At 53.8% G+C, this 119,287-nt stretch overlaps 13 protein-coding genes across 38 annotated transcripts; 3 read left to right on the top strand and 10 right to left on the bottom strand.

The window, feature by feature from the left end:
- The first annotated feature begins 2,499 nt into the window (after positions 1-2,499).
- On the top strand, positions 2,500-5,388 carry LOC122733400. 2 transcript variants are annotated; one of them, XM_043973772.1, is made up of 4 exons: positions 2,500-2,758; positions 2,856-2,908; positions 4,673-4,941; positions 5,025-5,388. In XM_043973772.1, exons 1-4 carry the CDS (start codon positions 2,686-2,688, stop codon positions 5,266-5,268), a joined length of 639 nt encoding a protein of 212 aa, XP_043829707.1. In that variant the 5' UTR covers positions 2,500-2,685; the 3' UTR covers positions 5,269-5,388. The 2 variants fall into 2 exon arrangements, with proteins under 2 accessions (XP_043829707.1, XP_043829708.1); XM_043973773.1 differs by lacking the exon at positions 2,856-2,908 and having other exon boundaries at positions 2,549-2,705.
- Positions 5,389-5,549: 161 nt separating this feature from the next.
- HDAC6 (histone deacetylase 6) lies at positions 5,550-14,308 on the bottom strand. 3 transcript variants are annotated; one of them, XM_043973717.1, is made up of 28 exons: positions 14,210-14,308; positions 13,766-13,878; positions 13,381-13,518; positions 13,077-13,165; positions 12,907-12,991; positions 12,677-12,717; positions 12,471-12,567; positions 12,023-12,120; positions 11,642-11,746; positions 11,455-11,523; positions 11,218-11,344; positions 11,051-11,116; positions 10,591-10,650; positions 10,332-10,421; positions 9,849-9,955; positions 9,528-9,595; positions 9,027-9,195; positions 8,807-8,935; positions 8,496-8,664; positions 8,220-8,353; positions 7,870-7,938; positions 7,574-7,766; positions 7,315-7,464; positions 7,050-7,224; positions 6,633-6,967; positions 6,408-6,554; positions 5,852-5,980; positions 5,550-5,767 (listed from the first exon to the last, which is right to left on the bottom strand). In XM_043973717.1, exons 2-28 carry the CDS (start codon positions 13,844-13,846, stop codon positions 5,699-5,701), a joined length of 3,189 nt encoding a protein of 1,062 aa, XP_043829652.1. In that variant the 5' UTR covers positions 13,847-13,878; positions 14,210-14,308; the 3' UTR covers positions 5,550-5,698. The 3 variants fall into 3 exon arrangements, with proteins under 3 accessions (XP_043829652.1, XP_043829651.1, XP_043829653.1); XM_043973716.1 differs by lacking the exon at positions 14,210-14,308 and having other exon boundaries at positions 13,766-13,911; XM_043973718.1 differs by lacking the exon at positions 14,210-14,308 and having other exon boundaries at positions 6,633-6,964; positions 13,766-13,911.
- Positions 14,309-15,744: 1,436 nt separating this feature from the next.
- On the bottom strand, positions 15,745-30,482 carry CDK20 (cyclin dependent kinase 20). 12 transcript variants are annotated; one of them, XM_043973756.1, is made up of 10 exons: positions 30,244-30,482; positions 29,350-29,431; positions 27,519-27,632; positions 25,368-25,556; positions 25,019-25,140; positions 24,807-24,869; positions 24,581-24,704; positions 24,322-24,477; positions 18,559-18,813; positions 15,745-16,046 (listed from the first exon to the last, which is right to left on the bottom strand). In XM_043973756.1, the coding sequence occupies exons 2-10, from the start codon at positions 29,422-29,424 to the stop codon at positions 15,879-15,881; spliced, it is 1,266 nt and encodes a 421-aa protein (XP_043829691.1). In that variant the 5' UTR covers positions 29,425-29,431; positions 30,244-30,482; the 3' UTR covers positions 15,745-15,878. The 12 variants fall into 12 exon arrangements, with proteins under 12 accessions (XP_043829691.1, XP_043829687.1, XP_043829690.1 ...); XM_043973752.1 differs by lacking the exon at positions 30,244-30,482 and adding an exon at positions 29,768-30,235 and having other exon boundaries at positions 29,350-29,472; XM_043973755.1 differs by lacking the exon at positions 30,244-30,482 and adding an exon at positions 29,768-30,235 and having other exon boundaries at positions 29,350-29,468.
- A 12,581-nt stretch (positions 30,483-43,063) lies between these two features.
- On the bottom strand, positions 43,064-45,591 carry TIMM17B (translocase of inner mitochondrial membrane 17B). The gene is made up of 6 exons (XM_043973774.1): positions 45,441-45,591; positions 44,898-44,997; positions 44,573-44,636; positions 44,258-44,386; positions 44,001-44,111; positions 43,064-43,612 (listed from the first exon to the last, which is right to left on the bottom strand). Exons 1-6 carry the CDS (start codon positions 45,464-45,466, stop codon positions 43,521-43,523), a joined length of 522 nt encoding a protein of 173 aa, XP_043829709.1. The 5' UTR covers positions 45,467-45,591; the 3' UTR covers positions 43,064-43,520.
- A 235-nt stretch (positions 45,592-45,826) lies between these two features.
- On the top strand, positions 45,827-48,851 carry PQBP1 (polyglutamine binding protein 1). The gene is made up of 6 exons (XM_043973771.1): positions 45,827-46,316; positions 46,443-46,554; positions 46,733-46,842; positions 46,968-47,078; positions 48,418-48,478; positions 48,627-48,851. The coding sequence occupies exons 1-6, from the start codon at positions 45,962-45,964 to the stop codon at positions 48,781-48,783; spliced, it is 906 nt and encodes a 301-aa protein (XP_043829706.1). The 5' UTR covers positions 45,827-45,961; the 3' UTR covers positions 48,784-48,851.
- Positions 48,825-53,307, bottom strand: SLC35A2 (solute carrier family 35 member A2). Its single transcript, XM_043973947.1, is given in 7 exon segments — positions 48,825-49,241; positions 50,729-51,426; positions 51,638-51,789; positions 51,893-52,078; positions 52,548-52,695; positions 52,698-53,074; positions 53,175-53,307. Coding segments are annotated over 7 exon segments (1,722 nt in total). The 3' UTR covers positions 48,825-49,213.
- Positions 53,133-55,975, bottom strand: PIM2 (Pim-2 proto-oncogene, serine/threonine kinase). Its single transcript, XM_043973770.1, has 5 exons — positions 55,664-55,975; positions 55,297-55,347; positions 54,269-54,641; positions 53,988-54,164; positions 53,133-53,893 (listed from the first exon to the last, which is right to left on the bottom strand). The coding sequence occupies exons 1-5, from the start codon at positions 55,958-55,960 to the stop codon at positions 53,718-53,720; spliced, it is 1,074 nt and encodes a 357-aa protein (XP_043829705.1). The 5' UTR covers positions 55,961-55,975; the 3' UTR covers positions 53,133-53,717.
- Positions 55,976-56,768: 793 nt separating this feature from the next.
- OTUD5 (OTU deubiquitinase 5) lies at positions 56,769-67,524 on the bottom strand. 2 transcript variants are annotated; one of them, XM_043973742.1, is made up of 9 exons: positions 67,380-67,524; positions 63,661-63,754; positions 59,441-59,505; positions 59,202-59,358; positions 58,941-59,089; positions 58,069-58,254; positions 57,696-57,897; positions 57,500-57,613; positions 56,769-57,400 (listed from the first exon to the last, which is right to left on the bottom strand). In XM_043973742.1, exons 1-9 carry the CDS (start codon positions 67,401-67,403, stop codon positions 57,279-57,281), a joined length of 1,113 nt encoding a protein of 370 aa, XP_043829677.1. In that variant the 5' UTR covers positions 67,404-67,524; the 3' UTR covers positions 56,769-57,278. The 2 variants fall into 2 exon arrangements, with proteins under 2 accessions (XP_043829677.1, XP_043829676.1); XM_043973741.1 differs by having other exon boundaries at positions 58,051-58,254; positions 67,380-67,521.
- Positions 67,525-67,891: 367 nt separating this feature from the next.
- Positions 67,892-69,142, bottom strand: LOC122733502 (basic proline-rich protein-like). The gene is given in 3 exon segments (XM_043973946.1): positions 67,892-68,502; positions 68,504-68,799; positions 69,110-69,142. Coding segments are annotated over 3 exon segments (798 nt in total). The 3' UTR covers positions 67,892-68,033.
- A 927-nt stretch (positions 69,143-70,069) lies between these two features.
- KCND1 (potassium voltage-gated channel subfamily D member 1) lies at positions 70,070-78,132 on the bottom strand. Its single transcript, XM_043973734.1, has 6 exons — positions 76,493-78,132; positions 75,109-75,923; positions 73,095-73,341; positions 72,864-72,962; positions 71,665-71,930; positions 70,070-71,529 (listed from the first exon to the last, which is right to left on the bottom strand). The coding sequence occupies exons 1-6, from the start codon at positions 76,826-76,828 to the stop codon at positions 71,247-71,249; spliced, it is 2,046 nt and encodes a 681-aa protein (XP_043829669.1). The 5' UTR covers positions 76,829-78,132; the 3' UTR covers positions 70,070-71,246.
- A 147-nt stretch (positions 78,133-78,279) lies between these two features.
- GRIPAP1 (GRIP1 associated protein 1) lies at positions 78,280-86,383 on the bottom strand. Of its 4 annotated transcripts, none has more exons than XM_043973721.1 (25): positions 86,130-86,383; positions 85,419-85,485; positions 85,232-85,293; positions 84,900-84,926; positions 84,148-84,255; positions 83,913-84,021; positions 83,615-83,811; positions 83,479-83,526; positions 83,077-83,108; positions 82,922-82,969; positions 82,747-82,846; positions 82,586-82,663; positions 82,329-82,421; positions 82,039-82,173; positions 81,846-81,941; positions 81,359-81,571; positions 80,819-80,932; positions 80,645-80,722; positions 80,405-80,557; positions 80,209-80,308; positions 79,873-80,012; positions 79,478-79,597; positions 79,301-79,394; positions 79,015-79,169; positions 78,280-78,805 (listed from the first exon to the last, which is right to left on the bottom strand). In XM_043973721.1, exons 1-25 carry the CDS (start codon positions 86,169-86,171, stop codon positions 78,710-78,712), a joined length of 2,505 nt encoding a protein of 834 aa, XP_043829656.1. In that variant the 5' UTR covers positions 86,172-86,383; the 3' UTR covers positions 78,280-78,709. The 4 variants fall into 4 exon arrangements, with proteins under 4 accessions (XP_043829656.1, XP_043829654.1, XP_043829655.1 ...); XM_043973719.1 differs by having other exon boundaries at positions 83,913-84,033; positions 86,130-86,382; XM_043973720.1 differs by having other exon boundaries at positions 79,882-80,012; positions 83,913-84,033; positions 86,130-86,381.
- Positions 86,384-86,673: 290 nt separating this feature from the next.
- Positions 86,674-93,268, bottom strand: TFE3 (transcription factor binding to IGHM enhancer 3). 3 transcript variants are annotated; one of them, XM_043973738.1, is made up of 10 exons: positions 92,886-93,262; positions 91,156-91,269; positions 90,557-90,845; positions 89,787-90,011; positions 89,598-89,702; positions 89,101-89,218; positions 88,784-88,840; positions 88,599-88,674; positions 87,685-87,832; positions 86,674-87,335 (listed from the first exon to the last, which is right to left on the bottom strand). In XM_043973738.1, exons 1-10 carry the CDS (start codon positions 93,098-93,100, stop codon positions 86,970-86,972), a joined length of 1,713 nt encoding a protein of 570 aa, XP_043829673.1. In that variant the 5' UTR covers positions 93,101-93,262; the 3' UTR covers positions 86,674-86,969. The 3 variants fall into 3 exon arrangements, with proteins under 3 accessions (XP_043829673.1, XP_043829672.1, XP_043829675.1); XM_043973737.1 differs by having other exon boundaries at positions 89,598-90,011; positions 92,886-93,267; XM_043973740.1 differs by lacking the exon at positions 91,156-91,269 and having other exon boundaries at positions 89,598-90,011; positions 92,886-93,268.
- Positions 93,269-105,505: 12,237 nt separating this feature from the next.
- Positions 105,506-112,452, top strand: CCDC120 (coiled-coil domain containing 120). Of its 6 annotated transcripts, XM_043973731.1 has the most exons (11): positions 105,633-105,995; positions 106,153-106,383; positions 107,642-107,741; positions 107,881-108,011; positions 108,111-108,227; positions 108,372-108,666; positions 108,853-108,909; positions 108,998-109,175; positions 109,313-109,411; positions 110,147-111,157; positions 111,364-112,452. In XM_043973731.1, exons 3-11 carry the CDS (start codon positions 107,693-107,695, stop codon positions 111,476-111,478), a joined length of 2,052 nt encoding a protein of 683 aa, XP_043829666.1. In that variant the 5' UTR covers positions 105,633-105,995; positions 106,153-106,383; positions 107,642-107,692; the 3' UTR covers positions 111,479-112,452. The 6 variants fall into 6 exon arrangements, with proteins under 6 accessions (XP_043829665.1, XP_043829668.1, XP_043829666.1 ...); XM_043973730.1 differs by lacking the exons at positions 105,633-105,995; positions 106,153-106,383 and adding an exon at positions 105,506-105,597; XM_043973733.1 differs by having other exon boundaries at positions 105,631-106,383; positions 111,899-112,452.
- Positions 112,453-119,287: the final 6,835 nt, after the last annotated feature.

The raw sequence follows: 119,287 nt of genomic DNA, 5'->3' as shown, positions 1-119,287 counted from the left end.
ATTTTTTTTTTAAAAAGTGATAGTTTTGTTTTTTCTTTGTCTTTGCTTATTCCTCTAATTTCCTTTTTCTTATTGATATAGCTGGTATTTCCAGTATAATATTGATACCAATAATAGTGATAATAGACATCCTAGCTTCACCCTTGGTCTTATTGGGAAGGCTTCTAGTTTGTCCTGATAATGCTTGCCCTTGGTTTTAAATGCTACTTATCATTTTAATGAAGGTTCCATTTATTCCTATGCTTTCTACAATTTTAAACAGGAATGGATAGGGCATTTTGTCAAAAGCTTTGGCTCTATCTATTCACGTATTGTTCAGTTGTTTACAGTTAGCAGAGCTAACTCTCTGTGAGTCCATTTGGGGATTTCTTGGCAAAGATACTGGACTGGTTTGTCATTTCCTTCTCCAGATCATTTTACAGTTGAGGCAAACAGGGTGAAGTGACTTGCCCAGGGTCATACAGCTAGTAAGTGTCTGAGGCCAGATTTGAATTCACAAAGATGAGTCTTCCTGACTTCAAGCCCATTGTGCCTATGAACACACACACATACACATATCATAATCATATTATTTTGGGTTTTTTTATTAATATGGTGACTTTCCCTAGTATTGAACCATCCCTGCATTCCTGGTATATCTAACCTGGTCATAATGTATGATATTTGCAATACACATACACACATATATTTTGGTGATAATCTTTATGGTAATATCCTTGCTAGTATTTTATTTAAAATTTTTGAATTAATATTCATTAGGGAAATTGGTCTATAGTTTTCTTTCTCTGTTTTGACTCTCTATCAAGACCATATTTGTGTCAAAGGAATTCAGTAGCACTCCTTCTTTGAGCTATTTTTGTTTTTTTCAGCGTTAGTGTTAGAATTAATTGTTCTTTAAAAGTTTGATAGAATTTCCTTGCAGGGGCAGCTAGGTGGCACAGTGGATAGAGCACCGGCCCTGGAGTCAGGAGGACCTGAGTTCAAATCCAGCCTCAGACACTTAACACTTACTAGCTGTGTGACCCTGGGCAAGTCACTTAACCCCAATTGTCTCTTCCAGCTCTGACCTTTGCAGCAAAAAAAAAAGAGAGAGAGAGAAAATTGCATTTCTCTGATCAATAGTGATCTAGAGCATTTTTTCATGACTATAGATAGCTTTGATTTCTTTGTCTGAAAAAGGCCTTTGATCATTTATCAATCGAAGAATGACTTATATTTTTATAAATTTGACTCAGATCTCTGTTTTTTTTATTATTTCTTGATCTTTCAGAGTTATTAGTTCCATTTGACCAATTCTATTTTTAATTAATTAAAAAAAATTTTTTTTGCAGGGCAATGAGGGTTAAGTGACTTGCCCAGGGTCACACAGCTAGTAAGTGTCAAGTGTCTGAGGTCAGATTTGAACTCAGGTCCTCCTGAATTCAGGGCCAGTGCCTTATCCACTGTGTCACCTAGCTGCCCCTATTTTTAATCAATTTTAAAAATTATTTAAAAATTATTAATTTTTAAATGTTTTGTCTTTATCTTTTTTTTAATATAATGCCATTTTCCAGTTATCCTTCTCCCCCAGTAGAACCCTTCCTTTTAAGAAAGTAGTACATACAAGGGAAGAATTTAGGATCAAAGAAGATATAGAGAGCATTACAAAATGTAAAATAGATAATTTGATTATATAAAATTTAAAAGCTTCTACACAAACAGAACTAATGTAACCAAGACTATAAGGAAAGCAGAAAACTGGGCAAGGAATTTCAAAGCAAAATAAATATAAGAATGATAAAGGCCGGGGCAGCTAGATGGCGCAGTGGATAGAGCACTGGCCCTGGATTCAGGAGTATCTGAGTTCAAATCCAGCCTCAGACACATAACACTTACTAGCTGTGTGACCCTGGGCAAGTCACTTAGCCCCAATTGCCTCACTAAAAAAAAAAAAAAAATCAATAAAAAAAAAAAAGAATGATAAAGGCCTCATTTCTCAAATATATAGAGAATTGAGTCAAATTTATAGGCATACAAGTCATTCCCCAATTGATGTCTATCTCACCACTGGACCCAGATGGCTCTAGAGGAGAGAGTGAGGCTGGTGACCTTGCACAGCCCTCCTTCACATATATGCAATTCATTTCAAGTCATGGCATCGCCCTGATGTCATGGTCCTCTTCGAGAACAAAGGACAACCTCCATGTTTTACCCCAATATTTCTGGCATCAAATGGAGGAGGCTGGGGGATAGGAGCGAGGTGGAGAGGTTCGACTCCATAGCCCGAAGGAAGAATAGGAAGTCTTGGGTGTTGGGAGTGTGAGAGCAATAGGTGAGTCACACTGAAAGCCAGAGCTTAGGTCAGTGATCACCTTTCCCTTTTGAACTGTAGTTGGGAGTGCCCAGAGTCTCTTCCTTGGGGTCAGTTTTCTCTAGGGGGTTGGACTGAATGACTGCTAAAGTCTCTTCCAGCTCTGACCTTCTATGATCCGAAGATCCCTCTTTCCTTAAGAGAGGGAAGGGGGAGAGGAAATGTGCATTAGAAGCTGGCGTAGGACTGCGGGGATGAAGTAACACGCTTGCGCTGACAGGAGGGGAGGGAGGGAGAGTGAATCACAGGCTGGAGGAGGAGGAGGATGGCAGCTCTGCCGCCACTGCTGGTCACCTTGGTTTGGGCTGGAGTCCTGCTCCTCCCAGCAGCGACCCATGGCGCAGCCGTTGCCCAGGTATTCCTACGGCCCAAATTTCACCAGGTTCTCTCCAGACCAGCTCTGCCCAAGTGAGGAAAGGAGATGGATTATGCTGGGAAGGGATTGCCCTGGGAATGGTCCCGGAGGAGAATGTCTGATTAGGGTTACTGCAATTCTCATCACCAGTCTACTGGATTGGGCTGAAGGAGGAGCCTTACTGGAGTTTGGAGCTGTCCGAGGTCCTGGAGGAAAGGAAAAAGGCTGGGCTACATGTCTGGATGTGTTTGGGTCTTTGTGTGACACTGAATGTGTGTGATTGTATTAAGTCAGGGTGATGATTCTTTAGACATTTAACCTTTGTAATGTCGTGACGTTGTAGTTGTACGTAACTGTTTCTGTACCCTGTCGTTATGTTTTGTTGACTAGCTTGATCATGCTTGTGGCTTTGTGTGGGGTCATGTATGGTCAGGACATGTCTGTGGATAGTTGTATGATTATATACCTGTGGGTGACACTGAGCCTGCATCTGGTGTCAAAAGTTGCAGGGTCGGGCTGTGGGAGGGGGCAGTACAGAGCATGTCTCCAAATCCCTGAGTCCCTGCCACAGCAACTCCTGTCCTCTCCCCTTCCTGCTACATCTTCTTCAAGCTCCTCCAAGCTGGTGTGTATTGGGGGTGGGGGATAGAAGGGGAAAGGGAGACCAGGGTTGTAGCTCCCTAGGGCCTTATCCTTGTGACTGTCTTGGAGCCTGTGTGCTTCTGTGATGGGAGTTAAAATTTCGGGGATGAAGCAGCTTGTTTTTGTTTAAGTTTTGGTAATATTTTTGTGCTATACAGTTTTGTCACATTCATTTCCAAAACAATCCCTTCTCCTCAATGACGAGTGTCATTTTTGTCTCGTCTCTGATATGAAAAAGGCACTCTCTGCCAAGGCACAGGCTCTCTTTAACCCTGACTAGTGGTCCTTTGGTGGATTTTGAGGAAGGCTCTGAAGAGTTCTGGACCATACTATCGCTAGTCCTCACAGAAATGATCCAAGATTGTAATATGCTGAAACAGGAGGTAAAGCAAGGGCAAGAGATCCAGCTTTGAACTCAAAGGATTTGGATTCCCACCCAGTTCTATCTTTGTGACCTTGGACAAGTCACTTTCCCTCCATGTGCCTGTTTCTTTACCTGTAAAATGAGAGGAATTAGAGTTGGACTATATGTTCTCAAAGGTCTTTTCTAGATCTAAAGAGGAGAAATATATATATGCATGCACATGCATACGGAAAATTCCAAATACCAGAGACCTGGCAAAGAGCTTTAGAACTATTACTGTCCCTGCCTTTTGATGAAGTCTCAAGTCAGGCACTTTGGTCTGGGTCTTGGTCTGGGGGGGGAGAACACATGAAGTCATGTCCAAATCAGACATCCCAAAGCCTTTTCAAGATGTCTCCCTTCCCCACAAATGATTGCTAGTTAGATACTGCCACATTCCCAATGACATGAAAATGCACTCATTTTTAGATTTCCTAGAGATGGGGAGGAGGTGCTACACTTTAAGAAGGATGAATACCCAGTAGGCAGAATTTGACAGGCTATTGACATGGTGTTTGGGGGTCCTGATCTCAAACCAAAGGATTGTGGGTCAGTTGAAAGAACTGATGAAGTGTAGGCTGGAAAAGGGGGTACGTCTTCATTTGTCTGAAGGGTGGTCATGGGGAAGAGGGATTAGGTTTGCTCAACTGGGCCTGAAGGCAGGAGCAGGAGCCATGAATGGGAGGTACAGAGGTACATCTAGGCCTGCTAGCAGGAATCATATCCCAAAGTGGAATGGACTGCCTTGAGGTGGGGGAAAGAACCACTTGTTGGATATGTGGTCGAGAAAGAGCTTCTTATTCTGGGGATGGTTGAGTGGTGAGCTGGGTCTTTTCAGCCCCTTCCAGTTCTTTTCCATAACATGTCTGTTCTTGCTTCCCACATGGGGACCCTGAGCATCTTCTTTTTCTGGGTCCCACAGCCCCGAACCCTGCCTTTCTCCTGGAATCTTGAGCCAATGGCAAGGGCCCTGCAGTTGGACTGGCCACCAGGTTCCCCCAAGGCAGTTCTGTTGGCCCAGGCCCTAGAGCGCCTTCTAGAGGCAGAGGCTGGGTGGCAGGAGCGGAAACGGGAGACCGAGGTCAAAGCTGCTGCTCTGACCCAACTGCTGTGGCGCCTGTGGAGCAGCTCCCGTCCTGAGCCTGAGGTCAGCATGGAGGAGGTCCAGGCCAAGGAAGGAGCACTACTCAGGTACCACTGGAGAGAAGGTGGATGGGCATGGGGAAGAGGCAGAACTGGTGGCACTGGAGACTTCTGGATCTTTCCATCCACAGATTCCTGATGAGCCGACTGTTGGCCAAGATGTCAGAGACCCGAATCACTCCTACATTGGTCTGGGGGGAACCATGGCTCCCGCAACGTCGTCGCCTGCGCCGGGACCTGGGGCCAGGTCCTGCTTCCATGTCACAAGGGACTGCACTACTCCACTTGAACCGTCTGGAGGCCTCGGGAGCCAAGGGAAGGGCTCAGGTCCAGCAGGGAGTACCACTTGCTACCACACACTACTGGCCAGAGTGACAGGGTTTCCAACTCCCTAAGCTTCCTTGATTCCTGTCTTTCCCCTCCATCGTGCATGTTCATCTCCACCTCAGCACCCAAGCTTAATAAAATGGTCTCCTTCCTGCCCCAGCAAGCAAAGCAGAGTGTGTCTCCTCTCTGGTCCCCACACCCCTTGCCAAGCTCTGAGGCATTTTCCCAGGCCCTTTTGGGGTTCCCCTCTCAACTTCACTCCAACTGATTTCCTGGAAACAGTCTTTTCCACACCAGCTGCCTAGAGTACCAATGACAGACAGTTTCCCTTGCATTAAGAATGTTTATTGCTACCTCATGGTGGCACCTTTGACCCTCCCCCTCCTCAAAAGTGCCCCCACCATCAACTACAACCATAGGAATTAGAACAATAATCCAAAAGAACGGTAGCATCAAGGCCATTGCCACAGGGGAGTCATCACGGCAAATTTGGCATCTCCTCCCCAAATTTGGACTGGTATGCTGTTTTCTTGGCTTCTGACAGAACCTAGATGAAGGCAGAACAGTTTTAGGGAGCTGTTCTTTTGCTGCCCAGCCCATGGGACCCACCCGCCAATCCAGGGGGACTCACTTCATGGTTCACATAGGCCTGGCAGGTGTAACACCAGACTGAGAGGTCAGCATAGCTTAGGACCAGGGGGTGGCCGGAGGCCTCATGGTGCTGGAGCATGTGAGCTTGAATGTAGCGGCCACAATGAACCTATGAAAGGAAGCCAGGGAGGAAAGTAAGGGAGGGAGGGAGAAAGGGAGGGGGGAGGGAAGTAATACTAGTTTCTCCAAGTACCTACTATATGCCAGGCACTTTTACCCACATTTCACTTTGGCCTCATAACCTCCCTGTGAGTTAGGCGCTATCATGAACCCCATTTCACAGGTGAGGAAACTGAGACAGAGATCAAATGATTTGCCTCAGTCACAGAGCTAGTGCCTGAGCAAGATTTGAACTTGGGACTTCCTGACTCCAGGCCCAGCCCTCTGTGCACTGTGGCACCCCCTGGTGACCACAACGATGCCTAGGGGTCAGAATGAGTCCATGTCTAGTATAGATTCTAGTTGTGTCCTTCCACATGTTATTTGCCAACCCCATCCCTCAAGCTCTGCACTCCAGACTATCTTCCCTGTCCCACCTGATAGCAAGACAGGCAGAGCCAATTCTCCACATGGGTGCCGCAGTCCTGGCATGGCTGGGTGACTTCCAGGCCCCCCTCAGGCACTGAGCGCACAGTCGCCAGGTGTGGGCACCAAGATAGGGGGGTCACAGCATAGAATGTAGCCTAAAAGGTTGTTTGAGATAGTGATGAGCCTAAGGGTGGCATCCCCTGCCCTGCCCCCCACATCTGTACCAGACTCACCCCCTCAGTATCAAGTTGGTCCCCTATCATCAGCAGTGTGGAAGTAGCGGGGCCCCCTCCGCCAGCTGCCTCAAGTAGGCCAGGATCCTCAGGATCCTCTTCTTTGGCAATGACGGCCTCAGCATCTGGCTCCCCGGGAGAACAGGCGCTGCTGAGCCGCAGGGACTCTAGGCCTAGGGTCTCCTCAAGCTTGGCTGATGGAGGCCGTTCCTCTAGCTTTGGTCCTGGGGCCAATGCCTCGGGGCGGCTCTCTTCAGGAAGCTTCTGCCCCAGGGTACTCTCCTTCTCAGCGGGCTCCAGTGGGGTCTCCCCTTCTTCCACTTCCATCTCTACTGCTGGACAGTGAATGGAAGGTGAGAAATCAGTCATCCCCCATCCTGTCAGATTCTCCATGGCCCCCACTGAAGCTCTGCTCACCAGTAAGCCGCAGGCTCTGCCAATACTTCCGGTGGGTCTGGGTAACCTCACCTAGTGAGAGGAAGGCCCCAGGCAATGGGGGCCGAAGCCAGGGGAGCAGGGGGGGTGGGTCACCCAGAAGGGTCCGGGTACAAGCAGCCATGGATTCGGAGATGGATGTTAGGTTGTAGCCACCCTGGAATGAGGGGAAGAGAGGTAGGTTGGGAGAGCCTGGAGTCATGGGTAAGGAGGACGGAGGGAGGACCACCGGACAGGGGAATCATACCTCGAGGACAAGGGCAATGTGGCCACCAGCCAGCCCCATCAGCAAGTGAGTCATGTGTGCATAGCCCTCTGGGGAAACTAGGCAGCCTCCTAGTGGGTCCCCCCGAGCAGCATCAAAGCCAGCAGACACCAGCACCAGCTCAGGGTTGAACTATAACACAATTGCAGCAAGAGAAAAATCGCCCAGCCTCTCAGGTGGACACAAGTGCCAGGAGCAGGCAATGCCACCCCCAACCATCTTCTTTGGCTGCCAATCTCACCTCATAGGCAATGGGCATCACAATATGGTGCATGGCAGTGAGGTAGTCAGGATCTCCAAGACGGGGCCCATTCCATGCCACGTTGACATTGAAGCCCTCTCCCTGGCCCCGGCCCACACGGCTGCTAGCGCCATCCTCAGCCATGGGGAAGAAGGTGCCGTGATCATAGCGGTGCAAGGACACGTAGAGCACGCTACCCAGGGAAAGGCTTGTCAGAAGGCAAAGGCAGAGGCAGACCCTAACCCTGTCTTAGCACCTCCCCTTGGGATTCCTGCCTTTCCTCAGGCCTTACTTACCTTGGGTCTTCTTCAAACATGTGCTGCGTTCCATTGCCGTGATGAATGTCCCAATCCACAATGAGGATTCTGTAAGAGGAGCACAAGGAGTCACTTCTTCGGGCTTCCCCCAGCTCTTTCCCTTCAGGTTCCCTTAGACCAAGTACTCAGCAACTTTTGTGTGGCTGGGGACACCGGAGAATTACCAAGGACACCAATTCTACTGAACCACACCTCTCCAGATAGAAACCCAAGAAACCCAAGGTCACAGACACCAAGTTAAGAAGCCCTGCCTTTGAGGGTGAAGGTGAACAGTGTTCCACCTTCCTCCTAGCTCCCCCTACTCATCTTCCTGCCTCAGCTGGACTCACCGGAGGGCCCGGCCTGCCACCTCCTGAGCATGTCGAGCAGCCACAGCCACAGAATTGAAGAAGCAGAAACCACAGGCAGCATCTCTTTCAGCATGGTGGCCTGGTGGGCGGACAATGGCCAGCCCATTCTGCACCTGTGCTGAGGCCAAAAGGCAAAGGATCAACTCATTGCTTGCCCTCTGTTCTCTGCCTCTTCTTTCTACAACCTACCCTAGAGCCAAGCCATGCCACGCCACATCACACCAAGTCCATCCCATATCCCCTTTCACTACATGCCTCCCTGGCCAAGATGGCCTCCACCAAACGGCAAGCAGCACCAGCAGCGAGCTGGGCACAGCAGAAGGAGCGGGGGGAGATATAGATGGAGTTGTAACTTTCCCCTTCCCGGTGCAGGTCCCGAGGCTTCAGCCCACTCGTGGCCCGAACACGGTCAATGTACTCCTCACTGGACAGGAGGAAGAGAGGAAAAGGGGGGGAAGGGGAGGAAGTTTATGAGGAGAGGAAAGAACAGAAGAGAGGAACCAAGAAAGAAGAGGGAGAAGAGGAGGATGCAGGAGAGAACAGAGTGGACAAGGGGCAGCGTCTACCTGTGGCAGCTCAGCAGCTCATGGTCCGTGGCCGTACGGGCAGGCAAAGGGAGGCATCGAGGGGTCAGCCCAAGCTCCGCGTGGCGCTGAGCTATTTGGGCAATGCGTTCAGGCCGCTCTGGGTGGTGGCTGGGGAAGGGCCAGGAAGGGTCATCCAAAGGAAAGGAGGTCATGTGACCCCAGCCAACAGTCCCCATAGCCACCAAGCCAAGCCCAGTACCTGTCCCACATATTGAAATGCTCCATCATCCTCTCATCATATACCAAGCCTGTTCGGTTCAGAGGTAAGGGGAGGACCTGCTCCAAGGGCTTCCCTAGTGCCTCAAGATCGGGTGAGGGGCCTAGACTCACCTCCCCGTGCTCTTCCTCCTTGTCCGCACGGGCTGACTCTGTTAAGGTGGGGAATCAAAGAAAGGATCACAGATTTAAAGCTCAAGATCATGTGGTCCCACCTGCTCATTTTAGCAGGCCCTGGGAAGGGAAAAGGACTTGTTCAAGGTCAAGCCACCACCTGAACCTGGTCCTGAGCTCCCCACTACACTAGGTGGCCCTATCTCACTCTCATGGGGTTCACTTGTCCCTGGCCTTAGCCTCTTCCCTCCCAGCCTATCACCCTCATACATTTAGTGTAACTCCCCAGCCTCCACTTCTGAGGGTTGAGATCACAGACACCTTGGATAGGCATGCATGTCCCCTTTACCCTCTCAGTTGCCTCACTTACGAAACCTCTGTATGACCTTCCAGAAAGGTCTCTGAGCAGCCAGAGTATAGGACAAGGAAGCCAGGGCACTGCCAATTGGGAAAACAAGAACAATAGGAGTGATCACAGAAAGTCAAACAATGGCCGGACTGAAAGGGATCTCACACCACCCAGTCTAACACCCTCATGACACAGAGGCAGGGCAAGGGACTCAACATTGGAGAATGGCTGAGACCCAAGGGCCCTATCGGTCACCTACTACAATCCCCAAGGTCACAGAGACCCTAACAGCCATCTGCATTCCTCACCCCCCACCCTAGGGTTTTCATGGGGGCCTCTCACCTGGGGCAGGGGGCGCAAGGTGTTGCCAACATGGGACATGGGTCTCCCAGGAGGGTTTGGAGAGTGGCACTGACCCCCAGAGCAAGGGAACGCAAGTTGTAGCCACCCTATAGGGAGGGATACACGACTCAGAAAGGGGAAGGAAGAAAAGCATGAAGGGAATCTGACACTTGGAGGTAAACCAAAGTTGTCTCAAGGGAACCTAGCGTGAAAGTGGAAATGCACTGAGAACAAGGGAGGAGCAGGGCTCAAGGGGACAGAAGACTGTGTGACAGGATGGAAAAGGGCAGAGGGGGACGGAAAATAGGGGAAGCACGGGGTCTCGGGTTCCACCCTATAATACCTTTGCCCTGATAGACCCTGGCGTCTTCTCAGATCCAATGAGCAAGACATGAAGGCAGTTATGCATGGCAATGCCCAGAAGAGACGGAAAGGAGCAAGAGACAGACACAGAGACTAGAAAACACTGAGATGATCCCTCACCTCCAGAGACAGAATCAACTTCCCTTTGGCCAGACTCATGAGCAAGTGAGTGAGGTGGGCAAAGCCCCCTGGAGTGGCTGCCATCTCTCCCTAAGGAAAGAAAGAGGAAGGAGCTCAGTGCTGTGTCCCAGGTCTCACCCCCACTTGGCCTTTACCTCCTCACCAGGGGTGAATGAGAATGAGCCAAAGACCATGATCCTGCCCTCCTCCCACATCCAATCGGCCCCTCCTGCCTTCTCTTCCTTGCCAAGGGGCCTACCTTGGGGTCCCCCAGCATGGCATCAAAGCCAGCGGCCACCAGAACCATCTGAGGCTGAAACTAGAGATGATGACAGAGGAAGAGAACATTAGGCCAGCTTTCTGCCCTGTTTCCATCGCCTGCTTGATTCTGCTACAGAATCGTGCCCACTGCTTCCTTTTACCAGTCTTCACACTGGACTCCCAAGGTCCCACCAGCCTGCATTTCATTTTGAACCTTCCAGAACCTGTCACCTTCCTCCCAACCCTTCCCACGTGGAAGCCTTGGAATCTTTTTCTCGTACTTCTACCCTCCAAAGTATTATTACTGTCACTCCAATCCTTGACCTCCCTGCACAGAGAAGTCTTCTATGTCCCCCAAACTCTCCTCCTCTCAGTCGTCTGAGCCCAACCCTCACCACTCTGGCTACTTGGTCTCCCAACACTCTTCTGTTGAAGGGGCCCCACCAGGGTTCCATTACCTCCAGAGAAATGGGCAGCAGTACATGTAAGAAGGAGCTGATGTAATCCCCATCCCTCATCCCCACCTGGGGAGGGAGACACAGCAAGACAGAGAAATGGACAATGAGTGTATCCACATGAGAAGGCCTGTTAGGCCAGGGCCTTGTCTGAGTGCTAGGGGCCTGACCTGGTTCCAAGGCACGTTGACAGTATATCCCTGACCCTTGCCACTGCCTGTTGCCTGCCAGTCAGAAGCTTTTAGGTGGGGCCAGAATCGGCCCTGCTCATAGCGGTGAACAGAGAAGTAGAGGACACTGGAGAAGGAAAAGGAGTGAAGAGTAGAGGGCTTGGGGAAGGGAGGCAGCCAGAGAAGGAACCCCAAGCCCTCTAAATATCTTAAGGGGAGGGCCCGCTCTGAACATACCTGGGGTCCTGCTCAAAGATGAACTGTGTGCCTTGGCCATGGTGGACGTCCCAATCCACAATGAGTATCCTGGAAAAGGTTAAGGAACCCTTGAGAGCTCACCTCCTCCCAGAGAAGCAGGGGGCCTGTCACTGGACAGTCTTGGTGAGTGGATTCCCCAAAAAGTCCATATTGCCCCTAGTCTCACCGTGAGACGTGGTGTTTTTCTTGGGCATAGCGGGCAGCAATGGCAATGTTGTTGAACATGCAGTAGCCGTTCATGTTCTCACGCTGGGCATGATGGCCAGGGGGCCTAGGACCAGAGGACCAAGCACAGGCTCAGAGGGGATCGAATATAGGCACTGATTCAATGCTGAACCCCAACATCTTCTATCGACACCATGGTATAAATGGAATGATCCAGGGAGGGTCAGTGACAGCAGAGCAGGGATGGGATTTTAGGGACCAAATGATCTGAAGCAATTTCCACTTTCTAAAAGCAGAGGATGAGACCCTGAGAGGAGGACAATGAGACAGATTCCATGGGGTGGAGAACAGGCTCACATCGCCTTCCCCCCTGAGCACCTACCTGACAAGAGCTAGCCCATTTCGGATCTCGCCTACCATCAAGGCATCCACAAGCCGAAGCAGCGCCCCGGTAGCCAGGAGGGCACAAGGGAATGAGTTCTGTTCCAGGATGAAGCAAGAGACCAGTGTGAACATAGAAAAAGAGAAAAGTTCAGAAAGAGAGTCGGGGGGTGGGGGGGAGATGGGGATAGTGGGAGAGAGGGAGAAGGGGAGAGGGAGACAGACAGAAAGACAGAGAGGAAAGGCAGGCAAAGAGAATGAAAGACAAGAAGAAAAAAGAGTAGAAACAGAAGATGAAAAAGAGAGGAGGAAGAACAAACAACAAGATAGAAGGGAAGAAAGAGACAAAGAGAAAGTGGGAGGACAGAGAAAGCACGCAGGTTACCAGGCAGTTTTTGGTATCTGTATTCTTCTACCCCTGCCACTCTCTTTTCAGACTGGTGACTCACCGGGTGCAGGTAGACAGAATCATAGGTGTCCGAGAGGGCCCTACGATCCGTCTCAGTCATCTGTGGTGTGGATGCCATCAGGGCTACGTATTCTTGGCTGTTATATCACAGAAAGTCGGATAAAGGATTCGCCAGTCTTGGGAGCTTTGATGCTACCCAAGAAGGACAAACCCCAAGGGAAGGAAGAAATGGCTTCTTGTGCTCACCTATGGACGAGCTGCAGCTCCTGGGGAGTGGCTGGCTGGGCCTGTGGAAAGATCCAGAAGATAGGAGTAGATCCAGGGGAGGAGTGCTCTCTGGCCTTGGGGTCTCAGGCTGGAGGGGGAGCGAGTCTAAGCACTGAATGTTTGCTGATTGTTTGTAAGGGGAGAAATGTGGGCAGGATTGCTACAGAAGCACTGAGATTGCCCACTACCCTCCATGAGATCGTCCTCACCTCAATGCGGATACATCTCTCAAGCAGACAGTCCCTGGCCAGTTGTTCCCGCACAGCCTGAAGGCGTTCTGGTCTCTCAGGGAAACTAAGGAAAAAAGGAAGTGACACAGTTGGGTCTGCCTTTGTCTTCTGGCTCAGCAGCTTTTTCTCCTTTCCCTTTTCTGGCTCACTTTTCATCCCAGGAGCAGTGGAAAGCACCCATTCTCTCATCCAGCACCAGGCCTGTCCCCGACGGTATTGCGAAATCAGCCTCGAGGTCCTAGAAGGCAATGGTAAAGAGAAGAAATGGAAGAGAGGAGCTGGGCCCCTAAAGAGATCCTCCTCCAACTGGGACGTCCAAAACAGTTGGTGAGAGGTGATTTGAGACCCCCCCCCCCCAATGTCTACTGGTCTTACATAGGGTATAAGAAAGAGGAGCAAACTGAGGCCCAAGTGCCCTGGGTTGAGCTAGTGAGGGACGGAACACATACTTACTAGGTCCTCAAGGTTGGTCACCAGCTCTTGCTCAGACACCTGACTCAATTTCTTTGCCCGCCCTCTGCGCCGGACCTCAGCTAAACTCGGGCTGGCCCGAGGGACTGGCGATCCCTTCCGGCCTCCTCGCTTTTGCCCCTGGAGACAGCACAGAAAGTCAGTTCGGAAGGAAGGGCCAGTGGTTCCTCGAGCGGCTGGCTATCTAGGGCACCAATGCTCTCCATCCCCATCCTCAAGACCCTCATCCCTGGAGGACTGCTTTCTGCCCTCTTGCTCATGTCCGGAGCTTTTCCGGGGAGGCAGATCTCCCAGGTGCCCCCCTCCCTCATCCTGCAGAAGGAATTCCCAGCCTCCTTATCCTCATCCTCCAGTCCACTGAACTGACCATCATCCGGGTCCCAGAGGGTGAGCGACTCGGGCTCCCTCCTCGATGACTCGGGCCTGGCTTCTCCGACTGGGATGCCATGCCAAGCTAAGACTGCCGGCCCACCCGACGACCTGGCCCGAGGAGACGGTTGGATTCTCAGGGCACCGCCCCCCCCAACCCCGCCCTCCCAACCCTTAAATGCGGCCAGTCACGTCCCCCTCCTCGAGGCGCCCCTAGCCGACTCAGCCCATTACCCCCCCACCCCCGCCCCCAGCGAGGGCTCAGGGCCTCCAACCGGGCCCCGCCCTGCCCCGCCCCCTCCCCTCCCCCCACCCTCGGGTTTTGGGCCGTCGCCGGCCCCGCCTCCTCAGCCCTCCTTCACTCTTCGGGGCCCCGCCTCCCCGAGCTCAGACTGGAGGAGGGGGCAAAGGCCGCAGGACAGCCCCCCACCCCCGCGCCCACCGCCCACTGTCGCTCAACCGCCTCTGCCGGAGCCCGCGCGGTAGCCGAGGGAGCGGCGCGCGGCGGTAGGGTCACGTGCTATTCCCTCGTCACAGGCCGAGATGACGCCACGTGACACACCCGCCGTCCTGGCCCCACCCCCACCCCCACCCCCGCGCACACAACGCAGAAAAAGCCAGCAAGCCTCCTGGTGGTGGGGAGCCGCAGCGCGTTTATTGTCCTCAAACCACTGGATACGGGAGCAAACGGGGCCAATCAGGGGAGGGCTGGGGCCAGAGGGGCGGGGCCTGGGGCGGGGCTAAAGGAGCAGCCCAGCGGGGGCGGGGGCCAGGGCGAGCGTCCGCTGTCTTCAGGATCCCAGGGCCGAGACCACCCCCGTGGTCCCGGGAAACGGGGCTCCGCTGCTCCCGAGCAGGGGGGGGGCAGCCCCGGGAAAGGGGACCAGGTGTCCCACTGAGGCCATGTGGCCCGAGAGCACCACAGGCCCTAGGCTCGGGTAGAGAGGGTCAGCCGCCAGGTCCCCTGGGTCGGCAGGCACAGCCGCCCCTGGCCCCGGCCCTGCAGCCATCAGGGTCTGGCCCACCCGGGCCTTCTTCTTGGCTTTGCCCGACACCTTGCGGTTCCGGGTCTGGATGCCATCCTTGCGCATGGTCAGCGGCCGGTTCACCTGGGGTGGGAGGAGAAACCCAGAAGCTCCAGCACCCAGAAAAGAGGCACCACCAGACATCTGCTTTCCCCCCAACACCCCTCACCACATACACCCCAACCCCTGGTCAGACAAGCCCGACACAACTATATTGCTCTCTATGGATCAACTAGCTAGCCAGCAAATACCCCAAGCTGCAAAAGGGCAGAAGATCATCTGCAAAGCAGAGGAGCTGGCGCTCAGTCCCCACATGCCACCTGTTAAGGCCTCCCACCGGGGTTACCAAACCAGCAAGGTCCTCAGCCTGGGCGGAGGCAGGGAGGCTTACATTGTGCAGTTTGTAGTAGAGACCACAAGCATTACACACGGGCTCCCCGCTGGCATTGCGTCGCCACAACGTGGTTGTCGTTGTCTGGCAGTTGGTGCACTGGGTACCTGCCCGCTTACTGACAATCTGGAAAGAGCCCAAGGAGCTGGGTGAGGTCACTGCCAGCCCTGGTGCCCTGGCTGCCCGCTCCTCACCTTCCTGTCCCCCAGGCCCGCCTTCTCACCAAGCGCTTCTTGGGTCGGATGAGGGGCCGGTTCTGCCCATTCATCTTGTGGTACAGGCCACAAGCGTTGCACAGATAGTGCCCAGTACCATCTCGACGCCACAAAGGGGTAGCAGTTGCTCCACAGTTCACACACTCTCTGGCCTCTAGGTGGGAGGAAAGGCAAGAAATTGGACAGAAAGTGGGAGCTGAGCCCCAGCTCAGTCCCTCAACCCTTTTTCTTCCCTTAAATATTCCCCCCATCCTGAACCCAGATCCTCACCACAGGGAGACAGGGGAAGTGCCCCACGTAGCTTTGGAGAGTAGGCACTGCCTCCACCAGCAGGTGAGAAGAAGGTAGCAGTAGTGAAGTCAGGGGGACTTGCTGCCACATAGTGGGAGGGCCCCACAGATGCTGGGACACCCAGGGTGAGCAGGTCTGGGCTCAGCCGCTCTGTCTTCAAGGTCTCCAGGAAGCTCCTTGGGCTTCCTTTCACATCAGGGCCCTCAGGAGCTGGCTGCGGGGAGGCCTCTCGAACAGTAGGGGCCAGGGCTGAGGCTGGGTACAGCCCTGCCTTACCATAGGGCCAACTTGCAGCCGCATATTGGGCTCCCCCAAGCCCTCCATCCATCCAGTTGAGAATTGGGTACACTTGGCACACTGTAAGGAGTGGGGAGGGGGGATAGAAGGGTGTGATGATCAGGCCCCAGAGCCTCAATACAGCTTAGTTCTAGCCAGGGTTACTCAAAGGTGAGGTGACTGCCCTAGGGTCATACAGCTAGCATATGTGAGGAGGGCTGGAAACCAGGGATTCCTGACTTCAAGACCTATTCCCCATTCACGTTGTCTCTGTGGACCTTCCAATAGCCCAGAGGCTGGTCTCAGGCCTCTCAGTTGGCCCTCAATATCACTTCCCCAATTGGGACTCCCAGCATGGCTGCAAGCACCGCCTGGCTCAAAGAAAGCCCTTGAGGTACAGGAATTAAGCGCTTATAAAAATGATCTCATTTAATCCTTGAGAAGTGCTTGTTGACTGACTGATACTACAACCTTGGCCAGCACCCAGAACTTCCTATTATCTAATCACAATTCCCTGTGGGAATTTGGAGGAATTCTCCTCCAAACAGCTTCTCTGCTCAAACAGAGCATCTTACCTCAGTCAGTCCCAGACTCAGCCCTCACCCCAAAAGAGACATTCATCACCCACTTTATTGAGCTCTCTACCCCACCCCCTTTATTTCATCACTTAGATCAATTAATTAATTAGATTAATTAATTAACCTCACCCTTTGTGCCAATCTCAGAAGAGAAGCTGCCCTTTTCCTCTGCCAGGGTCAAACCTTCTCATATCTGCCCCAACAGCCTCTTGGGAGTTAGGCAGGTGACAGACCCCAAGCTACAAAATGCATGTGGCCACACATTTGTGGGCATGGCCAATGGCCGAACTGTTCCAAGTATTTGGATTTTATTTTTCTTTTCCCATTGGGTGGGTGGATGGTTGGGGGAAATACAGGCTTGTTAACTGAAAAAACAAATTAAAACATCTCCACAAAAGAGGCGCTTCCATTTCCTCCCGCTCGCCTGCTTAGCCCCTGCAGTCTGGCTGCCAATCCAACTGCTATTGCTCACTAATTCCTGGGGGTCTTGGAGAGCCTTTTTGAGGGTCCATGAGGCCAAAACGATTCCATAAGAATACTAAGATGCTTTCATTTCTAATAAGGTGAATGCCAATAACTCTTTGGCACTCCCTCAATTGTTTGTAAGAGTCAGTGGATCGGGGCAGCTAGATGGCACAGTGGGGGGCAGCTAGATGGTGCAGTGGATAGAGCACCAGCCCTGGAGTCAGGAGTACCTGAGTTCAAATCTGGCCTCAGACACTTAATACTTACTAGCTGTGTGACCCTGGGCAAGTCACTTAACCCCAATTGCCTCACTAAAAAAAAATAAGTCAGTGGATCCCCAAGTTTGAGAATGGCTGCTCTGTTCCCAACAATCTCCCCTAACTGGGCAAGCCAATGGACTCTTTGCAGCCCTCCGCCCTCCTGATCTCTCTGCAGTTTGGGGAAATTGTCTCCCACCCCTTTATCACCAACATTCTCTGGGCTTTGGCTCCCTCCTGGTTTTCCTTCTCCAGATCTGGTTGTTCCTTCTCAGTCTCCTTTACACGATCATTAGCCATGCCATGCCATGCCCTGCCCTGCCCTGTCCTGCCCTCTCTCTTGCTTGAAGCCAGCCATGTTCCTAGACCCTTTTCTCTCTTAGCTTTCCCCTTGGGAGACATCATTTGCTTCCTGAACACAGCTGATTGCCAGATCCGGCCACCCAGGCAGAATCTCTCTCCGAAGCTCTAATTCCATACTTCCAACCCCGTGGCTGGCTATCTTTGCCCACCTGCACATCCCCTCAGCGCTGACATGTCCAAAACAGAACTCCTGCTCTTCTCACCTCTAAGCTTTCTTATTTTCCCTTTGTGGACCCCGTCATTTCTTCAAAGCCAAGAAAGGCTCAACTTCAGTCTCATCTCCCTCACCCCTCAGAGCCAAGTAGTGGCCATGGCTTGCTGATACCTCCCTTAAGAATCCATCCCCTCCTCTCCACCCCACTCCCACAGTCACACCCTTTATTTAGGTTCTAAGAACACTTCACTTAAGACCATCACCACCACAGTCTTCTAATGGGTCTCCCTGCCTCAAGCCTTTCCTCTATCCAGTCTTTCTTCCTCTCTCTGGTCTGACCAAGTCCCTCCCTGCTCTACTGGCTAATATGGAAACTCCCAAGGCTGCCATTAAGAAACCTTCCTTCTACCTGACTTGTCTGCATCTACCATCCAAGCAAACCAGACTGCTAGATGCTCCTTAAACTCGGTATTCTATCTCCATTGGTTCTACCTCCAGGCTTGGCTCAGGAACACCTTCCTTTGCCCATTAAATGAAAGTGTAACCTGGGGAGAGGGGGAAGAGGGTGATGGATACCATATGTGGAAGATGGAGGCCAACTGCTCTCAGGGAAGGGAATAAGCATTTACACAGCACCTACTATGGACCAGACATTGTACTAAGGGCTTTTCTAGTAGATAATTCATCAGCTGCCATCACCGGTACCACCCCGCAACCACAAGAATATAAACAATAGTACCCCAAAGCCCTCCTCCCCGTCCCCCCTCCCAGAATACCTGGTGAGTGTCTATAAGCATCAGCGGCTGTTCCCCGATGGTAGTAGGACAGTGTGGCAGCACCATTGGTGGTATCAGACCCCTCAGGCCCTGGGAAGAAGAGTCCCGGCTCTTCAGTAGCGCTGATGGAGGCCGATGAGGGCAGCAGGGTAGGCTCAGCAAAAGGGGCCAGGGCTTCTGGCTCCCCCAGACCAGGCTGGAAATCCATGGGGGCTCCCAGATGGTGGCAGCAGAAGCAGTGACAGCGATGCCTCCCTGAGGGGGGGCAGGACCGTCAGCCCCAAGAGACCTTCCTAAGCTTGGTCCTCAGGTCCACTCCTGGGCCGATGTATGGGCCCCCTACCCCAACCACGAGCCATGGGCTTCATGCACAGAACAAGCTTGGCCACGGAGTGGAGTACATAGAGATAGATATACAGAGATGATATACATATATTATAGAGATACACACATACATACACATCTATATACTTTGGTAAGTGGAGGCTGCTGATCAAGAGGGTTATTTGGGCTCCAGGGAGGCCGAAAATAAAGAAGGGGGTAGACAGGGGCCATCCAGAGTTTCCTAATACTATTCAACTTCTAGGATCACTGTGCCCTTGGTCCCCTTCCCTGGCCCTCCCATTCCTAATGAATAGTCCCTTCCAGGGCATTTTCTTGTATCTAGGATCTAGTATCCAGACCCCCCCCCCACAACCTCTTAGACTTCTCATCACCTCCAGGCCCAGAGTGGGAGCTCCTTAGGTCCCCTCCAGCCTGCCCTCCCCCAGTTATCACCCCAAGGCAGAGATAACCCTTATCTCAGGGCTAGGGGATATGAAAGCCTCTTATCAGCAGCCTGGGGCTAGTGTGTTCCCAGCAGGCCAGGGGACTCCAGGCAGCCAGCTCCTGGCCCAGCTAGGCCTGGCCCAGCCTGGCCGGGCCCAGCTCTCTGTCCAGGTCTGGCTGAGGCTAGCCAGGTACGGTCCACCCTTATGGAATGCCTTGTATTGGGGAGGAGTTGGGGGCATCAGATATGGGGTTGATTTTTCAGAGCTACAGATTCTGAGCCAGGGCAGGATCAGAGATGGGGCTCAGGACCTTTGGAGATGGGGTTGGGAGCCTTTGATCAGGCCCCTCAAGGACATAATGGGGGTGGGGGGTGGGAGAGAGGACTGGAAGAGGAATGAGAGAGGGTTAGAAGGGCAGAGATAGAATTAAGGGAGAGAACAGAAGTAGGGTTGGAGGAGGGACCCAGATTGGGGTTCAAGGCCCTCAAAGATGGCTTGGGGGGGGGGTTAACTCAGAGGTTGGGAGCATTAGACAGGGTTCAAGCCCTCCCGAAATGGGGGTTGAGAGGGCTTGGGGGCACTGACCTGAGCAGGTGTTTAGGCCGAGGGAGGGGGGGGGCAGTCTCTCTTGGATCTCTTCAGGGTCCAGGCTGCGACCAAGACAACACTGTCTCCCTCCCTCACACACCCCTCCTGCTGTGGCTACGGGCGGGGCCAGGGGGTGGGGGGGAAATGGGGCCCAGCCTTGGGACCGCCCCCTGCTGGCACCAGTGCCCGAGCATGCCTTAGATGACTAGGGGCACCTTCCTCACCCGCCCATTCACAGACCTCCCCTGCTGGCCAACGGTTATGGCACCAGCCAACTGAGACCCTGGCTTTTCCATCTGTTTCTCTCGGTCCCTCACCTCTACCCCACCTTTAGCTTCCTTTTACCTTCTGTTTAGGTTTCCAAGCCTTGGGAATGGGCTTGGGTCTTTTCCTTGCCCTTCTCTGGCCTGCCTGGTCTCTATTTCTAGTGCTCGATCTCTCTCTCCCCCCACTATCTCCATTTCTCCCTCTGTCATCCCTGCTTTCTCTTAGGGTTTTTTTTTTGGGGGGGGGGTGTCTTTCATTAGGTCCTGGGAAGATGGCCTAGGATACACTAGAGTAGAAAGACAAACAAACTAAGATGTCAGGGAGGATGAGGGACACCCTTCCCCCCCTCCCCCCCCCACTTACACCAGCTCCCTGCTGGGCCAAGGCTGGGGACTGCTGATAAGTCTTATCAGATGGAGGGCCGGACCTCGGCTGTTGGGGTTGAGGCAACTAGCAGCCCCACAGGAGGTTGGGGGAAAGAAGAGAGCGGATACTGGGGCCTCCCTGGCCCTGTCTATACCCCCTCACCCCCTGCTTTTAGCCCCTATGTGACAGGAAAATTCATTCATCTTCCCCCCCAAAAAAGTTAACACCTTGGTCCCTCTGCTCGGACAGGTGGGAATCAAGAAGCCCAACTCACAGCTGGGAAAACTGAGGCCTCCTTCCCATTTTCCCAGTCACTTTGAATATTCCCACTGACCCTGCCTTTGGAGTCCAATGTAGTGTTTATTGTTATTAGGGAAACTGAGGCACAGCCAAGGTTAGAAGTCTGTTCTCCTGACCCTCCAGAGGGAGGGAAGCCGGACGCCTGAGTCCCCTCCCACCCTGGCCGCAGGAAGGCCAGGGGGAGCAGCTGGGAGTGCCCAGATAAGGCAATCTCTTGGGGCCAGGCAGAGCTGGGTGGAGGCCAGGGCAGTGGGAGGCTCATCCCTCCGGGAGGTAGGGCCGAATCAGCTCCGGATCTGGCAACGACTCAGCCAGGGGCTGCTCTACCCTGAAGTCGTGGACATGAGGAGGGCCTGGTCGGGCCTTGGGGCCAGGCCCCCCCCCACGCTGTGGAATGGGCAGCTCTGAGGGGTGGGCTGGCAGCGGGACTCTGAAGAAGTACTCATGGAGCAGGGCCTGTGGGGATGTGGGGGGAGTAAGAAGGGGTGGCCCAGCCCAGGCCAGTCCTGCCTCACCCCTTTATCCCTGGCTTCATCCCATTGGAATTCCCCAATGGGCATCACATTTCTCTACCTTCAAAGAAAGGCTTGGCTGAATTCACTTGAGTGGGGGTGGGGGTGGGGATGGCGAGAAGGGGGAGAAATGGTTCCCCTTTGAGTACTGTGGCAAGCCGGCAGATTTTTATCAAGCACTGGGCTCAGTTAAAAAGAAACAAGAGGACTCTGTTCCTCAAAGGTGTCCACAGACCGGGCTTCTCTTTTCATTAAAACGGGCCCCTCTCCTGGCTTGAGTGAAGGAGACATGCAAACGTTCTGACAGTAAGCAATTTTTATCTGTTCATTAAAGTAGGCCCCCTAAGGGCATTAAACAGGATGGAGTCAGACATGGACATTGGTCAAACTGGTGCTCAAAGGATCACTGAAGAAACATCATTCTTATCTGTTCATTTGTTCATTAAAGCAGGTCCACTAAAGGCCCCTGAGCTTGGCAAGCCTTTGTTGGTCTAGTGTGAGTTACCTTATTTTAGCACCTGGAGGCAAGCAAAGGGTTGGTGCTCTAGAGCTGGCAGTGGCCTCAGAGGCCCTCTATTTCTGAGGAAACTGAAGCCCCAAGAGACTGGGAGACTTGCCCAAGGGCACCCATGTTATCCTAATAAGAGGTACGATTTGAACCCAGGGCTTCTGACTGCAGAGCCAAGAGCTCTTCCCACTGTATCAAATCAAACCAACTCATTTCTCTCACCGGGGTAATTTATCAATTCGGAGACACTGCTAAAATGCAATTTCCTCACCCTAGAGCCAGCAGTATACTCTTCCTCTTCTGATCTCAAAGCACTTTTTACCTCCTCTTTCCATCTGGGATGCACAGCCCTCCTAGGGCCTCAGTTCATGCTCCCTTGGCCAGGGGAAGGGGAATCCTTAACCCCCAGGAGGCTGAGGCAGTCCTTTGCTTTAGTCTAGGGCAGGAGTGGGGGTGGGGGGCCGGAGGCGGTATAGGCAGTTATTCCCCAGAATAGTCCTTTCTGTGCCACACAGGAAAGAGCAGGAGGCTTGGTTGGAGCTCCAGGGCCTCAGCTGAGGTCTCCACTGGGGGTGGGGGGTAGGGGAGGATTTGCTAATAGTTCTGCTAATTATTACCCCCCCCCCCAATCAGTAGTGCAGTAGTGCTTGGCTTCTTTTCACATAATAAAAGTAGTAACAGCCAATCACAGTGGAAAAGACAACTGAGCGGGTGGCCCCTCTCCCTGGCCCTGGGTGGCTCCTCTTGGCATTTCTCAGCTTCCCATTTTCTCCAGGCCCTTCACTGCACTCTGATCTCCAGTCCCTTCCCCCCTTGCCCTGTTCACACTGTACCCCCACATATGCCTTGAGTGCTCATGTTCAGGGCTCTTTGCTTGACCTGGAAATGAGGATTTCCCCCCAACTCAGCCTCCACTCTTCCTCCCCATGACAAAGACACCCAGCTACACCTATGGGGGCTACTCCAAGATCACCTACTCTCCTTCTCATCTGCACTGTGCCCTCCCTTCCTTCACTCCCTACTTGGCAGAGAAAAACCAAGGTCATCTCTGGGGAACTCCTCATCCCTTCCTCCACACTTGGCAAAGCTGGCTAGTTCCTCCTCTCTGGCTCTGCTATCATCCCCCTCTGAGGCCTGCCTTTCCTCACGTGGAATGTTTGGACCACCTATCTCCCGGGGTTGTCCAGGTCACTCACATGGAATTTCTCCTTCCTGGCCCATCCCCTCAGGCGTCTCTCCTTTTGGGTCTCCCCCACTGCAAAAGTGGCAAGGTCTGCTGCTCCCTATGCATTCCTCAGTCCCTCACAATGTGGCCCCTAAACCCAACAGTCTTCTCCTCTTTGATCTCTCCGCCTCCCCATCACCCTCTGCTTCCTGGAGTCTCTACTCCATTGGTGTCCACAGCTTGGGCTCCTGGTTCTTCTCTTGCCCATGGGCCTAACTGCTCCTTTGCTACCCCCTGACTATGGCTGCTCCTCCAGGGTTCTCTGAGAGGTTTCCATAGGGCTTTGCACACAGTAGGGGCTTAATGACCATTTGTATGCACGACTCCCAAATCACTGGCCTTTCCTGCCCTCCAGCTGGACACCACACCATCATCTGCTTGCTGGCTATCTCCTCCCAGGTGTCCCCTATGCACCTCCAACTCCTGGCAAAGGAGGCTGACTCCCCGCCCAGCCAGTCAGATGCAAGTGAGCCCTGGCCAATGGCCCATTAGCTAACCCTCCACCGCTCAGCAATCTCCCTTCCTCTAATCTTTCTACATAGTGGCTAAAGGCACAAGTCTTGGCCCACATCACTCAAACATGACCAATGGTGCCTATCGCAAACTCACTGCTCAGCAATAGGGCACCCACCTTGTTCACGGGACTCACTAGCCCATCATGCTGGCTTTTTGTGCTGCTCCCTGAACTCAGCATCCTTTGCTTTGTACTTAATGACCTATGTATGCTGGCAGCTAGGTGGTGCTGTAGTAGATAGAGCACTGGGCTGGGAATCAGGAAGACATCTTTGTGAGTTCAAATCCAACCTTACTAGCTGTGTGACCCTGGGCAAGTCACTTCACCCTATTTGCCTCAGTTTCCTCATCTGTAAAATGAGCTGGAGAAGGAGATGGCAAATCACTCCAGGATCTTTGCCAAGAAAACCCCAAATGGAGTCACGAAGAGTCAGACATGACTGAAAAACAACTGAACAATAACAACAACTAACCTATGCATGTGTTGTATCTCCCGGGGGAAGGTCAGCTCCTTGATGGATTGTCTCATTTGTATCCCTAGGACAGGCCTGTGTGCATACATATGTGTGCACAATAAATATGTGGATGTAGATCTGGGGGCTGGCACGTCATAAATGTCTGACATTGCACTGAAAGCTCCCTGAGGATGGGGAAGTTGGGCCCACTTCTTCTTAGCCCCAGCCCAGGTGCACCCCAGAGTGGGGAGGGAGGTACCTGATCAGCCTGAATCCGATGGCGAGGGGGGTAGATAAGAAATCGGCTAAGGAGCTGCAGGGCTTGGGGAGAGGCATCAGGCAGCACCTCATCCAGGGGCAGGGGCAGCTGCTCCTTGAATGAGATCTTGTTGTAATCTGGGAGCTCAGTTATCTCCTAGAGGAGGATGAGAGGGATAGAGGAATTATGGGGCTCTGGCCGGTTGCCCAAGTCTCAACAACAAAGTATGAGAATTCCTCTCCCTCTCGGGGCTACGCACCGGCCACACCTGGGGGCTGGGTGTCCCAAGGACCCGGAGAACACAGCAGAGCTGTTCAATGTCATTCTCCCCAGGGAAGAGAGGAGAACCATTCAGAAGCTCCCCAAATATGCAGCCCACAGCCCTGTGAACACAAGCAGACAAAGTTTGGGCAGATATGGGCATCCCAGTGGGCCCAAACCTCCTGTGCCCTTGCTCACTCATGTCTCACCCTCCAGGGCCTTACCACAAGTCTACACCTTCATCATACTGCTGGGCACCATACAGAAGCTCTGGAGCCCGGTACCACCTGCAGCAAAGCAACAAAAGCCTATTAGCTAAGGGCAAGGAGGGGAAGGCAGCAAATGCCTCCTGCCACAAAGCCTGAAACTGACATTTGTCCTTCTCCACTCATACTCACACACGCCCCTGTCCCTGACTGCCAGACTTAGGGTGTACCTAGTGGCCACCTGGTGGCTATAGAGTCGGTCACCCTCATGGGAGAAGACCCGGGCTAGGCCAAAGTCTGCAATCTTCAGCTGGCCTGAGGAGCTGATGAGCAGGTTGGCTGGCTTCAGGTCCTGGGGAAGGAAGGAGGGAAGGGAAGGAAAGGAAAGAAGAGTGGGAGGGAGGGAAGGAGGGATGGAGGGAGGGAGGAGGATGGAAGAAGAAAGGAAGAAGTCTAAGGCCCAACATCCAGCCCCCTCACCAAGGCTTGACTGAGCCCCTCCCTCTGCCCCGCCCATCCCCATCCCAGCTCCCTCCCCCCCAAAAAAGGCTCAGGCACTGGCCCTCTGGGTATCCATACCCGGTGTACAATGTTGTTGGCGTGGCAGAAGGCTATACCCTTGAGCAGCATTTGCATGTACGCTTTAACCTGAGCTGGGGCCAGAGGCCGCTTCCCATGCCGGATGACCTCAGACAGGTCAGAGAACATGAACTCAAAAGCCAGGACGAAGCCTGCTCCATGCGGGAACACAGCCTGCAACTTCACCACCTGTGGGTGCCAGGGATACCTGATAAGGGCACTTAGAGAGTTTTATAGAAGGTAGGAAATCAAGGCACAAGGGATCAGTGTACCCTAAGCCCTCCTGCCACCAGACTTTTTTCATCATGTGGGGGAAATTGAGGCCAGTAAGTTTGTTGCTGGATCATCTGGTCCAACCTGAGCCCAAACTCATTTCCTAGAATGGGGAAAATGTGAAGTCCGAGGGTGCTTTGAGATTGTCCAGCCTGGGTCCCCATTCAAGGGTGCTGGGAGGTCACTGTGTCCACAAACTCATTTCATTGGATGAGAGAAGCCAAGGCATAAAATGCCACATACTTCATGGGATGGAGAAAAGTTAGCCCCTCGTGTTTAGAGATTTACCTACCCAACCTATGCCCTATTCCTTTCACAGGATAAGGGAAACTAAGGCAAAGCCACTTACAGACCATCACATCAAATCTCTTTGCAGCTAGGTGGTACAGTGAATAGAGGGTTGGGTAGCCTCAAATCTAGCCTTAGGCACTTACTGGCTGGATGACCTTGGGCAAGTCACTTCACTACTGTCTGCCTCAGTTTCCTCGAAGCACCAACCTCTGAGGGTGAAGCACTTAGCACAGTGCAGGGCCCCTGGAAGGCTCTTAATGAATGTGTGTGCATCAACTCAGTTTCGAGGGGAAAATGAAGCAAAGCAAAAAGGGTTTAGAGATCGTCAGTCAACAAGCATTTATTAAGCACTGGGGATACAAAGAGAGGAGCCCTTGGTCTAATGGGGAAGGCAGTAGGCAAGGGATACACTCCCAAGACAGAAGGAAAAGGAGGCAGGCAAAGAAAGACCCCTTGCTCTTAGTGGATTTGAGCAGGCAGGGCAAAGCCCCAAAGCCTGGAGGCCACGGAATGGGGCAAGCGAGAGAAGGGAGACCGTGCTCAGCAGAAGGGAGGATGGTGGAGGCCCAGAGGGAGGATGAGTTTGGTCAGAGGGTCAGCAGTGGCTGATGTGTGACAAGAGCTGAAGAGGGTTGGCTACACATGTCTGAGAATCATTTGTTGGAAGACAGTCATTGAATCTGTGAGAGCCGATGAGCTCATCAAGGTACAGGGAAAGTACCGAAAGAGAAGAAACGGGCCCAGGACAGAGCTCAGTGGATAGAGTCCTGGGCCTGGAGTTCAAATCCAGCCTCAGATATGTGTGACCCTAGACAAGTCACTTCACTTCTGCCTGCCTCAGCTTCCTTGACTGCACAATGAGGATAAGAATAGCACCTCCCTCCCAGCGTTGTTGTGAGGATCAAGCGAGATCATATTTGTAAAGTGCTTAGTCCAATGCCTAGCACATAGTAGGTACTTTAGAAATACTAGCTTTGATGATGATGGTGATGCAGCAAAGGTGCCTGAGAAACAGTCAGAGAGGAAGGAGAATCAGGAGGGGGGTGTGTGTCCTGAAACCTAGAGAGAAGAGAGAGAGGTGATCCAGTGTCCAAGGCTCCAGAAAGATCAGGGAAAATGAGACCATTGGAAAAAGTCCATTGAATGGGGCAACTCTGGATAGGTGAGGACAGAAGGCAGACTGCAAGTGAGGAGACGGGGAGAGATGCTAAGCACAGCCTGCTCACAATGTCCAGTGTGTATTCAAGCCAAGGCCCCTTCCCCCACCTCTCTAGTTCGTTTTCCAGAATGGTGAAAACAGACAAAAATATGCTTAGACTGTCACTTTCCAACTAGTTCCACCCTTGTGTTCACAGGCTCAAAGCCACTTAAGAAACCATCAAACCCAACCTCTCTTGCCCCCTATGAACTCACTCTTTATGTTATAGCTAATACTGCTTCGAGGTCATCCTTGGGAGATCAGGTAAGAGTCTTCTCATGAGCTCACAGATCACAAGAGCCCCAATTTGGCATTGGAAGAAATCTAGGCCTAACCCCCATTTTACAGATGAGCAGACGCCAGACAGGGAAGTGGAGGGAATGACTTACATACTGGTTGTCCTCAATCTCCTGGAGAGCCTTGATCTCCCGCAAGGCCTGGTTGGGAATTCCATCCATCAGCCGCCGCAAGGCAACTTTCTTTAGAGCCACTGTCTCCCCGGTCTAGGAAAAAAGACACATCCAGACACAGAGGGAGACTGAGGTAAGCAGTCAAAGAGAAGGGCTCATATGCAGCACCAGAAGCAAGTACAAAGACTGATGGACAGAGATGAAAAGGCTGAGAAACTGGTCTGTTGGGGTTCAATCATGTCCCACTCTTCGTCACCCCATTTGGGATTTTCCTGCTAGAGATCCTGGAATGGTTTGCCATTCATTGCCTTCTCCAGCTCATTTGACAGAGGAAACCGAGACAAACAGGGGTGCAACTGTACTGTTTGGGATACCAATGGCAGCTGGAGACGGCAGTCACAGGGTTGAGTGACTTGCCCAGGGCCACACAGCTTGGAAGTGTCTGAGGCCAGACTGAAACTCAAGAAGATGAGTCTTTGTGACTCTAGGGCTGGTACTCTACCTACTGGGCCACTACCACAAGAAACCAGACCTTGGGCCAGTCAGTAAGTATTTACTGAAGTCTACGTATGTACCTGGCACCATGCTGACCCCTAGTGAAACTTGGACAAAACCAGATTCGTCCCTGGCTTCTCAAGCTTCCATTCTACAGAGATCCAAACCAAGTACCCGGATAATTTGTGGCCACCAAATCTGCCCAAAGTGAGTATGAGGTCACTTCAAGACTGGAGAAAGAGGGATTGATCCCTGGAGGGCTCAGGAAAGGCCCCAGGGAGCAGGAAGGAAGAGCCAGAGCTGGAGCTCAGAGACAAACAGAAAAACTCCTTTTTACTAAGGCTGGGAGGAAAGAGGTGGGGGTGGGGGGTGGGGTGGCAGGCCAGGTTGTGGCTTGGAATGCTAGAGGGTTTTGTATTTGACCCTGCAGGTAACAGGAAGCCACTGGAGTTGACTGAGCATGAGGGTGACATGGTCAGACCTGATCTTTAGGAAAATCCCTTTGGTGGCTAAATGGGGGACGGACTGGGGTGGGGAGAGACTTAAGGCAGGCAGGCAGGCAGGCAGACCCTCTCCCCGCCGAGCAGGCCATTAGTCCAGGTGTGACGTGAGCCCAGGCCCCACACCATGTGGGGCAGTGTCAGAGGAAAGAAGAGGGGCCGATAGGGCAGATGCCACGGAGGTGGAAGTGACAGGACTGAACAAGTGACTGGAGTCCAGCACTCCAACACCCAGGGTTTGAAGGCCAGAAATAAGGATGTTCAGAAGAACAGAGAGCAGGGAGTGCTGGGAAGATCATGAAGTCCTTTTTACACCTGTGAAGGGGAAGAGGCTCAAAGGGCATCCAGCAGGCAGTTAAGGGGTGCAACTGTACTGTTTGGGATACCAATGGCAGCTGGAGATGGCAGTGAATCAGGTGCATGGGGGTTTTGGCTGGATCTAGGAAATTACCAACCAAGAGGAGGGCCCAGGTGACCCACGAAGAAAAAAGGGAGACACAGGGCAAAAGGGAGAATAGAGAAACAAAAGCCAACTTGGGGAAAGAAGAGAAAGCAACAGAGAGAGAGAAACAGGGAATGAAACAAGGGGGATGGAAATAATAAGAGGAGAAGAGTAAGATGGTGAAGGGAGAGGCAGACAGAGAAAAAGAGGAAAAGGGAAATCGGGAGGAGAAATATGGGGGGCAAGAGGGAAACAAGGAGAGAGAAGAGGTAGATAGCATGGACAGACAGACAGGAGCTGGGGAGGAGAGGAAGGCCAGGCCAAGGGCCAAGGGCACATGGTTGCTTCCTGCACCAGCCTGCTCCCCACTTACCTGCACATGCTTGGCCTTGAAGACGATGCCATGGGCCCCTTCCCCTATCCGACCCAGGATGCTGTACTGGTCCATGGTCCAGCTTGTGGAGGAAGGGAGTGGGTCGGTGACTCCCCAGGCTTCCTGAGTGGATGGTGCTCTCAGTGTGCCTCCCTCCTGAAGTCCTTGCTCCCCCTCCCTAACACTGAATGCATTCCTTCCCTTTTGGGCCAAAGCCCCCGGGAGCCCCTCCTCTCCCCAGCTGGAAGCTTGGAGGGCACACTGGCCACGTGGCTCCCTATTCCTTGTCTCCTTAGCTGGAGATCCAAATTCCAAACATGCTGCCTCCAAGGGACCCTTGGTGCTTGCAAAGTACTTAGCTCCCTGTATTTCCTAAATGCTTTTTCCCACCCCCCCACCCCCCAGGCTCACAGGTCACCTCACTTTGAGCTTGGGTAGCCTTTTCCAGGGAGTCCTCAGGGACCCAAGCCCCCTCCTCCAGGAAGCCTGACAGATGGCACACGCACCCCTCGGGGGCTTCTCCTCAACGAGAAGAGCTTATGCCACCTCCTCCAGGAAGCCCTCTTGGCCTTGGCAAGCACCATTCCAGGCTCCAATCTGGGGCTGCCACATGCTTTCTTCTCCCGCGGCTTTGGAGGCGCACTGGAGCCCCCAGCCCCAAGAGCCCACTCCAGGTTCAGCTCCTTCAGGAAGGCCGGCCCGGTGTGCCTGAGCCCCGTGGGCTGGGGGCTCCCTTCTCTCTCGGGATCGTGCGGGGCCCGGGGCGGCCTCTGCTCGGGATCACTGCCTCCAGAGGGCCCCCGCTACTGTGCGCGAGCCTGGGCCAGCAGGAGACTCTGCTAGGTTCCCCGACAGCCCCAGATGTGCACCCCAAGGTGAAGAAGGCCCGCCCACCTCCGCCCCCGCAGCTCTCCGCCTAGTCCCCGGCCGGTCCGGCCCGGCCCCGGCCCCGGCCCGGCCCGGCCCGGCCAGAGCCGCCTCCAACCTCCTCCCAGCAGCCAGATGTCCCACACGCAGCTTCCTTAGCAACGGCTCAGCGCAGGCGCACTCGCGCCTTTCGGGATGGCGAGCCTGGGCAGCTCGGTCAGGTGACACGGTACGAGGGGGGTGGGGTGTGCGCGAAACCGGGCCAGAGTCTGGCGAGGGGCGGGCTCAGTGGCCCGTCACGTGGTCCGCGAGGCCTGGGCCAGCTCATGACGAGGCGGGAGGAGGGAGCTGGGCCGGAGACGGCCGAGTCCGGGAGCGCGGTGGCCCGTCACGTGGCCTAAACCCCTCCCCGCCGTGACAGGGCGGGAGAAGGCGGGAGCCGGGCCGGAGGCGGCCGGCCCCGAGAGCCCAGAGCCCCGTCACGTGGTCCGCGAAACCCTGCCCCCGCCCTGGCAGAGCGGGAAGCTAGCGCCCTGTCACGTGGCCCGCGAAGCCCCGCCCTTCCCGTGACAAGCCCGCAGAAGGCGGGAGCTGCGCTGGAGGCGGCGGTCCCGTTCCTGGAGAATGGGTATCTCTTCCTGATTACTCACTCTTCTCCTCTCACTGTGCTGTGGAGAGAGCGCTGGCCCTGAGGCAGTTGGGGAGACCGGAGTTCAAATCCCACCACATTCACTTAACTAGCTTGTCTGCCTCACTTTCCTTCTCAACAAAGGGAGGATTCGCAGGGGGCATTTCCTTATTTCCCTGAAGACTTTTTCCTTTCATAATTACAATAATTTCTGGACATCTCTCCGAGCCACCTCTCTATTTGGCTAAAGTGGGAAGAGGCAGAGTAAAGGCTCTGGCCCAGATGGACCACATGAATTACCAGGTGCCCTCAGGTGTGAAGAACCCTGATCGCTGCTCTAATCGGCTGGAAATAAACACCTAGATTTCTCCCTAGTTTCCTGTACCTGGCAATTAGGGTTAGAGGTTACAGACATTTCATGTGGGTCAAGAAGTTTCTGTCATATCCATGGGATATATAGGATATAGCTTCCCAGGAACTACATTAGAAGTAAATTATTTTAGTTGGGAAAATCCTCAGCAGTGGTGTCAATGTCAAACTCAAATTGGGGGGGGGGTGTTGCATATTGACTTAGAAAACCAAATATTAGCATTAGCTATGTTCTTGGTCTAATTGTGAATTTTTGGTGAGGCAATTGAGGTTAAGTGACTTGCCCAGGGTCACACAGCCAGTAAGTGTCAAGTGTCTGAGGCCGGATTTGAACTCAGGTCCTCCTGAATCCAGGGCCGGTGCTTTATCCACTGTGCCATCTAGCTTCCCCCCCCCCCAATTATATTTTAATTGGGTTCTGGCTGAACTTTTTTGACACTTCTGCTCTGTAGAATAACCATTGCCAGGAATCAATGATCCTGACTTTTTATTGGCCAAATTTCAAAACCAAGCTATATTAGTGATAACAAAGGAAGACAATGCATTCCCAGTGCTGGTCCTATTGGATCTCAGGAAAAAATGGGGAGCTGTACCTCCAGGGACCGATGTCTCTTTAGGAGTTAAAGCCTAGTCCAGTCACTTCCAGGCCCATGGAACAGGTGCCAGGAACAATTTTTTCCTTTCCACCACATGAAAAAGGGGATTGTGGGGATTCCACAAGAATCTCCCAAATCCTTTCTTCAATATGCATGTGGATGATAAAGGTACAAAACTGTCAAAAATGAGGAGCTGAAGATGACATCTAAGTTGCAAGCCAGGATACCTGAAGGGATGGTGGTACCCTCCACAGTAATAGGGATGTCAAAAAGAAGGGAGGGCTTCAGGGGAAAGAGAATGAATTCCATTTGGAACATGTTGAGTTCCAAGATGTCTCTGGGACATCCAGTTTGAGTTGTCCAAAACACAATTGGAAGTCTGGAGAGAGAGGCTAGGGCTGGATAAGTAAACCTGAAATTCATCAGAACAGAGAAATAATTGAATCCATAGAGCTGATAAGAACACCAAGTGAGATAGTATAGAGGGAGAAGAGGGTCTAGGACAGAGCCTTGGGACACTAATGAGCTTGATGAGACTGAAAAGCCAACAAAAGAGACTGAGGAGTGGTGAGACAAGTAGGGGAAGAACAGGAGAAAGCACTGTCATGAAAATTTAGAGAGGACAGAGTATCCAGGAGGATATAAATAAAGCTGAAGATTGAGAAAAGGCCATGCCAAATCTGACCATGAAGAAATCATTAATGACTTTGGAGAGATCAGTTTCAGCTGAATGATGAGGGTGGAAGCCAGACTGCAGTGATGAAGAGGGTGAGAGGAGAGGAAGACAGGCACCTGTTATGGGCAGCATTCTCAAGGTGTTTGGCCATGAAAGGAAGGAGAAATACAAGATGCTACCAAATGGAGATGGATAGATTGGGAGCCATTTTTTTTTTTTTTTGGAGAATGGGGAAGACACAAGTGTGTTTGCAGGCATCAGGGAAGGAGACAACAGACTGGGAGAGATCGAAGATTAGTAAGAGAGTGGGGTTGCTAGGAAAATTTCCTGGGAAGACAGGATGGAAGGGGATTACTTGTTTGCTTTAGTAAGGAGAAGGGCTACCTCTTCAACTGAAACAGGGGCTACTTATTAAATGCCTCCTATATGTCGTGTAGGGGGCAGTGCTAGATGAGGAACATAGTCTAAAATATGTATTTCCAGCTACTGCATCTGTGAGGCCCAAATACTTCTTATCTATGATGTCCTGCCAACCAATCAAAGTGCCAGCCCTGACTGGGAATGGTCATAAAGGGAAGAGGATGCCCTGAGATTGTGTGCAACGCCATCACAAATGAAATTCGTGGGCCTTTTTCCTTTCCAAAGAAAGAGTCATTTAGAGTCACAAAGCTTTTCTTCTCTGACAAAACTGGGAAGTCTCTTCTGGGCAGCACAAAAAAGAGTTAAGGAAGTTGGAGCCAAGATGATAGAGTAATAGGAAGTAGTGTGGTGAACTCCTTCAGACAGAGGGAGAAAATGCACCAGACAACCTTGACAGGGAAATCCAGAAAATATCACAGCAAGTCCTTTGTCCAACCTACCTCAGCATGTCAGAAAGATGGACAAGGAGGTGTGCAGACTGAGGACAGGGCAGGGCACTCCAGTGCCCAGGGATGTATGTGGCCACATACCAGGGCAAGAGGAGGTCCCAGACCTCTCCTAGAGGTGCAAACTAACACCTGAGTCACTGATCTGGATCAGACTCAGAAGGGCACTTATGCAGGGAAGTGGTCAGGGGGGCCTTGGGCTGTTCAATGGGGAAAGAAGAAGTTCATGGTGGGGGGGCTCATACCCCAAACTCAGAGTAAGGTTTCACTTCTAGTATCTAGCCCAGCCTGCAGAGGAGTAGTTGGGATGGGAACCCCAGATCAAAGTGGGGTGCTTGCAATTCTGCTACTCTGAATCAGCAGAGCTTGCCAGCTGACTGATGGGGGCTGAGGCCAGCAGCATTTACTGTTGCTTAGACTCAAACCCAGGTCAGGAACTTGCAGAGCTCAGGGCAGGGGGGCAGCAATTGACTTTGCCCTGGATCAGCCCCTTTTGGGAGCACAGAAAGCTTGTAGTTCCCTAGCCTGAGCTGTCCCTGAGATCCTGGAGCTACACAACACTCAATACTCCAAGAAAGCAGCAATAGTATGAGCCCAGACCTTCCCTCCACAAGTGTGGCAGAGCCCTGCCTTGACATCAAGTCCGAAGTCAGGTAGCAGGTTGAAAGAATGAGCAAACACAAAAAGAAGCCCACCATGACAAGCTATTATGGTGGCAGGGGCACTCTAGACACAAATGCAGAAGAAGAGAATGACTCAGGGCAGCTAGGTGGCACAGTGGATAAAACACTGGCCCTGGATTCAGGAGGACCTGAGTTCAAATCTGGCCTCAGACACTTGACACTTACTAGCTGTGTGACCCTGGGCAAGTCACTTAACCTTCACTGCCCCGCAAAAAGAAAAAAAGAAAGAAAGAAAAAAAAGAAGAGAGAAGAGAATGATTCTAAAGCATCTCTAAGCAAAGCCTCAGAGAAAACACAGCTTGGGCACAAACTCACCTGGAATTCCTGGAAGAAATGAAAGAACTAGAAAGATAATTAACAGCTTGGCACAAGAGGTATAAAACCTTGCCCAAGGAACAAGGTCCCTGAAAATTAGAGTAGACCAAATAGAAGCCAATGACTCCACGAGGCAACAAGAATTATTAAAACAAATACAAGGGGCAGCTAGATGTCGCAGTGAATAAAGCACTGGCCCTGGATTCAGGAGTACCTGAGTTCAAATCCAGCCTCAGACACTTAACACTTACTAGCTGTGTGACCCTGGGCAAGTCACTTAACCCCCATTGCCTCACCAAAAAAACAAAAAAACAAACAAAAACAAATACAAATACAAAAGGCTGGGAAAAAAAAGAAAACGTCAGATATCTCATAGCAAAAACAATGAACCTAGCAAACTGAGTAGAAAAAAATTGAGAATCATTGGACTATCTGAATGCCATGACTACAAAGAGAGTATAGGAATCCTATTTCAAGGAATAATAAAAGAAAATTGCCAAGGTCTCTTAGAACCAGGGGGGAAAGTGGAAATAGAAAAGAGCCCACCAGTCAGCTCCTAAAAGAAACCCCCAAATGAAAACTCCCAAGAACATCAAAGCCAAAAATCCAGACCTTCCAGGTTAAAAAAAAATACTATAAGCATCCAGAAAGAAACAATTCATGTACTGAGGAGGAGTTAGGATCACACAGCCAAGAATAACTTACCCAGCAAAACTGAGTGTAATGCTACAAGGGTGGGGGAATAGACCTTTGGTGAAATAGAGGACTTCCAAGCATTCCTGATGAGAAGACCGGAGCTATGGAGAAACTCTGAAGTTCAAACACAGGAGTGAAGAAAAACATAAAAAGATCAACGTGAACAAACAGTGATAAAAGACTAAACAAAGATAAATTGCTTACATTCACTTATGGGGAGAGGGTTCCCCCACTCAACCCTACCATCATTAAGGCTTATAGAGGGAGTACAATTAAGCATGGCCTGAGAGTCTTGATGATTGAGGAATAGCTGAGCAAGTTGTTATGGTATATTAATGTGATAGAATACTACTGTGCTAGGAGAAATGATGAAGGGGATGGTTTCAAAAAAACCTGGAAAGATATGTCTGAACTAATACATAGTGAAGTGAACAGAACCAGGACAACCATTTATAGGAAGCCAACAATATTGTAAAGATAATCAACTTTAAAAGTCTTGATCAAAAGCACTGGCCCTGGATTCAGGAGGACCTGAGTTTAATTCCGGCCTCAGGCACTCGACACTTACTAGCTGTGTGACCTTGGGCAAGTCACTTAACCCTCATTGACCCGCCCCCCCCCCAAAAAAAGTCTTGATCAGTGATCAGCCACAATTCCAAAGGACTCATGATGAAACATACTACGCACCTCCTGACAGAGAGTGATGGACTCAGAGAACAGAGTGAAACCTATTTTTTTTTCCTAACATGGCTAATGTGGATATTTGTTTTACCTGACTTCATATTTGTGATGGATTTTCTGTTTCTTGCCTTCTCAATGTGTGTGGGGGGGAGTGATGGGAGGGAAAGACTCTGGAATTGAAAATAAAATATAATCAAATATTAGACCCTGATCTTAAGAAAACAATGAAAGGGAGAGGAAGAGGAATAAACTTGAGGAAGGAAGGTTAGGAAAAAGTATCCCCCATAATCAGGGTGCACAAGTAGACATCTATACAAACAAGTAGAGGGTGGAGAGAAGCAGCTGACACTTGAATCTCACTCTCATCCGAACTGTTCAATAGAGGGGAAAATATACACACACCGAATTGAGTATAGAAATACATTTCACTCAACAGGGAAATAGGAGGGAAAGAGGAGAACAGGAATTAGAAGAAGGGTAGATTAAAAAGAATGATTCATTCTGAGCAAAACACACTCTGAGGATGTACACAAATATTTCTAGCTCATTTTGAGGTGGCGAAGAACACCAGTCTTTGAGGGTGTCCATAAATTGGGAATAGATGAATTATGGTTGGTTATTGTCCTTCGTAACTGAAGAGGACAAAAATGACATCACTATGTCACGAGTCAAGGTACATCTGACTGTGACTAATCGGACCAGTGAAAGCTTGGAATGCTCTACCACAGGTCAAGCACAAATAAATCACATGAACATTTGAAATGGAGTTGTCTCTAAATTTGAGCGTCTCACATTTCTCTTGGGCTGCTGCAATTGTGCTTTGCTCATAGAGCACAGCATCTTCTCTGGTGAGGGCATGCCATGCTGGACGGTCCTATGCCAGTGTCTCCCGTGTCATGTGATCAGTTCCAAAGTTCTTCAGACAAACCTTGAGAGTGTCTTTGTATTGTTTCTTCTAACCTCCATGTGAGTACCTGCCTTGTGTGAGTTCTCTGTAAAAGAGTCTTTTAAGCAAACGTACATTTGGCCTTTGAACAACGTGGCCAGTCCATTGGAGTTGTGCTGTCTGCAGAGGGTCTGAATGCTTGGCAGTTCAGCACAAGAAAGGACCTCAGTGTCCAGTCTCTTATCTCATCAGGGGATCTTCAGAATCTTCCTAAGACAATTCACATGGAAGCAATTCAGTTTCCTAGCATGGCACTGGTAGACTGTCCAGGTTTCAGAGGCATACAATGATGAGGTCAGCACAAGGGCTCTGTGGACCTTCAGTTTGATAGGCAGCCTAATACCTCTTCTCTCCCACGATTTCTTTCAGAGCCTCCCAAATGCTGAGCTGGCTCTGGATATGTGTCTGTCAACCTCATCATCTATGTGTACACCCTTGCAAAGTATACTGCCAAGATAAATGAACTTGGCATTCAAAATTTCTCCATTTGCTGTAACTGATGATTCTACATATGGATGATTTGGTACTGGCTGTTGAAGAACCTCTGTTCTCTTGCTGTTGTTAGGCCAAAATTAGCACAAGCAGCTAAGAATTGGTTCATACTCAGCCTCAGAGACTGCAGTGAGTGCAGAATTATCTGTGAACAAAAAGTCACACACCAATTCTCCTTCCACTTTAGTGTTGGCTTATAGCCTTTTCAAGTTAAATAATTTAGTTTTGGGGCAGCTAGGTGGCAAAGTGGATAAATCTGAACTCAGACACTTGACACTTACTAGCTGTGTGACCCTGGACAAGTCACTTAACCCTGATTGCCCCACCCAAAAATAAAAAAATAAAATAAAATAAGAATAATTTAGTATCAGTGCAGTAGCTGACCTTGATGCTGTATTTTGTCTTCACTGAAGGCATCTGACAAGATTGCTGAAAACATCATACTAAAAAGCATGGGAGTGGGGCAGCTAGGTGGCACAGTGGATAGAGCACTGGCCCTGGAGTCAGGAGGACCTGAGTTCAAATCTGGTCTCAGAAACTTGACACTTACTAGCTGTGTTAAGTCACTTAACCCCAATTGCCTCACAAAAAAGGCGGGGGGGGGGGCATGAGATCAAAACTCTTCAAAAAGCATGGGAGCAGCCACACAGCCTTCCTTCACACCACTGGTGACTGGGAAAGGTTACACAAAGCAAACAATTTTTAGGGCCCCTTTTCTAGCCCCTTCCTCACGCCAGGAGGTGAGCAGTGAGGTCCTTCAAAATGGCTGTTCAGATAGCCAAGGGGCTGTCAAATCTCATTGCTGCTTCAGTTCACTGAGATGACCCTATGGCCTGGGCCATCTGTCTTCAGGATTGTCACTTGCCTGTCACAGGACTTTCTGGTAGATAAAATGGTAAAATGGTATGGGTGATGGCTATTGACTGGCACATCAATTTTGTTGGCTTCATTCTTTCTTCCAGAGTCATCAGAGTCCAGTGACAAAAGTCAGGACAACTGGCCCAGGATGCAGTGGGTGACCTTGTCGTCTTCTATGTCTAAACAAGTTCTAAGTGCCCCGCAGCACCTGCCTCAGCTGCCTTCAAGGCCTGTTGGAACAAATTATTCACATCCGCCTATTCCACTGGGGATGTCTTCTCATGCTTAGGGGTAGACATCCTCTTACCAATGGGTTCAAGGCCCATCAGTTATCCTCACTCAACCTGGTTTAGCCATCTAGCAAAAGTTTACCAGGATGTGGCCACTGTGCATGCTCCAGGGCCGCCTTGGAGCTACAGGTGAGACACCAAAGATGGATGAGCAGCTCAGAAAAGGGCTCAGTAGCCTTCCCACCAGAGGGTCTTGTCCTCCTGAACACCTATACACTTCAAATTGTGATGGAATATCTGCACTCTTCTCAGCATAATGACCAGTCAGGATTCTAGAGGACTCAGGATGACACCTGATCCTCATTTCCTGCTGGAGAGGGGAAGGATTCTGAATGCAGAATGAGACAGATCTTTTTTGGACATGGCCAATGTGGGTCTAGTGGGGAAGTTGAGGCAGGAGGATGAGAAGGCAGATCTCAGCTGCCCAAACTGAAGGACATACTGTTTGTAGGACTGGCAATGGAGAAGTTGTTTTGCTTGACTCTAGACACTTGTAACAGGGGTATGTTTTTCCTGCGTTCTCAGTGAGGGGTAGGGAAAGGAAAGTGGGAGAGGCTAATGTTCGTTTGAAAATGAAATTCAATAATATTATATATTCTTATTGCTAGAAAGCAGCATATGGGGCCCTAAACAGCAAAGTGCTTGAAGGCTCTTTTGCTCCTTTTTACCTTCTCCCATCTCCCTTCTCTCCCAACCTTCTGCCCTGGAGCCTTTCAGCAGTCCAGTGGCTCCATTTCCTTGTCATGAAGTCTGTCATTTTGCCCTTAAATGAGAAATATGCATGTCCATCAATGAAGAGACTGAGTTAAGGCCAGGAGGGTGCTGGAGCCAGCTTAGACTGAGTCCCCCATCGTTAAATTTTCAGTGTGATTATTTACTTCTCAAAAATTAATCGGGGCAGCAAGGTGGCACTGTGGTGGATAGAGCACTGGGCCTCAAGTCAGGAAGACTCATTTTCCTGAGTTCCAATTGGGCCTAAGACACTCACTAGCTATGTGACTATGGGCAAGTCACCTCACCCTATTTGCCTCAGTTTCCTCATCTGTCAAATGAGCTGGAGAAGGAAACAGGAAACCACTCCAGTATCCTTGCCAAGAAAACCCCAAATGGGATCACAACTGAACAAGAACAACAAATCAGGGCTTGACTATTTTGTTGATTTTCCAGACCGCAACTTCTTAAACTGTGGGTCACACCCCCAAATGGGGTTGCATAACTGAATGTGGGGTCCCTTTTGAAGAGTGATAGGATGAAAGAAGATGGATAATAGAATAAATATCATGGGGAAGGGACTAGGATGGAAGGGAAACAGTTAACAATAGTAATCATGAAAAAGAGAAAGGGGGGAAAATTGTACAAAACATATTTATAGCAACTCTTGGTGGAGGCTAAGAATTGAGAATCAAGGGAATGTCCATCAATTGAGGAATAATGGAAAAAGCTGTGCTACATGATTGTAGTGGAATGGTCTTGTGCTACAGGAAATGACAAACAGGATGATCCCCGAAAAACCTTGAAAGACTAATGAACATCGATGTATGGTGAAGTGAGCAGAGCGGAGAGGACATTGTGCATAGTGACAGCAGTATTGTTCAATGAGCAATTGTGAATGACTTAGCTACTCTCAGCAGTGCAATGATCCAAGACAATCCCAAGGAACTAATGAGGAAGCATACTATAGAAAGGGGCATAAGAAGAAAGGGGCATGAGGAAGCATGCTATAGAAAGAACTGATAAAAAGAACAATTGTGGATTGTAAAAAAATACCAAAAACTGAATGTGGGGGTCGAGAAAAATTTGACAACACTAAAAGATTATGTATACCTATTTTATATACCTGTATACCTGGGCTTGCATAAACATTTCTCAGGTGAAAAGGTTTCGTGAGTGTTAAAAGTTGAAGAAGCTCTGGTCTAGACTTAAGAAAGTGATGGAGAAAATGTCAAGAAAGGATGAAAAGGATGTCAGCACAGCCTGGATGGGGGCTGCTTCTAGCCCCAAAGGAATTACATGCTGGCCCATCTCAAAAAGGAAAAATCCTGAACAGAAAAGTCCAAAGGCTAACCTGGTCACTGTGCCTACAGTAGGGTTTTTGGGTCACAGACCCTTTGAGCAATTGAGATCGGTACTGATTACAATCCCAGTCCCCAAGCCCACTGGGGTGGGATTCTTTCTTTATTGATGCCTGCATGAGGGGAGGATAGTGTTGATGAGAAACAGAGAGGGGGAGCTTGAATTGCTGCATCTCTTTGGACTTCAGCTCAGGTATATGCCTTTGCTTTGTTTTTCATCTCTTAATGATCAAGGTCTTGTGTGATCCATTTTATTTTCCTTTGACATTTGAAGGGCCTTTTCTTAGCTGCCATTGACAGTTTCCATTTGATACTGAAGCTCTGAAACAAGCCACTAACGTGACAAGGCATCCTCTGCCATCTGGCTCAGCAATTTCCAATCTTTCTAGCCAATCTCCTCGCATGCCTTTCTGCATGCTATTCTGGCCATTAGCTGCACTGTGTGCTTCTGAGGCTGTCCCATGTCAAGGTCAGTTGCTTGTGTTTCATATCTATCTCTGGCTGGCATCATCTCCACCCTATTCTTCTTAGTTGTCCATCATGTGATGAGCGTTCTTCTGCTCCATGGCCTTGACTCGCCCCCCCCCCCCTCCCCTTGAGATGCCTCAGGTCCTACCTAGGCTTGGCTCATGTTGCTGAGGCCTGAGCTGGGACCACATTTTATGACGGATTCTAACCATGACCACTTCAGTTTCAGCTTAAGTCACTCTGCAGACTTCTTCAGTTCTTCATCTGCAGCACTCCCTAGGACTCTGTATAGTGCTTGGCACATGCTAAGTGCTTAGCAAATGCTCCCTTTTTCATTCTTCTCCATCATGCATCCATATATAGCTACCTAAACTACACACACACACATTATACAGAAATACAAATAGTTACTTTTTGTACATGTCCTTGCCTCAGCACAGTGGGGCAAACTTAGGCCCCAACGCATTTCTGCACAAGAAAGTGGCAGTAGACTCTGGCAGAACAAGTACACATATGGGCCCCAACAGTGCTGCCTAAGGGGGAGTAGGTAGAGATGCCAGATCCTAGAAAGCCAAGAGGAAAAAGGGGAGCCCTGGAAAGTGTAATGGCCCAAAGGCAGGCTTGCCATAGCTCACTGTTTACTGTAATGTTAAACCGCCAGCAAGTCCTTGGGAGGACTAACAAGGGGCAGCAAGGGGGGGCAACAAGGAGGTGAAAGTATACAGAAGGCTTCACATGAAGAAAATTCGAGGCCTGGCAGTACAGAAGTAGCCTCATCTTTGCTATGCCCCTGATGTTCCTAGTGCCACTCGAGGCCACCTGGTTTGCATTCCACATGCCCATATGGCCTCAAGCTTCCCTAAACACTCTCTCAGAGAATACCGGAGGCCAGGGCTGCCTAGCTAGCAACCCTAAAGGCATTTTAGGGGCTAAAAGGTCACCTCAGATTCATTCAACAGATGGCCTGCTACATACTAGTAAGTTCAGCCCAAATGAGATTCAAATGTCATTGAGAAATGTGGAACAAAATCCATCCAAATCCAGCATAGATGTGAACGTGTGGTTTTCTAGGTGTGCCAGGTAACCCCGTTTCTATTCCAGTTGGACACCATCAGGCCTTCTCCTGCCCTTGCCCAGGGGGAGGGGATGGGAGTAATATCCCAGCCCATGCCCTCCCCTGCCCTCACTCAGGCCTGGCTAGTTTTCCCTTAAGAGATATTGAAACATTCCCCTAGCCCTGGTTAGCCGAAGGGTCCAAGAATTGAGTCTGTTGCCATCATCTCATTTCTTGAATACAAAGAAGCCCTGAGGAGGGTCACAAGCAAGGAAGATTCACTGGGATCCATCAAGTCAATGAATGGCCTTGGCGAATGTCACCCTATGACTATGCAAATCTCCCTTGGCTAACTGTTGACCTATGAGCATCAAACAAACTAGCAGGGGACTGGCCTAAGTCAGGCCCAGTCCAGAACAGCTGTGGCTTCTAAGTTTTGGTATGTTGTCGTCATTCTCTTTGAGGAAATTCTCTGTTTTGGGGCTTAATTTAGCTAATGGCTTATGGACAACACTGTTCTTTAAGAAATAATAAAAACCATGGGCCAGAGAGTGTAAGAGACTTAGAATCACAGAGCTGGAAGGAACTCTAGAGATGAGGAAATCTAACAACCTGGTTTGACAGGAGGAAAGTAAACAAAGACCATGAGGGAAAGAACTTGCTCCAGGTTATAAAGGTATGAAGGGGTAGCATGAGGATTTGAACCCAGGTTCCAAAGTCACTATGCCTCTCAAGGTCTTAGATTTTGTATGTAGCCAGTCCTCTCAAACAACTACTGGCTCACTGCATTATGAACACTCTGCCCCCAGAAGTCAGGGTGACAGAGTTTTGTGAGCTCAATGTTCCAGAGTCCACAGTAGGGTGGGAGCCATTGTTCAGAGGGAGTTCACTCCAAGGTGACTCAGAGGGAAACTCTCAGGTCATGGAACAATAACCCTAACCTGAAATCACTTAACCTATGGCCATTATCTCCTGGCTCTGGCGAAGGAAGTAAGTAGGTGACATGGGACTGAAGCTGGCAGCATTCAAGGCAGGGTCTATCCAAGGCATCCTTCTCTTCCAAGAGTCCGGTAAGATCTTCCCTCCCTTCCCCCCAAGGGATTCACCAGCAAGATGTGACTATCTTTATGCCGCAGTGACAGAAAAAAAGACACACATAGCTTTCAGAACCAGCTTTAAATAAAGAGGGAGAAATTTGGGGAAGAAAAACTGGAAAGGAGAAAAGGCCAGATTTTTTTTGTGGGGGTGGGGTTGTATGTGGAATTGGGGGTGGGGGATGGTGGTATACGTGAGCTGGGAGCCAACCATGACTTGGTCTCAGTCAACTAATTTCTTGGGAAAATTACAGGGGCCCCTCTGTGGCAGCACTGAATAGTCAATCCAACCCTCATCTCTAGGAACGGCAATCCCTTCCCTGAGGTATGTCACACTCCCTGAGATGATGTGAACCCCTGCCAGGAGGGGGCACTTGGGCTCCCTTACCCTGAAGCACCAGCTCAGAGAGGTAGTGAAAAAGAGTTGGAGTCCAGTTCATTCCCCCCAACACTCAAGGATCCAAGCATCCCCCTGTTTTCCCCGTGTTCTTCCCCTCCCGCCCCCCATGGCCTGGTGGCTTCACTGGTACTGTCCGTAGCCTGGGTAACTGGGGGGCGGGGCAGAACCTTCCTTGGGGGGCAGCTGTCCAGGATCTTCTATGAAGGGGGGTGCTGGAAAAAGAGACAAGAGAAAAGAGGGGAGAATGATAGAAATAAGACCTAGGAAAAGGGAAAGAGTGGGATCTGAAGACGAAAAGTGGAATATGGGAGACAGAAAATGAAGGACAAGGACAAAAGAAGATGAAGATGGGTAAGACCAGAGGGAGAGAGAGAAGGGTTCTTCGTATTGGGAGAGCAGACAGGAAGGAAGGAGTGACAGAATCCTGAGGAACGGTGGACCCAGGAGAAACAGCCAGAAGAGGGGACCAAAGAAAAACTTTGAGGTGATGGCCTCGATGAGCCGGTTAGATAAAAGATGGATGTCAGAAAAGCCTGAGCAAAGAGAGGAAGAAGGGGGTGGCATGAGACCCCCTAAGCATGCCTGAGGAGAGTGACTCACTGTTCCGGAACTGCTGGGCTGTGTAGCGGGTGAGGAGAATGCCCACACCTTCAATCAGGGCCAGCAGGATCCCTCCCATCATGGCTGATCCGACCATGGCCAGGGGCCCACCTGGACGACAGGAAGGTGGAACATAAGGCTCGATCCCCTCAGGGCCTCCGGGGAGCCTCCTGCCCTGCCCTGCTTCCCACAGTTCAGGGGGAAAAAGATAAGGGAGGGCTGGGGGTGGGGAGGAGGGCAGTTCAAAAGTCACTCACTTCGTGCTGCCAGCACAGCCCCAGTGAGAGCACCACTAGTGATGGAATTCCACGGGTCCTCCTTCCCACGGAGTCGGACAAGCCCGCAATCAATGGTAGAAAACAGGCCACCCCAGACAGCAAAGCTACCTGGAAGAAGATTTGCAGGGGTAAGGCAGTGGTGAGGCCCTCCCCGCTATGCCCCTGACTCAGTAAGCAAAGATCTTCCTGGCCAACTCTCCCTCTGCTTCCCAAAATTCCACTCTGGCCATTTCCAGTCTGAAGTCTCTGAGCCCCAGTAGGAGCTACCTGCCTCCTCCCCTCCAGACCTCTTACCTCCAATCTGGGGGGCCCGGATTCTCACTGCACTGATGCTGCCCCGGAATCGGTGCCGGATGCCCTGGGGAGGGAATGAAGAGAACTGATGAGGGCCGTGGATTAAAAATAGAGATCAAGGACCGGCAAGGGACCAAGGGCCAGGCTCAACAGCAGGAGGGCCTGTGACCCCACCCCCGCCCCCATCAAGCTCCTCTTGTGTTTGGATAGAAGGAAGGGAGACAACTAGGGTGTCATGGTAGAAGGCCCTCGGTGGTCATTTACTATCCCTCCAAACTCAAAGGCATTTCACAGGAAAGGGGAAACTGAGGCCTCGGGGACTCACTACTGGGGCATTTCGGAAGCCCTTGATGGCCTGGAAGACGCCTCCCCCGATGACTCCCATGGTGAAGGCGCCACCGCAGTCATCCACAATCCTCCAGGGGCTGCAGAGGTAGGTGGTGGGTGTCAGACTTGTCCGAGGTATGTGGGATGGGGGTGGGGTGGGAGGAAAGGGGGTGGGGAAGGGAGGGCAGGAGCAGGGAAAGGAGGGGGCCCAGCTGTCGGTCCCGTCCCTAGGGTCAGGCCTGCTGACCAGAAGCTCCCGGAAGGTGGGCAGGCCGGCAGGCGCCCCCCTCCCATTTTCTGGATCCCAGCCACCTCCCCCACAATAGAACGGTCCACCACAGACGCCAAGAGGCGGGGCCACCGCGATACCTCCCCCTATCCGCTCGTAATGGAAAGGTCTATACAGCGGGCTAAGACCAGGCCTGGGAGAGACCAAATGTGTGCGGGGTGGGGGGCGGCGATGAAGGGAGGCCAGATCCCCCCTCCCTCGGGGGTTCAAATGCCGGCTCCTCCCGTCGCGCGCCCTAACCCTAACCCGTACCAGGGCTCACGTGCGTACTCCTCCATAAGCCCTTAGCTCACGCGTCTCCGCCAGGATCCGGGCTGCCTACTCCAAAGGCCACCGTCCCACACAGAAGCCTCGCAAGCCGCCCCTCTTTGCGACTCCTCCCCTCTTCCCGCCTCTTTCTGCACTCCACCCCTCGGACCGGAGAAGGGAAGCCAGAATCTCCGGACGCTTGCGCAATCTACCACCCTCTCCTGTGTACCGAAGGGTTGCCGGGGAAACTGTCCGGCGCGTTTATTGGCTGGTTCCTCCCTTGGCCCCTCCCCAATGTTCCTCTTTGCGTTCACACATAGGTCGGCCTCGGAACTAAAGAAAGAAGTGACTTGCGCGCGCTCTCACAGGCGGCCTGCCAGTCTTAAGGGACACGTGACGAGAGCGCCGGGGGCAGGCCGGGTCCGACCCGGAGCGGGCGAAGACACCTCTCCGAAGCGAGAAGGAAAAGGGGAAGGAGGGAGCGCGTAACCGCCGTCCTCCCTCATTGGCTGACAAGCGCGCACATGCGCACAACCGACGAGGGGCTGGCTGAACCAAACCTGGAAGGTCCTCAGCTAGCGGCCAGAGAACCCTGTTGGGGGTGGGGGTGGGGAAAACGCCGCGAGGAGGAAGTGACGTCACCGCGGCGGCCGTGCCCGGTCGCTTTTTCCCTAGAACGTAGGCGAGAAGTGCGGGCCGCTGTGCACCACCCCTTTTCCACGGAGCCTGAGTGGGAGGGGTCGCCGAGCTCCCCGGTTCAACCCGAACGAACGAGCGAACGAAGGGACGAACCCCGGTCGCGAGGCCTCGCCATGCCGCTCCCCGTGGCCCTGCAATCCCGCCTGGCCAAGCGCGGCATCCTCAAACACATGGAGCCCGGTGAGGCGGCGTCCCGCGGGTGACAGCAGCGGGACCCCCCCCCCATCCTCCTGCCCCCAGGGTGGGGGGGAGGGTCATAGAAGTCACTTGCAGCCCCCGCCCTGACCTCACCCCGGCTCCCTGCAGAGCCAGAGGAAGAGATCATCGCTGAAGACTATGACGACGACCCTGTGGACTACGAGGGCACCAGGATTGAGGGTCTGCCGCCCAACTGGTACAAGGTGTTCGACCCAGTCTGGTGAGCCCTACCATGGGAGAAAAGAGCTGTGCATAGGGGCAGTTGGGTGCCCAATGAGGGGGGTGGGGCCTTGCAAGGGGGCCGAGATCACCAGGGAAAGAGGGAGGGGGGAGTCTTTGGGAAATATTCTCCCACATCTCCGGGCTCACCTTCAAGGCTCTCTTGCCCAATCTCTCAGCGGCCTACCTTACTATTGGAACGTGGAGACAGATCTTGTGTCCTGGCTGAACCCCCACGATCCCAGCTCGGTCATCACCAAGGCAGCCAAGAAACTCAGAAGCAACTTGGGTAAGCCCCTTGGCCCTTCCTGGGCCCAGCACTTGACCTTTCTGTGAAGCGATGGAGAGAATGTCTTCTCTTGGAGAAGCCCCTCCCCCTTCCCTTTCTGTTATTACCTGCCTTTGGTGCCCTAGATCCAGAAGATAAGCTGGACCGTGGCTATGACAAGCTGGAAAGGGAGGAAATGAAGGAACGACGTTACCACCGGAGGGAAGAGTTGGCCCCCTACCCCAAGAGCAAGAAAGGTAGGTGGCAGCAGGAGTGCAGCTGGTGGACAGAACCCTCCCCAGGCCCCCAACACTAGAGCTCCCTATGTTTTATCCCTCCGGCCATATCCTGGTGCTGCCTTGCTGTGAGTGTGGCCTTTGCTTGGCTTCCTCTGGTTGTCAGCCTTTACGGTATTTATTGTGCCAGGCTTGGACACAAAGACAAGACCCCAAACGGCCCCTGTCCTCAAGCTGCTTGGAGTCTACTGTGATGACAGGACACAGACAAATAATTACTGGAGAAATCTAGAGAGAGCGTTTAGCACCTGCTGACGACCAATCATTTCACAGAGAAGATAGCACGTGAGCCAAGCCACACAGGCAGGCTAAGAAACAGGAGTGAGGGAGGTGCATGGAAAATAATAACCTCTGCTATTTGATCTAAAGAACAGAATCTACAAAAAAAGAATGTGGGGCTATGGGAGGAAGATAGTAGAGAGCCTCTAAGGCCAGGCTGAGAAATTTTCTTCACTCAGTCTCCAGCTATTAAGGAGCTCCTGAAGATTTTTGAGGAAGAAAGGGGCCTTGATCAAACCCTTAGCTTAGGACAATTTTTGAACAAAGATTAGAGGAGGAGTCTGGGAAATCAGGTGGAATCTTTTACAATAGGCTAGTCCACAAGCAAGCTTGAGCACCTGGATACCTAGAGGGCTGCCATTGACAGGTCTGAGGAGGGGAACTATAGTTCCCTCATGGAAATGTCCTGCAGGCAATTGGAGGTACAGGCCTAAAGCTTGGGGAGAGAGTCTATGGCTGGGTTTGTATGGCTGGGAATCATGTGCACAGAGGTAACAGACAGGAAGAGACTACCATAGAATCCCACAACTTCTACCTGTGAACATATCACCTCCACTTTCCAGAGTGTAAGTTCCATACACGGTAAGAGCTTACTAAATGCTTGACTGTCCTGAACAGAAAGAGGGAAATTGAGAAGTCAGTTTGGGATGCCATGGCTCTAGAGTTCAGATCAGGGCTCCAGGAGGAAATTTAAGAGACAGCAGCCTAGACAGTTTGGGGGCACCCTCCGCACCCCCCAATCCAATCCCCCTAAGAAACAGTCAGAGAAGGGAACCAGATAGAGCCCAAGAGAGTGGAGTCAGGAGAGCTGATCAATCAATTAATCAATCAATCAATCGGCATTAAGACAAGGAAGCTGGTGCTGTTGAGGTATTGCAGAATTTTGCTAAGTGGCTCTCTCTCTCTAGGCCTTGGTTTTCCCTTGTTCAAAATGAGGGGAGTTTGGACTAAGTGATCCATCAGTAATATGTCTCAAATGGTGACCTCCAAGTAGGTTGCAGCATTTTTATTCTCCCCACAGCCAGCCGCAAGGATGAAGAATTAGACCCTATGGACCCTAGTGCCTATTCAGATGCTCCTCGGTGAGTACTTTTGGAGGCCCAGCAGGGGCCCAGATTTGGAGTCTGTCATAGTCTCCCATCAAATGGGTCTTGGGGTGGAGGTGGGAGAACAAAACTGGTTATCTCTTTTGTTACCAATTTCTACCCTCCTGCTTCCTCCCATCTTCAGAGGGACATGGTCTACAGGTCTCCCCAAGCGGAATGAGGCGAAGACAGGGGCCGACACAACAGCAGCTGGGCCCCTGTTCCAGCAACGGCCATACCCCTCCCCAGGGGCAGTGCTTCGGGCCAATGCTGAGGCCTCACGGGCCAAACAGCAAGACTAAGACTGAGCCCACCCTCTCCCCCAGGCCTCCCCAAGCCTCATGTTCACAATAAAGTATTTTCCTTTCAATTTTTGCCATTGGAGCTCCTGGGGGAGAAGGGGCACAGAGGAAAAAGCCGTTACAAATTTATTTTCAGAGGAAATATTCCCTACAGAACTTGGCTTAATCAATACTTTGTAGAAGTCTCAGCCAATGAAGGGGGGAGAATCAGAGGTCAGTAGTGTTAACACTAGGGAGTTAGAGAACCTTGAATTCCCCATCAGCCCAAACTTGGCAAGGGAGGGGGAGAGGGGGAAGAGAGAATGTTTAATTCCTTAATACTGAAGAAACAGCCTCCAGTTCCACATGGAAGCGACAGGATCAGGGTATCCTCAGAGAAGACATGGGAGGTGATGGGAATCTTCGGTCCCCCCATCAGACAACAGGGTGGCTACGACCCTTTCTCCTTGGCCAGCAGCCTGCAGGGGAAAGAGAGAGAGAGCCCAGGTGGCTTTCTTTCAGACCTTGCCATGAACCTCCTTGGGTCGGAGGGTTAGGGGAATTAGAGGAGGTCCCACTTCCTTTTCTGTAGATAAACCCCAGTGTTAATTAGGTTAAATACAGCATGAGAAAATGGTCCCCATCTCCCCCTACTTAGTAAGTTGCACATCAACTACATAAATAGAATTTCTTTATTTTGGCATTTGTACACTTAACCCCACCCATCAGCACCCAGCCCATGAAGAAATCGGTCATTTTCCTGTCTTACAAAAATTCGGACTGATAATCACCAATCCCTTCCCTTCCCCCCCCCCCCAAGCCTGGCCACAGCAGCAACTCAAGTCATCTGTGAAGTAGGAGCCTTTGGGGAAAGGGCAGGTTAAAGGGTTAATCAAAGTAAAGGGGGGGGGGGGAACCGAGACCTCTTTCTGACCCATGACTCTGAACCTTTATACAATCAGAAGCTTCATCTCATTCCCAGTCCCCCTCCCCGCAGTTTCCTCCACTGAAACCAGTAATCTTTGGTCTCAGATTCAGACTTGATTCTTGTCCTCCAAACTCCTCCTTAGCCCAATTTCTCCAGTTCATGTTCTGGACTCTTAAGATATAATCTAATGCCCATTTCCCATCCAACCCAGTCCCCCTTCTCAGTCTTATTTCACCACCCATCCCCGACATCATAGGGTAGCCAGTGGGACACTCCTTCCTCCTGGATCCCTTTCAGGATTGGAAGTAGGGCAGGGAGCCAGAAAGATCCAATTCCTTCCCCTCCCTAGAAGCTGGCCCTGGATGAAAGGAGGTGGAAGAGGTTAAACCATTCTTCCTTTGCTTATGAGGCATCAAATGCTGGGAAAGGGAGGTGGGGAGCTATTTCCCTGACTTGCCAGGGCTGGCTGGAGCCCAAGATGAAACTGGTATAGAGATGCAGGAGGAAGACTTTGAATGATGGGAAAAGAAGGGTAGAGAGCACTCCTGTGGAATTGGAGAAGGTAAAGACACTGAATAACAGGAAATGCATGCTGGGAAGCATGTCCTGATGCCCCCTCCAGCATGGGACAGACCCTGAGGAAGGGGCTGGGGAGCATGTGGAAATCAGGACAGCAAATGCTGAGAAAGGGACTTGGAAAACTGACCCCATAGAACTGGGTAAGGCCCCTAAGGAGGGGCCAGTGATCTGGAAAAATGAGTCAGACATGGTGAAATAACAGGAAAGAGAACAAAAGTGTGCAACCACTGTACCCCACTAGGAACTGAGAGCATTTTTAAAGTCTCTCTGTGGACCTCTTTGGAGGGGTCAGCAAGAGTCAGTGCCCCAAGAGGTATGGAGGCAAGAGAGGGAGATGGGCAGGGTGTGTGGATGGATGGCAGTGGAAAACAGGATTTTTGAGGGGTTGGGAGACAGGGATTCCCTGGTGTCTCCCCAAACTCCAGCTCTGCTCCCAGATGTCACTTCCCCAGTACTGACTTGGGTAAGAAGGACTCCTCCTCAGGGTCCGCGTGGCGCCCACTGGCCAGCGGTGCTGTGTTCAGAGGGGGAGGGGTGACCACCGCAGCAGTTCGGGGCAGGCTGTAGAGATAGACGGCCCCGATGACCAGACCAGCCCCTAGTGCAAAGAGTGGATCCACCTGGAAGCCAAACAGGCGGACGGAGGCTGCTGTGGAAACGACAATGGAGAGGGAGGTGGCGAAGCCTTTGAGGATGTTGTCCGCGTACTTGACCACCACAGCCACGAGCAGGCCACCGAAGGCCTGGTTCAGCACCACCCCCCACACAGCCGGTGTGTAGCCGAAAAAGAAGCCTCGACTGGCAACGGCCCCACCCTCTGCCCACCACAGCCCTGCTAGGCCTAGCAACGTCCCAAAGAGGCCCAGCTGCACATTCCTCAGCCACACCGACCCTGAACTACCCTTCAGGATCTTCTCAAAGTAAACGCCAGCAAAGCCTGATGACAGGCATGAAGCCACCACAGCTGCCAGCCCCACACCAGGGTTCTGGCCCCCTGGGCGTGGCGGCCCATTGCTACCACCTGCCTGCTGGACCTGGACGAGGGCCACACCCAGGAAGAGCAGGAGCAGGGAGGCCCACTGCAGGCGGGACAGGCTCCGGCGGAGCATGAGGACTGAGAACAGGGCTGTGGTAAGGATTTTCAGCTGGTATGTGACCTGTGGAAGTGGAGGTAGAAGGCAGGGTCTGAGGGACATGGCTTTCCCTGGAAGAAAAGTAGGTCCATCCTATCTCTTCCCCCCATGCCTGGCCTGGGCTGGCCTGGCCTCACCTAGCTTAGCCTGGCTTGGCCCAGCCTGGCCTAGCTTAGCTTCCTCCTTTGCTTCCTCCTTTCCCTGCCCCCCCCCCTTCCCTCCCCCCTTAACTGACCTGGAAGGTGGCAGCAGGCAGGTTGGAGATGGCCACGTACTGCAAGTTGTTTTGGAGAGTATAGATGAGGGAGGGCACTGCCAGCTTCAGCGTGTCGACATACTGGACCAGTACTGCTTCGTGTAGGAACAGGACAAAATGTTTCACGTTCCCTGCACAGTGAGGACGAGAAGCAAGGATGACTCTCTCCCCACAGGCTCTCAGGCCCCCTAGCCCCATCTCCCCCTTGCTTTCGTGATCTCCCCAGCTCTGTACCCCTCTTCTGGGCGAACAGCAGCAGGAGACAGGCGGCTCCCTTCAGCACTTCGGCCATGACCACTGCTGTGGTGGCGAAGAACCGGTCCCCGGGAAGGGTCCGAGCGTAGCGGATGCTGAGGATCAGTGACGCGTTCTGCACCACCAACACTGCCAACGATGCCTGCTTCAACCACCGGTGGTGACCTGCAGGGGAGCCAGGGGCCAAAGCCTGCATCAGAGCCGCGGGCCTGCCCATCCCACCACTTCTTTTGGGGGCTCCCCCTGATTGGGTCGGCCTGGGCTTTTAGGGGACCGGTGCACCCCCACTCCCTCAACGAAAGGCCGGTTGCTGTGGCGGCGATCCTTGACACCCATGGGCGAAGACCGACCGACTTGGGGAGACGGCGGGGGCGCCCCCAAGCCAAAGAAGAGGCGAGCCTAGGAGGCCTTCCAGGAGCCCAGGGCGCACGTGGGTGGCCCACGCCGCTGCCACATGCACAGACGTGTCCGGACCCACTTCTGGCCACAGCCCCACTGCCGGACACACGTAATGATGGCCGGCCGGGTGCCCCACCACCCCCTGCCCGGACACACCCATGGCCACAGCGGCGGGCACGCGCAACGGCCATGCTCACGGACGCGCCCGCGCGCCCTGCCCCCCCCCTCCCCTTACTTGCGCTGGGCAGCCCAGGCTGGTGGTGCCCCCCCGGGGGCCCGACGGTCCCAGCCGCCGCCCCAGCCGCCGCGTCCCCTCCGCCTGCGCCCGCCGCTGCCATGTTGGCACCTGCCCGGGTCCGTCCCCTCGGCAACGGCCCGGGCAGCCGTTTCCTTCCGCAGGGTCCGTCACTTCCGCTTCCGAGGACTCGGGGCCCGGCCCCGCCTCCCAATTGAGGAGCCTCATTGGCCGTGCCCGCTCGGGGACCCGCCTCTCCCGGGCACCCCCGCCAGCACCTCCCTTTCCCCCCCTCCTCGGCCCAGTGTCCTTTGCCGCAGCTTGGTCCTTCCCCCCGCCCCGGCCTTCTCGGGCTCCTCGCGTCCTCATTGGTCGAGCGCCGCCCTGAAGCCCGCCCCCGGCTGCCTCGCCCCGCCCCGCCCCGGCCTTTTGGGAAGCCACTGAGAGTAGGCAGGCAGGCGGGCAGGCTGAAGCGCGCCCGGCTTCCACTCCGCGGGCGCCCCGAAAACCGCAGCGGGCAGGCCTCGCTGTCAGTCCCGGAGGCCCCCCTCAAGGAGAGATCGATGCCACAGCCTAGGCTAAACCTGGGGTTGCGAGGGCCTGGTAGGGCTCGTTTTAATAACATACACATTTCCGAGGGACTGAGAGCCTGCCGGCCACTGGCCGCCCTCCCTTCCCCCTCCCGTCGTCCTCTGGTCCAGCCCGTGGCCAATGTGCCCGAAGAATGGGCACAACCTGGGAAGGCAGAGGCCGCCTTCATAGGGGGAAGGTGAAGAAGTCAACCTCATTGGGCAATCAGTGACACAGGCCCTCGGGCTAGGCAGGAGCAGGAACAGGGGCAGGGGCAGGGGAGCACAGCTGGTTCAAGGAAATGTCCGGGTTTGAAGAAGCTCTCAGCCTTCTTTTCCACCCCAACCTTGGGATCTCTAAACAACCTATGGAGGAAGGGGGGGGGGGTGTCTAGTGTCTGAAAAAGTCCCCATCCATCCCTGAGAGTGAGAGAGAACGGGGAATGGGCTACAAGGTGGCTAAAGTTCTTTCCCTGTCCCTTGGGTGAGGTCCAGAGGAGCATCTCTAAGGAACCTGTAAAACCAGGTTATCAGTGCAGCCTTAGAAGACTGGTCCCATTTGGGGGACCACAAGGACACATGCTCCGTTCCTCCACCACTGTTAGAAAGCTGCCCACTCTGGGGTACTGGCATCACAAGAGACTGAAGGCAGGATTTCTGAAGTAAGTGCTAAGTGGTCCTCCCCATCCTGCATCCAGGGGTCCCGAAGAATCTGCTCCAGCGAGGGTCGATTGGCAGGATCAGGGGCCAGGCACCGCCGGATCAGGGCCTCGCAACCTGTAGAATGGGGCAGGAAGTCTGTGGCCCAGAGGGGGAAGCAAAGGGCAGGGGAGGTGGAGGCTTGGGAGTAATGGAAGGGACTGTCCCTTACCTGGGGAGATACTGCAGTGGAAGCGGAGACGAGCACCTAGGATCTCCCGGTCATGCTCAAAGGGAATGTCACCACAGGCCATGTCATAAAGGAGGATGCCTAGGGACCACACAGTGGCTGGCAGTGCATGGTACTGCTGCTGAGAGATCCATTCCGGTGGGCTATACACCCTGGTTCCTGCAAAGCCACAAGGCCCAAGAGCCTATGTTTGAATGTCACCACACAGCGGGTCACCCAGTCCACTACGGCAACCCCCAGATAACACTGGCCTGGACTCTCACCATCAAAGTCGGTGTAGGGCTCATCCCGGAGCAGGGCACCGGAGCCAAAGTCAATGAGCTTCACTTCACCCCGCCTCAAGTCCACTAGGATGTTCTCATCCTTGATGTCTCGGTGGACTACCCCTCGGGCATGGCAGTGACGCACAGCAGCTACCACCTGGCTGAAGAAGTGGCGGCAGCGGCCGTCTCCCAGGGGGCCCCGCTCAGTGATATAATCAAACAAATCCTGGCCGTGCTCCGGCCGCTCAAGCACCAGCAGGAAGCTCTCAGGAGTCTCAAACCAATCGAGCAGTCGGATCACACCCCGATGACCACCCCCAGCCCCGACTTTCCTCAGCAGGGCCACCTCCAGTGGGCATGGACCTGAGTCAGACTGCAGGAAGGCAGAAGATACAGGGAGGAGCAGCAGTTATTCTGACTCAGGTGCCAAATATGGCCCTGAGGAGCCTCCCCACTTGGGGAGGGAAAAAGTCCCTCCCATATGTGCATATAGAGTGGGGTATGGACCTGTCTGCTGCTCGACAGACAACTGAGGACAGCAGTAGGAAAAGCCCCCAAAAGACAGGGTTGCAATTTCAGTCCTGCCACTTTCTACCTGTGGGACCACGCGCCGGTCAGTCCTCTCCATGCCTAAGGGCTCTAAGTCTCATAAGCGCCCACTCCCGAGCTCCCACCCAGCCCAGCGGCCCAAGAGAATCCAAGATCACTCCCCCAGATAAAGGGAGAGAGGTCTTCCTACAAGAACACCCGCACCCCTTCCCCACATGCGCAAGAACGTGTTCCACAGATGAGGGGCAGTGTTTTGTGCCCAGGTGTTCTCCCAGGGAGAATATGCCCCAATATTGAGATGAGTTCCGGCGCCTAGGACATTCACCCAGCTTGATCAACCATGAACTCCCACAGATGGGCTGGAGACCCCTCCCCTTTGAGGATCCAGACCTGATCCATCCTTAGGCAAAGGGGAAGGGAGATAGCCCCTAAAAAGAGATGAGTCACCCACGGGGAAAGGAAGTGGGGAGCATACACACCAGGGGGGCCCAGCCCAGGACGCGGCTCCGGGGAATCAGCTTCACAGCAACCTGAGAGAGATGAGGAGCCCAGGGAGATGATGGAGAAGCGAAGGAGGGAGTAGACCGGAGGGGAGGGGCGAGCGGGGGAGATGAGAGAGATGGGCGGGGGAGATCCGAGGGGGGACCCTAGGGGAGGGGCGGGGGACAGTGGAAGAGGGATGGAGGAGATGGGGGGAGGGGACCCGAGGGGAGGGGCAGGCGGAGATCCGAGGAGATGGGGGGGATGCGAGGGCTATTCGAAGGGGTTCCCAAGGGGAGGTGCGATCCGAGGTGGCACCCGAGGGGAGGGGAATCCCAGGGGACGCGGCAGGTGGGGTGCAGTCACCTGCAGGCGGTCGGCCAGGCGGTGCGCAGAGAAGACGGAGCCGAAACCGCCCCTGCCCAGCAGGGGCCCCAGGCGGTAGGTAGCCTCCAGGGCCTCCTGGCCCTTGCCTGGCCGGCCCGGGGACTCTGGGGACGGGAGCTGCGGGCCCTTGGTCAGCATGGCCCGGCTGGCCTGGGGGTTCCGCCCGGGATCGAGGCTCGCACTCCACTGGCCACCGGGCTGCCGAGCCAGCCGAGAGGTCAGCCCCGAACGCCCCGCCCTGCCGCGCCGGGCCAATCGACAAACGGCCATTTGCATGCCGGCTCCGCCCCGCCCCCTTCCGAGTTGGGGCCTGAATGCAAATGAGGGGAGTGGGCCAAGGAAGGGGTTTTCCAGAATGGCGACTCGAGTGGGTGTAATTACTCCAGAAATGGGGGTAGCGGCGGGGGCTGCGAATTCGACTGTGCTCCAGGGGTTCCAAATTCGGGGGTCAGCAGGCACTACCTCCGGGATCGGCGCCCCCCCCCGCCCCCTCCCAAGCGCTAGGTCGCCCCCTTCACCCCTACCCAGGGGGCCAGGAAGCTAGAAAAAAAGGACCGAGGCTCACTGGAGGGCGGGGAATCAAAGCTAGTAACCTCGGCCCAATTGGAGGTCTGGGGGGAACTGGGTCCCTGCCGCACGCCCCTCCTCCCCGGCAGAAGATGAAGATGCAGGAAGGCAGAGGCTCACCCACAGTGGGACATGGGGTTTATTCTGCCAAGCTTGGGGGGGGGGGAAGGATGTCGCACCCTCTCGTGCCAGGCATGGGGTGGGGGGGGGGGTGAGTGCCCATCTCCCCTCTCAATCCCCCGAGGCAGCAAGCACCTTTTGCAGTGTACAAGTCTATCCCCAGGCTCTGGGACAGTGAGGGGCCCAGGGCAGTCACTGTGGACACAGGTCAGTTTTATTGTCCAAAATCCATGATTCGAAGGGATGGGAGTGTGCCCAGCCTCAAGGCACCTGATTGCCAACATTCTCCCTCCTTCCTCCCACCCCTTAAAAGCAGCAAGAAGAGAGGGAAAGAACAATGAAGGGGATTCGCAATCCCAGCCCAGCCCCCAGGACACAGCTGGGCCAGGATCTGAACTTTTAGAAGATAAAATTACATTTTAATAAAGGGAGAAGGGGTAAAGACACCCGAACACTGAAGGTTCAGACGTCCTCCAGGCTGGGGGGGGAGGGGGAAGGGTGTTTCTATGGATTCCCCCACCCCACCACTCACCCCCTCAAGAGGGGGCAGCAGAGATGGTGGGCACAATTTCCCTCCTTTGACCGACATATCTAAAAAGCTGTGGGGACAATGATGGTACTAAGGGGCCACTGTGGTTCTCAACTGTTTCTCAGGGCCTACCCACATTCATTCCACCACTGAATCCATGTTGGAATTTAGGTGCAGACGAGCTCAAGGAAGAAGGTGGGTATGATTGATGGGGGGAGGGGTCTGGGGGGTGGAGGGAGGCACGTGATCCAAGGGACAGCCAAGGCTGGATCAGAGTGCACCAATCCCCCAAGGACTGGCCAGGCCAAGGAGTGGGAAAAGCAGTGGAAAGCAGAAGAAAGGGGGAGAGAGCGGGCAGGGGGCTCCAGTCCCTGGTTATCAACTCTTGTCTGGTGGGGGGTCTCTGTGTACTGTGTTCTTCTTCATACTGTCCAAATATTCCTGTTGGGAGACGGCGAGGACAGAAGCCAGAATTTCATCATCGTCCCAGTCGTTCAGACCTGGCAGGGAAGGGGAAAAGAGTGGAAGTGAGGCTTAGCGGGGTGGGGAGGCAGCAGGCTGCTGGGGGTGAGGAGATGCTGGGCCCAAAAAGGCCTTACCAAAGGCGCTAGGTGACATTTGCTGGATGAGGGCTCGGCATTCCAGAGCAGGGTACAGGGACACGAGGGGGGAGGTGGCTCGGTCTCCTCCTGTCACGGACTGGCTGCTTGGACCTAAGATAGATGGAGGGGTGTCAGGAGGCCCCCCCCAGAAGGACAAAAGGCCACCCCCTCCCCGACCAAAGAAAACACTGACCTGGTGCGCAGGGTGAGGGGGGTTTGGCGGGGGTGAGAGCATGGCCTGGTGAGGGGGGCTTGGGGCCCAGCTCTGGGTGAAGGTCCTGCTGCTCAGGGGAGGGGGCAGTGCTCCGCTGCCTGGGGGACCTGCCACTCCACTCCTCCAGACCACTAGAGGCCGCTGCTGTGGCAGAGCTGCAAGTGGCGCTTGCTTTCCGGGGCTGGGAAAAAGGGCAGCAGATGCCCACAGGGTTAAATCTGGAGAAGCAGACCAAGCCCAACCCCTTCCTTGGTGTCCACAAGGGGCCTGAGTGACTGTTGACCCCAAGGCCTCTACCTCCCTTCCCATGGTCTTGGCGGGCAAGCCCACCTACCTGTGCCTGGCCCCTGACCTGCCGGGCTTGTTTCTCCTGGTCCCGAAGCCACTGCAGGTAAGACTCTCGGGCTACCTGCTCCTCAATGGCCTCATTTGTGGCTTCCCAGTCCGTGGCTCGCTTCTTATCCTCCAGCATCTGCTGCTCAATCCATGACTCCTCTGAGGTTTTAATGGCGTTCTTCATCAGAGACTGGTCAGCAAACTAGGGGGAGACAGAAAGAAGTGGCACTTCAGGCACTTAAAGGTGGGGGTCTGGGCAAAAAATAAGGAGGCCCAGCCCTGAGGAAGGGAGGGAGAGAGGGAAGGAAAGAGGAGCCTCTGACCAGAAGATTCAGTTGCTCAGCATGGGAGGGAAGAACACACGGTGAGCAAGTGGGGCCAAGACAAGCCCGAGGATGCCAATCATGGCCACCTCCCTCTAATCCTTCCAGGTGGGGCCTTGGCTTAGCCTGCTGCTAACTAGGGTGGTCCCAGGCTACAAAGGGAGACTCAGGGAGACAGGCAGCAGGTCCCCTTGAAGTATGGACCAGAGACTGGGCCCCAGCTCTCTACCTGGCCACATACTGCCTCCTTCCCTTGCAGTAGTCAACACTCTGAGCCAGACTGAGGCATTTTAAGGGCTGCCCACCCCCCAATCTCCTCCCAAAGGTCAACAGGGCCAAAAAGGAATGAGGCCACTCCACAAAACATGGAATGAATTGAGGGAGGTGCAGGGGAGAGGCCAGAGAGGTACAACAACTTCCAGAGTCCCTTTTGATTCCAAATGCATGTACATGTGTGTGCCTGTGTGTGCATGCTCCCATGTCAAGCCAGGCCTGAATAGCAAGGGAAAGGTGGGCAGACAGACAGCAGAGCAGCCAGGTCCAGCTCTCGGAGCTGCTCACTCACCCCTGGCTTGAAGGAGGGGAGCCCCAGCCCCACACCAATGGTGGCCTTGTTGGGGTTCACCACTGAGTTGTAGTGGACGTTGCGATGGTAGCTGACCCGGATGGGTTCGTCCTCATTCTGCTGAATGCCATGAAACGTGTTGATGGGTTCTGGGGGGATGTGGATACTTGTGCTGTGACGGATGGGGTGGGGCAGGGTCCAGGCTGGCGCCCCCTGCCACCCGCCCCCCCCCCCTTTCTCCGGGGCCCTCACTAGCCCTACCTGTACTGTACTGGTACACCTCAACAGGCCGGTTGTACATTTCTGCCATGGCCTGCATCTCAATGTGGTTCCCGTGACAGTTGTTCTTCCTCTTCCGGTTGATGTAGGTGGTGAAGTCTTCAGTGACGTAGTTGGAGAAATAGTCAGCATTCTTCATCTGGAGAAGGGGGCACAGATTCAGCAGGGGACAAAGGGCAGAGCCCCAGGTCCCCAGCACCCCCAGCAGGCCCCAATCTCACCAGATAATCCATGCAGTGTTTCCGGACAACCTCATGCATGTCCTGGTCACCATACACCTGGTCCGCTGTGGAAAGGTGGTACAAGGTCAGAGCTCCAGGAGGGCCAAGCCAGAGCAAGGAAACAGGCCCGAGAGGGCCACAGCTTCCAGCTCTCCCAGCAGGTTCTTGGAGGTCAACCCAAGCCCCCAGGTTTCACTGCCTAGTTAACAGGTATAGGTGTGCAGTGGGCCCATTCAGAGCTGCCACTGTCCTGGGGCAGGGAAATGGGAAGAGGGGGAGGCCCAAGTTGAGGGCCTCCACCAAGTGAGTACCATATCATTCAAGCCAGCCCCCTGAACAAGTCCAGCATAGGGAAGGGGTCCAAGTTGGCTGGGGGGGGGGGGGGGGAAGCCTAGAAGGGGCCCATGTGTTAGACACCTTCTGGGAAAGGACATGGGCTTGGGGATAGGAGGCCTGGCCTCCTCAACATGGTGATCGAGGAAGAAGAGCGTCTGGAACTCCCCACTGCTTTCATTTGCCAACATGAACCTGCTAGGGGCTTAGATGTTCCAGCGAGTCCTCAGAAGGCTGGGCCTTGTAGGAAGTAGGACTTCTCGGCTACCTAGCCCCATCCTAGGGCCCAAGCAAGGCCCTCTCTCTGCTCCTCCCCAAAATAAAGACCACACTCTAATGGCAACAGCACCTCCCTCCTTATGCCAAGGGCTGAGACTGGTCTTCCTAGCCTTAACCTTAAGGCTTCTAGCGAACTCTGAGACCAGAGGGCTCTCAGCAGCCACACGGTCTTCTTGTCTTTCAGGCCTGAGGAGGGAAGGGAATCAGACAAGATCACCCAGCCCCGACTGGGCTCAGGCCCAGGACTGGGCCTCTCCTGATGGCCCTCACTTTTCATCTCCATGGAAACAACCCTGGGCCACTGAGGGGGGCCTCCAGTGCCTAATCCTGTCTCATTAAGCTAAAGGTGGAAAAAACAGGCCGAGAGGCTGACTAATGGCAGAGTAGCAGACTCACCCCTCAAGGTTAACAGGACTTTAGCCGCCTTGCCCTGCCCAACACCCCCACCCTTCCTCAGAGCCAGAGGCTTCCCAGTGGAATGAATGCAAAAGGCTCTGGGTCCCAGTCCTGGCCATTCCTTCCCTGGTCTGCTGATGCTGCCAGGCCTCTGGAGGAAATGATACAAGATGGCCAGAGCTCCTTTCCACCATCAGGATGGGAGGTAGGGCTCCAATGGGGAGAAAGCTGCCTTCCCTGCTCAATCTAAGACCCTGAGCCTGGCAGAGGGCATCACTCCTCCTCTCTCTCCGCCACGGTCAGGGCCGAGAGGCCAGTCCAGGCTAGGGAGGTGCTCCTTATGTCCCACATGGCAAGAGTGAGGCTGGCCAAGGGAATATGGGAAGAGGAACAACCAGCAGCCCTCCTAGGGCCTCTGGGGGAAGAGGAGCCCAGCTTACCCCTCCCCTGTGCACTCCCCCACCCAGCTCTCAGTCTGCAGCCTTGGGTGCCATAGCTCCCCACTGCCCACTCCTTGGTCTCGAGTAACCCTCCTTTCTGGGTTTTCCTGACTACTGGTCACGCCCTAGGCTCTCTCTTCTATCCTCCCCACTAACTTGGCCATCTCATTAGCAACCACTGACTTAATGCCAATGAGATCTCAACTGCAATGACATCCCATACAGAACTGATTCTAGTCTCTCCTACGAGGACTCCCACAGACCCCAACATGCACCAAATAGAACCCTGCCCACCCCATCTGAGTTCTCCACCCTCACCAAAGTCTAGCCCGCCTTCACACCTGGACTATTGCAGTGGTCATAAGTTTCTCCTCATTCCTGCCCATTCTCTGCTCAGCCACCAAAGTACCCTTCCTCCAATCATCCCCAATCCAATGTGAAGTCCCCTGCCCAGTCCAGGGGGCCTCCTCTCTGCCCCTCCCCTCCCCTGCTCTGCCCTCCCCTCCCCTCTCCTCTCAGTATCCATCCTGGCTTCTTTGCAGGCCCCCTCCCACCACTGCTACCACTCACTTCTGGAGCTCCCTGCTGCCCAGGCTGCCTTCTCTTTATTCTCGTCTACACTCGGCTCTCATTGGAATCCAAGCTCCTTGGGGCAGGAATGGGCCTCAGGCCTGCCAGTCTAATATCACCTCAATGTATGGACATAGCACTTCGTGGCTTATAAAGCAATCTAGAAATGTCACCTCACTTGATCCTCACAACCCTGGAAGATAAAGATTGGTATTATCTATTATCCCTAAGCTTAGGAAACTCAGGCAGAGATGAAGTTACTAGTCCAGGGTCAAACAGCTAGTAAACTAGGAAGTATGTGAGGCTAGATTGGAACTCAGGTCTTCCTGACTTCAGGCAGTGCTCTGGGCACTGTGGCGACCCCTAGCTGTCCCTGTACATAGTCTATCCTTAAACAAATGAATGCCTGTCAGCAGATGGCAAGTGAGGAGCTGAGGGAAGGTTCTTTCCTCTCCAGACAGGCCACTGTGTGGGGGGTAGATTTCTCTACAGAACATTCAGGATCCCATTTCCTCCCACTTCAAGGGTTACAAAGTGCCCTTAGACCAAATGGAATCCAACCCCCTCAGAGGAAGAACATGAGGCCCAGGTCTGTTACCCCACTCCCCCCAGAAGGATTCAATTTAGAGCTGAGCTGGGGCCTAGCAGGGGGAGGGCTCCTGCCGAGCCCCACACGGTGGGGAGGGTGACGTACACTCACTCACTTTCCCAAGGAACTGTTGCAAGTAAGACACCCTGCCAGTACCCAGGAGAGGACTCTGATTCCGGGCCATGGGGGACTGGCGGGCAGGCCAGGGCCATAGGCTAGCACAGAAAGAATAATGGGATTTGGAGTCAGATTTGGAACTCTGCTCTCCCTCACTGGGCCCGTTTCCTCATCTGCAAAGGGGGAAGGATTAGGCTGTACATGAGCCTGCAGCTCCAAATTCTCCAGCCCCTGGATCCCAACTAGATGGTGTCCTTCAGCTCCCCCAACCAGGGTCTGAGGCAGCTCAGAGCCAGACCCAGATCTAGACAACTCCCCCCCCCCTCCATCCCCCAACACACTTGAATCCAATCAGGAATCTTTTAGCTCTGAGCCCCCAGTAGCCTGCTAGAATAGTCCTGGAGGGCAAAGTCCTCACAGAGCAGAAGCATGTGGCCACATTCTCCCTCCTTCAACCTAGGCTGAGGAAGCAAGTCTCACCATGTGCCCCCATGGCTTCAGCAGTTGCTTTATAAAGTTAAGGATCCTAAGAGAACCCGATTGGAAAGGTTGTTTCCCCAGTCAGATGAAAGGGAAGAAAGGCCTGGATGGCTGCTGGCCTGCCACACTCCGCCATCTGCCAGGGGACTGCCCCCAATGGGGAAGCCCAGAACCAGCAGACAACTCATTCTCATTGAATAAAGAGCCACTGACTGGTATGGGAAAGAAGGGGATCCTGCAAGTATCACCTCAGAGGATACCTTCCTCCCCAACACACACACACACACACACACACACACACACACACACACACACACACACAGCAGGAAAGAGAATAAGCATTTATATAGCACCTTCTACGGATGCCAAGCACTGTGCTAAGTGCTATATAGATATTCTCTTCGTTGATCCTCACAACTCTGGGAGAGAAGTGCTGTTATTTTCTCCATTTTTACCATGAAGGAAACTGAGGCACACAGGGGGTTAAGTGACTTGCCCAAGGTCACATACAGGAATTGTCCAAGGCTGGATTTGAATTCAGGTCTTGCCAACTCCAAGTCCAGAACTCTACCCATGACACCAGGGCTTCTTAAACTTTTTGCACTCTCGATCCCTTTCTGCCCAAGAAATTTTTACACAACCCCAGATATATATAGGTAAATAAAACAAGTAACCTTTCACAGCTGCCAAATCTTTTGTGACCCCCACATTCAGTTTCCCATAGTTTAAGAAGCTAGGCACTATACCACCAGCTCCCAGGACAGACTAAATGTGGACAAGCACATGAAACATCCATCATGCACCCAAGGAGACACGTGGAGCTCAGGGGTAGTGCTCCTTAGGCCTTCACTGTCCTGTTCTGCTGTGCAGACTACAGGCAGAGAGGGATGTAGGACAAACTCCCAATGAAGCTACCTTTCTAGGGGTGGGGATGGAAGACACCAGAGGCCTCTCCTGAGAGACTCTCCCTCCCTGCCCCCCCAGCCCAAAGGACAGCAGCAACAGCAGCAACTCACCCACTGCCCGGAACAAGCAGGCCCCATCCTCCTTCATCTGTTTGATAATGAACCCTTTCTTGTCCCGAAGGGCCTTCTCAAACCAGTGCTCCTGCTAAAGAGAAGATGTGGCAAAAGCTCAAAGACTGACCAGTGGGAGCAGCCTGGCCTCCTGGGCCCCACAGAGGGCGCCTCCAGAGGCCAAAAGGCAGGTAACCCTGCAAGCCAAACTGTCCAGGGGCCATCTTGTCTTTGTTCCTTCTTCCTTGGCATCTCATTGCCAGAGCTCAGGAGGACAAGAGGGACTAGGATTCCTTCAGCTTGGGCCCAGAGAAGAACAGCTCCAAGCAGGCAGATGTGACTATGCCATTAGCAGAGAGAAGGGGATTCCAGCTTCAGCCCCAGGCTCTGCTGCCCAACTGCAGATGGCAAAGGGAAGGAATTGGGGAGCTGCCATGTCCCAAGAGGCCCTAAGCTACCATCCCTTTGGCCCACAACACAGGAAGCATCCCAACTCCTGGAAGCCCCTGCCTGTCGGACCTCACCCTGGTCCAAGGTCACCAGCACTTGTAGACTCTAAGGGGACACACACACACACACAAACACACACACACACGGTGTGGTAGGGCCTTGAATTGTGGTACATCAGTCACAATGGTCAAGCCCATCCCCTTCCCTGATGGCTAGGTATGGGGATGTGGGCATGGGTACATGCATTGGCTAGTCTAAGGCACTGCCCTCCTTCCCCAGCTGCCCATCTACTGCTGACACCTGGTGTCCCTGGGTAGTCACTGGTCAGGCTCTGGACCAGGCTGGGAAGCGTGGAAGGGCACCAAAGGCAGCCAAACTCAGGGTGTTTGGCTCCCCCACCTACTCCTTCTTCTGCCCACAACTTTAAGGAGCTCGATGGCCTTGTAGGCAGCAGGGGATGGAGTAGTGATGGTGAAGAGCCTCTGCACTGCCCACCCCCTCTCTGCAGCCCAGGAAGCATCCCTTGCTAAGGGGTGACAGGAATTTGCTCAGGGGAGGGAGAACAGAACAGGGCTGCCCCAACAGGGCAAATGGTTCATCTTGGTCCTCAGAGCTCCTTCTTCCTTTCTTACTCCATCCCTGTCTCCCAAAGGTGAGGTACAGTCTTTGGGTCAGCCCTGCTTGAGAGGGGGAACGATAAAGGGTGGGGAAAGAGCAAGCAGTTCTTTGCACTTTCAAGATATTGTCTCTTTGGTTCTCAGAATCACCCCACTTTACAGAAGAGGAAACTGAGACAGATGGAAGTCTGGCAATTGCCCAAGGTCACACAGTTAGGACTCATCTGATGCTGGATTTGAACTCAGGGCTTCCCAACTCCAGGTTCAGGGCTCTAAGCACTGGGCCACCTCTCCTGCCTGCCCCAAAGGAAGCAGCTCAGGAAAGAAAGGCTTCTTTTAATTCAGCTGGACCTCAGGGTGCTCCCATCAAAGCCTCTTAATCAACTCCATGCTCCTCAAGGAGCCCCCCTCTCTCGAGATGTTGAGTCTGCCTGGCCCTGCAGAAGGTGCACACCACCCATGATCGGCATGCAAGCTTTCACCAAGGTCTGCCCCTCTGGCCCTGCATGAGGATCTGGGCAGGAGGGGCTCAAAGTGGCTCCCATACTGAGGAAAGTTTTTCCAGGAGTACTAGATAAGAATTCTTGTTGGCGTTTGTCCTACTTTATAGAAGACGACCATGACATCAAGGTGGTGTCATGACTTGCACTGAATTGGATTGAAGTGAGGGAGGGCTGTGCAAGGTCACCAGCCCCACTCTCTCCTCCAGAGCCAGCTGGGTCCGGTGGCAAGACTGGAGATGGCCCTGGATGTTTAAGGCAATTGGGGTTAAGTAACTTGCCCAGGGTCACACAGCTAAGTGTCCAAGGTGAGAGTTGAACCATAAGGCCAGTGCTCTACCCACTGCAGCGCCACCTAGCTGCCCTAGAAACTAGAGGATGGGGACCATGCAGAAGAAAGCTCTTCTCCAAACTTTAAGGAGCTGGCAAAGGCCACAGAGACCACCTTGACATTGAGGGGCCAAGGACCTAGGGGAGAAGCTGCTCGGGGATGGAGAAAGAGAGTTCTGCCAGTCCCCTCCTCGGGTTCCCCCAGCGTCCAAAAAAGGAGACTTCTTGTGTCCCTGCTAGAAGACAAGGGGTTCTTTCAAGTCCTTGAGTTCCAGGCCTTCAGTTCCTCTACAGAAGCAATCATCCATGGTGGCAAATGGAGCCCACAGCTCCCCCCACTTCCCTTCCTCTGCCTGAAGAGCCATGGGAAGAGGGGGGGAGCCAGGCTGCAGCCTGGCAAGAAAAGGACCCCAGTAGGGAGGAAGAAAAGAGAGCAACTCTTTGGGAGAGGAGCTACATGAGAAAGCAGAAGCAGGGGGGCTGGAGAGGGCCCCACCCGAACGTGGATGATGGAGTAAGAAAAATGGAGGGGGGGGAGAATGGGGGGCAGGGGTCTGGGAACCTGGGAGGAAGTTTTTAAAAAGCATGGGGGGGGCCCCCTGGAGACCAAGGATGGAGGAAAAAAGGGGGGATGGGAACCGACAGCTGCCTAGGGATCAAGGATAGAGGCTGGGGGGGGGGGGCAGAAATCTAGAAATGTTGGGGGGGAGATACAAAAAGAAAAAGCAGGAGGAAGGACCTGGGGCCCAAGGATGGGGCAAAAAAAAAAAAAAAGACTGGGGGAGGCTGGGGAAGACAAGACTCTAGGGATTTGGGGGGAGGGGACAAGGAATAAGAAAAGCGAATGGGTGGGCAGCAAGGAGTAAGAAAAGTAGAAGAGGGGACCAAGAGTGGAATCAAAACAGCAGGGAGACTGAGAGGGGGCTCTAGGGACTGGGGGGAACAAGGAGGAAGAAAGGCACAGGGGAAAGGGAGGGGTCTAGGGACCAAAGGAAGGACAAGGAGTAAGAAAAGGGGGGCAAGGAGCAACAAGAGTGGGGGAGGGGGGCTGGAGATGAAGGATGGAATAAGAAAAGTGGGGGGGGTGAATAAAAACTGGGGGGCAGGAGGTCTAGCAGGAGGAGACAAGGGAAAAACAATGGGTTAGCAAAACGGGGGGGGGGGATAAGAAAAGCAGGAGAGGCTCTAGGATGGGGGAGGGGGGTGGAAGGGGAGTGCTAGGAAAAGGGCTAAGAAGGGGGGCAAGAAGCATGGAGTAAAAGAGGAGGTGCAGAAAGGGCTCGCGGGATTGGGGGGGGTGTGTGTGTGAAGATTAAGAAAAACAGGAAGGCAAGGAGAGACTCTGAAGACCAAAGGGGGTAACATGGTATAAGAAAAGAGAAGGGTTAGGAAGGAAACAAAGATTACCGCTCTAGGGGCTGAAGAGGGGGGACAAAGATCGGGGGGCTCTAGGAACCAAAGGAGGAACACCAAGTAAGCAAAGCAGGAAGAACTGTGGAGGGGACAAAGATAATCGGGGCTCTAGGAACCAAAAGGGAGAGACAAAGATGGGGAGCCCTAGGGATCAAAGGGAGGACAAAGATGGGGGGCTCTAAGGACTAAAGGGGGGACGAAGATGAGAGGTGTAGGAACCAAGGAAGGGACAAAGATGAGGGAGGCCTAGAGCTCCAAGAGGGGACAAAGATGGGGGGGGTGACAAAGATGGGGGACCCCAGGGACCAAAGAGGCCAAGTCAGGCAGGAAGGCCGCCGGCCGCGCCTCCGCGGGGCGGGCAGGATGGGGAGCGGTGGGGGCCCCTCGCCGGCCGCGCCGCCGCACGTACCTGCTCCACGGTGGCCGGGTCCATGGCCTCCACTCGGGCCGCCGCCGTGTCGTACTCGTCCTCGCTGTTGTAGCCGGCGCCGCCTTCATCGCGCTCCGGGCTGCCCCCCGAGCCCGGGCCCACGCCGCCGCTGCCGCCGCCGGGGGGGCCGCCGGGGTTGCCGCCGGGGCCCGCCTGCTGCCGCCGCCTCTTGCTGTGGCCCGGGCCCGAGCAGCAGCCGACTCCCGGGCCGCCGCCGGGCCCGCCCACGGCGCCCAGGCCCAGGCCCAGGCCCAGGCCCAGCGCGTCAGCAGCCGCGGCGGAGGCCGGCCCCCCGGGGCCCGGGGGCGGCGGCGAGGCCTGCGGCCGCGAAGCCGCGGAACCCGCGCCCGAGGCCCAGCGCGCCAGCGGCGGCGGTGACGCCCGCGAGCGGCCGCCTGACGACGGCCCGGCACCGGGGACGCCCTCGCCGCCGCCCGGGCCGCCGGGCCCGCCGCCGCCCGGGCCGCCGGGCCCGCCGCCGGGCTCGCCGTCCGGGCCGGAGTCGGCGTCAGAGCCGGCGGGCGGCGGCCCGGGCGGCGGCGGCGGCGGCTTCTTCTTGGGCAGGATGGTCATGGCGCCCCGGGCCCTGGCGCAGGCGGCCTCGGCCTCGGCGGCCCCGGCTCCGACGTCCCCTCAGGGCCGTCGAGGCCGGGCCGGAGCCAGGCCGGCCGGGCCTCGGGAGCCCCGGCCGAGGTGGGGGGGAGGGACGGAGGCCGGCGCGCAGCCGAGCGCGGGGCGGGGACCGGGGAGGGGGAGGGGGCGGTGTATGGAGAGCCGGGGACCAGGAGAGGCCGAAGCCCACAGGCCCCGCGGAACCGCAATGCCGAGCACGGCCCTCGCCGCCGCCGCCGCCGCCGCCGCCGCCGCCGCCGCCGCCCGGGCCGGGAGCAGGAGGAGCGGGAGGTGGCGGCGGCGGGAAGGGAGGGAAGGAAGGGAAGGGAAGGGAAGGGCAAGGCCAGGCGAGGAGAGGGGAGGCCGGAAAGGAGCCGGCGGACCCGGGGAAACTGAAGGGAGAAGGGGCGGGGCGAGGGCCCGAGGCCCCGGATGAGCAGGGGCGGGGCGAGGCCGAGGCCCCGGATGGGGAGGGGGCAGGGGGAGGGGGAGGAGGAGGAGGAGGAGGAGGGGAGGGGGGGGGTCGTCGGCCGAAGCTGGGACAGCGAGCCTTGGGAAGCGCACCGGCCAGGGAGCGAAAGCCCGTGGACGCCCTGACCGCGTAGGCTGCGAATAGAGCGCGCAGTTCGGGGCCGGCCAGACTACAGAAGACAAGGAGGGGGCGGGGGGCGGAGCGCGGGCCCTGTGGCCGCCGCGGGCTTCTCCTCCTCCTCCTCCTCCTCCTCCTCCTCCTCCTCCTCCTCCTCCTCTCCCACCCGATTCCTGGGGCTGGAGGCCCCGCCCCGCTCTACCAGGTGACTGACAAAAACAAACACCCCGACGCGGCGGAGCAGCCCCCGCGGTGCGCGCAGACGCAGTGGCCGCGGAGCGAAGCCCTCCCCGCTCTTCTATCGTCCGCCCCGCCCCCGTCGAGGAATCGCGGCCTGTGTCGGGGGTGGGGGGGGCGCTAAGTCCGGGATCAAGCCCGGTGTCCGGTCTCGCCCAGCGACGGAGGCCTTTGGAGGTTCTCGCGGCCAGGGACTGAGGGGAGGCGCAGTGGGAAGAGAGGGCAAGGCCTCCCCCGCCCCCGCCCTCCCTCTTCCCCTCCCGGGAGTTGCCACAGCGTCTCCCACGCGCTGCGACAGCGTCATTTCCGCCTCCGCCCCCCCCCCCCGGGTCTCTCTGCCCCGAGCGGGCCCAAGCCCCGGGCTCTCCTCTCTCGGCTCGCCTCAGCCTGTCAGTCAAACGAGAGCCCAGCTCCGCTCCCGCCTGCCCCAGTCCCGTCCTTCGCCTGCCCCCCGCCCCCGCCACTTCGCCCACTGGTCTCCCCGCCCCCGCTCCTTCCGCACACAACCACCCTGCCAGTTCGGCGGTCCATGCTGCCCCCTACTGGCAGCCAAGGTCTCTATTTCCTGAGGCCTGGCCCTTGCTCTCCCCGCCACCCCCCCCCCCCCCGGCCTCCACAACCTGGCACTTCTGGGACCAAGGGGTGCTGCAGGCCTTCTTGGTCCCAGAGTTGTCTTGTCTCGGCCCCCCCCGGAGCCTGCACATAATAGGCCATCCCAAATGTTAGCTGGGTGACCTTGCTTTTAGTCGACACCCCCCTCCAGGTCGGACTGGGCGCCAACCCCACCTTGGGTGCCAGCCAGCCTTCACTTTGCTTTCCCTTCCAGGACTTCCCTCCTCGTCCCCCTTTAAAAGCCCCCAGCTCTCAGAGTTCACAAACGCATCCTCATTTCCTCGATAAACTGTAGAAAGTTGGCAGTGCCCCTGGGGTATCCAAAGCCTCCAGACTCCTCTCTCTGAGGGGATGAGCCAGAACGTTTAGGTCCATGCTTTCCCACCATTCCCTAGGCAGGCTAGCTAGCCTGGGCAGGAATGACACTGGCCTTGGGAATCAGGGATCAGACCCATTTCCCAGATAATCAAGTTGAGAGCCAGTGGGGGAAAGAGAGTGGCTGGCAGAACCGAACTCAAGCCCTTTCCGATTGTCACCTTCTGCCCAGCACCCTGTATTGTTCCCCCACCCCCATCCCACACTCGGGGGCCAAGGTCTCCTTTGGTTTGTGTGGGTCTTTATTTGTTTAAACTGTATCCACTGGCTTCAAGCATGGGGCAGGTGGGGAAACCTGAGACGTGCCAGGAGGGAGGCAAGCAGGCAGGCAGCTGGTGGAGAAGATCTAGGACACAAAAGGGAAACCGAGGTAGGCTCTAACAGCTCTGGAGATACTGAGGAGAGACCTTGAAGCCCCTCCTCCTCCTGGCCTGCTGCCCTCAGTTCTCTCACCAATAATCAAGGGCAGAATGTTGGGATGGCCAGAGGCTCTTTGCATCAAACAGCCAGGCTAGGAGCTATAGCTTTATATGCCTTGAGAGGGACAGGGATGTGGGGCCTCCCTTCCTAGGGAGCTGAGCTGGTGCTCAGGGGCCAGGACTCTGTTTCTCTTCCCACGATACTGTGGATCACTTTCTGCTGTTCTTTCCTTGCTGATCTCCGGGCCTGAGGATGATGGGAGGAGATGGGGGGAGGCTCCCCCTCCACTGTTGCTCTTAGTCACCTGTCCTCCAGATGAAGAAGGGGAATCCATGGCGACAGCCTGCTAGCATTTCCCAGGATGGAGCTATGAGACGACAGGTAGAGGACTCCTCTGCTGTCACTGCCATCTAGCAGTCACCCTCTGCTAGCCCAGGTGGTGATACACCCTGGAGATGTGCTGAGTGAGCAGACTTGCCCCTACCAAGATACTGGGACCACCTTCCACCATGCCAGTAGGTCAAATATCCCGGCCACAAAGGCTGGAGAAGTTACAGGCCAAGACCTGACTCTTCCCTTCTGCTGGCCCAGTCACTGACACGCCCTAGGAATAGGTAAGCTCTGGGGAGACCCCAAGGCCCATCCTCTGCCATCCCAGCTGGTGATATCCATGTCTCTGGGGGATAGAGTAGAGGGGAGATGGGTGGGGCCAGGGTTCTCCCTACCCCCAACTGGGTTCTTGAATTAGAGCAATTAGTCCCCCCCCCCCATTCATTGCACTACAAAATTGTCCTGTCAAGGGACAGATCGAGACGGAAGAAGGGCTGACATGGGGGCCCCACCTCCCAACACTAGAATATCCCATTGCTTCTGACAAGAAGAGGGCAGTGTGCCCCTCATCTTCCTCAAACCTTGCCCCCTCCAAATATGGCTTTGGGAACAAAACACAGAGACATCCAAGGTGGGGAAGTGATGCCCCAAAGGAGGGGTGCAGCCCCCAGTCACAGGGAGGAGATTTTGACGGTGCTGTGGAGAAGATAAGAATGGCCCAGGCTGGCATTCCGGAGGGCCCCCCTGCTGCTGCTGCTGCTGCTGCTGCTGCCACCAACACCCCCAGAGGGTCTTCCAGGCCCGTCCCCATGGTCACTGGCAGGTGAATGTGGCTGGCTCTCGTCTGGGGTGTTCACCGGAGGGGTGGGGATGCTGATGATGGCTGCCACCAGGGCCTGACTGTCACAATTCAGAGTCAAATTATCGTGAATCTTGGCATTGAGGCTGGCTCGGCTGGGGGATGGAAGCAGAGAGGGAGAGGACATGGATTAGTCTCCCACTCTTCAAGCCCAGCTGGGGTCCTGGGGCAGGATCCAAGATCTCCTATTTGCACCTGGGGCACCTAGGGCCCCCTCCCTAGATCTTCACCTCTGTGGCCCTGGGCTGTGGTGGCCAGCAAGAGTGTCCAGCTCCTGCATGCTGCCTCGGCTGACAGAGGCCGTGGAGTTGGCCAGGCGCATGGCCCTCCTCTGCTTGGTCCGTCGGGGGCAGCAGGAGGAGATGAGACGATTAGCCCTAGTGCTGCTTCCCATGACGGCTTGGGAAGACACGGAGGTGCTTCGGCTGGTTCGGCCACCCAGGGAAACGACTCCCGGTGCCTCGCTGAAGGTGGACTCATCTGTGAACTCATGTGACTGGGGGGGTGGGGGGAAGAGGACAGAGTGAGACATAGAGGGAGGGAGGTCGAGAGAGAGGAAAGAGGGTGGAGAGTCAGCATCAGGGGTAAAGAGAGCCCTAGGGGAGCAGGGAATGGCAGGAAAGACCCAAGGAAGGAGGTGTGACCCTGGGAAAGTCACTTCACCCTGTTTGCCTGTTGCCTCAGCTATAAAATGAGCTGGAAAATGGTAAGTCACTCCAGTAACTTTGTGAAGAATGGGTTTGGTTTTTTTTATTTATAGGGAAAATGTATTTTATTCTGAACACAGCCTAGTGATATAGATATGATTTTTTTTTTTAAGTGAGGCAATTGGGGTTAAGTGACTTGCCCAGGGTCACACAGCTAGTAAGTATTAAGTGTCTGAGGCCAGATTTGAACTCAGGTCCTCCTGACTCCAGGGCCGGTGCTCTATCCACTGCACCACCTAGCCGCCCCATAGATATGATTCTTGACCCATATTTTTCATGGAGATATTTCGTGGCCTGGAAGTTGTGAATCCCACTTGCCCATCCCTCATAAGCTACTGCTAGTGCTGGGAGAGCCTCCCTACTCTCGTCGAAGGTAGGAATTACTGTTCCTGTGGGTGTGGAGGGCTATATTCCAGAGGGGATCCAGATCCATGCCACGTCTAGGCCAGATCTATTTATTTCAGTAACTGACACCTACTTGCTATTAGCAATAGTTTTTCAAGAGCATGAAAATATTAGTTGGGAATGCAAATTGAACCTTAAGCTTGCCTTTTCCTGCTTACCTTCCTGTCCACCTAGCCCAGCTTACTCTGAATCACTGCTAGGATAAGCTGTGCTACTTTCTTTCTTCCTTATCTCCTCTTCCTAGTCCCCTGCCTCAGGGGCCTGAGAGCCTGAGCAGGTGCATACAGGGAGAGGGGCAGCAGGGAGCTAGGCCTCACCGTGGTCTTCTCCAGACAGTGCAAAAGATGATGGTGCTGCCGTTCAAAAGCTGAGCGGTTTCTTGGACTTAGCGCCGGCCTTTTGGCATCATCTTGGTCCTGGGTCATACAGGTAAATTGTCAGATGGGCCTCACCCAACTGCTATCGCCAGAGTTCAGAGCCCCCATCTCACTCTTAACAGTGAAGAGATGTCCTCCCCTCCTATCCCGCCACCCAGGGCAGAAACCCACCTCCAGGCCCCTGTTGCGTTTGTACTGAAGGAAAGCCGTCGTGGTCCCGCTCTTCGCCATTCGGATTCTTGCCAGCCGTACCTTCTGCTGGGCCCGGCGCTTGTCAGCTCGCTGATTCTGATGGTAAATTCGGCTGAAGTTTGACACGATGACAGGCACTGGCAGGGCAATGACCAGCACCCCGCTGAGTGAGCAGATGGAGCCAAAGATCTTTCCTGCAATTGTGCTGGGCACCATGTCCCCGTACCTGCGGGCACACACCCAATGCTGGGTTCTGGCTCTCCCTTGGCCTCACTTTGACCAAGGAGGCCACAGAAGGGAACTTGGAGAGCCTTTGGCCCATGTGGAAGGAGCACTGAAGTACAGCCCTCACTAACGACTGCCCAGGGCAGAGTTTTGGAGGCCACAAAGCCTCCACAAAGCAAGACTGCCCATTTTTGTCCTTGTGAATCTGTGTGTTCACAAGAACGGACAGGGAAATGGAGATGGGGGGACCCAGTGCCCTCTCTGTATAATCCTGTCTGGATGACCCTTCCTAGGAAGCTCTTGGGATAGGAATTAGAGCAGGAAAAGCCATTTGTGATCTCCAGGTACAACCCAGACATTTTAGAGAGGGGAACTGAAGCCTGCCTTGGAGACAAGACTTTCTCAAGGCCACAAATACCAGAACTAGCACTTAAATTTCCCTCTGGGCCTCAATTTCCCCCTCTATACTGAGAGGGGTGTATGGTGTTCTCTAACCCTAAGCTCCTAACTCTGAAACGCTAGTGAATCCAAGAGGGTTGCTGAGCCACAGTGGAAGCCTGGATCCACTCTGCTGGTTGGGCATCCTCAGACAGGCCCTTTGCTCTCCTGCCTCAGCTGACTTACACAGAGACAATGAAGAGCTCCACCTTTCAATGAAGAAAGCATTGTCCCCAATGGGACTTGGAGGTCCCCTGGTCACAGCTTCCTTACAACTCTGGCAAAATCATGTGAGTGCCTTCCTGGTAACCTGGGCTAAGTCCTTCACCCTCTCTGGTCTCCATCTCCAATTCCCTTTCCATCTCTGGAACCCCCCCCTCTTTGGGTCTGCTCACTTTGAGGATGCCTGAAGAAAGAGAAACTGATGAAGAGAACCAGGAGATGGAGTCAAGACAAGCCACTTGGAAAGGCTTGGGAGGACCAAACAATGCAGTGAATGCACACAGTTCCGAAGGACTGATGCTTTGGACATGGCCAATCTGGGGATCTGTCTTGTTTTACTATGCTTGTTTGTTGTGGAGGTTTTCTTCTTCTTTTCTTAATTATTGGGGGGGAGGGAGAAAAAAGAAACAGTTATTAAATGAAAGAGAAGAAAATTAATCTGGATGGAAGGGGGAAAAAGAGAACCCTAAGCTCTCGAGTCCCCTGAGACTCTGAAATTCTATGGTTTGATCATTTTTGAGAGATTACCAAGGCCTGACTACAAAGCATGATAACACCTGGATTCCCTTAACGCCCCAGGTGGCCCAGAGCAAATCCCTCAGTGACTCCATTTATCATAACCTCTGGAAAATGAGGGAGTTGGCCTGAGTGGCTTCCGAGCCCCCTTCTGACCAAGATTTGATGATACCTGGCCCCCCGAACTGTTCCCTGGACAACCTGGGGTGAATCCTTCCTCTTCTCTTATTCTGAAACAAAAGGGAATTGGACCATTAAGAACATCTCAAAGTCCTCTTCAGGTCTGAAGACTACAAATCAGAAGTCTCCCTAGGAGGCATGATCCTCATAGACTCCAGAACCCCTACACACTGGGGAACTTCTAGCCAGTCCCTTTTCCTCTCTGAACCTTGGTCTCTCCCCCATCTGCCATTCTTCCGACAAAGAGAGGCAGAATGGGATAGTGGATATAATGCGTTGGCCTTGGAGTCAGGAGATGTGGGTTCCAATTCCTCCATAGATGCTGGCCACACCCCTCAGCCTCTCTGAGCCCCCCTCTGCAATCACACCTGTTGATTTCAATGTCATTATCCTTTCCCTTGGAGTCACTTACCCAAGGGTGGTCATAGTAACAATAGTGTACCAGAAGGCAGCGGGGATGCTGGTGAAGTTGGTCTTGCTGGTGCCCTTCTCAGCATAGAACATGACAGTGGCAAAGATGATGATAGCCATGGTGAGGGAGAAGAGGAGAAAACCCAGTTCGGAGGCACAGCTCTTGAGTGTGTAACCCAGAATCCGAAGGCCCTGGGAGTGCCGAGAGAACTTGAAGATTCGGAAGACTCGGAAGACACGCAAGGTCACAAAGGCCCCAGACAGGTCATCATTCTTGGGCACAAAGAGCCCAATGTAATAGGGCAGGATAGCCACAGCATCAATGAGGCTCATGACACTGCGGAGGAAGCGACCCCGACTGGGGGCCGCAAACAGCCGAAGTAGGTACTCACCCGTGAAGATAAGCACACAGGCTGTGTCCATGCAGAAGAAGGCAAGTGGGAAGCGGTCCCCACAGGGCTCCTCCCGCCAGCCAGGTCGGCCACTAGCTGCACTGCTTCCACCCCGACAAGGGATGGTCTCTACCACATTGGCGATGACAGAGACCGCAATGAAGAAGCCTGTTACATAGTAGAACACCAGCGCCATGGTGCTTGTGTGAGGGTTCTCAAAGGCTCGCCACAGGCGCTGGCGAAAGGGGCTGCCAGGTGGCAGTGCCCAGTCGGCCCCAGCCCCACCAGGACCCCCAAGCTCAGCCTCCTCATCCTCTGCCAGGCGTTCGGCATTCTCTTTCTTGCGGTCTCGATATTCTTCCAGGCAACAGTCACCAATCAGCTCTGGCACGATACCATAGAATGCTAACTCCTCATCAAAAGCCTGAGGGACAGAAATGGACTAGAGAAGGGGGGGGAGGGGAGGGGATGGCTGCCCCTCTCAATGTGCCTCCTACCCCAGGGGAGGAAGACTTCCTGTGTCCTCTTGGGACCCTGGGCATTTTGTCTCTGTAGGGTAGGCCCTGGCTGCCCACCAGCCTGGGACCCCCTGACTGCCCCGAAATCACCCTGATTTTTTCTCTCTACACTGTGTAGAACCTGAGACTGACCCATTCCACTTATTGCCAGGAAACCCCCTGGTTTCTGTCCTGGGGAAGTCTTATTTCTTGGGCTGCCCAGAGAGGGAGAGAAGGAATCTGGGTGGAGCCACAACCCTCTCTCCTAGGAAAATACTGACCCTTTCTGTCTGAAGCCATGGGACCCCCCTCTCTGCTTCCCGAAGGGGAGGTGGGGGGGGGGCCTGAGGTCTTTCTCAGAGTCCTACCTGAGTCTCCAGACATTCTCTTGCCAGCGTATGCCACCCCCCTCTCCCCGAGCTCAACTCTATACACAGAAACAAGAGATGACCTTCCCTCAGGCTGTACTCTGGCCCAGAGCAGGCCCAAGGCTCACCTGGATGCACTCCTGTCTGGGACAGTGGAGGTGGCCAGTTCTGTAGAAGTTGAGGACATGCCTGAAGAGGTCTGGGTCCCGGTCAAAGAAGTATTCGCCTGAGTCCGGGTCAAAAAAAAATTCCTTTTCTGAGCTGCCCAAAAGTGTGTCTGGGTAGCGGTCCAGTGTATTCTTCCATGTCTGGAAGCGTCGTCCACTGACATTTACCACCAGCACTTCATCACTGCGGGCCTCACATCCCTGGGGGGCAGCAGGCAGTGGCTGCTGGGCTAGGGGGAGCCAGCCCACAGCAGCTGCCCTGGCAAAAGGCAGCCAGGTAGCTACTCCAGCTGCCATCCTCCAAGCACACGGGCTGCCAGGACTGCCTGACCAACTCAGGCGGGCATCTGCCTTGGAAACATCAGGATACAGTGGCAGGAGAGGACCAGCTCGGAATCGAGGCCCAAAGTCAGAGCAGGCTGAGAAGCCGAGGAGGGGGAGGAGGAGGAAGAAGGCTGAGCACAGAAAGAAAAGGGCAGAAAGAAAAAGGGGGTCTGGGGGTCAGAAGCACAGAAAGAAAAAGGGGGTCTGGGGGTCAGAAGCACAGAAAGAAAAAGGGGGTCTGGGGGTCAGAAGCAAGGCTGAACCAGGCTGAGCTGGAGAAGGAGCTGCAGCTATGGGGGCTGAGCGCTGGTAGGGGAGGGGGCTGGGCCCCCTGGCCAAGGGGCCGGGATCGGGGCTTCTGCTCTGGAGCTGGGGCCAGCTTCAAAGGGCGGGGCTATTTCCCAGGGGAAGGGACTTTCAGGGGCCAGGTGGCCGCCGGTGCTAGTGTGGGAGTAGGGAGTGAGGTTGTGGGGCTGGGGCTGGGCTCTGCGCAGGGGAGGAGGCTGAGGCGAGGGGCGGGGCCTCGAGGGGCGGGGCGGCAGCAGGGACTGGGGTCTCCCCACAAGCCCGGGCAGGAGGAGCCAGAGGATGGCCGCAGGGAGGGTCCCCTTCCACCCTGCCCTCCACCGCCCGGGCAGGCGGTTCTGCTGCCTTCTGTTGGCCCCGCCCCCTCCTCCCGGGGGCGGGGCTGGGGTGCCAGGGCTCCCCACTGCAGTGGTGGTGGTGGCAGCGGCGGCGGCGGCAGCGGCAGCAGCTCCTCTGCCCCGGCTTCTCCTCTTCTTCCTCCTCCTCTAGCAAATCGAGGATGGAGGAGAGGAGGGAGGGGAGGGAGACGGACAGCGTCCAGGTTTCCTGGCTCCCGGCCCCCAAGTCTCCATTCTCTTCTGGGGGGGAATCCCTAGCTCTCGGTGGGGAATAAGTACTTGACCCTCCCAACTCCCTCCTCCATCATGTCTAACTCAGTTCCCCGTTGCCCATTTCCGAATGCCAGCCTCCTCCTCCTAGGCAACAACCCCCCCCCCCCCATTCTGTTCCCTCATCAACCAACCAAGGCCTCTTTCCCTTGGTCCCTAGGGTCTGAGCTCAGCAGCACTTAGCTGGAAACAGCACGGATGGATCGATGGGACGGAGGGGACCACGGGAGCCTTTAATGGGCCTTGGAGGAAGGGGGCAGGGAGTACAATTCCTGCTATGTTGTCCTTCGGACAGCTGGTGGGGGGGGGGGGTATGGTGCACCCAGACACAGGCCAGGGCCATTTTAGATCATCTTGGATAAGGCTGTTACCCCTAGTTCTTCTTGGTGCCAAACATTAGGGAGGCCTTGGGATGAAGGGAAGGGGGCCCCAAGCTGAGGTGCCATCCTCAGGAACCCCACGCTACCCCAGTAGAACCCTGGCCAATTAGCAAATAAGAGGCAGAGAGACTTTCAGGCAGGAGAGCAAGGTAGGACATTATTTTTTTCAGGGAAAAAGGGCCACACGAGTCAGGACCTTGACAGAGCACACAGGTACAGCACATGTGGACTGGGGGCCTCTTTACCCAGTTTCCCCCCCCCCCCAAAGTGCAACAGCCACAGTGGGCCAGGAGACAGAGACAGAGGAGAGAGGGAGGAAGTGAGAGGGAAGGAGAGAAAAGGGGAGGGGAGAAGAAAGGGTGGGGGAGAGAGGGAAAAGGGAGAGGGGAGGGGAGGGGAGAGGGAGGGAGGGGGAGAGAGAGAAGGTGGGGAAGGGGAGGAGAGACAGAGAGAGGTGGGTCACACAAAGTCATGCACAGGGACAGATGCGGGCTGGGGGGGCCTGGCTAGCCTGTGCCCCCTGCCCAGGCTGGGCCAGCCGGCTGGGCTGCATCTTGTCCTCAGCTGGCCTCTCCAGACACAGGAGGGGAGGGTTCTGCCCCCCCAACACACTCCTTGCTGAGCCTCACGATCTCTTGTGAGAGAACCTCCATGTCCTAGGGACAGAGGAATGGAGATGCCAGAATCAGACCCCCATCCAGTCTCCCTGTCCCACCTCCCACATCCCACAGTGCTCTGGGCCTTCCAAGGTTTGGCTAACTGCCATGGAGAACGCCCCCCCCCCCCCAGCACTTCACCAAAAGGCAATTTCTAACCACGCCTCTGGCCCAAGAGGGAAGGGGGGGAGCTGCCCTGCCCCCCACACCTTGTGTAGGTGCATGTTTTTGGTGAGCTGCTCTTCCAGCATGTTCTGAAGCTTCTTATTCATCTCCCGAAGGTTCTCATCTCCTGGCTTCACTAGGTCCCGCAGGACACTGCCCAGGCCACTTCTGTCTGTGTGGCCTGAGGGGCCAGACACGTCTGCAGGGGGAAGAACGACCTGAGATTCGGGCCTCGGCCTCTTTCCACCCCCACTTACAGCCCTGGACACAGACCCACAAGGAGAAAGGGAAGGCAGGAGGAGAGGCCGAGTAGGCAGGGGCTAGGCTGACCAATGCGGCTGTCCATGACGTAAGTCTCGATGATGGCGCTCTTCCGGCACAGGTCCTCAGCCATTGAGGCGCTGCTCACCTCCAGGTGCTTTACCTATTGAGGCCTGGAGTCACACGTGGCCTCCCAGGCCCAGCCCGAGCCCACTGTCCCTCCCTGGGCAGGTCCCAGGGGGTCACCTTCTCCTCCAGCATCCACTTCTCTTGCTGAGTCTCCGCCAGCCGCTCAAAAAGCTCAGCCACCTCTTCATCTGACAGCTCTGCCGGCCGAGCTGGGCCAGGGGGGCTCCCTGAGGATGACTAGAGAGGGCCACGAGACCTTGGGCTGCAAAGTCACCCTCATCCCTCCCTATCAGACCCTGGGCCCAGATGTCATCCAGACCTGAAATCTCGGCTGAGCAAACTTTCTACGCTCAGAATAGATGGGGCCGAGCTCCATCTTGTGTGAGTAGGCCAGGTCGGGACTGGGTCACTGGGCCTCCCTCCCTCTCTGTGTCCATCCTTCCCTCCCTCTCTCCCCCTCCTCTCTCCCTCCCTCCTTTCCAGGCCTGGGGGGTGGGGACATGGAAGCTAACTTGCTGTACCAGAGCAGGGCCAGCTGAGCCCTCCTTCTCCCTTAAGATCTCCCGGTAGCTGAAGGAGGAGACACTACTGCTGTCACCCGTTTGTGCCCGGCTGGGTGAGTTCATCTCTGACAGAACTAGCTCCTCAAAGCCTGGGGGAGAGAGGGGGAGGGGGAGGAGGCCTCAGTCCTCACTAGGCCCCAGGAAACAGACAGACAGAGGGATGGACGGAGATCCCGCCCCCAAGGAGCAAGAGGAAAACAAACAGCCCATGGCCACTGGCAGCCAATTGGTCAGGGCTCCCCTGGGCTTGCCCACGTCTGGGCACCTTGGGGAGCTGTGGCTCACCTGAGCGGCTCTTGCTATTGGTCAGGAGCTCCTGGAGCCGCTCCTGCAGCTTGTCGGCCCGCTTCCGTTCCAGCTGCAGCTGCCGCTTCAGGTCCTTCAGCTTGGGAGGGGGAACACAAGAGGAGGGTGGTCAGAGGCCGGCTGGCCATGCTCACCCTGGAGCTCTGGGGCCAGGCGTCCCGGGCCCTCTGCTCACCGCGGCACTCCCCTTCTTCTCTAGGATGCGCTGCCCATCTGCCACATCCTTCACTTCTTGTTGGAGCCTCGAGATGGTGTCCAGGTGGCCACCGCACAGGGTCTCAGCCTCCTGCAGCCGGCCCTCTGCTGCCTGCACCTCATCTTCTTTCCGCTAGGGGGAGCTAGGGTTGTAAGCCCTACAGGCCAGGCTGGCCCCGCCCCCATCCCGCCCCACACCTCGTCCAGGGCCCTGGCCCACCTGCAGCTCCGCCTTGTGGCGCTCCTCCTCCACCCGAAGGTGGTCTTCATGCTCCTGATGTTGTTCCTCCAGGGCCTCCTGCAGGGGAAGAGGGTGGGGCTGAGCGCACCCAGCCAGGGCTGCTGGGGTCCTGGGGTGCCGTGGAGGCGAGGGGGGGGCGGGGGGGCGCCTCACCTCAGCCTCTTTCAGACGCCGCTCAAACCAGCCCTTAGCTCCTTCCATTGACTGCAACTGGGCCCGCAAATCCTCCACCATCTGCTGCAGACTCTCCAGCTCCCGGGTCCGTGCCTGGGGGGACCCAAAGGGCGGACATGGGGGCCCGAGGAAGGCAACAGAAGCTCAAGGGATAATCTCCCATGGAAATCCCTATGTTGCTGTTTCTGTCAAGGGCACTACCAGCCTGTCGGCTTCCTAATTAGTTTCTCTGCCTCTGTGTCTAAGCCCTCTCTCCAATCCATCTTCCCTTCTGCCATGGGAGTGATTTTTCTGGACTTGTGGGATCTGACCACATCACTCCCCTGCTCACTAAGCTCCAGTGGCTCCCTAGTGCCATCCCAACTGAGTTCCTGCCTAGTGTGGTCTTCTTATCCCGTCTCCCTTTCTTTGTGCTCTATGCTGAGCCTTTGCCCAGGGCATCCCTTTGAGTGGGGAATCTTGTCCCTCCTCTGCTCAAATGGCCCCAGCGGAACAGAAGCTCCACTCCCCTGCCATCACCTTCTCTTCCCGGATCTGAGCCCGGAGCTCTTCCTCCTGCCGCCGGCGGCCGTCGTGGAGCTGTCGAAGCTCCCTCTCATAGCGAGCTCGCACTGCCAGCACGTCCTTCTCCGCCTGCAGCCTGGCTGAGCCCAGCTCATCCTTGTGCCTTGACTTTTCCTGCAGCGCCTCGGCCGCCACCTCGTCCAGGAGGGCCTTCCTCTTTTCAGCACTCTATAGGACACGGCTGAACTGAGCTCCCAAGGCCCCAGGACCTCAACCCCACCTAGTGGCTAGGACGCCCTACTCTGCTCTTGCCCATCGTCTTCCCACAAGATCAGAAGAGATTTTGTCAAACCAAACTGGCTTTGGGGGTCACTGGTCTTTCCAGCTATTCCCCGACCATCCTTCCATTCCTGCCTCTGCAAATGGTCCCAAAGCCTGCATCAAGGCCCACAACATTCTAGGGAAGTCCCAGCTTGAGGCAAACAGCTGGGTCTGTGCTCACCTTCCGGGCCTCCTCCAGTTCCCGACTGAGATGTTCTTTCTCCTGGCCCAGGACCTGAAGCTGTTCCAGAAGCCGTTCGTTTGCCCGTAGTGATTCCTGAGGAGCATTAAGGAATGTTAACCAATTGCACCATGACCCTAGGAGCCAGAGTAAGGGAGAAAAGGGAGCCTGGGTGAGGGAGGCAATCACTCACCTGGAGCTGGGAGCTGAGGTCATCTCTCTGGCCTGCCAAGGCCTCAAAGTCTGCCTGTCGCTGCTGCAGCTCAGTAGCCAGGCCCGCAGTTTGCTCCCGCAAGGCACACAGCTCTTGGGTCTTGGAGGTCTGGATCTGAGGGAGGCCCCAGGAGGCAGAGGGGCCTAAGAGGGGCATCCCATGGATACCAAGAAGAAAAGCAAGGGGGGAGAGGGAGAGCACACACCAAAAGGAGATGCAGAAAGCCAGAGCCAGAGCCACAGGGAGAGGGAACACCCCAGCCCCAATACCTGCTCTAGGGCAGCCAGGTTGGTCCGCAAGGCATCATTCTCTGCCAACAGTGCCTGCACCTGTTCCTGGGAGTCTGCGCTTTGGCAGGCTACCTGGCTCCCCAGCAGGAGCACAAAGCCCAGGGAGAAGACACAGAGGGATCCAGAGGAGGAGAGAGGAGAAAGAGAAAAAGAAGAGACCCATAAATGCACACAGCCCATGTGGAGCTTCCCCAAGCCCTGCTTCTGGCCAAGCCCCTCTTCTGGCCAAGCCGTACCTGGTCTTGCAGGGCCCGCAGGGTGCTTGTATGCTCCTGGCGCTCAGCCTGACGCTGTTCCCTTAGCTCAGCTAGACTCTGGAGGGGACAGGGCAAAGCACGGTCAGACCTCTGGCTTTCCGATTCCCTCCCCCTACCCCCCCACCCCCACCCCGGGCAACCTGGTTGGCTGCCTGAAGCTCCTGTTGCAGCTTCTGAGTCCGGACTAGCTGAGCTTTGAGATCTGCCTCTTGGTGCTGACGAAGTTCTTCAATCTTATTCCTGCCAGGGGATAGGCCCGTGTGTATTGGCCACCCAGCTCATTTTCTCCCCACCCCCACACAGTCAGTCCCATACCTGCTGTCATTGTATAAAGCCTCCTTCTCTGTCTGCAGGCGAAAGAAACTAGCAAGGGAAGGAAAGCAAAGTGGGCTGGATGGCTTCTGGATCCACCCCCCACCCCCAGCTCCCTCTCTGCAGCCCCAGCTCTCAGGAGCCCCCCCCCCCAATACCTTTCCTGCTTCTTCTTCAGCTTTTCCGACAGCTGTGGGACAGAAAGGCCATGGGCACCCAGGGCATCAGGTCCCTGGCCTCAGGGAACAATGAAGGCAACATAAGGGACTGGGAAAGTTAGAAATCCAAGGAACAGAAACCTGGGTCAGGACCATGCCATGGAGGGCTGACCACTGAAACCTTCGTTGGCAAGAGAGCAAGGAGAGCTGAGCCCCAGCACGGGGTCAGATGGAATTCAGGGAGAAGGGCACAAGGACTCATGAGATCAAAGGGCAAGGTCACATGGGCAAGGGAGAAAGAGGAGATGGACTGCCAGGGAAACTGAGGCCTGGGGGAAGGGAGGGGGGGCTGGCAGACACCAGTTGTGACTTCTGTCATCAAGGTGCCGGGCGAAGTCCCACCTTGGCCACCTCCTCCTGAAGCTTTGCCGTCTCTGCCTGCTTCAAGCTCTGTAGACATATGGAGACGCCGGCAAGTATGTGGGGGGTAACTGATGAACTACAAACTATGCCCCCTCTCACCAGCCCTAAGGCCTACCTCGAGGCCCTGCAGACGCTCCTGGAGAAGCCTCTTCTCCTCCTTTTCCACTTCCCACTTCAGCTCTGTCTCTGCCAACGGGGGTGAGGCTGCTGGGCCTCCTGGAGGGTCCCCACAGCCCCCCGACTCATCCTTTCCAGCAGTCCCCAACAGGCTTGGAGAACCTGCCTGCTCTTTCTCATAGCGTTCCTGCAGGGCTGAGCAGAAGTGCAGGGGAGGGAAGGCCTAAGCCCCTGCAGCCTCCTCACGGGACTCCAGGCCCCGGCTGCCACCACCTTGCAGGCCCCCAGACTCCTACCTGTGACATTCCTCTGGAGGGCCGTGTTCTCTGCCTTCAGGCGAAGAAGCTCCCCATCCCCCAGGGAGCTCTCCTTTAGCTGCTGATTTTCCTGTTCTAGCTGCTCAATCTGTGCACAGAGCTGAAGGATACAGAAGCCCCTGAGAAGTGAGCAGGGACAAGGGGCAGCACCCAAGTCAAGCTGGATCATCCCAGGCCCCTCCTCGCTCCTCCTCCCCCACCAGGGAGCTGAGACCTTGCTGAGCTCCTGAAGGAGTGTGCTGTTCTGGAGCCGGAAGTCATCTTCCTGACTGTGGAGTTTCCCCTGCAGCATCTGATTCTCACTGAGCAGAACTTCCACCTCCTGTGACATGCAGAGATGTGCACACATATACATACATAGGAAGGAGCACGCACAACACACAGAGGCATGAAACATGTGAAAGACCAGGCAAGCAATATGTCAAGGAATAAGAGTGAGAAAGAGCAAGGGAAAGGAGAGGTAGAAGAAGGGAAGGGAGAGGGATGAGGGAAGGGGGAAGGGGGGAAGAGGGAGGGGGAGGAAGGGGTGGGGGGAGACAGAAACATCCCTCTTGTGTCTCTGAAATCTCAGAGACTCAGTAGAGACCTTTCTGTGAGCTCCTTGCATTGACATCTACAGGGGTCTTTAGTCTCCCCCATAATCTCTTCTTGTGTGCTTTTCTTTCACTGGATAGGTTTAAGTGTTAGAAAGACTTTCAAGGAAGTGGGGGGGGGGGACAACTTTCCTCCCAGAGAGAGGGAGGCCTCAAGAATCCCAGAACCTCCCACCCAGAAGGATGTTTAGAGATTGACCTTGCCCAAACCCTCTGGCCCTCTCATATTTTACTGATGAGGGAGATTGAGGTCCCAAAGGGCATGAGCCTGAGGCCTGAGGTTTCTCCTCCAGACAAGAGCTGATAATGTCCTGGCTCCTAAATCCCCAGTCCCCAGAACTGCCCAATTCCTGCCCCTTCAAGTCCTCCTCACCTGGGCTTTCTTGCTCTTGCTCAGGGCCTGTGAGATGAGAAAGAGAAAGAGAAAGAGAAAAAGGGGAGAGAGAAGAAATGACGACAAGAGAAGTCACTAAGGGACAAGGATGGGGGAAGGAAGCAGCCGAAGAGAAGGGAGCGAGACTTTTTTGGGGGAAGGGGGAAGGGAGACTGAAGGAGCAACAGGTGAGGGCAGAGTCCAGGGAAGGAAGGAGGGGAAAGAGAATGAGGCTGGGGGAGATGACAAAAAGGGAGCTGCCCCTTGGAACGGGGAGATGGCTGAGGGGCGGGGCCTGAGGGATGCAGGGATGAAGAGACACTCCTGGTCACCTTCTGGGCTCGGGCAAACTCCTTATCCAGAAACGTGATTCTCTGGCGGAGGGAGGTGAGCTCTGAACAGGGAGAAAACAGGGACAGCCTTTTGTACGGGCAGGAGGCCGCTGGCCGGGAGGGGGGTGTGTGTCAAGAGGCAGCCACCACCCCTCCTGCCCCAGCGCCCCCTTCCCCCCAGCCTTACCAACGCCATTTTTCCTCAGCTCGTCTGACAGCTGGTAGTTCTGGGTCCGAAGCTCCAGGAGCTGAGCCTGGGGGGGGGGGGAGGGAGGTCCCCCTTTTCTCGTTACCACTTCCTAGCAAGTTTTACTTTACTTTTTGCGGCCCGGCCCTGGGTTTCTCTGTCCCATGTCACTTTGAATTCTGCACAGCAGCACCCCTCTCCTATCCGCTGGTACAGCAGGGACTTGGCCAGGGTCACATAGCCACCAAGGGGGGCGCTTCCTCTACCACTGGGGACCCCCTTTTTTGCACTGCTCCGTGGCCCCTTCCGGTCCCATGGGTCCCACCTTCCCCCCTCCCCCAACTGCCCTCCTCGGATCCCTATTGGTCTTCTTGTCCTCAGTGCCCTCCTGGACCCTGTCTTCCTTTGACCCTCACTCTGACCCCGCCTCTCAGTGCTTCCCGTGGATTCCTATTGGTCATCCATCCCCTTACAGCCCGGTTGTGCCCGCCCTCCCTGGACCCCTATTGGCCCCTCACTCGCTAGGCCCTGTTGGCCCCGCCCCCAGTGTCCCTCTCGAAGGCTTCGATCCGGATCCCCTCCCCCCCAGCCCCAAGTCCCTTACGGGCTCCTCCCACAAAATTCCTAGGCAGCCCCCCGCCCTCCTTCTAGCTGGTACCCTCAGAACCCCGCCCAGCCCTTCCCAGGCCCTCGCGCCTCGCCTCCAGCCACCTGCATCCGTTGGAACTCCTCCTCGGAAAGAGCCTGCGCCATGTTCCTGGCCCCCCCTCCCCCCCACCGCCGTCGCCTCCGGCGCCGTATGCGCAGGCGCAGCAGTCTCAGCAGGGTTACGACTCCGGGAAGGCAGGACGCTACCAATGGCAGGGGGTGAGAAAGGGAAGGACGCTGCGAGGAGGCGCGGACCAAGACGAGTGACTCCACATTTCGACCTACTTCCCTCCCCCCCCCCCCGTCTGCTAGGCTTTTGGTGGCGCCCGGCGGAAGAGAGAGTGCTGGGAAGGCAGACGTCACCTTACGCCGGAAGTTCCGTCGTGCCCTCCCCCGCCCCGCCCAGTCTTGGCTTTATGCCTGGGAGGACGAAGACCGAGTCGCGAGCGCTAGTGCCCCCTCCCAGCTGCCGGTGCTTCCCGTCCCAAAGGGGCTCTGGGATGGCGGGCCAGCAGCAGTCCCGCATCTCCGACGTGCAGCGCGCTGCGCCCCCCAACGCCCTCCCCCCGACCCCATTCCGAAAAGAACGGGGCCGACGTCAAAGCGATTTAACAAAGTTGAGCCATGTTTTATTGTCTGCCAAGAGAAGCGGACCCCGCGAGCCGTCAATTCCCCCCCTCCCCCCAGTCCAACCCGCAGCGGGGCAGCCCCCGGGGTCAACACGGGGCTTCCACTGTTAAAACTCTGGGGCCGGGGGAGGGGAGGGAGAAAGGAGGAGGCGGCACCCCTTCTTCCGTCCAGGCCCCGCCCCTCGCCAATGGGGGGGGAATGGGAAGGAGGGAATGGGAAGGGGGGGATGGAACGTATGCGTCTGCGCCTGGGGCCCCTGGAGGCGGGGCCTCATTAGGACTCCTCCTCCATGCTGAAACTGCTCCGCCGGCTGCTGCTCCCCTTGGACTGGGCCGGGGAGACGGAGGAGAGCAGGGGGTCAGTGGCGGCCCGCAGCGGGGACAGCCCCGCCCCCGGGCTCGGGCCCAGGGCTCCGGCCGCCGCCGCCGCCGCCGCCTCCTCCTCCTCCATCAGAATGTCCTCCAGGCCGAGCTGGAAGGGATCTTCGCCCAGCTCCCCCAGGGGATCGCTGGGAAAGTGCAGATCCAGGAGCGCTTCCGGAGGCGGGGGCAGGGGAGACGGGCCGCTACACTCCGAGGGATCGGCCTTGGGGGCGGGGGACAAGGGCAGGCCGTGGATCTGTGCTTGGAGTTCCAGCTCCTGCAAGGGCCAGAAAGCTAGAAGGCACCATCACTTCCAGACTCGAGAGCTGCCACCCCCTCCCCACATAGCGATTGCAAAGTGCTTTCCAGAGGTGGCTCCTTTGTGCCTGACACCCACACACACACACACACAGAGGAAAGGGCTACAAATCTCCCCATTGTACAGATCAGGAAATTGAGGGGGGAGTCGGCGAAGAGTCTTTCAGACTCTTGCTTCCCACCTCTGCGCTCCCCAGGTAAAAGCCAACATCCTGAACTTTGTAAGCTTTTTTTTTTTCTCCCCCATCTTCAAAAGTCATGTTCCCCCCTCCCCTCCCCCTCTGGAGGGAAAGGAAGGGCAGGCCCACCTGGACTCTGAGCTGCAGGCTTCGGTTGGCTTGCTCCAGCACCCGCTGGCGGCTCTCCAAATCCTTGGCTCTCTGCTGCTCTTTCTGGAGTTTCCGGATATAGTCCACGGAGGCCTTGAGGATGGTCCCCTTGTTCAATCGAATTTCCCTAGGCCATGGAGCAAGGAGGCTTAAGAAGCCATGCCCAAGTCTCTGACATTCCCCTTGCCCCAGCTCCTGGGCTCAGGGAGAGCCAATAGGAAGGCTGGCACTGCTAGCAGAAGATTGGGCAGAGATGGAACAGCAAACACTGATTAATGAAAGCCTTTTTTACAGGAAAAACAGGCCCAGAAAAAGGGAAGAACATGCTGAAGGATACAGGTAGCAGTCAGGATTCAAACCCAGATCCCACCTCCAAATCTCCTGCTCTCCTTCAGCACCCTAGTTTTCTCCTCAGAAATGAGCAGCTAGGAGCAGCTAGGTGGCACAGCGGATAAAGCTCTGGCCCTGCATTCAGGAGGACCTGAGTTCAAATCCAGTCTCAGACACTTGACACTTACTAGCTGTGTGACCCTGGGCAAGTCACTTAACCCTCATTGCCCCACCAAAAAAAGAGAAATGAGCAGCTATTGTCAGGTGCTGGCACTCATTTCATGAATGAAGAAAAACTACTAGCCCAGAGAGGCTTTTAGGGCCTTGCCTTTCAGGCACATATCCTTGATCAAAAGGAGAAACTCGGGGGCGGCTAGGTGGCACAGTGGATAAAGCACAGGCCCTGGATTCAGGAGTACCTGAATTCAAATCTGGCCTCAGACACTTGACACTTACTAGCTGTGTGACCCTGGGCAAGTCACTTAACCCACATTGCCCCGCAAAAAAAAAAAAAAAAAAAAAGGAGAAACTCCTTCCCCACCATTTTTGTCCCCAGGACTCACGGGTCACTGGACTTGGGGATGAGAGTGCCCAGCTCCTTGATTCGGTCATTGATGTTAAACCGTCTCCGCCGCTCAACTGGGAAAAAAGTTTACAAGCAGAGCCATGTGGTCTGTGTGCAAGGAAGCCAGCCCTCAAAAATCCCAGGCCCCAGGAATCCCTAGCCCCAGTCTCTCCCAAGGCTCACTAAGGTTATGATTGTCCTTCTTCTGCCGCTCCTTCAGAAGGGCCTTTGCCTCGTTCTCTGTGGGGAAGGGACAGAGAGGGGCCAAGTCAAGGAAGGGAGCCAACCCCCCAATAGCCCTCCCCCGCCCGCCCCTCCCCAGCCCTGATGCTCATCCAACATTGTCCTCTAATTCCCCATCCCAACAGCCACCCAATGCTAGTCTCCATCAGATGTTTCCGAAGCTCCCCTGTACCCCAGCCCTTGAGTCCCCACTACTTGGGTCATGGATCCTGGAGTGCTGGACTTTCTACCACTGGGAGGGGAGGAGAACAGCTCACCGGAGATCTCCTGCTTGATACTGGTCAGCTCAGCAGGGCAGGAGTTGCTGACAGGGACAGCTGGGGTCACGGCACTGGGGCCACTGTACACATCCAGCAGGTTCCCAGAAACGGGCAGCTTTTTTTCAGGGGGGGGGGGGTAGGGATGAGACTTACCAGGTCTCCCCCCCACCAAGTTCACCCTCTATCTGCCCCCACAAATCCCTGGCAAAGCTTTGCAATGTCCTAATCTAGCCATCATCTGCTGAAAATACCTTTAATGGGGATACTGGAATCCAAGTTACTGGGGTCCCCTCCATCCCAGGGCCAGGGGGACACTCAGAAATGGGACAACTCAGTCCCAATCTCCACCCGTGGGAGAAAGGTGTTAAAAGGGTACACCACAATTCCCCCTGTCTCCTGACTCCTTTTTATCCTTCCAAAGTTGGGGCCTTTGCTCTTAAAGCAAATATCCCCATAGCCCTCCTCCCCACATCCTGGGCACATCTAAGGCTCACTGTGCTTGGGAGCTGCAGTCCCCCAGGGCCTCCAGGCAGGTAGCCAAGCATCTCATCATTGTAACTGGACTCCAAGCTGATGATCTCGTCAATCACATCATCAATCTGAGAACCAGAGAGGAAACCAGGTGGTAAGGGGAGGTGTGTCTTGAGCTCAGCACACTGGCCAGGGCCAGGCTGGGGGCTTACCTCCTTTTCTGAACTGGAGCCAATGTTGAGAAGGGCCATAGGGCTATTGGGGGCGCTTCCTGCAGCTGGCTGGGACCTCTCAGCTGAAGTGCCCTCAGCTGGTGGTGGTGTCAGGGCCTGAGAAGCCAGCTTGGGGCCAAGTGTAGTTGACAGGTACTGTTTGACCTGCTGTCGCCGGGCCTGCTGTAGGTGGTAGCGGGTGGGGTTCTCTAAGTGCGTCTGGACCTGGGACAGAGGGGGCAGGGAACAATCAGGATACCAGCACCTGCCCTGGGAGCCTAGCCCAGGCCCCATATGGTCTGTGCCCTCATAGGATCATCTGTTTAGACCTGGAGGGAACCTCAGCCATCATCTCTTCTTTCATCCCTTTACTTTTGAACTGAGAACTAAGGTGGGAGTTAGAAAGCTCGCAAATGCCAGTGCTGGGACTGGAACGCAGGTCCTCTGACTGCTCAGTCTCAGCGTTCTGTCTGTCTACCAGAGCTGGAAGGGGCCTTAAAAGACTGTCCAGGCCAGGCGTTCTTAGCCTTCTTTGTAGCATGGACCCTTCTCAGAGCTAAGTGAAGGAAATGCTCGATTGCCGTTAGAAGTGGATATGAATCAAGGTGACTTCTCTAAGCTCAGACTCCCCCCCGAAATGTATCTCTGGAAGAATCCTCACTCTAACCCATCCTCCTCATTGTCTAGTGGAGGAAACAAAGGCAGCCCAGAGGTGAGCAGTTAGCTGACCTCACTTCTGTGGCCCTGCAGACAAATCTCGAGCTCCTCACCTTCAGCACCTCCACTGGCACCTGAGCAGAGGCTGGCCGGGGAAGCCCCACCCCACCAGAAGGGCCGCCAGGGCTAGCCCCAACTACCACGGAGATGGCTGGGGATGCTGGAGGGGCTGGACCACTAGGGAAGGTGGTGGAGGCTGCCCTCTCCCGCCGCTCCCGCTGCTCTTGCTCTTGTGCCTGGGCCCTCATTAGCTGCTGGCGGAGGAGGATTCGTGAAGACATGACTAAAGACGATGAAGCTGGAGGCTGTGAAGAGGCTGCTGGGGCTGCCTGGGAAGGGAGGCTAGAAGGGAAACAAGACAGTCAGAAGGGGTGGCTGACCGGCCACAGTGACAGGCAGACATGAGGCTTTGGGACTCCCCACGGGAGCTGTGGCATTGAGCAACAAGAAAGAGACAGGGCCAAGAGGGACAAAGATTTCCCAATCATACCCAGAACAGAGATGACTCAGCACATTCTTTTTCAGTGCCCAGGGAGGGACAGATAGAAGAGGGGGAGCATGGATCCCTAGTGGCCCGAGATCAGGGAACATTGGGAATAGGGAGGAATGGGCCAGAGGTCACACAAAGCATGAGGAGTGGGCCCCTTGGTACCTGGAATGAAGGGGCTGACTCTTCAGCTCATAGAAGCTATCTGGGGTCAGGGATAAGGCGTTCTCCAGCTCAATGTCGGCCACAATCCCAGACTCAGGGAGCAGGGAGTTCAGGCTACAAGGAGAACAGGTGGATATTGGGGGGTCATTTGATCCTCATCTAACCCCCCCTCCCCACTTATGCCTCTATCTCTCACAGACACACAGGGATAGGCCCTTAACGGGTCATGGGGCTTACTCCCTGGGTCCTGAGTGTGACAAGAAGAAGGTGTGTGCTTGAGTATTCTCCCTGCTTTGTGGTTGTGTGAAGAGAGTTGGGCAAAGGGTCAGGAAGAGAGTAATTGTGGACATGTTGTCTTCCCTGTAAGATTGTGAGCACCTTGAGGACAGGGACTGTCTTTTGCCTCTTTGTATCCCCACAGTGTATCGCAATGCAGGGCACATAGTAGGCACTTAATATTTCCTGACTGACCTAAGAAAGGAGTCAGGAAGAAAGGCAAACTTTGGGGAACCGGGGAGGATTTCTGAATAGGGAAAAGCCAAAAGGAGCAAAAGTTCAGGGCACTGGAAAATGCTGGAGAATTCAAGGGAATTAGAGCCAGAGGGACCCTAGGACTAAGCAGGTCTAACTTCCTAATTTTGCAAGGAGGAAACTGAGGTGCAGAGCCATGAATGGACTTGTCCAATGACACACAGATAGCTAAGTAAGTACCAGAGCCAGAATGTCAGCAAGAGCCATGGGGACTTGGAAGAGAGAAGAAGAGACTGGAACAAGAGCAAAGGTGAGGAGCAATGGTAGAGTTGGAAACTGAGTGAAGAAGGGATTTTATGGCTCCAAGAAACAACAAGGCCCTGTGAGCACCCCAACTTCTTAGCACATCCAAGAAGAGCTAAGCAAGGGTCAATCAAGAAATATGATGTAGGCCACAATGAGTTAGTAAAGGAATGGAAAAGAGGTTTCAAGAGCTAAAGAAATGTTCAGGGACTGGAGCCAAGCTGCTCTACTCCAGGATGGAGCCAGAGGAGAGAAATTAGGTGTTTGTGTGTGTGTGGGGGGGGGGGGGGGGGTTAAGCCAAATAAGGATGACACGGAGAGACACAGGGAGCATTGAAAGGCAGCTCCGGAAGTGGGAGGTTAGAACAGATAAAAGGGGGGGGGGTGTGCTGGAAGAGACCAGGAAAATGAAGCCAAAGAAACAAAACAAAAAACAGTCCGAGGGAGCCAACTCGGCCACCCTCCCTTCTTTCCTTCCCCCGGTCTGTTCTCTCCCTCCCACAGGTCCATTTCCTGGAGGAGGAGTTGCCTCAGAGGGGGAACACTCAAACTCCGGAGAGAGGGAGAATGGATGGGGGAAGGGGGGCACCCAAAGGTTCAGGGCAAACGAGAGATTAAGCCAGGAATTCTAACGGTGCATGGGGAGGGGGATGACTAATGCAGGACCTCCTTAAGCCACTTTTTGCCTTTTCCCAGGCCGCCGGGTCTCTTTGGATAAAGGGGTACCGTCTCCCTTCCCGAGGCCACGGGCCTTCCTGGACTCTCGGTCTCCGACTCCTCCTTTCTCCCAAGGCCAGGAGAAGCCCCCGAGACTCAACAGGGCCCCAAGCTCTGGGTGGGCCCCCGATCAGAGGTGGGCTAAGTGACATTCCACATCTGAGGGGGGAAGCCCGCCCGGCCCCGCCCTCCCGAAGATACACGGGGGGCTAGAGCCCCAGCCCTGGGCCCCCTCCGACCTGAGCAGCGAACCCGATGTGCCGCCGCCGCCGCCGCCGCCGCCGCTGCTTCCGGAGGGCCCTCCGGGCCGCCGCTCTTCCAGCAGCACGAAGACGGCGGGGGCGCCAGCGGTTCCCCGCGCTCCAGGCCCGGCGCTCGCGGGCTCCGCTGAGTCCCGGCCCGGCTCCGCCCCAGACACCGACATGGGCACCGACATGGACGAGGACGTTGACATGGGGGCCAGCGGCCGCGGGATCGTTCCGTCCCTCACGGCGCGCCGGCCGCCATCGGCGCCAGCCCGCCGGCCAGGAGCCGAGCCGAGCCGAGCCGAGCCGAGCCGAGCAGGACACGGCGAAGGGAAAGAGGAGGCGGCCTCGGGCGAGCCTCCTCCGGGCGCCGGCGTCAGCCACCCGGGCTGGGCCCTGACTCATCGGCAGCCCGGCCCGCCCCGGCCCGCCCCTCCGTATCGGGGGAACGCCTTCGGAAGTGACGAAAGCCAGCGCAGGCCGGCTCCGGGGCCAATCGCCGTGCGCTAACAGAACGCGGGCCACGGCCCCGGAAACCAAGGGTTAGGCAGTCGGCCCCGCCCCCTGCCCGCAGCAAGTTCTTGGAGGCGGGTCTACGCGAGAGGGGCCAGGCCCCCTCGCCGCGGACTGAAGGCTCTCTGGGCCCCCGCCATGGTCCCCCGCCCCGTCAACTTCTGACGTAGAGTTCCCAGGCGGGGCCACGCAAAGGCACCACCTCCCCTTCGCATCCTGCTCCTTATGCAGATTCGGGGCGGGAGGGCTGCTCCACAACGCCCGCCCCCCCACAGTCCCCACCCCCTGCCCGGAGGCGGGGTTACGTACCCCACGAGAAGGATACGTCCCGCAACTGAGCCACACGCAGGCCCCGCCTCTGCCCCCCTCCCCCCACCCTTAGCCACTGAGGGCGTCACGCACCGAGCGGCACCTCCCCCTCCGGGGACGACTGATTTACATGCGGAGTTATGACAAGGCCCGCCTTCCACCGCTAACGCTAGAGTCCCCGGCGTGCTGGCTCCCGCATGATCTCGCGAGGAGGGCGCAGCGCTCTTCCCCACCACGTGACCTGCCCTGCTTCTCATCCTGTCATCCCGTCAGCGCGGTCCTCGCTGATCCTCCCCCCCCCCCCCCCACCGAGTGATCGGTCTTACGGGCTTCTGTCTTCCTCCTTAGTCACGGCCTCCATCTACCTGTTTCAGTCAACTGGGGCGCGAGCTCCGAGGCTCGGCCTCTGCTCTCCCCTCTCACCTGGCACTTTGCAAGTCCACCACTCCCAGGCTGCCTGTGGCTGACCTTTCTGGAGAGCTGGCGCTCCAGTTCAGATCCTGCCTCGGGCACTCCTGTACTGGCACCTCTTTGTGCCTCGCTTTCCCAAGCAGGAAAATGGGGCTAGTAATTAGCAAGCCAGGGTTCCTGTGAGGATCCAAAGAGAAGTTATAGCTAATAATTGTTGCTCATACCAGCTCCTCCGCCCCGGTGCGCCTCCGCCCCCGCTGTTTCATGCTCAGGTTTATTTTCTAACCCAGCACTTAGCAGTGGTGTCCCAGGTCTTGCTGCCATGCGACAGCACCCAGGAAATGTAGGTGGCGCAGTGAAGCACCGGCCCTGGATTCAGGAGGACCTGAGTTCAAATCCAGCCTCAGACACTTGACACTTACTAGCTGTGTGACCCTGGGCAAGTCACTTAACCCCAATTGCCCCACCAGAAAGGAAAGAAGGAGGGAGGGAGGGAGGAAGGAAGGAAGAAAGAAAGAAAGAAAGAAAAAAGACAGACCTGGGCTTTCATAGGGAGCTTGAGGACAATGAAAGTGCCTTTCAGTTTCCCCAAAGCAAAACAATCCCGCCTCCACCCATTTTCAACTGTACACCTAACCCATTGTCTGTACTGTCTGTCCCAGATAGTCAGTTGTCTGGCCTTCTGGAAGAGGATCATGACACCTGGGTGATGTCATGCCTTGCAGTGAATTGGATTTAAGTGAGGGTGGGTAGTGCAAGGTCACCAGCCTCACTCACTCTCTCCTCCAGAGCCATCTGGGTCCAGTGGCAAGATAGACATCAGGACCACTGGAGATGGCCCCGGATGTTTGAGGAAATTGGGGTTAGGTGACTTGCCCAGGGTCACACAGCTAGTAAGTGTCTGAGGTGAGATTTGAACTCAGGTCCTCCTGACTTCAGGACCAGAGCTCTATCCACTGTCCCACCTAGCATTTATTAAGTACCTACTAAGTGCCAGGCACTATACTAGGCTATGGGATACAAAAAAGGGCAAAAGATAAGTTCCTGCCCACAAAGAGCTCAGAACTAATTGGGGAGGGACACACACACACACACACACACACACATGCACACATATACACAATACATATACATACACATACATGTTGTATACATGTGCATTTAAATCTATGTATCCTCTCTGGATTCAGTCCCCCAACTCCCTTTTTTTTTTTTGGTGGGGCAGTGAGGGTTAAGTGACTTGCCCAGGGTCACACAGCTAGTAAATTTCAAATGAGTGAGGTCAGATTTGAATTCAAGTCCTCCTGAATCCAGGGCAGGTGCTTTATCCACTGCCACCTAGCTGCCCCATACTCCCATTCTTTTTTTTTTTTTTTTTTTGCAGGGCAATGGGGGTTAAGTGACTTGCCCAGGGTCACACAGCTAGTAAGTGTCAAGTGTCTGAGGCCGGATTTGAACTCAGGTACTCCTGAATCCAGGGCTGGTGCTTTACCCACTGCGCCACCTAAGCTGCCCCCATACTCCCATTCTTAATGGCAAAGACTACTGCTCCCCTAAGGGTCTGAGGGGTAACTGAGGAGTTGTAACTGTTAATACTATCACTCACAACCCCCCAGTGCTGTGCTCCCAATTAAGCCATTGAAATCTATCAGCATTTTTTTTTTTTTGCGCGGGGCAATGGGGGTTAAGTGATTTGCCCAGGGTCACACAGCTAGTAAGTGTCAAGTGTCTGAGGCCGGATTTGAACTCAGGTCCTCCTGAATCCAGGCCTGGATCCACTGTGCCACCTAGCCGCCCCCATCAGCTTTTTTTTTTTTAATCCTACATACCTTTTACAACGGAACATATGGTGTAGATGAGGCAAGGTACAGCAAGAATTGTTACAAATTACAAAATTGTTACAAATTGTTACAAAGCCTTCTTTCATTCCAAACCAGGTCACAATAAAGTCTCTGAGGACTTAGAGTACAATGGCAATAAGAACACACATTACCACTTGGGCTAGCTCCTAAGTCCTTTTCTCCCTTCATGGAGTCCTTATTAAATTCACCTCAGGTGGAGTTCTCTGTCGGGCTCTCAGGACTAAATGGCTTTCTAGATTCCACAGCATCTTCTCTCCATCATAAGAGGTCACAATCCCTGACACCACCACCATCTTTGAGTGACTATCTTTCCACATTTGGACTGCAGGTACTGCCTCTATCAACAGCTACTACTACTACTGTAGTGGTCACTGCCAAAGAGTCCGGGTGGCAATGGGATGTCTGATGGATCTACTGAGCTCCCAGAATCACCTGGGCACTTCAGAATGTTAAGATGCCTAAGATGGGGGCAGCTAGATGGTGCAGTGGATAGAGCACCAGCCCTGGATTCAGGAGTACCTGAGTTCGGATCCGGCCTCAGAAAATTAACACTTACTAGCTGTGTGACCCTGGGCAAGTCACTTAACCCCAATTGCCCCGCAAAAAACAAAAACAAAAAAAACAAACAAAAAAAAAAAGATGCCTAAGATGAGGTGGCATGTGCTCCTAGATAGCTGGCAGCTGGATGCTCCCAGTCCTCCACCCAGAAGCTCACAACTAAGGAAAATAGAGACTGACAGATCAAGAAGTCGATTGTCCATATACTCAGTTCTGGCTTAGCACCTCCCCAGCCATTGGTTTTTCTCATTCCTTGGGCACTTAAAAAACTGTTTGTCAGCACCTTAGTCATTCATGGCTGAAAACAGGCTTTCAAAGTTTCACATGTTCTTGCTAATATGGAGATGTTTTACATGACTTTATATGTGTAATGGGTATCATATTGGCGGGGGAGGGAGGGAGACAATTTGGACCTCAAAAGTTTTTAAATGAATGTTAAGAAAATCAAGTTTCACGTGTTGGTTTGGAACAAGGCAGGAAATATCTGTGCATGCATTCTATGACACCAGGACAAGTCCAAGCATGTGCTAAATATGGGTCCTGATTGGTCCTTCATTACACTCACACCAAGAGACGAGCTTTACGGGATATCTATCCAAATGCATGCTGAAGTTTGGACAATAACATTCTTCATCTGCTTGGCCTTTCTCAAATGGAGAGGCAGACCAAATTTCTTTGCATGCTTGAAAATTTCTTCCAAGAGTCTGAGCAGTGTGCAGAAGCTTGATGCAGTTAGCACAATGCCATCCACAAAGAGGAGCATCTGGAAGACCTCCCCATCCATGAGACATCCGTCTTTAAAAATATATATATATATATATATATATATATATATATATATATATATATATATATTTATTTTGCGGGGCAATGAGGGTTAAGTGACTTGCTCAGGGTCACACAGCTCGTAAGTGTCAAGGGTCTGAGGCCGGATTTGAACTCAGGTCCTCCTGAATCCAGGGCCGGTGTTTTATCCACTGCGCCACCTAGCTGCCCTGAGACATCCCTCTTAGGCCTGGACTACACACTGGGTCTCCTCCCTCAGAGTACAGAATTGTTTTGGCAACTTTTGGTGTTATACCTCACTTAAGGTCTGTGATCACATGTTCATGCACCAATAGTATTCCTGTTGCCACATCCTCCAAGGAGGTCTTGTATGGTCCTGATATATCTGAATGAATGACACTTTATTTTATTGATTGTATATGTGTATATTTACAGATGTCCTATATATCCTCATTTAATTGTAGCCTTCTTTAGGGCAAGGTGAGGGGACAGAGGGTGGGAGAAAAAATAGTAAATAATGCACAGCAGAGAAAAAAAACCTAGAAGGGGACAAAGAAAATCTGGGCAGCTTTGAAAACACTGTGTAGGGGGCAGCTAGGTGGCACTGCAGTGGATAAAGTACCAGCCCTGGATTCAGGAGGACCTGAGTTCAAATCCTGCCTCAGACACTTGACACTAGCTGTGTGGCCCTGGGCAAGTCACTTAACCCTCATTGCCCTGCCCCCAAAAAACAAAAAACAAAAAAAAACCCAATGTGGAGTATTTATTAAACAGGTTTTCTTGAAACAGAAATTTATTGTTTTATATTGAATCCTCCCGTGTTCTGCTGTGTACGAGATCATTAAAAAAGGAAAACAAAGAAAACAAATATTAAAACAAAGTGAAAACTGGGGAAAAATATGTATAGTATCTCATAGTGAAAACAATTGATCCAGAAAACAGGTCAAGGAGAGATGATCTAGAAATTACTGGACTTCCTGAAGACCCTGACACCCTCCCCCCCAAAAAAGAGCCTAGATATCATATTTCAAGAAATCTTAAAAGAAAACTGCCTAGATGTTTTAGAGCCAGAGGGCAAAGTGGAAACAGAGAAAATCCACTTGTTATCTCCTGCTAGATACCCTTAAATCAAAACTTCCACCAACATTATCGCCAAATCTAAAACCTCTAGGTTAAAGAAAAAATACTGCAAGCAACCAGAAAGAATTGATATTCTGTACTGTACATGATTTCATCACCATTATAAAGGAGTGGAAAGCTTGGAATGCAATTCCAGAAGGCAAAAGATAGACTTATGACCCAAAATAAGTTACCCAGCAAACCAGAATATCACCCTTCAGGGGAAAATAAGGACTTCTAAGAAATCCTGATGAAAAAAGCAGAAGTGAGGAGAAATTTGGATATGTAAACACAGAGGAACATGAAAAAGTAAACATGAATGAAAAATGATCAAGACTAAGGAGAAATAAACTGCTTACATTTTAATATGAGAAGATGCTACATATGTCCCCTCTGAACCTCATTGTCATCAGAGGTGATGAAAGGAGTATAATTAGAGGGCCTAGGCATGGTTTGGTATGTTTTAATAATCTTAAAAGAATGGAAAGGAAAATGACTACACCAGAGAGGAAAGGAAAGAGGAAGGACGGAAAAATCTTCTCAGATAATCTGGGCAAGTGGACAATTAGAAAGACTATCCAAAGAAGGAGGAAAACTGGAAGGAGCAAGCGCCACTTAAACATCACTCTCATCTGAACTGGTCAAAGGAGGAAGGAATGCACATACATACACACACAGAGTTTGGTACAGAAATATATTTCACTCAAGAGGGAAATGAGCTAAAGGAGAGAAGGTGGGGAGAAGAGGGAGAGATCATTAACAGAGTTGTTGTTTTTCAGTCATGTCTGACACTTTGTGACCCGATTTGGAGTTTTCTTGGTAAAGATACTAGAGTAGTTTTATACTTCTTCAGCACATTTTACAGATGATGAAACTGAGGCAAACAGGGTGAAGTGACTTGCCCAGAGTCACACAGCTAATAAGTCTCTTAGGCTGGATTTGTACTCAAGTACTCCTGACTCCAGGCCTGGCACTCTATCCACTACACTACCTGACAAAGTCCTGAGCAAAACAAACTAGGTCAAGAGGGCAGAATCACAAAGAAGAGTTCAAAAGAAAAGGAAAAAGAATCTGGATCTGTGATTGGGCTGAGGGTGAGGAAAAGAGAGGGACAGGGGATCAGAAATAGATTATACCAAACCTAGAGCATTGATGCTAAAACACACTATCTCTCAGTACCTTCTTTATAAAGAGAAAAAAAAACAGAATAGGATAGAAGAAAGTACAAAATTAACAAGCACAACTATGAATGTGAACAGAATGAATTTACCCATAAAATAGAAGAGATAGCAGAATGGAATAAAAAGCAAACTCCAACAATATGTTGTTTACAACCCCCCCACCCCCGCCAAACCCACACATTTGAAACAAAGATGCACACAGAGCTAAAAGAAGGATATGGAGCAAAATCTTAAGAACACTGATGAATCCAGTAACCACGATTTGAGAGGTCTGATGATGAAGCATGCTACCCACCTCCTGACAGAGAGGTGATGAATTCAGGGTGCAGAATGAGACATATTTTGGGGCATGACCAACATGAGAATATATTTTGTTCCACTATGCATATGTGTTATACATTTTGTTTTTCTTTTCTTTTTTCTTTTTTTTAAAATAATTTTTATTTTTTGGGGGGCAATGGGGGTTAAGTGACTTGCCCAGGGTCACACAGCTAGTAAGTGTCAAGTGTCTGAGGCCAGATTTGAACTCAGGTACTCCTGAATCCAGGGCCGGCGCTTTAACCACTGCGCCACCTAGCTGCCCCTTTCTTTTCTTTTAATGAGGGAGGAAGAAAAGAAAATTAATGCTTGCCAAGTGGTAAAAAGGAAAAGTTACATTAAAAAAGTTAATACTAAGGGGCAGCTAGGTGGCGCAGTGGATAAAGCGCTGGTCCTGGATTCGAGAGGATCTGAGTTCAAATCCGGCCTCAGATACTTGACACTTACTAGCTGTGTGACCCTGGGCAAGTCACTCAACCCTCATTGCCCCGTAAAAACAAAACAAAACAAAGTTAATACTAGAATAAAATAAGTCCTGTAAGATCATATATTTTCTACATCTTTCAGTTAATCATGAAATCATAAAGATGTGGTCTATGGGTGAAGATCACCTTTAGAAACATGCTTGCTTCCTCCTAATATCTTTTTTTTTTTACATTTTTTTTTTAACGGGGCAATGGGGTTAAGTGACTTGCCCAGGGTCACACAGCTAGTAAGTGTCAAGTGTCTCAGGCCAGATTTGAACTCAGGAACTCCTGAATCCAGGGCCGGTGCTTTATCCACTGCGCCACCTAGCCGCCCCCTCCTCATATCTTGATGGAGGATATTGCTGATTCAAGTATGGGTGATTTTCAGAAAGATTGTCTACGTGTTAGAGAGTCAGTAGCAAAAGCTAGGTGGCACAGTGGATAGAGTGCTAGACCTGGAGTCAGGAAGATCTGAGTTCAAATTTGACCTCAGAGAATTACTAGTTATGTGACTGCAAAATCCCCTTAATTCTGCCTCAGTTTCCTTATCTGGAAAATAATAGCACTTACCTCCCAGGGTTTTATGAGGATCAAATGAGATGATATTTGTAAATTGCTTCACAAACCTTAAAGTGCCACCCAAATGTTAGCTATCATTAAATTCTCTGTCACCTTTTTCAGTATGAAGAAGATTCCAGACGTTTACTAAACCTTCAGTATATCTTCCTTCGATGCCTTATAAATAAAATCTTCAACATCATTGAAATTGTGTTGTCTCCAGCATGAATGTCCTTGATGTATACTTAGCCTAATCTGGCTGTTTTCCCATTTTTTGGTCTCTTTAATGACATTTGTTCTTTCTCTACAAACACATCTAGGATTGTGATGTTAAGGTGGAAGTGTGGTGATTTCATCTAAGAAGTAATTTAATAAATAAATATTTGTTGAATTTAGTTGGCTTGCTGAAAGTGGGAAAGGAATGATGAAGGTGATTTGAAGACATCTCTAGGAAGGCAGAAGAAGGCTTGAAATGCAGGAGAATCATTAAGAGTATCATAGAATTAGTTGAAAGGAAAAATAGGAAGTCAGCTGAAGAAGAATTTGAGCAGCAGGAAGTAGGGAAAGGAAAAGCAGACAAAGTTGGAGGATCCAAGAAATAGGAAAAATAGCAGTAGAAGGACTTGAGAAGGAGGAGAATGACTTAAAGAGAAAGTGGACATTGGTAAGATAATAGCTTAAGGAAAATGATTTAGTCTGTCAAGGGAAGAAGGGAAGTTGGGTATGGTTGTTGAGAATTTGTAGGGAGGCCCAGGTGAAGAGACTAACAGCTTTGTTTGCCCCAATGGTTCTGAAAAAGAGCTATTAACAAATAAGGGAAGGACGGAAAATCTTTGAGGAGGTATGAAGAGCAAGACTGATTTGGCAGTGACTTGCACTGAGTGGATGATATTTGCATTCCTTCCACAGTCAATTGAGCACTATTTAAACTCCAAGTGTGGTCTGGTTTCCTCATTAGAAGATGATACGGGGTTCAAGGACTGTATCTCCACACACCAAGTTATCTTTAAGAAATCACAAGAGAGGTTAAGAAGACAAAGGCTATGTAGAGGTTGGTGTGGGGAATGTTGGGCTCTGTCTGAAGGCTGCTGGGTTGAATAATATCACATAGAGGAGGGAGGGAGCAAAAACTACTGGGAAGGGGGCAGCTAGGTGGCACAGTGGATAGAGCACTGGTCCTGGATTCAGAAGGATCTGAGTTCAAATCCAGCCTCAGACACTTGACACTTACTAGCTGTGTGACCCTGAGCAAGTCACTTAACCCTCATTGCCCTGCCAAAAAAAAAAAAAGAAGCTATTGGGAACCTGAAGTTAAGAAGCAGACACGGGACTCTTCCCCCAAAAGAAAGGAGCTTCTGATTCCTAAGGAATGATTTAGCTGAGCTACCCAAAATTTCAAGGGAGAGCTTATTCAGTGTTAGGGTCCAAATATGAAGAGAAGAGCCCTGGTGGTTGGTAACAATTACTTCAGGGTACACATTTGTAGATCTGACACAAATAAAGTAGCCTGTTGTCTTTTTTGGGCATAGATACAACACGTGGTTTCTGAAGACTTATCAAAAGTAGATGACTTAGGGCAGCTAGCTGGCACAGTGGATAAAGCACCAGCCCTGGATTCAGGAAGACCCGAGTTCAAATCCGACCTCAGACACTTGACACTTACTAGCTGTGTGACCCTGGGCAAGTCACTTAACCCTCATTGCCCTGTGCAAAAAAAGAAAGAAAGTAGATGACCACTACCTACCTCAGGTGGTTCCCTTGGGCACACCAAATACTACCTAAAGAAACTAAAAAAAGAATTGTTAAAGATTGCACAGTCTGAGGCAAGAAGATGAAGACCTTAGGGATCTAGGTAGAATTTTTATTCACTACTGTCATTGAAGGCAAGCGATTCAAAAGGGATAACGAGATTTGGGAAGCTGGTGTCTGAGAATCCAATGGGATTTGGACTTCTAGACCACAGCTAATATGTAATATAGGAATGAAAGAACGATGTGCTTCTGACCAGGTGTGGAAAACAGCTTACAAGGACTGGTCAAAATGGATTTGCCTGGAGGCTTACACATCTAATCAAATGGGCTTTAAAACTGAAAATGACTGAGGAGGAAGTAGACTGCCTCTGTATATTCCGCATAGAGGGGATCCATGATGCAAAAAGAACAGTGAGATACCCGGAAATTTCTAGACAGCACACAAAATCTAAGGAATAAACAAATAAGCAACGAAATGCCTGGTGTTGGTCATCAAAGCAGAAATGCACAAAGTATGGACAACAAGCAAGAGGAAGTAGAGACCCTAATGCAAGGAGGCTGACTGATCTCATGGGTATCACTGAGATTTGGTGGTACAGAATGGCTTGACTGGAATGAGGCTGGGGATGAATGGATACCTTATTCAAAAGCAACTATACATGAAAAGATGGTGGGTGTGAGGTTCATGGTAGGTTAAGACGACATTCCTGTAAGACAGCACAGGGAGTGAACCAGCCTGGGAGCCAAGAAGACCCATTTCCAAGTCCTGCCTGACAGCCTGGCCATGTGACCCAGGCAATGTTCCAAGAAGGTTCTGATCAGCATTGGTGCAAGAAGCTCCCAACCCCAATGAAATCAGAGATGTGGTTAAAACCAAGAGCTCTAGGAGACACAGGGCCAGGAAAATATGGAGGAGAGCACTTGGAAAAAGAGTCTGTAAACCACGCAAAGAGAAACAAGAAAGGGAGAAAACAACCTGACACTGGGGCACGCTAGAATCATAGTAGGGGATTTCCATTTTCTCCACACCTGCTGGAGTTCTCTGCCTAAGGCAGAGCAGCTGAAGGCATGTTTGCCTTCTGGAAGGGGGTGTTCCACACCCTCCCCTCAATGAACATATGATCAGGGTAAGGGGGTGAGTATGTGTAAATGTAGAAATGTAACGATTGACTAAGACAATTCCAAAGGACTCACGATGGAAAATGCTCTCCACATCCAGAAAAAAGAACTGTGGCATCTGAATGCAGACTGGACCAGACCGTTTCCACTTTGGGGTTGATTTTGTTTCTTTTTTGAGGTTTTTCCCTTTTGTTCTGATTCTTCTCTCACAACATGTCTAATGCAGAAATAGGTTTAATGTGATTATACATATACAACTTATGTCAGATTGCTTTCTGTCTTGGGGAGGGGGGAGGGAGAAAAATTTGAAACTAAAAATGTTATGAAAACAAATGTTAAAACTATCTTTACATGTAACTGGAACATAATAAAATCCTTTTATGATAAAAAAAGAAATGTAATGACTGAGCCTGTGATTTTATTTTTTTATGTGATGTGAACTTCTTTGATTTGTTCAAGAAAGGAACAATGGGTTGATTGGCTAACCCCAAATGGGAGTGGGAAGAGTGAGGCCAGAGGGAGTGTTTTATTCTACCTGCCACCAACCCCCCCCCCATTTAGGTCATTGCCTAAACCCTCACCCAAATCCTACTCCTAACTCAAATTTGAAGGAGCAGCAAGGTGGCAAAGTGGATAGAGCATTGGGTATGGAATCAGAAAGACCCCTCTTCCTAAGTTCCAGACTGGCCTCAGACACATTTGCCTCCATTTCCTCATCTGTCAAATGAGCTGGAGAAGGAAATGGCAAACCACTCTGGCATCTTTGCAAGAAAACCCTGAGATGACCCCACAACAATAAAAACTGATGTACAAAAGATGCCAAGCAGCTCCAAGGTCACTTTGGGGTAGCACTAGCTATTGAAGGCTCCAGAAAAATGCTTGAGCTGTCTGAGAGGGAGAGGAGACGAGAAGAAGGCTGAGCCTTCCAGGCATGGGAGGAATGACCAGGGCCAAGGCTGCCTGTGGTGTATAAGAACAGAGAGACAGCCTGGCTGGCTGGCCAAGAAAGGGCCTTCAAGGGGACAAACATTCAGTCCAGGTGCTAAGCAGAGGGCAGGAGGGTGATGGGCCACAAGAGATGTTGGAGCTGGCTAGTGTCAGTGTCAGACATGTTTGTACTTTGGGACAGTCCTAGAGCCTCCAGTGTGAATGACCTTCGAGTTAGGCTGTGTTTTGTTCCCTTGAGGCCTGACTGGGGGTGGGGGTACAGCTAGGCCTGGGCTGGCGGCCCTGAAGCTTCCACTGATGGGAACTTTCTCCTTTCTTTTCAGGTCTGGTCTCAGTTTCCCCCAATGGTGTTAAGGACCCAGGCTTGGGTGGAAGGAGAGAAAGATGGGCACAGCTGGCAGAGGGACAGTGGGAGGGGTGTAAAGATGAAGGGATGGATGGGGGGGGCACTTGGGGGGAGGGGCCCAGGGCAGCCTGTGCGCCCGCCCTCCCTGGGTCCCAGCCCGCCAGGCCCAGCAGCCACCGCCTGCCTCCCGCCTCCGCCGCCGCGCACGCGTGCTCGGGGACGCGCCGGGGCGGCCGCGCGCACCCGGGCCGAAGGCAGGCAGCGGAGCGAGCCGCGCGGGGGCGCGGGCGGCCGGGGGCGCGCAGCAAAGGGACAAACCCGCCTGCCCCCCCCCCCGCCTGCCCTACCCCCCCCCCCGCCTCCGGGCCCCGGGCCCCCAGATCGGCCCGCCTCTTTCGCTCCCTCCAGCTTGTGTCCTCGGGGTCTCTCCTTCCCCCCTCGGGCCCGGCCCCCAGCGGCGGTGAGTGTGAGGCGAGGGGGGGGACTGGGAGCCCCGGGGAGGGGGGAGGAGAGGGAGGGAGCAGCCGGACGCCCCTCCCCCGGCCCGGCCCCCTGGGGGGTCAGCCAAGCGGGCTGCTCTCGGGAGCCCCGACCCCCAGGGCGCCCCCCCGTTTGGGGGAGCCCAGCCGATGGCGGGGGTGGTTCAGTTGGGTAGCGCTGAGTGAGGGGAGCGGAGGGGTGGGAGCGGGAATGTGACGGACGCCTCCCTCCCTTCTCAACCCTTCTCTTCGCCCCGCCCCTCCTCGCCGTCGGAGGGGGGGCAAGGGGGTGTCTCCGGGCCTGTGGAGCCCGGGGCTCCGACTCCCCACCTGTCTCCATCCTGTTCTCCCTGGGTAGAAGGAGCACAGAACAGGACAGGTCGGTCGCCTCATCTCTCGGCGCTGGGGGACTGGGGGGGCCAACCCAGCTAGCAGGAAGTGGGCGCGCCCTCCTCCCCAGATCTACCCCTGGTGGCGGGCCCTACGTCTCCCCTACCCCACAGCATCAGTTTCCCCAATGTCTTCTCGAACCCTAGGCCTGAGGAAAAGAGAGAGCGCAATATGGAGGAATGATAAGGTCAATTCCCCCAGCATCTCCTCCTTCCTTTCCGTCCCGACGTCCCTCATCCCTGGTCTGCGGTCTCCCAGACCTATGGGCCAGGGCTGGGGCCAAGAATTCCAGGAATCCAGGGCCTAACCGCCCTTCCCCCCCCCCCGCCCCCCACTTGCGTACTAGACCAACAGGCCAGAACCTTGGGAGGTCGGAGGTAAAGGACCTGGGGGTTATTGCTGCTGGGGGGGTTGTTGGGGGGAACGAGGGAACACCCTGCGGGGGGTGGGGTGGGGTGTTCAAGCGCCTCTCGGCCACGCCCTTCGCCCAGGTGTTCCGGGAGCCTCCGGGGCCACCAGGCAAAGGGTTAAAAGGTGGAGGTTTTCTCCTCCTCCTTCTTCTCCTCCTCCTCCTCCTTCTCCTCCTCCTCCTCCACCCCCCCCCCCCACCCCCTGGCTAGCAGATTAGCAGGCTGGGCCTGGGCTCCTGGCGGAAACCTTCGTGTGCTGCAGCTCCCTGGCCTGCCTGGGCCCACAAGTGGTGAGGAAGGGGGATGGCGAGAGAGGGACCGACGGGGAGGCCACAGGGCCAGGAGGAGGCCGGGAAGACCTTTTAGGAAAGGCAGGGCTGGCTGCCCACCTGGGTACCCCCCCCCCCACGAGATCCAGGAGTTAAGAGCCAGGAGCTGTGAGCTCTTAGAGGGTTGGGCCTTGGGGAGGGGGGGGGCACTGGAGCCAAGATCTTTGGGGACAAGACTTTTCCAGGCTCTGATCTTGGCAGCCAAGGCCCTAGGGAGGGAAGTGGAGATGAGGAGCCAGCTGAGGGTTTGGGCTGCTTAGGGGAGAGGAAAGAAATTAGAGCAGAAAGCAGGGAGGGGAGACGTTTGTCCCCATAGCCACCTGGGCTTGGGGAGGCACCCCAAGAAGCCCCATTCAGGACACGACATCAGGTTGGTGGCAGCTGCAAGGCAGGGCCCTCCTGGGTCCTCATGCCCCCCCACAAGTTGGAGGGGGGGGTGAGAGCCACAGGAAGATGACAAGTAGAGGAGAGCTGCAGCTCCCCACCTCCTCCCCAGGGCTGAACACTTGTTTATCTGCCTCTTCTGGACTTTGCTTCTCTGCTCCCTGACTCATTCCTGGTCAGGAAGTAAGGAAGGGAGGCAGCAGTGGATTTGGAAGGCCAAGGGAGAGAGAGGACAAGATGCTGGCTGCCACCCCCATTTCCTTCCCATATACCCACTCTGGGCCACCCAAGAGGAGGCCTCACAGGGCTCTGTGCTGACAAAGGACGGGGGAGCTCTTTTCCTCCCATGGAGAACTTTAGGGCTGCCCCCTCCCCCCCAACCCAACCACCAAGTAGGAGTCAGGAGGCTAGAATGCTAAGGCAAGAGTCTGAGGGGAAGACACCAATGCCCAGGGCTGGCTGAGTGGGGAGACCAGTTGGGTCCCTGGCAGCAAGAGCTTCTCTTCACCCAGGCCCTGGCCCTGTCCGGCTAGAAGTTTCTGCCTCCTTTCACCTGCCTTAGGATGGAGGTCAGAGGGCAACTCCTCAGCTCCCCAAGCTACAACTGTCCAGGTATAAACCCTACGGATGTGGGTGGGAGAAACGCTGGCCTCTAGCATCCCTGAGGGTGTGGTTGAGGACGCTAACTCTGGGTGTGAGGGCAGGTGTGGGGACAGATGGACAGCAGCCTATTCCCTGTCCCACTGAGCAGCACTGCCCCCAGAAGAGAGCCCCCCTGTGAAGGTGGAGAGACTTCGGGTGCTACTGGAGCGACAGCGAGGCTTACAGGAGACCCTCAGTCTGAAGCTTCGAGAACTCCGAAGGGTCTGCCTGCTGGAGGCGGTCAGTGAAGGGCCCTGGTGCCTGGGGTGGAAGGCGGGCCAGGAGGGGAGCCAGCCCCAGCCCCATGATAACCTCCTTCCCCTACTTCCCCTACTCCAGGAGCTGACAGGCCAACTGCCTGCAGAATACCCCTTGGAGCCTGGTGAGCAGCCTCATCCCGTTCGACGCAGGGCTGCTCCTATACCCCCGCAGCCCCGAGGACTCGGACCCTCTGGGGTAAGTGGTTTAGGTCCCTCAGGAGGGGGCACTGGAACGCAAGGCCGAAATATGGAGCAGGAGTTGGCTGGGAGTGAGTTGGGGAGCACATGGACCCGTCTTCCACTTTTCATCGCCCTCTCTCTGGCCCTCTCTGGGTTGCAGGCACTAGCACTGGAGACGCTGGAGAGAGAGGTGTCAGTTCAGAGGCAGATTGCTGCAGCTGCCAGGCGCCTAGCACTGGCCCCGGAGCTGAGTGTGGAGCAGAGGCGGAGGCGGCGGCAGGTCCAGGCAGACGCAGCCCAGAGACTTCTTGAACTGGAGGAGCAGCTGCGGGCCAGCAGGGCTCTTATGGCTCTTCCACTCAGCCTGCTGCCTGGCCAAGCCCAGCTTCCGCCACCAGGCCATGGAGGTCCTGGACTTCCTGGGCTCAGGACCCGGGTAGCCCAGCTTAGCCAAGGTGAATGAGGTGCCTCTACTGGAACTGACCAATGGGGATAAAGGAAAGACCAAACTCACTGACAGGGATTGACCAAGGATGGGAGATCAGGAGAACAGTAGACAACAGAAGAGGGGCCGAGGGATTGGTCGTGGAGGCTTAGGGGGCTGGTGACTCCAAAGACTGGCCCTTGCTTTCTTCCCACAGATGATGCCTCACGCTCAGAGAGCAGCTCTCTCTCAGAGTCCGCAAGCCATGAGAACGGTAAGTGATCCATAGAGGAGAGCTGGGAGGAGCAGAGCCAAGAACTGTCCCACCAAAACATTCCCTCTTTTTGTCCCCTTGCCCCCAGAGGATCCCCATAGCGAGCGGCCTTCACTCCCAAAGGCCCGAGACCAGCTGCGGGCATCAGTATCGGCAGGGGGCAGCCCGGAACGGCGACCACCTTGGAAGGCAATGCCGCCTCTGCCCGTTGCTGAGCTCTATGGAGACCTGAAGAGCAGGAGGAACTCTGTGGCCAGCCCCACCAGGTGATCATAATAGTTGGACAGTTCAAGGAGTGGGTCCTCAAGAGATCGAGTGGCATTCTGCTCATGCCCTTGGCTCTTCCTGTACCTGGAAACTACTAATTACTGCACTGGGTACCTTGCTTATTCCCCCCTGACAGCCCCACAAGGACCCTTCCCAGAAGCATATCTAGCTTTGAGGGCAGAAGCGTTCCTGCCACACCTGTCCTGGCCCGGGGTCCTGCACCCCAGCTCTGCAGGTAAGGCCTTTCTGCCCCGCCAGCCCCCACTCCAGACAAAGGGAAGGATGAGATGACTCCCGTACTTTTAAATAGCAGGGACATAATTTAGCAGGGATTTTGAACCCAGAGTGTGTGGAGAGATGTTGGGGGGGGTCCGGGGTCTGTGAACTTGGATGAGGGAAAACGCCATCTTCAATAGTCCTGGCTTCCTCTGTGACCCTCCTACATGTTCCATTTTATTTGGCTTTTTGTTTTGGTTTTTAGGGGTTTTTTTGGTGAGACAATTGGGGTTAAGTGATTTACCCAGGGTCACACAGCTAGTGTCAGGTGTCTGAGGCCAGATTTGAACTCAGGCCGGTGCTCTATCCACTGCACCACCCAGCTGACCCCCATATTTCATTTGAAACTTTTTTTTTTTTAAGTGAGGCAATTGGGGTTAAGTGACTTGCCCAGGGTCATGCAGCTAGTAAGTGTTAAGTGTCTGAGGCTGGATTTGAACTCAGGTACTCCTGACTCCAGGGCCGGTGCTCTATCCACTGCGCCACCTAGCTGCCCCCCATATTTCATTTGAAACTTTTAAAACCATGATTATTCCAAGTAGGGCTCCTTGGGCTTCTTCAGAAGCTACTAGAGGAGCCATGACACAGTGTCCAGTTCAAAGCCTTCCCTTTCTAGAGGGCCAAACGGAGGTTCCAGACAGGGCTCCTCCTGCTAGGTCCCACTTGCCACCTCATTGCATTCTTCCTGTCGCAGGCTAGAGGGCCTCCACTCCCGTCAATGGTCTGGTAGCCAGGACTCTCAGATGGGCTTCCCACACACAGATGGCCCCTGGGAGCGTGCCTTCCTAGTGTCTGGCCGAACCCGCCGGAGCAATAGTTCTGAGGCCCTGTTGGTCGACCGAGGTGCCGGGATCTCCAGCTTTGCGTGTGCTCGCCTACCCCCAGACGGGCCACCAATGTCCCCGCCCTGCAAAAGCAATGAGAATATTCTGGAGCGACCAGCCCCAGTGCCCCCCCCAGCCTTCTCTTCTCGAACAGCTGGGCCTCTGGACCCTCCCCGGGCAGCCCGGCCCAGTTCGGCTGCCCCTCCCGCTCCCCGGGGGCGTCCCCTGCCAGCCTATGGTGACCTGCTACTGGATTACTATCTGGCCCGGGGTGGCCCATGTTGGGTTGAGGGCCCAGGCCACCTTTCCCGCAGGGACGGTCTCTCTGACTTCTTACCCCTGGCTCCCTCAGCACTTCAGGGGGATGGGGGAGGTGGCATTGGCAGCCCCCTCCTTCGAGCCAAGGACCCAGCACCCCACGGAGGCCCTGGGCGTGGGCTAACCGGCCGCACAAAGTCTGATGATGGGGGCCCACTGCTTGGTTCCTTCTGGGCAGGTCCTGGGCCAAGCCGTTACCACAGCCAGCCAGAGCAAGTAGTTGTTGACCCCCGGGGTGGTCACAAGGCTCTGGCTCTCGAGGGTCTCCGGGACTGGTATATTCGAAATGTGGGCTCGACAGGAGGGGGTGCCGTGGCAGGCTTCCATCCCTCGGCCCGGGGCCTCCTTCCAGAAGGTCAGGCCTTGCATCCTTCCCCCTTCCCTTGGCATCACCCTAGCTACCCCCAAGGCCTCCTGCTGCACACTGCCCATGGCACCGAGGCTAGCCCCGAGCCATACTTGGGCTACGCTGGAGTGGCCCTGCCTTCAGCAGCGGCTGCAGCGGCGGCAGCGACAGCCCTACCTCACTCCCTCAGCTTCACTGCGCCTCCTGTCTCTGGCAGGTACTGAGCCTGGGTGCCCCTGGGAAGGGCGGGACTTGGCACTCCAGGGCTTGGGGAGGTGGGACAAGGGAAAGCCCAGTGGACCCTGTTCTCTGCTTTGCTGTCTTTCTATTTTCTCTAATGTTACTCTCTCCTCTCTCTGTCCATTTCTCTTGCTCCTTCTCTTATCTTTCTACTCCTCTCCCTTGCCCTCCCCACACCCCAAGACACTACGCAGACTTCCTGTACCCCCCGGAGCTGAGCTCCCACTTAAGTGACCTGGCATTGGAGGGGGACCGGCCCCTGGACTCAGATCCTCGAACCCCAGGGACGTTGGTCTGACCCTTCTGCCCCTGGAGACACTGGTCTGACATCCCAGCTCCACCCTGGGGATTCCTAACGGACCCTTACAACGCTAATGTCATGTCTTTGTAACCCTGACCCTGCACAGAAGCCCCCTTGTCCCGCCCTTTACTTCCTGAACACCACCATTCCTCCCAAACCCATTTCTCATCTGGTGTGAGCTGGGAGGGGCCTAAGGATTGTGCAGGGCCCTTTCCTCTCTTTTCTACCTGCTAGGAGGAAGTGAGAACCTCATACTATGTGGATATTGAGCTGATCTGTGACATCCCCAAAGTCTTGTGTGCCCTCCCCCCCCCACTCTCCCTGTATGGAAGAGGGGGCATGGGCTTCTGGGGAGGGGGGATAGGCTGGATCGCGCCTAACCTATTGCCCTCTGTCTCCTTCTTTCGTTGACATCAGGCCTCCAGATGGAAGCAAGGGCCAAGCTCAACCACCCTGGTTTGGGGGTAGGGGGTAACTCACGCCTTTGGAAATGGAGGAGTTCTTCCTGTCCTCACCTTTTTGCTTCTGCATCTGCTCCCCTTCTGACCCCATCCTGGGGGGCAGAGGTAGAAGGCCCAGTAGTCATCAGAGGTCCCCTGCATATTGGCTGTGAAGATACTGGGGGGGGGGGATGAGGCTCCTCAGTGAGGAGCAGCTCCCGCCGAGCTGTGCCTCCCATCATAAGGAGTCCTCCCCGGCAGGATAAAGACTTCCCAGTGTTGCAGTGGGTGACACTCACTTGGCCCTCATCTCCTGCAGATGAGCAGTGTGTAGGGGCCTCCCAGGCTCTCGGCTTCCCCTTTCCAACCCACATAAAGCCACACTGTTGACCCTTTCTCCTGTCTAGCGGTTGTGCCGTCTATGTGGGGAGGGGGGGAGTACAAATGGCCCCCTGCAGCGGATAGCCCTGGCTTCTGCTTGGCATCGGCACTGGAACGCTAGGGGTTTCTCTAATAAACAGGTGAATGGTACTGGCCTCTGCCTCCCTGATTGTCTCCAGCCTCCCCCAAACCTTCCTCTGCCCGTTTCAAGATCAAGCCTGCTGTTCCTTGGGCTTTGGACCTTCAAGAGCCAGAAAGGTGCTTCTAGATGCTAACTTTCAAGGCTTTCTCCCATTCCATTTCAGAGAGAGAGAGAAACAGACTTGGAAGGAGATGTCTTTGAAACTGGAGGAGGGATTGTAGTAGGAAACTGTAGTAGGGTTGTACTCCCAGGTCCAGAAAGTAAATGGAGAGAAAACTTGTCCAATGCCTCTTTCACATTAAACATGAGCTCCCTGCAGATCTGGCCTCTGAGGAGGGCTTTGTCTCCATGTTGATGAGCTTGGAAATTCTCAGCTTCTAACAGCTCTCATTCCAGTCACAGTCTCTGATCACATCTTTGCTTCTACCTCACAACCTTCAGCCTGTTCTTCATCCCTCCACCCTGTCTAGCTCTACTGCCTTATCTCTACCACTTGGTGAACCAGTTCCACTTGACACCATCCTCCACGTTCAGATTCCTGGCCCCCTGTTCTATTGACAACTGTGTCCTGCCAATCCCCAAACCTGGATTGCTCCCATCTTCTACCACATCAGCTACTACTCACGTGGTGCTGGAGAAAGTCACAGATCTGGGTTGAATAGGTCCACTAGAAATAGGCTTTTCTTAAAATCTTCACTGGGCCCTCATTTATACCCCCTGATCTATTTTCTAGGGACAGCTAAGGTGGCTCAGTGGATGGAGCCCCAGGCCAAGAATCAGGAAGACCTGAGTTCAAATCCAACCTCAGATCATTCCCACCTGTGTGGCCCTGGACAAGTCACTTCACCCTGTTTGCCTCAGTTTCCTCATATGTAAAATGAACTGGAGAAGGAAATGGCCAACCACTCTAGTATGTCTGCCAAGAAAACCCCAAATGGGGTCATGGAGAGTCATGACAGGAACAACTGAACAACAATCAACTTGCTCTCCCACTTACTGGTTTTTCCCAACTTTTTCCTTCTTCCTCAGGCCTCCCATGGCTCCCCCTCCCCCAACCCTCTCAACTGAAAACCTCATTCATTTCACTGAAAACATTCAACAAGAGCTTCCTCTTCTCCCCATCTCATCTCATATCCCTCAGAACTCAACAAATCCCCTCCAGGATCAGGTCCAAACCCCTTGGTGACCTAGTGCCACCTCCCCCCCCCCACTCATTCCCACTCGCATCCCCCATGGATGTAGCACTGGCCTCTGGGCTACGCTGCATGCACTGTCTTCTCTCCTCATCTCCCACCGGCAGCCTTCCCTCGCTGCCTTCAGGTCCTGGCTCAATTCCTTTGATGCTTTTTGTTCAGTTCGCTCCCCCCCAAGCCTGGGTGTCCCCTCCAAGGCTCTTTCTTGGCCTAGATGTCCTACAGTCACCTCAAACTCTACATGTTCAAAATAGAGCTCACCATCTTTGGCCCACCCTCTCCCTTCTTCCTGACTCCCCAATTCCTGTCAAGGGCATCACCACCCTCCTGGTCTGCTGACTCACTCGAACTCACCCCAAGGATCCAGTCGGTTGTCAACTTTTGTTGTCTTTACCTTCCTAACATCTCTTCACTCATATAGCCCTCAACTTCCCACGCTTGTTATGAGGATCAAATGAGGTAAGATTTGTAACAGCACTTAGCATAGTGCCCAGCACATGGTCCATATTTAACGAATGCTTATTCCCTCCCCTCTTTTGTTGTTCAGTTATTTTTAGTACTGTCGGACTCTTTGTGACCCCACTTGGGGTTTTCTTGGCAAAGATACTGGAGTGGGGGCCAGCTAGGTGGGGCAGTGGATAGAAGCGCTGGCTCTGAAGTCACAAGTACCTGAGTTGAAATCTCACCTCAGACACTGTGAGACCCTGGGCAAATCACTTAACCCCAACTGCCTTAAATATCCAGGGCCATCTCCAGTCATCCTGATGTCAATCTTGCCACTGGACCCAGATGGCTCTGGAGGAGAGAGTGAGGCTGGTGACCTTGCACAACCCTCCCTGGCTTAAATCCAATTCACTGCAAGTCATGACATCACCTCCATGTCACAGTCCTCTTTGAGAATGAAGGACAAGGGGCAGCTATGTGGTACAGTAGATAAAGCAGTGGCCCTGGATTCAGGAGTACCCAAGTTCAAATCCGGCCTCAGACACTTAACACTTACTAGCTGTGTGACCCTGGGCAAGTCACTTAACCCTTATTACCCTGGAAAAAGAGAGAGAGAGAATTAAGAGTGACTAAAAGATTTGACTAATCCAACTAACCACAATTAATGACAGAATAAAGGACAAACCACAACTGGAATGGTTTGCTATTGCCTTCTCCACCTCATTTTCCATGAGGAAGCTGAAGCCAACAGTTAAGTGACTTGTTCAGGGTCATGCAGTTAGTAAGTATCTGAGGCTAGATTTGAACTCAGGAAGATAAACCTTCGTGACTCCAGGTCCAGTACTATATCCAGTGCAGTACCATCCAGCCATCTAGAAAGAATTCTCTAGATCAGGGCTTCTTAAACTATTCCCACTTACAACCCTTTTTGCCCAAGACCTGTTACCCCAGGTATATACGGATGTACACACACACACATTCGTTGTGCGAATGCACAAAAAAAGAAACCTTTTACTGTTGCCCAGTTTTTCACGACCCCTACATTTGGTTACTTAGCCCCATATGGGATCAAGACCCCCAGGCTAAGAAGCTTTGCTCTTCACTATTGCAATTGCTTTCTGGCTGGTCTCCCTGCCTCAAGCCTCATCTCATCCCTGTCCATCCTTTAGCTGTCAAAGCGATCTTCCTAAAGCCCAGGTCCCATGTCACTCTTCTGCCTAATGAGTTCAAGTGGTTCATTAAGGAACAAATCAGAATTCTACTGTTTGGCATTTATTTGTCAATTTCCAGACTTCTTACAGCTTCCCCCACTTCCTGTACTCCTTGATCTAGTGCCACTAGGTCTCCTTGCAGTCCCTACAACATTACAGTGTGATTGCTGCACTGTTCCCGTGGTCTTTCCCAGTGAGTACCCAAAAAACCAGGAGTACCTGCCCCTATTTCACAATTTTATAAATTAATTATCAATTCACCCATACTTCCTGTTAGTCCCACTCATGTATTCTCTCTCTCTTTTTTTTTTGTGGGGCAATGAGGGTTAAGTGACTTGCCCAGGGTCACACAGCTAGTAAGTATCAAGTATCTGAGGTCATATTTGAACTCAGGTCCTCCTGACTCCAGAGCCAGTACTCTATCGACTGCCCCACCTAGCTGCCCCCTATGTATTCTCTATTCTAGTCAAATTGGCTTGCTAATTAACTGTTCCCTAGACACAGAATATTCTACCTTCTACCTCCAAGTCTTTGTGTATGGTGTTCCCTGTGTCTGGAGTACACTCCCTATTTACCTCTGCCCTTTGAAATCTTCCATTTCCTTAAAGGCAGTTCAGGTAGAAGCTATGTTTCTCTATCTCCTCCCTGGTTTTTTACTCCTTCTTGAAATTACTTTGTATAGGGGGCAGCTAGGTGGCGCAGTGGATAGAGCACCGGCCCTGGATTCAGGAGGAGCAGAGTTCAAATCTGGCCTCAGACATTTGACACTTAATAGCTGTGTGACCCTGGGCAAGTCACTTAACCCTCATTGCCCTGCAAAAAACAAACAAACAAAAAATTACTGTGCATATCATTTTATCAAAAGCTACCACTAGGAGAAGGTAAGCTGGGGGGGGGGGAGGGGGGCAGGTCTGGTTTTTTTTTTGGGGGGGGGTTGTTTGGTTTTTTGGTCTTTGTAAACCCAGTGTCTAGCACAGTGCCTGCTTGGCACAAACTAGGCATTTAATGAAACATTTGAATTGAGTTTCAGAATCAGTTGTCTGCATACAGTCACAGCATTAATGAGAACAAAGATCAGTATTAACACCAAATGAGAAGTACAAGAAAGAGAAAATGTTGGGGGCAGCTAGGTGGCACAGTGGATAAATCACCAGGCCTAGATTCAGGAGGACCTGAGTTCAAATCCAGCCTCACTTGACACTTATTAGCTGTGTGACCCTGGGCAAGTCACTTAACCCTCATTGCCCCCCCCCAAAAAATAAGTATGTTCACCAACCATGACACCTGGCACCAAACAACAATCTCCTGGAACTTACAGAGAAAAAGAGGTCAGACAACAGGTCTTCAAAGACATTAATTTAGTAGACTACTGTATAGAAATCTAAATATACTATACAGTACTTACAATTGTGATGCCATAAAAGTGAAACTTTTCAGTTTATAAGGGAAACCATTAAGGGTGGGGGGAATGCTCAGCAACTAGTCTTTCTGATATATAAAGAACAGAATCAAACTTTTAAAAATAAGAGCTGGGGGCAGTTAGGTGGTGCAGTGGATAAAGCATTGACCCTGGATTCAGGAGGACCTGAGTTCAAATCCAGCCTCAGACACTTGACACTTACTAGCTATATGACCCTGGGCAAGTCACTTAACCCTCATTGCTCTACCAAAAAAAAGAAAAAAAAAAGAGCCATTCCCCAATTGATAAATGGTCAAAGGATATGTGTACAGGCAGTTCTCAAAGAAATCCAAGCTTCAAATTACTAGTTTGAAAGAATGCAAATTAAAACAACCCTCGAGGTTCCAATTCATGCCCATCCGATTGGGTAAAATGACCAAAAAGGGGGAAAAAAAGGAAATTACAACTGCTGGAGAAAATGTGGGAATATAGGCACCTTGTTGCTCTTGTTGGTGGAGCCATTCTGGAGAATGATGGCTGTCTATTCTTCAAAAGTTTCTAAACCGGGAGCAGCTAGGTGGCGAAGTGGATAAAGCACAGACTTTGGATTTGGGAGGACTTGAGTTCAAATTCGACCTCAGACACTTGACACTTACTAGCTGTGTGACCCTGGACAAGTCACTTAACCCTCACTCTCCCGGCAAAACCCCCCAAAAGTTACTAAACCATACATAACCCTTGAGCCAGGAATGCCATTTCTAGGTCTTTATCCCAAAGAGATCAAAGAAAGAGGAAAAGGTCCTATATGTATAAAAAATATTCACTGCAGCTGTTTGTGGTGATAAAGAATAGGAAATTAAGAGGGTGCCCATCAATCGGGGGAATAGCTGACCAAGTTGTGGTATATGAATGTAGGTGCTGGAAGAAATGATGAATGGGATGGTTCCAAGAGAACTGAGGAGATTTGGAGGAATTGCTTAAGTGAGCAGAACCAGGAGCAGAATTTATAGTCACCTCATGTAATCCAGTAACAGCATTGTAAAGACAGACCCCTCGGAAAGGCACCAGAACTCTGGGTCACCGCACTGCCCGAGCACTGATTCCCGAGGGCTCATGGTCAATCAGGCTACCCACCCCTCTGGATAGGGGTGAAAGTCAGCCAGGTGGTTCTCTGGCTGGCTGGGCCAGGTATCTTGGCTTTTTCTGTTTGTTTTTTAATAGGGATTGGAGGGAGAGATAAAATGCTAATTAATTTGACAGGTAATTTATCAAGAAATGGTACCTAAGAAAGAAAGACAAGAAGACCATGGAGCCCATTAGTCAGACTCACTGGTGGAAGAGGACGAGAGGCTGATGTGTAGGGTACTCGAGTGCTCTGGCCTTCCCCTCACTCGGCCATCCACTGATAAGCTTTCGGGTTAGCGCATGCGCAACCACCTTTCCGCGACTTCAACCCGTTCCCCATCTCGGAGGCCACCCTCTTCCACGACCCTCAGAAAATCTTTCTTCGCCGCCTTCCACCAGCCCTCTCCAAGAGCCCGCGCGGCCGAAACCGAAACACATTAGGCCTGGGGGCCGACTATATAGCCGCACCTTCATTCAGCTTCGCAGTCCGCCATCTTATTGCACTCAGACTCCTGTCTGGCATCGCGCGGTGCCTGCTGGGCCTCGTAGTTAGTTCGTTCTCCTCGCGCTCGGACCGTGGCTGCTCCGGAGAGCAGACTACCTACTTTACCCGGAGGGCACCTTCCGAGGAGGCTGAGAGGACTGGCACCTTAGGGAAGAGCATCTTCGCGAGAACGTGCCGGGCTAATAAATAAACCAATTAATTAAAGGAAGGATAAATAAAAGGGAACTCTTCCCCCCCACCAAGAACGGCACCTGCGCTGCTTGCCGGGAACTGTAGTTCTCCTCCTCTGTTGCACGTGCGCAGAACTCCTCCCCTTTCTGCTAGGGATTTTCGTTGGGGTGGCTAGAGGCCCCTGTGGCAGTACTCCTCCTTAGACATGACTGGATGGGGGTGCCCTCGAGCCTTTGGCCTCGGGGAGCTTCCCGGGCTGCTAGTTCGCGTAGTAGGCGGACTGTTACTTCGTGTGCGTGCTCGGTGTCCCGCGTGGGGCTCGGGCGAATCAGGGGTCAAAGAAAAAGCGAGCCCTTGGGGCAGCTAGGTGGCGCAGTGGATAAAGCACCAGCCCTGGATTCAGGAGGACCTGAGTTCAAAGTCGGCTCCAGAAACTTGACACTTTCTAGCTGTGTGACCCTGGGCAAGTCACTTAACCCTCATTGCCCCGTTAAAAAAAAAGAAAAGAAAAAGCGAGCCCTATGCTCGGGAGGCTGCGCTGTTTCATTCTTCCCTCTCCCGGTTCTCCCCCCCCCCCCCTTTCTCTTTGCGCCCTCGCATTCGGGGAGTGCGGGCCTGCCGGGAGCGAGGAAACACCCCGGGGCCGCCCCTTTTCGGAGGGAACCAGGGGGTACTTCCTAAGTGGATGGATGGGTCCTGGAGACCAGACAGTGAGCTGTAAGCACAGCCAACCATTCCTCCACCCACTGCAGGGCTTCTCACCTTCAGGGAATCCCCGACCTTGGTTAGGAAAGG

This window comes from Dromiciops gliroides, chromosome X, assembly GCF_019393635.1.
Source record: "Dromiciops gliroides isolate mDroGli1 chromosome X, mDroGli1.pri, whole genome shotgun sequence".
Lineage (NCBI taxonomy): Eukaryota > Metazoa > Chordata > Mammalia > Microbiotheria > Microbiotheriidae > Dromiciops > Dromiciops gliroides.
Note: the sequence above shows the minus strand (reverse complement) of the source record. Positions and strands in the feature narration are given on the sequence as shown.

Excerpts from the sequence above, each read along its gene's own strand:
- LOC122733400 (XM_043973772.1), top strand. The coding sequence starts at position 2,686 with ATGGCGCAGCCGTTGCCCAGGTATTCCTACGGCCCAAATTTCACCAGG. Across the intron at positions 2,759-2,855 it reads TCCAGACCAGCTCTGCCCAA|TCTACTGGATTGGGCTGAAG; the intron begins GTGAGGAAAGGA and ends TCTCATCACCAG. Across the intron at positions 2,909-4,672 it reads GGAGTTTGGAGCTGTCCGAG|CCCCGAACCCTGCCTTTCTC; the intron begins GTCCTGGAGGAA and ends TGGGTCCCACAG.
- HDAC6 (XM_043973717.1), bottom strand. The coding sequence starts at position 13,846 with ATGGCATCCCAGTCGGAGAAGCCAGGCCCGAGTCATCGAGGAGGGAGC. Across the intron at positions 13,166-13,380 it reads TGACCAACCTTGAGGACCTA|GACCTCGAGGCTGATTTCGC; the intron begins GTAAGTATGTGT and ends ATTGCCTTCTAG. Across the intron at positions 5,981-6,407 it reads TCTGCCTGTCTTGCTATCAG|GTTCATTGTGGCCGCTACAT; the intron begins GTGGGACAGGGA and ends TTCCTTTCATAG.
- CDK20 (XM_043973747.1), bottom strand. The coding sequence starts at position 29,933 with ATGGTGCTTGCCAAGGCCAAGAGGGCTTCCTGGAGGAGGTGGCATAAG. Across the intron at positions 24,870-25,018 it reads AGCCACCAGGTGGCCACTAG|GTGGTACCGGGCTCCAGAGC; the intron begins GTACACCCTAAG and ends GCTTTGCTGCAG. Across the intron at positions 18,814-24,321 it reads ATCGGATTCAGGCTGATCAG|GGAGGCATCGCTGTCACTGC; the intron begins GTACCTCCCTCC and ends GCCCCCCCTCAG.
- TIMM17B (XM_043973774.1), bottom strand. The coding sequence starts at position 45,466 with ATGGAGGAGTACGCACGTGAGCCCTG. Across the intron at positions 44,998-45,440 it reads GAGTACGCACGTGAGCCCTG|CCCCTGGAGGATTGTGGATG; the intron begins GTACGGGTTAGG and ends CTACCTCTGCAG. Across the intron at positions 43,613-44,000 it reads AGCCCAGCAGTTCCGGAACA|CACCCCCCTTCATAGAAGAT; the intron begins GTGAGTCACTCT and ends CTCTTTTTCCAG.
- PQBP1 (XM_043973771.1), top strand. The coding sequence starts at position 45,962 with ATGCGCACAACCGACGAGGGGCTGGCTGAACCAAACCTGGAAGGTCCT. Across the intron at positions 46,317-46,442 it reads CCTCAAACACATGGAGCCCG|AGCCAGAGGAAGAGATCATC; the intron begins GTGAGGCGGCGT and ends GGCTCCCTGCAG. Across the intron at positions 46,843-46,967 it reads GAAACTCAGAAGCAACTTGG|ATCCAGAAGATAAGCTGGAC; the intron begins GTAAGCCCCTTG and ends TTGGTGCCCTAG.
- PIM2 (XM_043973770.1), bottom strand. The coding sequence starts at position 55,960 with ATGCAAATGGCCGTTTGTCGATTGGCCCGGCGCGGCAGGGCGGGGCGT. Across the intron at positions 54,642-55,296 it reads TCCTGGGCTGGGCCCCCCTG|TCTGACTCAGGTCCATGCCC; the intron begins GTGTGTATGCTC and ends GCCTTCCTGCAG. Across the intron at positions 54,165-54,268 it reads GCCCTACACCGACTTTGATG|GAACCAGGGTGTATAGCCCA; the intron begins GTGAGAGTCCAG and ends GTGGCTTTGCAG.
- OTUD5 (XM_043973741.1), bottom strand. The coding sequence starts at position 67,403 with ATGGACCCGGCCACCGTGGAGCAG. Across the intron at positions 59,506-63,660 it reads CTGCTTGTTCCGGGCAGTGG|CGGACCAGGTGTATGGTGAC; the intron begins GTGAGTTGCTGC and ends ACCTTTCCACAG. Across the intron at positions 57,898-58,050 it reads AGGTCAGGGGCCAGGCACAG|CCCCGGAAAGCAAGCGCCAC; the intron begins GTAGGTGGGCTT and ends CCTTTTTCCCAG.
- KCND1 (XM_043973734.1), bottom strand. The coding sequence starts at position 76,828 with ATGGCAGCTGGAGTAGCTACCTGGCTGCCTTTTGCCAGGGCAGCTGCT. Across the intron at positions 75,924-76,492 it reads CCAGACAGGAGTGCATCCAG|GCTTTTGATGAGGAGTTAGC; the intron begins GTGAGCCTTGGG and ends TCTGTCCCTCAG. Across the intron at positions 72,963-73,094 it reads AACGCAACAGGGGCCTGGAG|GACCAAGATGATGCCAAAAG; the intron begins GTGGGTTTCTGC and ends TGTATGACCCAG.
- GRIPAP1 (XM_043973719.1), bottom strand. The coding sequence starts at position 86,171 with ATGGCGCAGGCTCTTTCCGAGGAGGAGTTCCAACGGATGCAG. Across the intron at positions 83,812-83,912 it reads CCTCCAGAGGAATGTCACAG|CCCTGCAGGAACGCTATGAG; the intron begins GTAGGAGTCTGG and ends ACTTCTGCTCAG. Across the intron at positions 78,806-79,014 it reads AAAACATGCACCTACACAAG|GACATGGAGGTTCTCTCACA; the intron begins GTGTGGGGGGCA and ends CTCTGTCCCTAG.
- TFE3 (XM_043973737.1), bottom strand. The coding sequence starts at position 93,100 with ATGTCAACGTCCTCGTCCATGTCGGTGCCCATGTCGGTGTCTGGGGCG. Across the intron at positions 91,270-92,885 it reads ACATCGGGTTCGCTGCTCAG|CCTGAACTCCCTGCTCCCTG; the intron begins GTCGGAGGGGGC and ends TTCTCCTTGTAG. Across the intron at positions 88,841-89,100 it reads TATCAAGCAGGAGATCTCCG|AGAACGAGGCAAAGGCCCTT; the intron begins GTGAGCTGTTCT and ends CCTTCCCCACAG.
- CCDC120 (XM_043973730.1), top strand. The coding sequence starts at position 107,693 with ATGGAGGTCAGAGGGCAACTCCTCAGCTCCCCAAGCTACAACTGTCCA. Across the intron at positions 109,176-109,312 it reads TCTGTGGCCAGCCCCACCAG|CCCCACAAGGACCCTTCCCA; the intron begins GTGATCATAATA and ends CCCCCCTGACAG. Across the intron at positions 111,158-111,363 it reads GCGCCTCCTGTCTCTGGCAG|ACACTACGCAGACTTCCTGT; the intron begins GTACTGAGCCTG and ends CCACACCCCAAG.